Source organism: Mytilus trossulus, chromosome 8 (assembly GCF_036588685.1).
Source record: "Mytilus trossulus isolate FHL-02 chromosome 8, PNRI_Mtr1.1.1.hap1, whole genome shotgun sequence".
Lineage (NCBI taxonomy): Eukaryota > Metazoa > Mollusca > Bivalvia > Mytilida > Mytilidae > Mytilus > Mytilus trossulus.
Window position 1 is genome coordinate 32,084,082 of NC_086380.1, and position 144,179 is coordinate 32,228,260.

General features: G+C 31.4%; 5 protein-coding genes across 7 annotated transcripts; 1 reads left to right on the forward strand and 4 right to left on the reverse strand.

The window, feature by feature from the left end:
• Window positions 1-4,571: 4,571 nt before the first annotated feature.
• Window positions 4,572-14,313, reverse strand: LOC134680819 (uncharacterized). 2 transcript variants are annotated; one of them, XM_063540058.1, is made up of 5 exons: window positions 13,803-14,313; window positions 9,699-9,812; window positions 7,805-7,934; window positions 6,271-6,453; window positions 4,572-5,465 (listed from the first exon to the last, which is right to left on the reverse strand). In XM_063540058.1, exons 1-5 carry the CDS (start codon window positions 14,228-14,230, stop codon window positions 5,286-5,288), a joined length of 1,035 nt encoding a protein of 344 aa, XP_063396128.1. In that variant the 5' UTR covers window positions 14,231-14,313; the 3' UTR covers window positions 4,572-5,285. The 2 variants fall into 2 exon arrangements, with proteins under 2 accessions (XP_063396128.1, XP_063396127.1); XM_063540057.1 differs by having other exon boundaries at window positions 4,575-5,465; window positions 9,654-9,812.
• A 10,071-nt stretch (window positions 14,314-24,384) lies between these two features.
• LOC134681829 (cyanophycinase-like) lies at window positions 24,385-45,007 on the reverse strand. Of its 2 annotated transcripts, none has more exons than XM_063541467.1 (6): window positions 44,908-45,007; window positions 37,566-37,801; window positions 36,282-36,415; window positions 35,157-35,289; window positions 26,604-26,745; window positions 24,385-24,939 (listed from the first exon to the last, which is right to left on the reverse strand). In XM_063541467.1, the coding sequence occupies exons 2-6, from the start codon at window positions 37,706-37,708 to the stop codon at window positions 24,460-24,462; spliced, it is 1,032 nt and encodes a 343-aa protein (XP_063397537.1). In that variant the 5' UTR covers window positions 37,709-37,801; window positions 44,908-45,007; the 3' UTR covers window positions 24,385-24,459. The 2 variants fall into 2 exon arrangements, with proteins under 2 accessions (XP_063397537.1, XP_063397536.1); XM_063541466.1 differs by lacking the exon at window positions 44,908-45,007 and adding an exon at window positions 39,511-39,689.
• LOC134727586 (transcription intermediary factor 1-alpha-like) lies at window positions 41,828-43,468 on the reverse strand. Its single transcript, XM_063591965.1, has one exon. It carries the CDS (start codon window positions 43,466-43,468, stop codon window positions 41,828-41,830), a length of 1,641 nt encoding a protein of 546 aa, XP_063448035.1.
• A 6,167-nt stretch (window positions 45,008-51,174) lies between the features above and the next one.
• Window positions 51,175-75,405, reverse strand: LOC134680822 (WD repeat-containing protein 5-like). The gene is made up of 10 exons (XM_063540060.1): window positions 75,150-75,405; window positions 71,700-71,784; window positions 66,661-66,805; window positions 60,901-61,090; window positions 58,868-58,976; window positions 57,665-57,696; window positions 56,662-56,761; window positions 55,551-55,616; window positions 54,521-54,613; window positions 51,175-53,311 (listed from the first exon to the last, which is right to left on the reverse strand). Exons 1-10 carry the CDS (start codon window positions 75,263-75,265, stop codon window positions 53,180-53,182), a joined length of 1,068 nt encoding a protein of 355 aa, XP_063396130.1. The 5' UTR covers window positions 75,266-75,405; the 3' UTR covers window positions 51,175-53,179.
• A 119-nt stretch (window positions 75,406-75,524) lies between these two features.
• Window positions 75,525-85,316, forward strand: LOC134680821 (N-lysine methyltransferase setd6-like). Its single transcript, XM_063540059.1, has 11 exons — window positions 75,525-75,689; window positions 76,459-76,603; window positions 77,706-77,853; window positions 79,165-79,293; window positions 80,437-80,650; window positions 80,977-81,075; window positions 81,787-81,885; window positions 82,747-82,827; window positions 83,554-83,650; window positions 84,488-84,533; window positions 85,141-85,316. The coding sequence occupies exons 1-11, from the start codon at window positions 75,552-75,554 to the stop codon at window positions 85,298-85,300; spliced, it is 1,356 nt and encodes a 451-aa protein (XP_063396129.1). The 5' UTR covers window positions 75,525-75,551; the 3' UTR covers window positions 85,301-85,316.
• The last annotated feature ends 58,863 nt before the right edge of the window (window positions 85,317-144,179 follow it).

Genomic DNA, 144,179 nt, shown 5'->3' on the forward strand with positions numbered 1-144,179 from the left:
GTCATAGATATATACACTTACACACAAGTAATTGGCCAGAAACTACAAAAATGCTTGTTTTTGCCCCTTAATTCCTAAACTGATGGCACTATAACCCTTGAAATAAATCCCAACCTACTACTTGTGGTATTAAACATTGTGACGTTCATTATCACTGAACTAGTATATATTTTTTAGGGGCCAGCTGAAGGACGCCTCCGGGTGCGGGAATTTTTCGCTACATTGGAGACCTGTTGGTGACCTTCTGCTGTTGTTTTTTTCTTTGGTCGGGTTGTTGTCTCTTTGAGACATTCCCCATTTCCATTCTCAATTTTATGGTATAATTTCAGAGAAATTGAAATATTTATAGACAGTCGGTATTCCAATGGGTACTAATTGTGCACTCATGCTGACCGATTTGTTTTTGTACTCGTATGAAGCAGAATTCATTCAGAATCTTCTAAAAGACAAAAAGAAAAAGCACCTTGCGAAATTCTTTAATTTTTCTTTCCGATATATTGATGATGTTCTATCATTGAATAACCCATATTTCAGCCAATACTTACATCTCATATATCCCAGTGAACTTGAAATTAGGGATACTATACTGATACTAGAAGAAATGCTTCATACCTTGATCTTTTCCTTAATATTGACGCTGATGGACGACTTGACACGAAAATCTATGATAAACGGGACGATTTCAACTTCCCAATTATCAATTTCCCATTCTCAGTAGTAATTAACATACCCTCTGTCCCTTCGTATGGTGTTTACATATCACAATTGATACGTTATTCTCGTGCTTGTTCACACTATACGCAGATCAAAAACAAGAGTGTGCTCCTTACGCAGAAACTGAGGAGCACAGCTGAAAATTGACACTCCGTAAATTTTATGGACACCATAACGAATTGGTGGATCCATACGATTTGTCATTGACCAAACTAGCTTAGGACATTTTAACCACATGATATATTGTAGTTTGTCATTACGTCGTCTTATCTTGTAATTACTAAACGTGAATTATTTTCAATTGTGACTGTTTTGCCGATTGTGAATTCGCATTATCATAAGACGTGTTACGGTACTTATCTATCCCAAATTCATGTATTTAGTTTAAATGTTTAATATTACAATTTTGTAATTCTCATCAGATTTTGTCAAATGTGTTGACGCCTTGTCTATTATATTCCATGTGTTATGGTAAAGAAAATTAATCACAGCCTTCATTTATTAGATTTGATTTTGTTCAACGTAATCTGTACGATGTTTTACGTTTGAAGTTAGATTCAAAACAAACCGGACATATATAATATCGTTAATTGCTACCTTAGTTTGCTATCAATAAGTATTGAAATATGCATTGTTATTAAATGATATATCAGTATTTAGTTCAAATATAAACTTAAATCTATCCTAATTCTATCTTATTCATTCAAAATGTGACGTCATTTTTCATTTTTGATGATCTGTGTTACAAATTCAAATGTGACGTCATCTTTTGTCATCTTTAACAATTTCAAATATGACGTCACTTGGCGTTGAGGTTTTGACTTATTCGGATGTGTTTAATTTTTGTGTTGCATTTTTTCGGGTTATGTAATGTATTTCGGTTGTTTCCTGTTATTAGTAATAACTTCAGCTTTATCATGTATGTCTTTTGTATAGTCATTTTATAAAATTTACTGTTTGCAAAAGTATAAATTATTCTAAATAATACGGATGTTCTGGTACCTAACAGAAAACTCTGGCCGTTTTTGGCACATCTTTTTTTAACTTTTGGTCCTTGATAATGTTCAACTTTGTACTTGATTCGGCTTTCAAGCTTTTGTATATGGGCGTCACTTGTAAGTCTTGTGTGAACAAAATGCACTTCTGGCGTATTACAATTTTAAACTTGTTGCTTTTTGTTAGCTATAATTGTCATTTAAATGTTATATTTCACATGGCCATAAGAGAGGGAGGTTTTGTCATGTTGTTCCGGACAATATGGGTATTTGGAACATACGCGTATGGTCATGACCATATGCGTATACTCATATGGTCCGACCATACGTATGGTCGGACCATATGAATATATACTCGTTTGGTTATTAACGGGCCGGACCATATGAGTATTTGGACCATATAGGTATTTTTTTTTAATTATATGCATTAGAAAACTTAATAAAAAAAAACAATGATTGCTACATTTTGTACATGCACTTGTATTATTTACTTGTAATTAAAATAACATTAAATATTGATGTCAAAGTTAGTTTTCATCGATAATTGTATTCTTGCATGTATGCGTAGGGCGACATTTACTTCCACACGGTACCATACCTTTTATTGGGTCCTGGGTCCTCCCGATGTGTCTAATGTGTTTTTAAAAAACTCTAGCTATTTAGATCTCCAATATCGTAACAAGAATAATTTAAAAGCACATCATATCACCAGACAACTTTGAAAATTAAACTAGGGTCCTTGCCGGTGACATTATTCATTATTTTAAAAACAAAAACACGTACAAGTATAAAAATTCTGAATATTGCACTGATAATGCTTATTGAATAAAGTTTCAAAAGAAGGCAAATTATTAGACTCTTTGTCCTGTCGACTTTTACGTTAGTTTAGTTGACTTTTGTGTAACAGCCGGTTCATTTAGATATTTTTGGAAGTTATCTTCCCAGATCGTCATTTTTGCCATTCAATCGTAATAACATATCGGTAATGAAGAAAAAAATGTGTGTACTGCAGTTTTAACTAATGATGAAATCTATAATGTGAAACTGCTTATTCTATTTTGTTAATTTTGTTATTTTTAATTTTTAATAAATTTATAATAAAATGACCGTTGACAGTATCTTTTTGATGACGTGTTACTGGAAGTAAACCTGTTAATTACCCCGACCATATGAGTATATGTCCATACGGTCATGACCATATGCGTATGGTCCAAATACTCATATGGTCCGGAACAATGCCACAAAACCGGGTTCAACTCACAATTTGTTTCTTTAAAAATGTCCTGTACCAAGTCAGGAATACAGCTATTATAGTTCGTTTATATGTGTGTTACATTTTAACGTTGTGTTTCCGTTGTGTCGTTTGTTTTCTCTTATTTTTGAGTGTGAATTTCCATTACTATAAGACGTGTCACAATAGTTATCTATCCCAAATTATGTATTTGGTTTTGATGTTATATTTGTTATTCTCATAGGATTTTGTATAATGTTTAGTCTGTTTCTGTGTGTGTTACATTTTAATGTTAAGTCGTTGTTCTCTTATATTTAATGCGTTTACCTCAGTTTTAGTTGGTTAACCCGATTTTGGTTTTTTTATCCATGGAATTATGAGTTTTTAACAGCGGTATACTACTGTTGCCTTAATTTATACACAAGTAAATATCCTGAAAGTAGAAAAATGTCTGTTTTGGTCCACTAATTAATTAACGGTTGGAACCATAATCTCAAAAATCAATCCCAACCTTTCTTTTGTGGTATTGGACCATCTTATTAAATTTCATAGAGATCCATTCACTTAAACTATCATACCATTATACGATCCCAAAAAAATTTGCAGCTGTATAAAAATTGCAAAATTTTCTTTAAATTATTACTTTAAAGGCAGCAATTAAACAACAGGTTGCCTGATTGGTCTAAAAATTTCATTAAAGATAGATCTTGGCCTGATTAACAATTTTTGTTTTCAGGTTTGCTCTAAATACTTTGGTTTCAGAGATATAAGGTAATCCTACATTTTACCCCTATGTTCTATTTTACACATTTTTGAAACTAGATACCTCAATGTAGATTGTTGCCAAGCTTGATTCTATTAATAGACTTAGTAGTTTCAGAGAAGATCTTTGTAAAATATTATAAAAATTTCTTTAAAAAATGTTAAATAAAGGCAACAGTAGCATACCGCTGTTCAAAACTCTATAAAAAATTGCTGTACATTACTGCTGTTTACAATTCATCTATATCTATAATAATATGGAAGATAATAACCAAAAATGCAAAATGTTCTTAAATTTACCAATTCAGGGGCTGCAACCCTATAACAGGTTGTCTGATTTATCTAAATATTTCAGGGCAGATAGATCTTGGCCTGATAAACATTTTTTTATGTCAGGTTTGCTCTAAATGCTTTGGTTTCAGAGATATAAGCCACAATCTATATGTTACCCCCCATGTTCTATTTGTATCCATGGCTGCCATCTTGTTTGGCAGGCCAGGTCATTTGACACCATTTTTAATCTACATACCCCAATGATGATTGTATTTTAGTTTTGATTTATTTTGGTCCAGTAGTTTCAGAGGAGTAAAATGTTAACAGACACCAATAGACAACATCGGACGAAAAGCTCACTTGGTACTAAAAATACTTTAGTTAGTCAAAATAACCAATAATAAATAATAATAAACAAGAACATAATTATAAGTAAACAACATTTTATTATGAACTGAAAAATAGCATGTATAAAAGAAATAAACAAAATGACAACATAAATTCGGAAACAAGAAACAAGAGCTTCAATTAATGTTATTTTTATTATCATTTTTCTTTGTTATCTTTTTGACACAGTGGTACAATGTACATAAAATTAAAAAGCTGACTTATATCATAATGTAATAACATTTCACAAATGCAATTGAAACAGACTGTATATTCTTAGTATGCATCAATTAAAAATTGATCAGGTAAGCATCAGAAATTTGATAAATAATATTAAAAAAACTCATTACAAGTATACTGCAATTTAATTCACTGTTTCAGAATCTTATGCATTCTGAGTAATATTTTCCAAATATGTACTAAACTGTCGTGATTTTTTAAAAACGTCCTACATAATTGAAATTCAACCAATGACTTGATGTTATTTTCATTTGGAGTACAACAACAAAATTACCCATAATGCTTTAAATTCTGAAATTTTAAAATCTATTGGAAAGCCTTTTATTCAGTCCAATAGTTCAGTGAAAAAATACCTTAGCCCTTATCATCAGGGTGCTGAAAATGTCTGTAAAAAACAATAAGTTGATTGATATTATTAAAATTACAGTCACACTGGATATCCCTATGATGATTGTGGCCAAGTTAAGTTAATGTTGGCTAAGTAGCTTCAGAGGAGATGATTTTTGTAAAAATTTACAGACAGCAACAGATGAATACAACAGATCACAAGTGACAAGAAAAGCTCACTTGGCCGTGTGGGACAATTGAGCTATATAGATTTATTAAGAAAACAACTCTATCCATCTTAAAGATCAAAATATAAAGTTAAACAAATGATTATGTTCATAGAACACACAAATGTACTAATTATTCAATCTCATCATTGACTGAATCAGATCATTTCTATCATCTTTAACTAATATGTCTTTTGGTTCTGAATAATACACAGTTGCCTTTTGTTTTCCAACTTCATTCATATTTTTTACCCCAGGTCCAAGGAGATGAACATGGTAATAATTTATGTGTAGCAATGTGAAGTATATCTGAAATGAACAAAGAAAATTAAACAAGGCTGACATACCAAGATCATAGCAAGAAAGGTTATAAAATTGTCAAACCAGTAAAATATTTTTCTAAAATTACATACATCAATCAAAAAAACACTTTTATTTTTTATTAATTTTTACAATGCAACATCAGTTTATTATGAGTAGAAATACTTGCAATAAAACTATGGAGTTCCATATGCAATGGTCAGATTCAAAAGAGTTCAGAAATAGCAAACGTTAAATTTTCAGTGATGTGTTTACAGAAGATCTTCTTAAATAAACAACTGGCATGCATAGGGTAGGAAGATAGGTTTTCATTATTATCTGATAAAATAGTATGGGATTTTGCTGCCAATAACTGCAAGGGTTATTTCAAATATTATCATACCCAACAAATTGGTATCATGACAGATCCATACCCTGTATCATTAATTAGCTACTGTCTGCATAATTAATATGCAGTGGCCGATTCAGGGGGGGGGCAAGGTTTGGAACCCAACCCTTTTTTTAGAAAATACATTTGAATGGTAACACATAGTCTGGAAACTATGCTGCCAATTGTTATGTAGTGACGTATCCCTCATGACATTTCTTCTCTTCTAATAAACTTATTAGCCAGAACATTTATAATATGAACTTTTCCAGTGATATTGAATAATTCAACCCCCCTCGTTTTGTCTCCCATTACAATCTCCAAAAAAATGTTTAAACATAAAACATGTCAAAAACGATTTTTGCCCATAAATTTGTTCAGCTTAAGCTCCCTCTAATCTCATAATTTTAATCTTATTTTGTCTACCTTTGTTCCTATAATGATCATCCCTGGAACAAATCCTGTTTCCATAGAATTCCATGCTAAGAGAAGTTCTCCTCCATGTCGTCCAAGCACTTCATCACTGAGCCAGTGTTGGATGTTTGCCTTTTGGTCTTGGTCAACTTCTTTCCTTTCTTCTTTATTTGCATTAATAGATGCTTTCTTCACCTATGAACACACGAAAAGAACAATAATTTATCTTATTTTTCTTGAATGACAAAAATAACCCTTATCATCAAATCAAATTGTAATGTCTTTAGGTAGTTCATTAATTAACAGGATGATAAAAATTTGGTTGATTATATAGGGAATCACTGAAGCATGATTGCTCTTATGGCAGTCAGTGCCACCTCCCCCTTATAAAAAGTTCTGGTTCTGCACTGCATGATAATTAATTTTATTAATCATCTGTTTGTGTGGTTATGGAACAAGATAAAAGCTAATGACTTGTGTTAGAAATCCCTTGTGTTAGAAATCCCTATCAACTCTACAAATATGGAAACAACAGTACAATATGATTTTTGAGGATGTAATTAATTGCTGTCCTATGATATGGTCCGTTTAAGAAATTCTTCAAATAGGCCACTCAAAATTGGATACTTAAAATGTATGTACTTGTTCTTCTGAATTTTAGATACAACTAAATCTACAAGAGCAGCAAATGTTTTATTTAAAATGTTTTAATACATGTGTTAAGAATATGATACCTGAAATTTGGTGAGAAGATGGCGGATTATAAATTTCATTCTTTAAATGTTTATTTTAAGGAGCAAGAATTGACATTTTAAAATTAAATTGCTGATTTCACTTAACCGACAACCAAAAATAATTGGGGTTCTAGAATCCAAAGAACTATGAATCAATAGACCCCTTTCGAGTTATGTCCTTCACTGGAAAAGTTCATCAATCATGCACCCCTTTATGATATCATTTACCAGATAGGGGGGATAGACTATATCCTTTCACTAGTATTAACGTTCATCAAGTTTCTTCATGATGCTCAATATGCAGGATAAATTAAAAATAATGTTTGTTCTGTAGGTACTCTATCAAATTTTCCTATAATGACAGCAGTGCTGATTATCAATTATAAGAATTTAACTTGATGAAATTATTCGTGCAATACAGCATTATAATATTTATATTTTTTCAACCGCATGTGCATCATGGGAGGGAAGTGATGATAACCCTTAATGCACAAATGATGTTCACTAAAACCAAAATTTTTGTCAGAAATATAAAGAACTGGAAAGTGGTCAACTACCAGTAAAAATTTTAATGCAGAAGATATTAAAGCAATATACATTATAATCCTTGAAATCAAAAACCAATATTCACTCATGTGGGAAAAAAAGTTAGACATATTCCCCATTTCCATTCTCAATTTTATTTTGAATGTGTTTAAAGGTAGAATGTGTTGCTCTAAATAAATTATAGGATATTCTTCTTCTGCAACATGTGATGTCTGAGGGTAAAGGGCATTCCTACCCTCATGTATAAAACAATTTTCCAAATTTACCTCTGCAATGGTAACAGTTGATGATACAGAATGTGAAGTGATATCCTCATTTTTCTCCAATACAAGATCAGGAACTGATGTTACTTTTACACCAGCTATTTTTATGGTGGTTTTATATAGTTGTCCTGACCTGAAATTTTAAAAGGGAAAAAATTCACACACTTAAATCCTGAGTGACATCATTTTCATAAAATTATATATTAAAATGATAAAAAACTTTTAAAGAACTAAACAAAATAATTTTCATATTGCTATAAACAATAAAATGGAAAACTGAAATGGGGAATGTGTCAAAGAGACAATGACCCGACCAATGAGCAGAAAAAAAACCAAATGCCATCAAGAGCCTTAGCGGTTTTCAATACAGCGAAAAAATCCTGCATCCAGAAGTATGCTTCAGCTGGCCCTTAAACAAAAATGTGTACAAGTTCAGTGATACTAGACGTCATACTGAACTCTGAAATATATAAATGAACCAAAATTAAAAGTCATACAAGACTAAAAGGCCAGCAGAGGCTCCTGACTTGGGACCAGCGCAAAAATGCAGTGAGGTTAAACATCTTCTTGACGTTAAATGGTTGCTCCCTAAAGGATGCACCAAACCAATGAATGTATATATTTCTCAGGAAGTTGACGAAGAACTAGAATCTGTATCAGTCAAACACAGAAACATTTGGAAAATTCTGCACGATTTTGGAATGTAAAATTGAGAATGGAAATGGGGAATGTGTCAAAGAGACAACAACCCGACCAAAATAAAAAAAACACAACAGCAGAAGGTCACCAACAGGTCTTCAATGTATCGAGAAAAACTACATCCTGATATTTAAATAATGCCTAACTGTGCTGTAGTATATCACTGTTATGTACATAAGATTACTGTTTTATGGAAATTTCATTGGTTCATCATACTAGATTTCTAAACATTCATGGCTTAACTAGCTGTCAGATAACTGCGAGCACTCTCAGATCTGTTCATTGTGTCTTTTTGTGTCCGGATGTATATGTACCTGGCCACGTCCACTTGTATTTTTGTCCATCTGATGAGTTTAGCCTTTTTCAACTGATTTTTATAGTTTGTTCTTATGTTGTACTATTAAACCACTGTCCCAAGTTAGGGGAGGGTTGGGATCCCGCTAACATGTTTAACCCCACCACATTATTTATGTATGTGCCTGTCCCAAGTCAGGAGCCTGTAATTCAGTGGTTGTTATTTGTTTATGTGTTACATATTTGTCTTTCGTTCATTTTCTTATATAAATAAGGCTGTTAGTTTTCTTGTTTGAATTGTTTATCATTGTCTTATCGGGAGCTTTTATAGCTGACCATGCGGTATGGGCTTTGTTCATTGTTGAAGGCTGTACGGTGACCTATAGTTGTTTTAATGTCTGTGTTATTTTGGTCTCTTGTGGACGGTTGTCTCATTGGCAATCATACCACATCTTCTTTTTTCTATCAAAGTAAAAATTATATGCAAAGATAATTTAAGATATTCAAACGTAATATAAAGATCAGAATAAGAAACAATAAACCAACTTCCTTGCACAATGTAGACGATTGTACATATTGTTAGTACATGGTATATATGAGAAAATAATCATGAAATCAGTTTTTAATACCTAATCAAATATACCAAAGCATATTCTTTTAAGGTGATACCAAACATCTTCACTAAAATTAATTTGGCTTGTTTAATTTCATAAAACTTTCACAAAAAAATATCTACTTTGACATGTTTGATCCAATATATAAACAATAAAAATATGAGATAAAATTTTAAATAAAATTTTTAAATAAAATTTTAAATTATGTTAAACAGTTTTTATAACCATGATAACTGTTTGCTTACAAAGGTGTTAAATTACAAAGTCTTGCAAAACTGGACATTACTGACGTATAAAATGCTTCTGGAACTGGTCCGTGTCCTAAATTGTTGCAATCTGCCATCTTGTTAACCAGACGTTTGACTTCTTTTATAAAGTCTAAAGCATGTTTGTAAATCACTGACCTGAAAAAGAATTTTTTTTTTTAATCAATGCTTGTTAATGAGTTAGCCTATCAAACATTATTAGTTACAGTGTGTAATTGTCCTAATACGAGAATTTATCGGGTCAATTAAATTTATATCGGGTGAGGCGAAGCCAAACCCGATATGAATTTTATTGACCCGATAAATTCTGTATTAGGACAATTGAACACTGTGTAACGAATTTATCCTGATTTTGTTATATTACATATTATTATATTTAAATTCAAAATAATGACAACATCAACCAAATATATTTTAGATATTTAATCTAAAACTGTGAAAAATTTAAATATTATTAAAAAAAAAAAAATTATTAGGTCAATGGTAGAAGGGAGATAATCCCAATTGACGTAATAAATAAGGGAGATAATTCCTATTGACGTAATAAAAAAATGTACTGAAATTTATTAGGACAATATCAGCCAATCAAATTGCGAGAAATTACTCTAAATCAGGATAATAATATATTCATCCTTCTTCTTCTTGTTCTAACCAACCCAGTTAAATATTCTAATTTACAAAATGTAAAATTGAAATTGATTAAAGAGTGTTTCATAGCTTTTAGGATTATATGAAGCAGTACTCGATCTATATAGATTTTTCTTAAATAACTACAAATTTTTATATGTTGTTGACACATAAATTTCTGTTTTAATCATATGGTAACTGACTTAGTTTTTTTGTCTATTAATCAATCTGTAACCTTGATGGTAGTCAAAAATCAACATTTTACAGCCTGCAAGCAGTGACGTTACAATTAATTCAACGTTTTGTTGGATTTTTTTTATCAAACAACACAACTTTTAATGATGTACTATATTGCAAAAAAGAAGTCTGTGACCTTTTCTTTATTTTGCATCATACATTGTAATAAAGGAAATGTATGTATCAACAATATATAGTTTTTTAACAAAAAATTACATTTGATCTCTAGAGTCAAATTAGAAATTTGATGATCTTAAGACAAATTTTATAAAGTTTTCGCTGATTTTCTTTCCTTTTATATAAATATTCACCCATTTTGTGAGAATTGAATCGGTAATATTTCAAAATGACAAACATGATAAACATGATAAATGAGATAAATGCATTATTTTTTGGAGTTTTCAGTTCCAAACTTCCAGTTCATCTAAACAGAGTTATAATAAACAAAATTTTACTGAAATCTGTGACATACTATACATATATACATGATATATATAGCTAGTAGCCCATTTACTGTAATTTGACCTGAAGCAAACATCATATGTCCCTCTAGCAACAACATCACATTAACTTCACTTTTTGTTCACATTTAGAAGCAAGGCAGTTAATTAATTGTTTTACATTGTCTTATCAGGGCCTTTTCGGTATGGGCTTTGCTCATTGTTGAAGACCGTACGGTGACCTATAGTTGTTAATGTCTGTGTCATTTTGGTCTTTTGTGGATAGTTGTCTCATTGGCAATCATACCACATCTTCTTTTTTATAGTTAACCCAGGTTTGCGCCACATTATTATGATTAACTCCATCTCAAATGACCTGTTCAAATGAGGGTTAATTCTAACCTTGCTTCGTTCATACTACCTAAATTTAACCCAGATTAACTTATTCCAGTCAAAACCAGTTTATAAAGACATATTGTGAACGGTGTACACAATGTACATTTAAGTCAAAGTCAGCCGAGATACATATATATGTATGGTATTAAAAAAAAGTCCATGAAATTTCTATGAATAAAAAAAAAGTCCATGAAATTACTATGAATAAAAAAAAAATCAAATCAGATGACAACCAACTGACGCTAAAATGTGACCGCAGGGACTCCATTTCTATTTATAAAGACTGCATATACATGCATGATCTCCCAGAACTGCTGAGTTATATATAAATAACTTCTACTGTAGTACTTTTTACATTAAAGTCATACAATGAACAATACAGTTTTAATCCCATAATAAAATTTTAATGAAAATTTGCATAATATTTTAAGACTATTTGAATGCCCCACCTACGATAGAAGAGTGGCATTATGTTTTCTGGGCTGTGCGTCCGTTCGTCTGTCCAGTTTGATGTTAAAGTTTTTGGTCAAGGTAGTTATTGATGAAGTTGAAGATTGAATTATTTGTAATTTCTGTTTTATATAAATGTCAATTTTATTTTTACAAATACATGAAATAACTCATACATGTATTTATCAAATGTTCATGAATGTAGATATATTCATCAAATTAAAAAAAAAAAAACTATTGACTTATTCATGAAACTTGGTACACATAATCTTCATATACATGTACATAATTTAACCAAATGTCATTTTAAAAAAGTCTCAGGGGTCCATATACTCATTTTCAAGTTAAATCAGTTTGAATGATAAAATCAGTTGACAACTGCATCTTTTCACGATATTAAAGTCACAGTTTAATGTTGCAAAAAAAATTATCTTAGCAACGTCATTACCTCCCGGGTACTGTAACTGTATTGTAGGCCCTTAATCGTGTTAATATTTAAAATTTTATTTCTTGCGCTTCGTTATTTCCCAAGTTTTGTTTTCCGTGCAAAAGTTTTTGTCATTTATATTTCACATACATGTTTCCTTGTTCAGCCCCCCCCCCCCTTTTGGCCAAAAAAATAATGTGTTCTGCTAACCCTACCAACTCTAATTTTTAGTGCCTACCGTAACATTTTGTATGCCATTTTGGGACAAGCACTGTTAAAGTCAGACTGATTCCCTAGTATATTTGTAGTACTAGTAGTAACCAGAGAAAAAATGTTTGTAAAATAAAATGATATATTGCCAACCTACCTACCCTATTTTCTTCAGCATGTTAGCAGAAACGCATGAATTTCTCCTTCAAGAGGGAGCTTTCAACAATTTCTATCTAATCTGTGCAGTCCCTGTTTTGCCACGTAAGTCAAATGATGGACTGGAGCTGTGCCGGCTGGGATTATTATTTCGATGGTACCGCCATGGAAGCCGGATTGGTCATGTTGGTTCAGGCCAGAAGATAAAAAATGTAATGGGACCCCCCTTTTTTATACATTGCTTTATTATTATTATTTCTTCTGCCATACTTATACTCGCTTGTAAATGTATATATATATATTCTTTGGTTATCTTACAATGTCAAACTACTCTTTTTCTTGTGTCCACTGGAAGCATTGAGTATTGGTCAAGTTCAGCATAAAATGTAGGGTATCGGGACCGTTCGCCCTAATAACATGTTCGCCCTAGGTACGTTCGCCTTGAGTTCGTTCGCCCATAGAGTCCGTTCGCCCTACTACAAAAATATTAATATTCGGGGCATTGAAGTTGAATAAACTTATTCAGATATTTCTATGGTATATATTCTTGAAATTTATGGAAACAGGGAAATATTTAAAAGTTTATGGCTTGTTTAGGATCATTATAATTGTTCAAGGACAAAATAATTCGGATCACTGATAATTGTGATACTTGTCTTTTGATGAATTATTAATAAAAATCAAACGTTTTGTTTTGATAGAATATTCAGCTTGAAAATAATAAAAACAATGATCTACGAACTGTAAATCATAAAAATTTTAAAATGTTTGTTTACAAGTTCATTTAGTAGTATCATACCCTGAGAGTTGTTATTAATAAAGAGAAATACATTGTATTCCAGTATTCTACTCTGTAAATCAAAGGAAAAATGGTAAATTGATTGTGGGAATATAAATATATAAATATTCTGTCCATATTTCAACAAACTTTACCATATTTTGTTCAAATACTTAAAATTATGAAATAAGAACAATTAGAAAAAAAATTAAAATAAGGGCGAATGGACCCTAGGCGAACAGGAATCAGGGCGAACAGATACCAGGGCGAACATGAATCAGGGCGAACTGACCCGGATTCAAAATGTAGATGTACATGTTCATGTAGATCATATGTAGATATTTTTTGTCTTTCCACCCTCTGACAGTTAACTTGCTTACATTTGCCATGTGTTTTATGTAACTTACTGACTAGGTGACTGATTAGATCCATGTTCTAGCTCATTTTGTATTCTGTCTGCATTCAATTGAAGATCATTTATAATTTCTCCTTTGAGGTAGTACTGTTTTCGGTTTAATTTATCCTTGGTGAGATCAATGTCGAGGTGTTCAAAAAGAAGATCTTTAAGTTCTTGTTGGCCTCTAGTTAAATATCCATAATAGCCAGTTTTATCAGTAACTATTTGAAGAACATCGTTGGGTGTCGGCTTAGCAATTCGATCGTAAATTATGCCTAGTTTTCCTAGATTAGATACCGTCCAACTTACAACATCTTTGGGCAAATCAATAGACGAACCAACAGTATAAATGTTCCCTGAAGAAGAAGTATTTTCTCCGTCGGAGGAATCACAATAAAATGGGAGTGGACGTTTCCGAATTTTTCGACTAGATGCCATAAAGACTTGTTTTTACTGACAAGTTGAAGCATGCAAAATTCTGCGGAGAAATGATAACGTTTCAACCTTTCATTTAAAAGATTGGGGATTCAAACGGGAAAGGAGGGAAACGAAGATGTCTGTACTGTTACCTGTTACCTAGTCTTTATCTTCCTCCTCTAGCAGGAGCTTCGCTTCTATAGCGTAATTCCAATTTGCACCCTTATTTGCACCCTAACCCTTACACACGGGGCACTCATAAAATCAATATACGTAGGTAGTTATTATAATGATTTATATAACAGTAACATATATACAGCATGCGGACTAATCCATCACCATGTAAACGTAGTTTAATATATATATTACACAGTCCAATCGTTCATAGACGGATCACTATTATATCTCCATATAACATAGTGTTATAGACTATAATTAAAACACTCCTGCCCTCGCAATAGCATTTACTGTTCAAAACACTGTCCTTGGTATCTTTAAAATCTAAAAAACGTTTCACTGTTCATTTGGTAAGCAATTATTCCATATAAAACACGCTAATAAAATATTTAAAATCTAAAACCACTTGATATTTTACAAGCCTTGGATACGAGTTTTCAGTTCAAACACTATCCATCTCTCAATATTGCAGAATAAATCCTGACACAATCCAGTAAATGCGAATCAAATTTACTCAGACATTAAAAGTAAACGTTTGTGATATAGTTTGTAACACAGACCTCTGGTTAATGTCTCTATACGGACCTGTTCCTTGTAGGTAAGAAAATGATATGATGTACAGTCTATAATTAGATGTAAAAGATTCTCCTTGTCATCAAATAGTTCTTGAATTAGCAAAGGTGGCTTATTACAATCTACGAGAAGAGATTTCAACTCTTGCATAAAGCGATTTCTTATGCTTGACAGTTTTTCACATTTAAGTATAAAGTGAGTCATATCTTCTGGTTCAATGTTACATAATGGACAGATTGCTGAGATACAGTTTTTTGAAAATCTAGACCTCTGATACTGAAAAATCATTATTCCGGTGGCAATTTTAACTTTAATTGCAGCCATATTAACAGAGTACGGGTCAGTCCCACTGCTTTTCCAAATATTATGCACAGTTCCTATGTTGGAATCATTAAAATTAATATATTTCAAGGATGACTTTTCTTTAGCTTCCTTCTTTAAATTTTGTAAAAAATGATTATTTATACAGTTATTCACAAGTCTATTCCAGCTTATTTTTGATGGTGGATTCTCAATGATATCATAAGGCGATGGCAATCCATAAATTACAGTTAAATTGTGTAGTTTTGTAAACCAACTTCCAGATTTTTCATCTTTCATAGCCAATTGTCTAAAAGCAATTTCTCTTTCAACAGACTTATCATTTCTAATTATGTTTCCAAATGTTTTCAGAATTTTCTTATGAATTTCTCCCTCTATAGGAATACGCCCTAATAATAGTAAAGTTGCAGCTATTGATGTGCGTTTAGGCAGGTGCTGAATTTGCTTTAATAATTGTCTAAAGAATAGTTCCATCTTTTGTATATCTGTATTTGAGAGCGATATGACATCTAAACCATACTTTGGTTTTGCAAAATTATAAAAGTAAGTGTGGACACAGATCAGTGTGGATAGTAATAATTGGATGTTTCGAGGAATGCTTTTGGCAGTGTTTTCTGACAAACTGAAAATAAATCTCTTTGACTAAAGGAAAATGTATATTCCAGTGAAAAAAGAATAATCGTTTTATAAAATGGATTTTTTGGAAAAGGATTTTTTTAAATAAAAATTAAAAAAATTACTTTAAAATTGGACACAACAACAAAACCTTTCTAGTTATGTTACCGTCAAACGAAAATTGTTTTCAATGAAGATTCTCATTTTTCTGTTGTCTCTTAAAAGGGGGTTAAGGTCCAGAATGGGGGGGGGGGTCTCGACAGTTGAGTGGTTTCAGTAGTCTAAGTTATGTATGCCTAGCCTGCATATTTTTGCTCGGAAACTTAATTTTTAAAAGTGTCATAAAGAAGCAATTATTACAAAAAATGAACTTTTTAGTATCTGGCAATCAAAACTTACCTTTACTTTCGATTTAATATTGGTGCTGGTTCTTACTTCAATTTGTTAAGTAGACTTTCAACATTATCATTGCTTGTATTTGCGGTAAATAACCATTTTAAAATGTTATACATACAAATGTGGATTTAATATATGCGAATAAAGTAAAGCTTGAGGACTTTCAAAGAATGACGACAGACACTAAATAGATGTGAAATAAATTCATGGAAGTTGGCCCTATATATTTACAATACATACCATATATATCTTACACACGTTTAAGGTTACACGTACGACATCACTTAATGATAAGCAACAGTCTATTTATCCAATCGTTCGAATAAATGTTGGATATCATATTGTACAGTTACCCTCTGAAAGGAACAGTTACACGTGCAACTTTGTTAATAATTCCTTAATACAAACAGACAATAATGTCTGCTCTATGGTCGGTTTGTTGTCGCTTTGACACATTTCACATTATTTCCTTTCTCAATTTTAATCAACCAAATTCAGAAACAAAACTAAGCAAACCCAGAGCCAAAATAATTCATGCAGGTTTCGGTCGCTTGACAATTTTTGTTTTTATAGATACATTTCTTGATATGGTAATGTGCTAAGCACAAAGATTTCATTTTATAAACCATAAGCCCTCTTTCTTTAAATCGCAGAAAAGAAAGAAAAACGCAAATTATACAGCAAAACTAACAGAATCTAATACAATTCATGGTTAAGGCGATTCTCGATTTCCATCTTGATAAAGAATGATTGAATGACTGATTTTTGTTAGCTTTGTGTCCAGTGGCAAATATTTTATGGATATTTAGGAAAATAACACATCAACAATGGATACAATAGGTAGGTGCTGCAATAAATGATTGACCGAGAGAAAGAGTGGAATAGAAATTTAGCCTTGTAACATATCACCTATATAGGCCATTCAAATAGTTGTTGCAAGTGCTGTTCACCTGCATGCAAATATGAGATGGCACCAGATTCTTCATAAATTCAGCTTTTTTCCAAAAACAAAATCGCGAAACACTTCTCAAATCTTTTTATGATAAAAGAATAAATATTATTTAAATATACCTGAAATGGCTGCAATTGGTTTCATTTATCATGAGGTATATTTTCTCAGGAACACTTACCTTACTTTTATTACAGGGCTGTATCTATATTGAGGCAAATGCCTCATGTAGGAAATTTCAAACCCAAATGATTGTCTCCATATCAAATTGTGTTCACGGTGAGTGCCTTGCAAGAAGCAAGTTCTGTTCTCCCTCAGACGTAGCCCCTGATTTTTCGGGATCAATGTTTCTTATTTATTTGTCTTTTATTCATTTCCTTTTGTAATTTAGTAATTTTGTTATTAGCTTGATCATGAGTTTAAAAACAAACAGAAGCCACAGACTTACACTGAATATGTACATTTTGCTTTGAGACCAAAATATTTTCAACAAATTATTAAAACAGAACTTGCATTTTCATATTAAGAAAGGATCTGGAGAACACCCAGAAAGCATGATTTTGCATTATTTGTTCTATAGCTTATTGGGCCTTCAGTGGCTCTAAAACCGTGTGCTCGGCGAAACAATGTTTCCCAGTACTTTTAAAAAGGTTAGAAAAAGTGCACTCAGGACATACAAAGTGCACTCAGGACCCTTTATAGTCATCGCATTTGCACACAGGATGTATGTATATGTTCGTTGCATGCTACTTATATACGAATTAAATTTTGGTAGAATTTGAAATCGAACTTAGATAGATATGTTAATTTTTTTTAAATAATGAGGGCACGTGTCACTGATTACACAACTACTGAGCCGTGAATAATCTAATCAACAAAATTAATTGGATTATCTTTATTGATGTTTGTGAATTGTTTTGTTTGTACAATGTTGTGTTTGAAATAGATAAGATTGTTTAATGTAGTTAAATTTAAATTATGCACTGTGAAAAGAGTAAATTGTTTGTTTATGGGGGAAAAAATAAGATAACCCATTCGATGTTCTTTTTCAGTTTATTTTTCATTTGACGGCTAAATTTTTTTTTTGTATTCTACAGTTTATGAATAAAGAAAATAAAAAAAATCTGTAACAAGTTATTTTTTTGTTTTTCTTTGTTATTTTTTTCTCTCTCTCCATATCAACTTAATAAACCAAAAACAATGTTTACTAAATATCAAATTTTATTCTCAATAATCAATACACATAGTTAAAGAGAAGACAATTACATGTATGTACAATATTTACAATGACAATATTTACAATTTTAAAAGAAGTCTAATTAATATCTTGGTTGTGTGCGTGCTGTCCTTCGTCTTTTCCTTTGGTTAGGCTTACGAGCAAGCTTCTGGGGTTTAGGCACTTCAAAATCTGCAGACTTAGTCGTGGTTTGGATGGATTTTGTGTCGATCAACAGTTTCCGAGCTCAATGTAAAACCAAATATTACTACATAATATTGTCTAGAAATAATACCCAAATGTGATAGTTTTCAAAAAACAGAGACATATTCATTTTTCAGAATTTATTTGCTCATCGAAATTCGTTCAAGGCTTGTATTACTGGACAAGAACGACTTTAATGAGAAATAAAATCTTACTAAATGCGGATTTGTTCAAACGTTCGTATTACTCGGGAATTAAATTACTGGACAAGTCCGATAAAAATGAGAAATATAATCTAACTTTATGAGATTCTTATTGTTTGAAAAAATTATTTTGGTCAGTACGGTTTCTATAATTGAAAACGGGCTCTATATACAAAACTAATTAACTTCATGAAAAGTAAATGTATTTCCCTTTTTAACCTCGTTCAAGGAATTTGATACTGGACAAGAACGAGTTTCAATAGGGGAATAAATCTTACAAAATTTTGATTGAATCTTAACGACAAGAAAATAGAGAAAAAAAACACACACACATACATATATATATAAATATTAAAGTATCAAAAAACACAATGATACCAATTTAAAAAAGAATCAACGCTTCTATTCGTAATTGTAACTGTAAGCTTGGAAATAATTTATATATATATAAAAAGGTGTATCACATATTCTTTTATTCTTTTTTTTTTACTATGGAACAGTGCAATTCAAATCTATTGAAGTATATCTAGAGATATAAAAATACGAAAGAATTATTCATCTTATTTTTTGAACTATTAAAGAATAAAACTAAAACTTTTCCGTATATTGAACGAAATTTGATAAAAAAAAATAAATAAACGCAACTTTTTGTGATTAACTGTAAGCTTAAAAGTAAATAATATATTCTTTTTTTTCATTATGGAACAATACCATTAAAAAGTCTATTGTAGTATATCTAGAAATATGAAAATACGAAAGAAATATTCATCTTGATTTTTGAATTAAGAATATAACTAACACTTTTCAGTATTGATTTTTTTTTTTTATAAAATTCGAAACTCTTTACAAAGAAAATGTTTACGGTATATTTTAATCTATTAAATTAATATACCTTGCTCAATTTCTGGAAACACTCCTCGTAGTTGAAACGGGGTTTTGATCCCCAAGGACGCCACATTTTGCAATAAATTTTATCTATATTTTTGAACGTTTTCAAATGAGATGAATTGAATGAAAATTTCCCAACTTTATGTAGATTTTTCATATTTCTCAACTGGCTCCAATTATAACAAACAAAACGAAAAGTTTATTTAACATTTTTTTTCCAAAACAATATATCTTCTTTGTTCTATCAAGGATTAACAAATCCTTGGTTCTATATTTTTCAAAAGACATCTTGGTTTTGTTTGTTTACCAAGCTTACATGTAGGAGATAAGATCCATCACTAATCACGTCTAATTATTAAAGATCAAACGACCTAATCAACATGATTATTGGTATTCAATATAATCATCGGTCATGCCTGACATATTTCATAAAAACGGCTCGTGCCGATGAAAACTCAAATAACTTCTTAAATATAAAATTGATTTTATTGAAACCATCACCACCCACTAAAACATATATTTCATGTCCTGAGTGCACTTTGTATGTCCTGAGTGCACTCAGGAGGTCCTGAGCGGTGTTTAGACGTACCGTTTCTGCAGGGGAATCGGATGATGATTAATTTTGATTAATTGGTACGTAATGACTTGACTATACATGTATTATTTATAATAAACAAATAATTTCATAGTAAAAAGAGTATGTTTTCGAATATTATTTATAACTATAGTTGTGAAAATAAATAATCAATCCCTTGCTTTAATGAAAATGAAAAATCTTGCTTCAATAGTGCAGAAAATAGATAACCTGTCCTCCTAGTTTACAAAAATAAATAACCGATTCCAAAAACAAATTCTCCTGATGCGTCATAAGTACCATGCAATGTATATTACAACAATATTATATTGCAAAAGTCGTACAAGTTCGTTAAACGGAATTGTCCTGACGCTGTGCTGGTGATAAGAAAAACGGTCCTGGTTCTGTGCCTTTATATTTAAGTTAAAAGTGACATATATTCAAGATCATTGATGCTGTACTGTTATTGACTAATTAACTGTTGTCTGCTTTCTTGATATTGACATTGTTGTGAATCTGTTACTGTTATTATGAGAGAAAAAAATCCCCTATTTTTTTATTTTTTTTTTAAATTAACTGTACATAATCTTATTTATTGGCCTGTTAATGGAACCCTTCTTTCCCCCTTTTAAGATAAGAAAATATGTTTACGATTTTCGGGATAACGATCATTTTACAAGATCAATGGACAAATTTCCATAAGAAACCAAAGGAAGTACAATGTATGTGTTAACAACCATACGTCATCGTACGACCTTCAACAATAACCCATAAAATATAAATGTAAAAGGTCTTCCCTAAAAATGGAGAGCAAAAATATAGAACAAAGGACTTTCTGAGCGTTTGAATCATATGTCTCTAGCAGCTTAAAACACATTTGTTTGTGAACAATTGAGTGCTGACTATAAGTATGACAATAGTATTGCGGGTTTGTTTGTTTGGGTTTTTTTTTTTTTTTTTTGGGGGGGGGGGGGTAAGTTAGAGCGAGGTTACAGTGAAAATTTTAAGCTTGGAATAGTTTCCCTTAAGATTTAAAAGATTGTATTTTAAAAGAAAAATGTATCTTACACATTGTAGCTATTAAGAATCACTTGCTGTATCTGTAAGATTTTTTCAAAATATTTTTTTTTCTGAACGGTTATCAGGTAATTTTTTTTTCGAAAGTTCGATGGAACACTAAAAAAAATCACTATTTAAATTTATGAAAGGGCAGACTAGAATATGTCAGAGATTGAAGACGAAATAACCTAGAGAACACTAACAAAACTAAGATTTCTTAGCTTTTTCATTTCAAAATTCCAAAATAAATAAATATTTATGATAAAGAATTACGGGGGAGGAAGTGAACAAAATTATGTGTCCTACTTTTCTATATTTAATCGTTTTTATGAATAAAAATCAAATGTGCCTTAATTATAATTGAAAATGAGTAAATGGAAAAAATACTCAACTAAAATACACTTTTATTTAAATTTAATATTGGTAATATCACTAAGCTTTTAAGTTTTGTGTGTCAAACACACCATCTGTGACTAGTCTACTCTTAAAGTAGGGTAGTTTACATAATGACTTTTCCTGTTCAGCATGCAAAATAACCAAAGATATTTCCTTTGTCTACACACTCATTGAAATCGGCTTTAATATTGCAAAAGTTCAAGCAATTAGGGCAAAACTTAAAAGTAAAAAAAAAAAAGTCTATCTACCTTGCACATTTCAGAAAATTCAGATCAGATAACGAAATTTATTATTATTATTATTATTATTATTATTATTATTATTATTATTATTATTATTATTATTATTATTATTATTATTATTATTATTATTATTATTATTATTATTATTATTATTATCATTATTAATTATTAATTATTATTTTATTATTATTATTATTATTATTATTATTATCATTATTATTATTATTATTATTATTATTATTATTATTATTATTATTATTATTATTATTATTATTATTATTATTATTATTATTATTATTATTATTATTATTATTATTATTATTATTATTATTATTATTATTATTATTATTATGCGGCTTTGAACTAGCTTTCAGTACCTGCGAGCATTCGTTATTCGATAATGTGTGTCTTTGTGTTATTATTTTATGTGATAAATTGTTGTGTTGGTACACCACTGTAACAATGAAGGAGGAAATGAGGAGGGTTGGTTGGGTGGAAGTGGGGAGGTGCATGCGGAGCGCTAACAAACATGTCTATGCGGCGTGGGCTTTGGTCATTGTTGAAGCACCAATGTAAGGGGCATTTAATATCTTAAAACTATTCTTATTTTAGATTCTATATATTTTTATCTGATATTGGACGAAATATGTTGGCCTTTTATGTAATTATGTAATACAAGTTACGATCATTTGAAAACACATATTACACAGCCAAATGGATGCACAAGAGCTAAAATATGAGTCATAGATCCTATAGACAACAATTATCTGCCCAATTTTATTAATTTTGTAACATTTGTTTCAAATATGACCAACTTCTTATCCCAAATCACCAGCACGTATCAGGACCCACCAGCACAATGACAGGACCCACCAGTACAGTATCAGGACATGAATAAATTGAGAAACTGCTAAATTCTAATAAATTGCAATATCTTTTCACCAAATAGTTTTGTCGTGTGGATTGCGGTATAGATAGTGGACTCTTTGAGCATTTTTATTTTCTTTTTTTCAGTTCGAGATTTTCTGAAAATGAGCATTTTTGTGTTACGTTTACTGAAATAGTTTAGAGGTTCAACTGTTTAATGGTTTATATATGAACCCATAAGAAACAAAATTGAAAAATCTCAACTGTTTTCTTCCATTTTTTATGAGTGAAAACGTAAAAAATCATCATTTTCGTCTTTGTTTACATTTTTCATTGATCACCAGCACCCGTCAGAACCAAATCACCAGCACAGAACGTTCTCTCGCAGGACAACCATACCCAGCGTGTCACTATACAAATGTAGAGATGTCGAGTATCGTCTATGATTGCCCGATGAGACAAATATCAACCAGATACACATACAATGATGTAACACTTAATATAGGTTATCGATTCGTATGACCTTTAACACTGAGCAAAACCGAAGCAATATTGTAAGATGTCAAACGCAATGACATGACAGCATGTGATACAAATCAGAAAGGAAAATTAGAGGCCAATCTAATTAAAATATTGATCTCTGATTACGTTATACTACATATGCATCAATTGAACTGCCCATCTTAATTCTATACTATAATAAAATGCCGCAATGAGCAAACCCTGAACAGTTGATACTGTCTGATTTTGGATTCAAACAAATGTTGTCATAGTTCTTGAGAAAAAACAAATATAAACCCTTTAAAGAAATTGGAGAGAAAAAACGCCACGCCTTGGAATAAATTCCTCCAAACTCAATGCCTGCCTTTCATTTGTAGTATGGAACCTTGTTGTTTTTTTCGGGGTTCGTAAACTCGGTAAATTGTAACAAAACCCTGCGATTGAAAGTTGGCCACTGTTCGTTTTATCGAGAAAAAAAAAGGGGGGGACTGAGCGGAACAAATTAAGATTATTCATGTCTGTTTAAGCTTCCTACTTAGAGAAACATCTCAATTGAATGTTATTTTGTAATGTTAATTCGATGTCAATGTCTACAAGAATGATTTATTTATCGACATTGTTTTTGAAGGGAGTAACAAGCTGTCGGGTTGTATCTTTCGATGTTCTCCGGACATATCCTCATGATATAGATAAGCCATATTATACATTTATGTATCGAATGGACTGCAAAAATTTGTTAAGGTTGATTCTGATAGGTTTAAAAAGTCACGTGTGAAATAGTCAGAAGTGAAATTACATATTGATAGTTGTTAGATCTCATATGTAGTATAACGTAATCAGAGATCAATATTTTAATTAGATTGATTAGAGACCTGATCTATGCTTTTTAAAAACAGTAAAACCCTCATTGACAAACGACAACCCGCAAGGACAGCAAATTCAATTTGCTTCCTTCCTAATACCCTTTTAGATGACATTCAGTACATATGCTATTATACTTTATTTTAGAATACAAAAACATTAGAATATTATTAATGAGTGTTTCATGAAGGGTCCTTTGTGCCATTGTTCATCCTAACGACGTAATATTCACTTGTAAATTTGTATACGAAGTAATATCATTGGTTTGCAAGTCTTGGCCTCTTTCTGTATATCCTTTAGCTCCTGTCCCAGATCGTGACATATACACCCGGAATGTAGGATTATGTTCATATGTGTCACCATAACTAACGTTGTCAAGTTTTGAATCAAATAAACTTTTGGCAACCTTTACAAATTCTGGATAATGAACCGGAAATGGCTCATTAGAGTGGCTTATTGTTATATTAGTGTTGAAAATATCTGTTGATGTCATCGCACGACTGTTTCTTTCAAATCCAATCATAGGTGATTTTGTTGACGAGAATATCATAGTTTTGTTTTTCAAAAAGAGGCTGTCACCATGTGTCAAGTAGTGTACCATAACATTTGTAATGCTGTAGGAATGATATTTTGCTGTTATATTTGACTGTGATACATCCGCGAAAAATACACCTTTATATCCAATTACCTGAAATCAAGAAAACATTAAAAATGATGAGGAAATTTATTGAAATTAAAAACTCTACACAGAATGTTTTATAATTCATTGCTGGAGGGCATATCCATGTTTTCAAAACAGCACTGACAGCCTAAAATTCAAAAGAGTTGATTCCTTTTCGAGAGTGTATTGCCATCATCAGTGTTCGTTGTTTAGTGTTTGTCTTAATGCTTGTGTCTATCCATAATGTTTTCGACTGAGAACTCGATTTCAGTTTTTTTTTCATTATCCCCTATTGCACTTAATTTCAACTTATTTCTGAAGTAATGCGGGGTTCACACATTGCCGATTATTGCTCCCGTTTGAGATCAGACAGCAATACGACACGAAAAGTGTAAAAGTCGGATTAGTATCCTCAATTATCTGGAATGTCCCATCATTATCTGAACGCAGTCATTTTAGTTCGTAACAGATTCTTACGGGTCGGGAAGGGTCCGAATAGTTCGACAAAACACCCCGACAGTTAGGTTCGTCCCGTAACATTCGGGACAACTCAGCCTATTTTGTCTAGTCGGATTACAATCGTGGCTATGTCGTGACAGATTCTGCTGTATCGGATCTAATACCGAACAATGTCTTGTTTATTCTGGACGGTGTCCTGTGGAACGGGAATGATCTGGAGTATTTTTTCATAGTTGTTTTTTCTGCCGATTGAGTCCAGATTGCATCCGGATCTTGTCGATTGCGAACCGTTTTTTGCCGAAACTGTTCCGAAACAGTCCCGTTATTAATACGAAATTAATCAATGATACCCACGTCAGAGTCCCGACATTTACAGAATGCAATACGACTGCATGAGTCCAGACAAAGCCGTTTGCAACGCGATAGAGCGGACGGTGATAGGAATTACGTTCCGACAGTACCTGATCATCCCGAAAATGCCGACAGTTTTCTAACGGATATCTTCCGTCAGCGTCGGTTCACTGTCTGGTCACTGTCTGATCTCTGTCGGATTACGTTCGGTAGAGTCGGGACGTAGTCGTGACATACTCGGTCGAATTTTACCTGGCGAAAAATACAAATCGGGTTAGAAGCGGATTCAGAACGGGATTATCGGGACTAATTCGCTTAGAAACGGTTGAATATCCTCGCTTCCTGAACACTATCTGATTGTTGTCGTGATCAAATTATTTTTTTTTTACATATTTTGATTTAATTTTGAATTTCCATCCACGATTCACAGGATCTTGACCAGACTTTTGATAAATTTTAATCGGGAATGGTCCTGTCGAGGACGGTAGTAAAAATCGTGAATGTGTGACCCCAGCTTAACGTAAATTTTGGAACTCAAAATCGAGTTAACCAAACCTAGTACGGAATTTAAAAAGTCAATACAGTAAATTTAGATATTATTGTTGTGTCTTTATTATTACGAAAAATGCGATTATTTTAGAAATCGCAATAATTCTGACTAGTATTTTTAACTTTTATATGAATTAAACAGGATTTTTCTCAATATCGCAAAAATTCAAATTGCATTTTAGGGTAAAATTACAAAATCGTAATAATAAATGGACGCAATAATTTCTAAATGTTCAGTACTACTTTTATCGTATTATAATCATTAGAATAGAGGACCAGAATTTTGATACGTAAATTTGGTGGAGCTAAATATCGCTGACTTAAAATATTACCTCAGCTTTCTCGTTTTCAGTACCAACATTGGTAATAACCATGGCTGTATCTTCGTCAATACCAAATCCCCAATCAGTACCATGATGTAAATGATGAGTGTCTGATAAAAGTCGTATTAATCGTCCCTCTCGTCCTCGATCACTAGAAGATAAGATAAGATAAGATAAGATATATGTTATTTCCAATAGTGGACCCATTACGGGCATAATCAGTACATTAATTTTTTTTATCAAACAATTGCAATAGACAATAAAAAATAAAAATAGAAATACGTTTGACAAAAAACATGAAATATAAATTGAGTTAATAATACATGTAGTCGCATGTCAAAACCTGTATGTTTAGTGATTATTGACCATGCACCAGAAGCAGCATCACATCCATTATAGAAAGAAAAAAAACTTTGAGTTAATAGGTCCTTCCTCGTGGCTGATGCATATGAGCAAATAGCATTGTTGTTCATATGCAGGAGTCACCAAGGGCAGGTGCTTAAAGGATACTCATAGTATGTAAATAAGAGCATACTAGATAAATACAATGCGGTTATCATTCGTAAACTTATTGATCTTATATAGATATAAGAACATCAATATGAAGTACGATTGCCAATGAGAAAACTCTCCATCAAAAATTTGCAAAAGTTAACCATTGTAGATCAAAGTACTGTTTTCAACACGGATCATTGGCTCACACCAAACAGCAAGTTATAAAGCGCTCCAAAAATGACTAGTGTAAAACTATTCAAACAGTCAAGGCCACAACTACCCTTGAGGCAAGTGAGGCAGTTGCCTCACTAAAATTTCAACCCTTTTTTTTATACATATATATAAATAAAATAGTCATTTGTTGTTCTGTCTCAACCTTAATTTGTATAACTTGTCATCATTCCTTTTAAATTATTCCTCCTGGATATAACTCAGCATCTCAACGGGTGATGTTTCTCGATAATTAACCTATTAACGATAATCATCATGGATCTTTAGTTAAATCAGAAAAAGGAAAAAGCGACACCTAAGGTAAAGAAGGAACAATTCTAGTAAACTAATTTTTTTTAACAGAGCATTGCATATAACTTCATTAGGATAAGAAGACTGACAAATCAAGTACTGATCTTCAGAAGGGGGCAGTCCTGTCTGCGTATTCATTGTATATTCAAGTCCAAACTGAATTTTTTTCCCTCAAATTTTTTTTTCCTGAAATTGTTTTTTCCTCAAAAAAAAATTTTCCTCAAATTTTGTTTCCTTAAACTGTTTTTTCGTTTCCTTTTTCGATTTTTATTTCCTTATTCGGTTTCTATTGCCTATTTCGATTTTCATTTCCCTGTTCACTATCTTTTTCCTTATTCGGTTTCTTTTTCCTGATTTGATTTTCATTTCCTCATTCGGTTTCATTTTCCTTATTCGGTTTTCTTTTCCTTATCTGGTTTCTATTTCCTTTTTCAATCTTCATTTTCTTATTCGATTTTCATTTCCTTATTCGGTTTCTTTTCCCTTATTCAGTTTCTATTTCCTTATTGGATTTTCATTTCCTTATTCAATTTTCATTTCCATTTTCGGTTTATATTTCCTTATTCGGTTTTCATTTCCTTATTCGGTTTCTATTTCTTGACTTTGGACAGATGCAAACAAAGGCAGCGGGTTTAAACGTATCAACCTGTCAACGTTACCTAAAACAATAGTGTAACATCACAACATAGAAATACACACTATATAATATCAATTGGAATGGCTTAAGGTGGTATGGGTGTCTTTCGCCATCTTGGATTGTAAAAAACAGAGAATCTAAGGTCCATATTTTCTATGAAGTTAGCAAAATTGAATGCAGGAATGCAGATATTTAATGTGAATTTTCATTTAAAAGAACCAATTTATAAGAATATAACTTTGAAATATTAATATTTTTACAAGTGTAGATTATTTATGGTTTTTTTTTAATATTTTCAAATTGGCATTTTAAGGGGAGGTAACTCCAAAACAGTGCATTTTCTGAAGGACTCTACGTGACTTCCGGTGCAGCAATGGATGCATGAACTAAAATATGCTGTAAGGTAACAAAATCGATGATCATCGACCGGTTTAAACGGATGATTCCATATTTTATTATGAAGATTGACGTTTCCATATAATTTTAAAGAGTATGTAACTTTGAAGTTTGACGAATCCATATAACTTTAGATATTTACCGTAACTGAAAATGCCGCCAAAAACTACGAAATCCGGCAAACACTTTTCCGACCTTTGCTCGTTTATTAAGGACAAATGCAATGATATTAAATCTGATAACGCATCAATTGACGATACATTAACTGCTGTAAATGACAGATGTGTTAGAGATAGTGAAAAATTGACCGAATCTGAAAAGACTGCTATGAACGTTATGTGTATGCTTATGCCGATGGTCGATGCTCTCATTTCAAGTAAACGGGATGAGACGCTTGTGCTTCACGAAACTAAAATAAACAGACTACAAGCAGGAATGAGGAACTAAAATAAACAGACTACAAGCAGGAATGAGGAATAACGAGTATTCAATGGACGCTTTGGCTCAATATTCCAGGAAGGAAAATGTACGCGTTTCGGGCATCAAGGAGGTGAATGATGAAACGGACGAGAACATCATTGACTCTATTTTAAATATTGGAGCTGCCATGGACTTTCAGTTGAACCCTGTAACAATCGTGGATGCCCATCGTATGGGAAAAAAGTCTCCGGGAAAAACCAGACAAATTATCATTCGCTTCGCCAACCGTGCTACAAGGAACCGGTTCATAAGTAATCGTCGAAAGCTTAAACAGTCCGAGGATTTCAAGGGTGTGTTTATCTCTGACGACCTAACGCCTCTAAGATTCAAGTTATTCCAGATGGTGCGAAAACTGGAAGATGTGAAAAACGCTCATACACGGGACGGGAAGACTATATGCACGTTGAAAAATGGGACTAAAGCCATAATTGAATCTCCCGATGACCTTTTTAAACTTGGGATTGACGAGATTGATCACCATGCTCTTGGATTAACTGAACTATAGAGGTGCAGTGAAGGGGAATACTCCGAAAATGACGACTCCTTAAATTCTGATTCTGTGAGTGACGTTACGCGCAGTTCGAATGGTGGAAATGATGTAAATATTACGCAGAGTGATACCGAAAGTGAAATTTCTTTTTCAGATTCATTTTTGAAAATAAAAGTTTTGTCCCTTAATGTTTGTGGCCTAGCTTCTAAATTAGGTAACCCTGATTTTGTAGAATTTATATCATTGTATGATGTAATATGTTTAACAGAAACAAAAATTGATAAGTATGATGTTATTGATGTTGATGGTTTTTCTTTGTTACCTTCTGTTGTCAGACAAAATTGTAAATCTAGGTCTTGGGGTATATGTGTTCTAGTCAGAAATTGTTATTATAAATATGTTCAAATTAATGATCAAATTACATGTCCTAGTCATTGTGTGTTATGGTTTACTATTGATGACAAATTACTGTTTGAAAAAACTTTATTTGGTGTTGTTTATATTCCACCTGAAAATAGCCTTTATAGTAATATTGATATGTTTACTGAAATAGAAGATATTATTGTAGATACAAACTTGCAGGTCTGCTTACTTGGTGATTTCAATGCTCATACTAAAAATGCTAATGAATATGTTGATATTGATAACCATATACTAAATGCTTGTAATATTGCAAATGATGATCAAAATTTGATAAACAAACTGCATATTCTGGAAGAATGTAATGTGTCTCCTGTTCGCTACTCTAAAGATAATGGTAAAATTGATCATTACGGCAAGAGATTACTGAATTTATGTAAAAGTACTCAATTGTTCTTTGTAAATGGTCGTTTTGGTGCTGACAAGGGTGTAGGTCAAACTACATGCAACAATTCTCTAATAGACTATGTAATTGTAACTCCTGAATTATTTAGGGCTATTGTAGACTTTGATATATTGTCATATGATCCTATTCTAAGTGATGTGCATAAACCTGTATGTTTAAAATTATGTTCAAATATTAGATCTGACTGTGTTCAGTGTGGCGTCACTGGTAGTTCTAGATCTGACTGTGCTCAGTGTGCTGATACTACCAGTAGATCTGACTGTGTTCAGTGTGGAGAAAAAAGTGATAATGAATCACATATCAAACCTAAATGGTTTAGAGACCGGGCTGCAGTATTCCAAGACAACCTAGATGTTAACAAAATAGATGAACTTTTAGTTAGACTGGGAGACATTGATCCCAAAAATACAAACATTGTAACAATTAATGATATAGTTGAAAATTGTAATAGTATTATTAAGAATGCTGCTGAATGTGCTGATATGTTGATTAAAACTACTAGCAATGTCAAGAAACATGGTTGTAAAAAATATAATCATTGTAAAAAATATTTTAACAGTGAATGTTATACAAAACGCAAAGCTTATCGTAAAGCAAAAAAATACCATTATAGAGTACGTTCTGTTGTTAATCACAATGATTTGGTACGTAAAAGCAAGGAATATAAGAATATACTGAAAAAACAATTTTGTGAATTTCAAAAGGCGTTTATAGGTAAACTCAGAGGTCTGCGTACCTCAGATCCTAAATCATACTGGTCACTACTAAATAAAGGTTGTGAAAAAGGTAAAGCTACTCAGCAAAAAGTAGCTATGAATGTATTTTTTGATCATTTTAAAAATTTAAACAATGTTGTAAATGATATTGATATTGTTTTACCAGATAATGTTACAGAATATAATACTGTTATTAATGAGCCTATAAGTGAAAAAGATGTGTTAGATGCTATAAAAACATTAAAGAACGATAAAGCTTGTAGTAATGATATGATATTAAATGAATTTTTGAAACATGGAGCTGTCAAATTATTGCCTGTTTATGTCAAGATTTTTAATATTATTTTTGAAAGTGGTATTGTACCAGATTCTTGGTCTCAAGGTTTTATATGTCCAATATACAAAAGCAAAGGTGACCCCGCAAGTGCGGACAATTATAGAGGTATCACTATACTTAGTTGTTATGGAAAACTATTTACATGTATTCTTAATAACAGATTATTCAATTACCTTGAATGTTTGGGTTTATTATGTGAAGAGCAAGCTGGTTTTCGGAAAGGCTATGGTACTGTTGACCATATTTTTAACTTAAAATGTCTTATTGATATGTATTTATTTAGAAGGAAAAAACTGTACTGTGCTTTTGTAGATTATCGAAAAGCTTTTGATTCTGTAAACAGGGTATTATTATGGCAAAAACTGTTACGTAATGGTATTGACGGTAAAATGCTTATCATTGTACAAAACTTGTATAAAAATGCTAAGTCTTGTGTTAGATCTGGTAGCAACTTTTCAGAATTTTTTGCCTCCAATGTAGGAGTTAGACAAGGTGAGAATCAGACAAGGTGAGAATCTCTCACCTTTATTGTTCTCAATTTTTCTAAATGATTTGACAGATTTTTTGTCACATGCTTATAATGGTCTCTCTGATATATGTAATATGTCTCATTTATTATTTGATAATGATGATATTGAAGTTTTCTTTAAATTGTATTTGTTATTATATGCTGATGATACTGTTATATTTGCTGAGTCTGCTACTGAATTACAATCTGCATTAAATGCCATGTACTTGTATTGTGAAACATGGAAGCTTAGTGTTAATGTAGCCAAAACCAATATTGTGATATTTTCTAAAAACAGACAGGGTGAAAACACTCAATTTTTCTATAACAATGAACCAATAGCTGTGTTAGATGATTTTCTATATTTGGGTACAGTTTTTTCTAGAAAAGGTACTTTTCACAATAATAAGGCTAGACTTGTACAACAAGCTAGAAAAGCTATGTTCTATGTTTTATGTAAAGCGAGAAAGCTTAGTTTGCCAATAGATATTTTGTTACAATTATTTGATGCAATGGTGGCACCTATTTTGTTATATGGTGCAGAAGTATGGGGTTATGAAATAATGACATTATTGAGTCTTTGCATTTAGAATTTTGCAAGTATATATTAAAGGTTAAAAAATGTACGCCAAATTATATTGTATATGGCGAACTTGGTAGAACACCCATGTCTATATGTATTAAAGCTAGAATGGTTGGTTTTTGGCAGCGAATTTTAAATGGCAAGAAAGAGAAAATATCTCGAACATTGTATGATATGTTGCATAAACTGAATGAAGGTGATGTGTACCATTCTAAATGGTTATTATATATAAAAGATATTTTAATTGAATTTGGTTATGGAAATTATTGGTATGACCAATCTGTATTAAGAAATATAAATCTGTCTAAAAATGTAAAGCAAGTTCTTCATGAAAAATTTGTAGAAGGTTGGAAATTACAAGTATATGACTCACCGAAGTGTATAAATTACCGTATTTATAAATCTGATTTTAAATTTGAGAATTATCTCACTGTACTTCCACCTGATTTAATGTATAATCTTACTAAGTTTAGATGCGGTAGCCACAAATTGCCAATTGAAGCTGGTAGATTTTTTAGTATCAATAGAGCTGAAAGAATTTGTGATCTTTGTAATAAACAAGAACTGGGTGATGAATTTCATTATATATTTAATTGTAACTTTTTTACTCAAGAAAGACTAAAGTTTATACCTGATCATATATATAAAAACAAAAATACTGTAAGCTTGTCAAATTTAATGAGTAGTCAAGATAAATATGTACTTGTTGGGTTGGCAAAATTTTGCAAAATTGTTATGTCTGTATTTAAATGATAATATATGGATATTACTCTTTCATCTGCATACACCTACTTCATATGTATATATGTTAGTTCATGCATTACTGTTGTTTGTTAAATTTATTGTTTGTTAAATTTATTGTACTATTATGCCTCATGTGAGGCCTTTAGTGAAAATAAAAGTTTCAAGTTTCAAGTTTACATGAACTTTTCCTATTTTGTCTTTTAGCAGGAAAAAACGTACGGTGACCCTATCTTTTCTTTTGGTATTCTCAAAGCATTGTCTGAAAGCAATCTTTTCCTAATTTATTTTACAATTCTATCATTTTGTTTAGTTTCTATTCACAAAATGTTGTCTTTTCCTGTATAATCCATACAAAATTTGTCATTTTGTCACAACCTGTAGCTTGAGAAAATGCGCGGTGACCTATCATTTTTATATTTTTGAACATGTATCAATATTTTTGAACATGTATCAATAGATACTACATTTTGACAAAGTATGAACAAATTCTATCATTTTTATTTTAGACTCCCATACCACCTTAACTCAAACAATAGACATATTAACAAAATGGAAATGCCACGATGTAAAACACGATCAATAATATAGGGAATAAAATGTTAAACAATATCCAAAAGACAACCATAACCTTGGGGAACATGCAGTCAAATAAAATAATTATGTAAGCTTGTCAAATTTAATGAGTAGTCAAGATAAATATGTACTTGTTGGGTTGGCAAAATTTTGCAAAATTGTTATGTCTGTATTTAAATGATAATATATGGATATTACTCTTTCATCTGCATACACCTACTTCATATGTATATATGTTAGTTCATGCATTACTGTTGTTTGTTAAATTTATTGTTTGTTAAATTTATTGTACTATTATGCCTCATGTGAGGCCTTTAGTGAAAATAAAAGTTTCAAGTTTCAAGTTTACATGAACTTTTCCTATTTTGTCTTTTAGCAGGAAAAAACGTACGGTGACCCTATCTTTTCTTTTGATATTCTCAAAGCATTGTCTGAAAGCAATCTTTTCCTAATTTATTTTACAATTCTATCATTTTGTTTAGTTTCTATTCACAAAATGTTGTCTTTTCCTGTATAATCCATACAAAATTTGTCATTTTGTCACAACCTGTAGCTTGAGAAAATGCGCGGTGACCTATCATTTTTATATTTTTGAACATGTATCAATATTTTTGAACATGTATCAATAGATACTACATTTTGACAAAGTATGAACAAATTCTATCATTTTTATTTTAGACTCCCATACCACCTTAACTCAAACAATAGACATATTAACAAAATGGAAATGCCACGATGTAAAACACGATCAATAATATAGGGAATAAAATGTTAAACAATATCCAAAAGACAACCATAACCTTGGGGAACATGCAGTCAAATAAAATAATTATGTTCATTAAGACTTCTACTTATTGAAAATACAAATAAGAACCAAATAGTATATCTTTTAAAAAAGATAATTCACTTCAAGAAAAGTTGAATTCGGGAAGTTTATAATTGATTAATTGTGGCTCGATATGACAATTTAAGCAGGTTAGATAATAAAGCTGGTAAAATATAATTTGCAACGTGTGTCAATCGGGATCTTTAATATATATATAATTAGAAATATAGTTTTGACGTCTTTTGAGGTATTAAAAGAACTAGATATCAGCGGACAGATCTTGAATTTTTAAAGGGGTCTGGATTATTACAATTATGATAATTCGTGAAAATGGAATGTTAACTGCCGAGCAGAACGAAACACATTTTTTTCTTTCAATTTTATGCTGAAAGAGATGTGTCTTCCCCTGAATCTGCCACTGGATATTACCTAAAATGTGCATCGATAATAAAACCATCCAAAAGTCCTAATCCACCATCTTTGTCATACAATTGATAATCTCTGTCACTCACTTCTGATCCATCATACGTACCAAACTGTAGTGCATTGTAACTAGATCCAGCTGCAACACAGAATGGGAATGTATTAATATATGAAAAAAATGAAGATGTGGTATACACATGTAATTGCCAATGAGACAACTCTCCACAAGTGACCAAATAACACAGAAATTAAAAACTGTAGGTCACCGTACGACCTTCAACAATGAGCAAAGCTATATGTTTATATACAACAATATTATCGGACCACAGATGAATTATCACGTTGTGATTGGTTAAACGCCGTCACGTGGTGACCCCCTATGAGACCGTATGGGGTTAGTAAGTTTCATATGGGGTTCATGACGCGTTAATGGCGACGTCATCTATTAATGTTGTTGTGTTGCATTGTTTATTTTTCAACAAAACGCCGCTAAAAACTCCAGCGTCCGGTAAATTCGTTATACGGTTAACTACTGACCCCCTACGGATCCATAGAGGGTGAATAAAAGTCATAGGGGACTCGGCCTCCGGCCTCACCCCCTATGGATTTTACTAACCCTCTATGGATCCGTATGGGGTCAGTAGCGAACCATATAACTTATAATGTCGACCAACGACGTGAATGCAGTTTTAGAATCTTGAGGTGGGCTACTCACTTAGGGAGCTACCATTTGATTTTTATGGGGATGAAATTTGAACAAAATAGTCAGGACAGGAGTTTTGAGTAAAGGCAGGATGAGACACTTGCAAAACAAAAGTCAGGATGACAATTTATGTAAAAAAAGTTAGGATAAACTAAAAAAAAAAGCAGGACCGGATAGAGTGAAAAATAAAAAGGCAGGACAGAGATAACAACTAAAAAAAAATGCAGGACAAAATTTTTCATCCTAGCCCCCCATAAAAATCAAATGGTAGCTCCCTTAGGTATTCATTCTCTATTCTTCATCAAATTTTGCAATTTGTCTTTCATTTCTGCATTTCTTGTCCATTAAAACTGATCTGTAAACCCTAGTAAGACCAACTTTTAGTATAACGCGGTGTAAACATTAAAGTACTGTATACAACTACTTACTACCACCCCACACCATAACAGCTGATGGCATACATTCTGCCCCAGCACTGCTTCCTGATATGATAATTCCAGTATCAAACATCTCCTTTATAACAAGAAGCGCTGGTGACGGAACATGATTTTTATAAAACAATCTGAAAAGTAATGAAAGTATAACAATCCATCAATATGTTGTGCAAAAAAATAACATGATAAAGCCAACATCCAGGGGCAGAATTGTCTCGCTGTGTTGAAGACCCATGGTGGCCTGTACTGATTTTTACTCTTTGTTCGGGTTGTTGTTTCTTTCACACATTCCACATTTCCACTTTCAATTTGATTCTCTGCACATTTCTTTATTTTTTTTAAATGCATAACACTGGAATTGATTGCGGACACCCTCTTGTGCTCAAACAAATTATTGATGTCGTTGTTCATTTTTTCCGAATGATGGTTGCTTTTTCAAATTACAGCAGATCTTCTCACTTTTATATTAAAGGATTTGATTTATGCTTTTTGGTCGGGTTGTTGTCTCTCTGGCACATTTCCATTCTCTATACATTTTATTGCAACCATGGTATTCACCGATAAAACAAACTATGACAAACAAATGCATTTGAATAAAACCACAGAAACACTTTTTTTGTGTAGCAGCAAACCACTGCCGTTGAGTAACCCCATTACCACCATCCATCCGCTAAGTTAATTAACGTCTCGCTGACGTGGAGTAATGAGGAGACTGACATGATTGATGATGTAGAAAATATGTAAAACAACAATATTATCGTTTGGAATTGTATATCAATATTGCTTTTCAAATTCGTATTTCATTGGTACTTTTTACTGTTTTTTTCTCTCGAGTCACCTCCGAGTTTTTTGCAGACATAACGCGCATCTGTAGTAAATATTTTTAAGATGGGTTTATATGACTTGTTTACAGTCATCAAAATTATTAATTCAACTGAAACCTTAGGTTTTATCTATTTCTACATCCGCCTCAAAGATCAACATATCCAGCTAAAAATGGGTTCTTTTGCAGTATCTGAGTATGAAAATAGCCATTTAGGCTTGGAAGTAAAACATAATATATTGTGTAACTGTACACTAGGGTTAGGATGGGGTTTGCCGAATAGATAATAATTGGAGGATGACAAATATTGAAAAATGTACCAGCGAATATATGATATAGAGAAAAAGGGAGGCTAAAATATAAGGAATATAAATAATGGGAACAAAACAAAATGAAAAATAAACGAAGACCCGCTTCCATTCCAATCCAAATTCTCATGTATTTTATAAACTTACGATTCTATAACCCTCTCAGGTTCACCTCCTGCGAAGAATATACCTGTCTGCTGTTTAATCCTCTCTATAACAAGAGGATCAGAGTTAGCAGATGTATTGTTGACGTTTATGGGGATACAGTAAACTGAGTGAGCATGGTACATATCCAGAAAGACGTTTTGATAAAATGTACAGGTGGCATTAAAATCACCAGAAGCAGCTAACACTATACCTAGTTTTGCATGGTTTACGCCTCCCTATAAAAAAAAAAGAACTGTTGACTATATGTATCGTGAGGGAAAACTACAACTAAACACCGCAAATAATGTTAAAACGTAACTGGATATATATGAGAGTGTGGAGGGGCGCATAATCTTTTAATGTGATTTTTCTCTATGTTTTATATATTCTGTTCATAAAATCTCACTTGATGTTATGGGATACTGGGATGTTTTAAGTCCTTGACGATAAGGACCATTATTATCACCTATCGTATTCTTCTTTTGTTTTGACTAATATATGATGCCTTTTTTAAATAATATAGTTATACGTTTAAACTATTCTATTCTTTTTTTATCCATATAAATTAATTGATCCTTTAAATTGGATTTTTCTTAAAGGTTATCAATTTAACACAGCATTATAATCATTAAATATTGTTTTTCATCGGTACTAGTATTGATTTTGCTTATTGAAAAAAATAAAACATTACTAAATGATGATGTATGTTCAGCTAATTCAAACCCAAACGAATTATCTTGTCGATACTATTTTATTTTTTAGTCTCCGCACAAGGTCATGTATTTCTCATACTATTTTTGACATCTTTACACTAAATCAGTTGGATGTGTACTGCTTGATACTTTAGTCATAGAGACGTAACTCAATGTATTTTTTACTAACCTATACTACAATTATTTAGGTGTTTTGTGTTAGTGGCATGTGTGCCACTGACCCATCTTTTGTTTTAAGCCAATTTAAGCCAATTGCAACTGAATGCTTTTAATAGTATATTCTTATGTTTTGCCGTGACACCACTGTCATATGAAGGAGAAATATTAACAATTACAAACATGTTAAACCCTGCTAAATTGTGTATGTAACTGTCCTAAATCAGTAGCATGTAAACAATAGTTGTTATTGTAATGTGTAAGCTATGTTGTTTTAAAAGAGAACTTATCGCAAGTCGCACAATTGTTTCCTTTATTCCAGTATCATTGTCATCATCTTGATTGAATACTTCCAACTTTAAGTAAGGTTTCTCACATTACGTATAATCAGTGGGAATCTTATCAAAACTCATTACCAAATAATACAAGAGACAGGCGAAAGTTTAAAATACCAAAGGGAAATTCAAACTCATTTATAGTAGAACAACAAACTGACAGTCATTTAAAAAAACAAAGCGACCAAAAAATACATACAACATTTTGTCAAAATTCATCATAGAAAACTAAATAAAAATGAGAATGGAAATGGGGAATGTGTAAAAGAGAAAACAACCCGACCATAGAACAGACAACAACTGTCACAGAAGGTCACCACCAGGTCTTCAATGCTGCGAGAAATTCCCGCACCCGGAGGCGTCCTTCATCTAGCCAATAAGCAAATATGTATACTAGATTAGTGATAATGAACGCCATACTATACTCCAAATTGTACACAAAAAAACTAAAATTAGAAATAATACAAGACTTACAAGGGCAAGAGGCTCCTGACTTGGGACAGGCGCAAAAACGCGGCGGGGTTAAACATGTTTATGAGATCTCAACCCTCCCCCTATACCTCTAACCGATGTAGAAAAGAAAACACATACCAATACGCAAATTAAATTCTGTTCACGAGAAGTCCGAGTCCTATGTCAGAATATGAAACACGACTAGCAACACGAACCAAACAAGAAACAGGGGAAGATTTTAGGTGCAAATAATATTACTTCATATTATTTTAAAAGAAGTATACTCACTGCTAAACGAACAATTGTTCCGTAAATTTCCTTGTTATTGTCATCATAAATACCTCCACCTAAAACCAGAGTTCTTCCAAGGCGGTTCTTCTGTTGAAATTTTTCATCAATCAAAAATCCATTCACAGTTAAAAGAAGGACTAGTGAATAGTGACAAAACCATTCCATTTTAATACCGACTAAAGTTCTCAAGAGTTCAGATAAGATTTCAATATTGATTAAAGCTACAAACGTACTAGTGACCTAATACACAATGTTTGTATGTATATGAGGCCAACATTTAACGGATTCATGTTTTGAAAATGGCGGATTTATGGGGCTTGGGGCACGGGCCGGTCTTATGGAGCTACATATATTGAAAAGTATAAAATATCGATTAGTCCAACTCATAACTTTGTCTAGATTTTGTGTCCCCTTTTTAATAAACAAATCTTACAATTACCTCAGAGTGACATTTAAGAATATTCCAAGAAGTAATCTCTACTGTGTTTCAATAACAACAAACTTATCATAGATACCAGGACTAAATTGTGTATATACGCCAGACGCGCGTTTCGTCAACAAAAGACTCATCAGTGACGCTCGAATCCAAAAAAGTTCAAAAGGCCATCATAGTAATCACTGAAAATCTATACACAGTTTCCTGTGCACAATTTGGAAATTAGTATGGCGTTCATTATCACTGAACTAGTATATATTTGTTTAGGGGTCAGCTGAAGGACGCCTCCGGGTGCGGGAATTTCTCGCTACATTGAAGACCTGTTGGTGACCTTCTGCTGTTGTTGGGTTTTTTTTCTATGGTTGGGTTGTTGTCTCTTTGACACATTCCCCATTTCCATTCTCAATTTTATGGTTCGATATTGCAGTCATGTTTTCTTCATATTCAAACTCCTATTCATGCATCCTGTACCCTACACTATCACGAGCGTAAACCTACTGGATTCTTTCTTCATGCATAAAATGTCACCTCAGTGTTATATCTAAGGTCAATCTCCGAACGATATCTGACAGTCACTACATGTAATAAATACAAGATTTATTGAAAATAGTAAAATTTAACATTAAATTGCAAGGAAGAAATATTTACACAAACTTTAAGCTGTCTTTTGTATCAACCATTACCAGTTTAAACCCCCCACTTCCTAAATAAGGAAATGCTTGTACCAAGTCAGGAATATGGCAGTTGTTTTCCTTCGTTTGATGTGTTTGAGTGTGTTGCCTTTTTCAAATGGACTTTCTGTTTTGAATTTCTCTTGGGTTTGTTATTTTACTTTTTTTTGTATATGTGGAAGTGTCGTCAGAACAATTAGACGACATTTTCCTTGCGTTGAGTTTGCTGAAAAAAATGTTGAACTTAAAATAATTCAAGTGCATACTCCCTTATATGAACGACAATGATTGGCGAGCTAGTTCATATTTGAAAGGTTGGTCGGCTGACTTTTTTTTGATTTTTTTTTGCCTGTTGCTTATAGCAAAGCACGTTTTCTTGTACTTATATTACAGATCCAGTGTACTCTTATATATGCGGTTACAGCTATGTTGATTTTTTTGGCGCAAGTCAGGATAAGGTATTGTTTTGACATGAAAAGACTTTTTTTTCAATTTAAACGCAAGAAAGCATAGATATGAATGCTTGAAACTGCTAAATTAAAAATAAAGAAAGCATTGGGCTATGAATTAACGGTTTATTCCCTTAAAATGTATACATCAATGTTTATTTTACGACTATATTACCCGAGCAAAGATGTGTGGTTCACTGACGTATTTTATATCTTAAATTAAATATAATGTATCGTCGTGTCATATGTTTTCGTATGTCATATGTTTTCAGATAGATCAATATATTAATTATAGTTTGTTTTTTTTATGAGTGCTGTCTTTTTTTCAATGATATCATCCATGGTTAAACGGGGATAAGGTTGGCCTTTTCAACCTTCTCTTGTTAGAGCGTCACTCAAAAGTCTGTTAAAGACAAAGCGCTGGTCCATCGTACACAATTTTATATTCCTGGTACTATGATAAGTTTATTCAAAAGCTATTAATGTCCAATTAACTCTTCTCCAATTTTTAGGGATTGTCTCGTCCGTCGTCGTTATTTTTTCTTTCTTAATTAATTGATTGTTGTTTCAGTAAAATGTTTGTATAGACATTTTCAGCTTTTACATTTCTTGTTAAATTCTCTGCAGATAGCTTTTAACCTAAAATCATTGCCCATCTTTATGAAGTTTGTACAAATGAAAGAGTGAACATCAAATGCAACGCACACCATTGTCCAAAGAATTTGTCTATGGCCGTTAAGGAGTGCTAGGGATGTTTATTAGTCACAGTCAAAGATCCAAACTGACTTTCCAGACTCGTTTGATAAATACAGACTCTTGTAATCATGACTAAAACAGATAGCTATAGGATCCTTAATACCATCTTCAGCTGTTAAAATTACTTCACTTTCAGTTCCGTTTGGAGTCAAGCGATGTACATTATTTGACTTGCGCCCTACCACGTATACATTTCCGTTCCCATCCGTTGTAATTCCATCAGGGCTTTTTAATGTCGGTGAACTAAACGTGAAGATTATATTACCTTCCTTATCAATACAATACACCTTATCAAATGTATAATCTGAAAGATAAATGTGGTCATCTCTTGAATGAATATAGTATATTAAGCCATCACCTATTTTCAAAGTTTTAATGTGGTCCATGTTTGAATTAAGGAAATATATCTTAGAGGCTCCACCTACTACTAAATCATTATTATTCCAAGCAACGCCATAACTTTCATTAAATTGTGTATCAAATTTTGTTTTTGATTTCCTGTTTTCTATTATTTGTAATGACCCATTGCGAAGTGTTGCGACTATTTTACCAGATTTTGAGTGAACTGCAATATCCCATGGTTTTTTCTTTAAAACCACTTTGCTCGTACATTTTTTATCAGCGCTATATGTACATAGGGTATTGCCTAAGCATACATGTAACTCTCTGTCATCAAACGCAATACCGCTTATTTCTGCATAATCCATTTCAGGTTCTATTTTCAATTTCGAATTATAAGTTATTTTTTTCGGAGTCTTTCGAATCGGCATCATTATTTGTGCTCCAAATTGTTTTGTGTGCTTATGCTGAACATCACATGGTTCAGACGACACTTTGATTGAACCAAGTTCTTTTTCTCCAATGACATTTCTTTCTGTAAACTTTAAATCTAATTCACCCAGTTTTGATATGTCATCTTTTAAAGTTTGATCCTGATTTAAAAGCAGAACCCTCAACTCTTGAAGGAAAACAAAAGTCTGATTTTCCGAACCATTCTCTATCATAAATTGCAGTTGTTCGCTATATTCCTCAACTGTCGACTTGATATCTTTAGCACTATCTTTCTCGTTTGACAGCGTTGATATTGTTTCAATTTTAAGATCAGATAGTCCTTTCATAGCACATTTTTCCATTTCGTCTAATTTATTAATGATGGTTTCCTTAGATGCGGAAATCGATCCTGTTATTAAAGTAGCTTGTTCGTTAACCCTCTGTATATTTTCTTCTCTGTTTTGCATTGTTTCACTGGCGGTTGTACTAACTAGCTTTAAACCATCAGATATATCTGAAAAAAGTGCTGATGATTTCACATCCTTTGATGCTTCATTTAGAGGAAGAATCTTGTCACAAGCACGATGATCGACTGGAATACATGCATGGCAACACAATGTATCATGGTACGTGCAGAAGTACTCAAGGGTATAGTCTTTGTGTGTCTTACAGTATCTCTTGGCTGCCAAATCTTTCCGTTTCCCTGCAGATGAATCCTTCAAATCAACCAACTGATGTGTTGTCAAAATTTTTATAGTTTTATGAGCAGCAACACATTCATGACAGAGCGATTCCTCACAGTCCATACAAAATCTGACAGCATTTGTGCTTTTATCAACACGAAAACATCCATCACAACAGGGTGAGCTCATTTCTAAAACCCAAAAAAAATATTTACTTTATTCAGAAAATCATTTAAACTTATTATGCATTTTGAGGTAAACATTTATAATTCACGCTGTAAATTAATGGGATACGTTATGAAAGAAAAGAGTAAACCATGATCAGCATTCAGCAAGTTTAAGTTATAATGTAAATGAAGTGGAAATCGAAATAGAAATCCGTTACGTCATATTTAAGTCCGAATGTCGTTTATTTCAAATAAACTGCCACATGCATCAGCTATTGGTCATAACAGAAACTGACACCACCATTGAAATATAAGCAAAACAACAAATAGACAAACAGCAGTTCACAAAATACTGGAATAATGACAATGCAACTTGAAATCGTTCTGCATTTTAATACAAACTGCGATAAAATGAATATAAAAAAAACATTATAAATTTCAATCGTCCGAAGTGCTTATTGGATTTATGTTCATCATGATCGAAGATGAATATTTCAAAGCCAAACATGCATAAGAACCGACCCAGATGAAAAGCTATGTGCCCAAAAATGACAGAAAAAATAGCAAACTCCGTCTTAGGTATGCATCTACGCCTGAAGGAATTGAAACCATAGATATAATTTCTAAATACGTCTCTTCAATAATGTCTTAGAATGGCAGTTCTAGTAGATGGCCGATGACACTGGAAAACTAAATTAATTCTATGTACATTTATTCTGAACAAGGAACTATTGTATGACAAAGATTAATCTTGCCTGCGACACGTTTGCTTATGGGAAGCTATAAAAGCAAGATAGTTTGAAAATGAAAATAACTTTATCATGTTTATGCAACATTGTTTTCATATTTATACAGATATAGCTTCACTAAACAGTGAACCAGATTGTTCTTCCACTAAAATACAGTCCTCCCAGTAGAGTATTATCGTATCATTGACTTTCTATCGATATAAGAAGATGTGGTATGAATGCCAATGAGACAACTCTCTCATCCAAGTCACAATTTGTATTTATGTAAGCCATTTTGGTCAAAGTACGGTCTTCTAGAAAATTTTGAGTTACCTCAGAGTATGGATTTTGAAAATATATTCTAATCTGTATACTTAAAAAACTTTTTTTAAAAGAAACATAAACTGAAATTTATAATTAGATTATACAAGTCATTCTCTTCGGTGTTTATTTGTGTATGTATTTTAAGTCATATTTCTATCAAGTGATTATATATTTGAGACGCGACTTATATCATTATCTCAAAATATGAGTATAACCAAACTATTAAAACGGAAGATTACTATACATGACTATGTATACGTGATAAGGTTTATGACCCTTAACATAAACCGTATAAGTATATTGACTTTATATACTAGACAATGCTACATTGCCATTGATATAATGTATACAATAGTTGTTTGTGAACAGATTAAAATCAGTCTAATATATACATGTAATAAAAGCATACCTGAAAAATATGTTAACTGTACTTTGATTTTGTGAAATAACTCGGTTTGACGGCTAGTAGGTGGAAATTCTCCTTTCAGTTTAACCTAGTTTGTTTACATTTGATTCGTGTATTGTATGGAACACCGTACGTACAATTATATTTAAATATTTCATTTATGGAACGCCATCTAGGTATGTAAATTTGAAAGGTTGGTAGACACTATCACGACTATGTATGGACCAGGCGCCCAATAAAATGTGGTGTATACATTCAGGTACTTTCGAGTTAGTGCCACAAACTACATACTTAAAATTTGCATATATATATATAAACACAACAGACTGATCATTATTGATTTTATAAATAGTGTAAAGTCATTAAATGTAATACATCTACATGCATTTATCTCCAGCGTCAATCTAAACCTCTTTTATCGTAGCAACCTGCTCCGAGATGGAGCAACACTTCATGATATCAATTAGAGTTATTTAATTGCAGCATTTTAATAAACTAGCCAATGTTGAGTTGAATTTTTCATAATTGAAATTTAATAGCATGAGGTTACATGTTGTGATATTCAATCATCGTTAGTTCTTAAAATCAAAGGATACTTCAAATTAAACAAGATTAAATTGAATTCCATCCTGGCAAAAGTTAACTTCTATGCGTAACCAAAAAACGTAAACAATATCCCACAAGCTTTTAAAGTCATGGACATAACTTGACTAATTGGTGGATTCAGCAAAATATCTAGATGTAATAATCCACACACATATAAAGCATATTAGTAGTTAAAAAGTCAAATTTAACTAGGGCTTCATCTAAAAAAAAATCTGCACGACTGTCTACAAGAAACAAAAGCTGTATGCTACACACGCTTGTTAGATCATTGCTTGAGTTTGCATGCTCAGTTTTATATGACCCGTTTAACGACTTTAAAATACGTAAAGCTAGAAAGAATGCAAAACAAATCAAACTAGTTTTTAACGAACGACCTTCAACAAACCATCAGTGTAACTCTACAGTGGCAGCCGCTAACCGAGATGAGGACAAGATGTAAAGATGTGATGATGTACAGAATGTAACATTGCCTCGTAGTAATACCCGGCAACGCTAGAACTACATAATATATCAGTAGTAGCTGGAGGACACATACCACAACTTATTGTATCATTATCCAGAACATCAACATACGGGCATGCCTTCTTTCAGTATATGGATAATATCTCATTAGATGCTTTCAAGCAGGAGGACTTCAATAACTGCAGCATAATATCCCTTTATAGCACTATCAAGCTGTTTTTAACTTGCATCTGTTAATATGCACATTTTTTGTCAAACCAGTCAGCATCAGTTCGCTAGCTATAAAACCTAGTTTAATCAACCTTTTTCTACATAATGACATGATAGTAAGTTTGATGCGTTTGAGCTTTTTATTTTCCCTAATTTTGGGATTTTCCGTTTTGAATTTCCTTCAAAGTTTGGTATCTTTTTATTTATTTTTTTTACTTTTTATAGTACTTATACCCAATTAGAAGACTGCACTGTACTTAACAAAAAAAAATTAAATACTCATTTATGCATTTGTATCATAACTATTATCGAGGAGAATAAAAATTTTGATGAATAAACGAGTGCTCTGTTCTAATTCTTACCAAAATTCCTTGAAATATATAAACGGAATTCCTATTCGATCAATTGAATTTTATTGTTATTCAGTGACTCGTATTTTAAAATAATGCAGGAGAATTGAGTAGCTGTTGTGGTCATAAACGGCAACTCCCTCTGTATAGGATAGATTTTTACGCAAAGTCAATTATGTTTTAATGCATGTACTTATCAGTCTTTTTTTGCATGTATTTGTACTATATTCCAGTCATGTAATGTCATTTTAGCGGTATGTTTAACATTGCCATAAAGTACGGAGGTTTGGCTAGCAACAACACCAGGTCTTACCTACCCTTTTTTTATTAAAATATCATGTAACAAGTCAGGATTATGGCAGTTGTTATCTTACAGTTCTTTCCTTTGTATGATGCATTGTTGTTTGTTTGTGGTGCACTTCTGTGTTGTTTTCCTCTTATAGTTGATGTGTTTCTCTCGGTTTTAGCTTGTAACCCGGATTTGTTTTTACTGGCTCGACTTATTGATTTTGAACAGCGGTATACTACTGTTGCCTTTATTTGATTTTGAAGATAATATCGCGGATCATTTGTCATTACCTACTTAGCTGTTACTTTGTAATCAAGTAACACATGTGGACAATTGTGGTATTTTAAATGAATCCTCAATAACTTAATAATAACAAAAATATAAGAAACTGAAATAGTGCATAAGTTGCCTGTTGCTCAGATCGAAGTACCTGTTTTTTATGCTAAATTCAGAGAACCATGCAGTGTGATGTAACGTGATTAAAGGTATGTTGATTTTTTAAAAAAAACAAGATAATGCACATGTTTATTATTTACATGAATGCTACTTTATTTAGCAGAATGTAACATGTAAACCAATAGGGCTATACACGAGTGACTTTTATAGCAAGCGCACATGGTAAGATGACCTTTTATAAGTTCTTGTAATGTTTAATAGTCACAGTCAAAGATCCAAATTGACTTTCCAGATTCGTTGGATAAATATAGACTCTTATAATCCGGACTAAAACATATAGCTATAGGATCTTTAATACCCTCTTCGGCTGATAATACTATTTCACTTTCAGTTCCTTGAGGTGACAAGCGATGTACGTTGTTTGACTTGCGCCCTACAACGTATACATTTCCGTTTCCGTCCGTAGCTATTCCATCAGGCTTCTTCAATGTCGGTGAACTGTACGTAAAGATACTATTACCTTCTTTGTCAATACAGTACACCTTAGATAAACTTTCCAATCTTTTGCATGTATATAGTATATTACATTTGCGCCTATCTGTAAGGTTTTAACGTGTTCCATATTTGAATTCAAGAAATATATCTCAGCTTTTCCTCCGAGGACTAATTCATCATTAATCCACGCAACACCGTAAATTTTATCACTAAGTATATTAAACTTTGTTGTCGCTTCCATGTTTTCTATATTTTGCAATGAGCCACTGCGAAGTGTTGCAACTATTTTACCTGATTTGGAATGGATTGCAATATCCAATGGTTTCTCTCCTAAATCAACAGTACCCGTACATTTATCATCAGAGCTAAATTTACAGATCTTTTTGCTATTATGGAAACAAGCATATAATTGGTTTTCATCTGCTACAACACGCGTAACCATTATTCCATCCTTGTGAGATTCGTTTTTTTTCAATTTCTAATTTCCTTTTACGTGTGAACTTCTTTGGTGTCATTGTAATCGGTGACTTGATTTGTGCTCCTAATTGTTTTATATATGTATGCTTAAAATCACATGGGTTTGATGCCACTTTGAATGAACCAAGTTATTTTTCTCCAAGCACATTTGTTTCTGTAAAAGTGAAGACTTGATTCATCAAGTTTGGATATGACTTCGTCCTAGTTTGATCCAGATTTAGGAGCTTAAACCTCAACTCTGAACTAAAGTCTGATGGTCGTTTGTTTTCATCAATTGCCATTTTAATGATATATGCCTTATCTTTTTCATCCCACGTTTTTGATATAATTTCATTTTAAGATTTGAGAAGCTATTCAATTGATCTAGTTATTGCATTTTATTGTTCAATAACTCTGAATGTTTTCTTCTTTGTTGTGTTTTGTATCAATAGCTGTTTTACTAACATGTTTCAACCATCGAATATATCAACAATCAGTGCCAACATTTTCTCATCCTTTGAATCAAATTTGTTTATAAACACTAATTATCTATAACGTGCTGTCCCTATGACATACAAATCAAATCTAACACTGTTCACATTGTTTAAAATGTACAATAAACCTGCCTTATATCATTGATTCTAAAATAAGGGTTTGGATGAGGAACTCCTTGGACCATTAAAGACATTTTTTCTGTATTCTTTATTTATTTTGACCCTTATTCTCTTTATTTTATATTTAGACACCTTATTATTCATATTTCGACACCTTATTATTCATATTTCGACACCTTATTATTCATATTTCGACACCTTATTATTCATATTTAGACACATTATTATTCTCTATTCTGTAAACCACATCCAGATCCTAATATTGTGGATTCATTTTTATTTGTTGGATACCAATTTTCGTGGATTTCGAAGCACCCTATTAAGATTCCTATGTCCAAAATATGTCAAATTTTCTGTAGGGATTTATTTACCTTTGGCAAAACCTCGAAATTGCATATCCACGATTTTTTTTAGGATTCCTTAATCCACGATAATACATGAACCCAGGGTCTAAACTAATGACCCTACATGTGGTGAACTGTCCTTGTGAGTGATAGCTCTATTTTTAAAGAGAAAAAGTATGGGTTAAGGTGATGGGAACATGAAAACAAGAATACATTTTAATTTACCTATACCATACTATGTATCATATGTATTTCTTTTTTGCATGTCATTCTCTGTACCTTAGATTTAACAGTTCTCAAAGCATAAAGTATTGTATTGTGTAAAGAGTGTAAATCATGTTTTTACACTAAAAGTAACCATTTTAGTATACTAAAAATTCAGAAATTTATGCATGCATTTATTTTTGCAGTTTTGTCATTTTGGACTAAAATGTGATTTAATTTTTTTTTGATATTGAGAAAAATCATGTCTACCGGTAATTCATATAAAAAAATTCAAAATGCAAGTTTGAATTATTGTGATCACAACCCTGTCCCAAATTTCTCAATAAAAAAAACATTGCAATAACTTCTGAATTTACAGTACATATTTTTGCGTTTTGGGAGTCCTCAGTGGCTCAATGGTGTAAGTATTCTAGCTACCGTATCGCTAACCTGTCAACACTGAGATTTTGGGTTTGAATCCTGCATGGAATGGGTGCACAATACTCTTATTCTTATTGACTAGGATTGTTAATTTTCCTTTCACAGGTCAGTGGTTCTCTAAGGGCACTCCTGCTGGGCGCACTACGTTTGCACACATTTGTGGATTAAAATGTTTTACGTTTGCGCGCAGCTTTCGATTACATTTGCGTGCATTTATTTTACAGGTAAACTCAGGTAAATATATGTAAAAAAAGATTAAATCAAATTGTAATTGACTATATATTATTTTTATTTTCATAATAAATATGAATATCAATTATTAATTTTGAAAATATTTCTTAATTCAAATTATATAATGTTCATAATGAATTCTAAAACCAATTATAAAGTGATCATTATAAACTCCCTAGTGTAGCTTAAGGCATACATGTAACTTCATTGAGAATATTTCAGGATGAAAAGTGTTTCAACTAATAGTGTTCGTTTTAAAATTATTAAATTATTTTAAGTTACACTAAGGTACAAATATGGAGTTTCGGCATGCACTGACATGTAAAGTAATGAATTTATCAATAATTTTAACTTTATTTAAGATTAGCTATGTTTTAACATTTTAACATTTTCATCTGTATATAATCTACGATTTAGTGTTTATGCATAATAAAATGGACTTATCTTGCTCCAAATCCCACTTCCACCTCATCGTTGGTGAGTTGGGTACTAAGACTAACGAAATGAGTACTTTTATTTGTAAATAATTGAACAAATTATAAATAAATAAGTATAATAACCTGTAAAAAAATGTGTGCAATTGTAATCAAAAGCTGCGTGCAAACACAATAATTTTTGCACGCAAATGTAATGGTGATGTGCGCAAAAATAATGCACCACTCCTGCTTCCCCAGCCAATCAAAACTGATATTGAGCACCAACCAATCAATCAATCTAGCTTTTAAATACATCTGTTATGCCAGTAATAATACAAATCTAAGATATTAACAATTTTATTTTATTATGCATTTCTGCACTAATTAAAATAGATTATTAGTACATATAAAACAATAATTTCTAGAGAAAATAAAAAAATAATTTATCAGCTGATTTCAAAATGAATTGCATAGTAAAATAAACACAAGACAGTAAGACTATTGAAATAATCTTCAAAAATGACCACTTAAGGTGGTACCTTACACTACAGGGAGATAACTCTGTAAAATCAGCTAAACGTTTTTATTATGTTGTGTTGTTAGAGGAATATTAAGCTTCTCAATGATCAAAATCAGTGTTTGTCAAACTGCTATATAACCAGTGTAATTTTTCTGAAAAAACGGTTGGTTCAAATTTTTTAAATTTTTATATTTTTGTCAAAGGGTCAAAGTAAATACTTTGTAAAAATTTTAAGAAAATTAAACGAGCCAAATTAATTTAGTTCAAGTGTTGGGTACCACCTTAAATGAAAAAGTTCTTTTTAACTTGCTTACGAAATCCTATTAATCAACAAAGGCTTTATATAGCTATATCAAGGTATAAGGATTTAAAAGTAACATATATAACAGCCATTTGTGTTGTTGGGTCGTAACAAATTACTTCTTGCTTTGATTAAAAATGTGAAAAGACAAAATATGGTTGAAATGAATTATAATGTGTTACTTTCATGGTTTGAATGTTTGTTTTATATACCCACAAGTTCCAAAATCTCAATACTGTGAATTCATTATTATTCGTTGGATACCAATTTTTGATGGTTTTTGTACAAATGAATCACAAATACAAATTATCTTTTATGTTGTATGCAGACTTTGGCAAAACCACGAAATCAAATATCCATTAAAAGGCAAGTGCAATCCAAAACAATTGGTACCAAGGAAAATTTTCATAGTATGACCATGAAGGAGGGAAGTATATAAGTTTTTTGGTGGACAATTTGATGGTTCTCTAGACATCATTAGCACTTAAACTGACAATAAATATATAAAAAATGGAATGTTTGATGAAAACTGGACGGATAAGTCACAATATTTCTAATTACACAATACATATTCTATTATAAAAAAAAATATAATAAATAAAAATTCTAGGCATGTTTCTTATACTTTAAAGCTTCTTTCTGTAATCATTTGTAAATTTCCAATAAATTATCTTATTACATATATACTTTCTACTTATATTAAAAGTATCATTTAATAAATAATCCAACAACATTATTAACTGCTGTCCTAATATCAATGATCAGCCAGTGAGTTTAGAGGTTATTTTAATGAAATTTACTAATATGTTAACTAGGTCAAATTACTCAAACTGAATAGAGGTCCAAATTCAAATTATGCATCAATAAATTCTGAAAAAAAGTCACTTTCATAAACTTTTCCTCCCATTAAAGGACTCACTATAATTTATTTTCATGTTAAAGTAGGAATGAACATCTCCAAATTATCTACATAAAAAAATTATACAATCAATGGAATGTGGATTAATTCTTCAGATTTCATAATATGCTAAGATTCAAAATTACAATCACCTAGTAAAGTAGATCTTTCAAGCATTGTTCTTGTCTTCTGGTTTTCAGTTTTTTTCCAAGAAAGCTTGTTATTGTTTATAAAAGTAGTTCATAATCCCACCCACTTAAAAATTTTGATTTTGAAACTTTTGCCTGATTGTGTCTTTTTCCAAATGGCATACCAGTATTATTTTAAAAGCATCTTTTATCATTTAGCTTGCAGAAAAATGAAGACAAATATCTAATTTAACTAAAATTTCATAACAAAACAATCAGTAAAATTGTTGAGGACTTTATGTTGCTCTCTTTTGTCATTGGGTTGCTGTCCTATTGAGATATACACCATGACTTCTTTTTATCATACATATGATGATCATGTATACATGATTAGGGAGCTACCATTTGATTTTTAGGGGGGGGGGGGGGGGGGGGGGGGGGGGGGGGGGGGGCTAGGATGAAATTTGAAAAAAATAGACAGGACAGGAGTTTGAGTAAAAAAAAAGGCAGGATGACAATTTGTGTAAAAAAGTCAGGATAAACTAGTAAAAAAAAGGCAGGACCGAGATTACAACTAAAAAAAAAGCAGGACAAAAATTTTTATCCTAGCCCCCCTCCCCCCATAAAAATCAAATGGTAGCTCCCTTAGATAATATGGATTTCTTTTCTTTTGATTGTTTGTATAATATGGAGAGGGGGCATAATTGACTGAATTCTTTCGAGGAGAATTTCATACCAAAATTGATATATGCCCTTTATACCTACTCTCCCCTTCTTAATCCCCTATTTGATTCTAAACTTCATTATGCTTTAAAAGTTATGCAACAACATAATGAATGTATCTTTCTTCCTGAATAAACATAAAAAATGTAAACTAAATCTTTAACAATACGTTAGCACAGTACATTATAGCACTAAACCCTCTTTTCAGGTTTGATTAAGAAGATTTGTTTTAAACTTCCGATGGCCATGACTGGACGTGAACTGTTGTTGTCATGGTCACAACAATATACACCTTGGGGTAAATCTGTTACTTGACCTATTGTCTGTAAACAAAAAGAAGAAATGTTATAGATATTGTTCAATAATGGATCCCCTATAAGTCTGAAATGTACTTTATATATACCGGTAAGATACCTTAGAAAAACTTAGTAGATACTTAGTCAGCCGTAAGTGGTTGAGCTGAGGAAGTACTTCTTAAGCTCAGTCGGTTAGCAAGCTGCCTTGTAACACAGAGGCCCCGGGTTCGAGTCCTGGTGGAGACAAGCAATTTCGTAATGAAATTCATGCTGTCCGGTTCAAATACTGTAGATCAACTATTTTTGGCAAATGATTTTTTTACATGACATTCACCGGTAAAAAATTATAGGAATATAAATGTGAAAAAATGGGTAACACAAACTGATCAGCATCTACTTAGAAACAGCTAAACCCAAATCCATTTATTTATAAATAAGTTAATATACAAATAAAAACAAAAAAGAACATTAGTTTTCTCTTTTGAATTGTTTTACATTGTCTTATCAGGGCCTTTTATAGCTGACTATGTGGTATGGGCTTTGTTCATTGTAGAAGGCCGTACGGTGACCTATAGTTGTTAATGTCTGTGTCATTTTGGTCTTTTGTGGATAGTTGTCTCATTGGCAATCATACCATATCTTATATTGATATAAATTAGACTGTAATACAGATAAAATCTTAATTCTATCATATAGCTTAATCCAATCACAAATGTCTCTTTAAAATTGTTGTGAGGATAAAATGTTCTGTTTAATTTCAGGCAAAATCTTTTGAACGTCACTAAATATATTCCTTTTTTTTCTCGATTGGGGGGGAGGGGGGGAGGGGGTTCCGTGGGTTGAAACCCCCTTTTTTGGGATGATCAATGCATTTGAATGGGAGCATATAGTTGGAACCCCCCCTCCCCCCCTTTACTCTGGGTTGGGACCCCCACATACACACACTTTTTAAAATGGCAGGATCCGCTCCTGTACTATGTGTTCATTTTTATTCATTGAGTTCCATCTTTCATGTTGATCTTTCATGTCACACTCCAGTTATGCTTGCTACTTAGCATAAATAACAGGCTCTTGGGTCATTAATATGTGTAGCCCTAACCTCATCCTAAATTTATTAATGCCTTTTCGCCATTTCAATTCTCAATTCAATTTGAACTAAATCCTTGACCTTAGGTCCATCAAAGTAGAAGAAGGTCAACATGATTTTATTCTAATCCAGGATGAATCTATACTTACACTGAGCGTTCCTCTATCAACAACTTTGGCCAGGTTGAGATCAGATCCACCACATAAAATACTGTCTCTACCTAACCACTGACAGCAGTATAACTGAAAAAAAAAAAAAAAAATATTTAGAAATTGATATTTCATGATCAATTCTATGTTTTGTAGTTAACTCCCCTTTCTAAAACTTTCATATACTTTCTGTTATCTACTTTTTTTTTAAATAATTGTTTTTTTCTTTCCTGCTGAATTAGTTTTACATATCTATGCTAAGAATATTATTATCACACACTTTTACATCAACCCAGTTCTTTAGTATTGGAATGATTTACAGTGACTTGACTGTTAGTGTTGCTATCCACCAATTGCAACTCATTCAAAATTCTAATAAATATACAATCCTTTTTGAAAGAAAAACTTTAAAAAAAGCTTAGTTTGGACATTTTTACAGCAATTCAAAATAAAACAGTTGACCTTTAGTATGGTAATGGCTATAATATAACTATACAGAATGATAGATAGATATAGTAACTACATGAATACAGTGGAGTTAAAGTCTTATAGGATTGTAAGTATGTTTTATTTTATCACCTTGCACTTTCACATTTTGACTGAAAAATTTGTTCAAATTTCTGACCAGTTGAACAATTTGGTTTGATAAAACAAATTGCAATTTGGTCAAAATTTTGAATGAGTTGCAATTGATGGAGAGCAACACTAACAGTCAAGTCACTGTAAATGATAAAATTTGGCTGTAAGTTTACAGTTCATAAAATGATGCTGTGGTGCATAAGGAGGTAGACCTAGGTTAAGGGAAATAACTCTTAAAATCATCAGTACGTTTGTGTCAACCATTTTCATAAATATGTTCTAAGCTTCTAGGATACATAGATTATTTTCAATCTGTTTCAGGTAAATGCTTAAAATACGTTGATGAAACTTGACTTTAACAAACACATTACTGATTTAAAGAGTTATCTCCCTGAACCAAGTTCTACCACCTTAAGCTTAGGTTATACATTAATATCATGGCATCACAAACCTGTGTATGACCCATAGGATCTGGTGGCACATCTTTTATTTTCTCTGCTGATGAGAAATCCCAGATCTGGAATGAAAATATATTGCATTACTGGAAAATATCTATGTTTCTTTTTATTGTGAGGTTTGCAAAACAATGAGCAAAAGAGGAAAATATTAAAAAATATGAATTGTGTGTACTTTGCCATATCATCCTATATGTAATATTATGGTGGATTTATTTCTTTGGTAATAATTTTCATAGATATAGTATAATTTGTGTTCATGCATATCCTTTTTATGTTTTTTTTCCCTCTAAAATTCTGCTTACAAGACAATGGAGGTTTATTTCTAATTGAACAGTAGAAATTGTTCATCTATACCCATTAACTCCAGGAATGTAAATACCCGGTGAATTATGTATCCACAGTATGGTATGCAATTGTTAGAACATGAGATCATTGAATATAAACATGAAAATATGTACAATCTAAACAACAAAACTTCTTAAATTCATTGTTGCAGTTCAAAGAGACGGAATCACTTGTTTAATAAAAAAAAAGAAATGATTTACCCAAATGTGTACTTAATACTTAAATTATTTGCTTGAGGCAAACTTAAGCATGTTAGGTACATGTAAGAGAACAAAAATCAAAATTTCATCAATTTTTCCATTTATAAAGGGGCATAACTCTCAGTAAAATCCAGGACACTAAAATTCAAAATTGATAAAAAAAAATTAATGATAATAAGCATTGCATATGAGTTTCATAACATTTGTATGTGGCAAAATTAAGTAAGATAATTGAAATGAAAATTCAGCATTTTTTTTTTATTTGTGTAGGGGCATAACTCTAGAATGATAAGGGTAACACTATCCAAAACTCAAACTTGATCTATGTGTTGTGGTTATACGCATTGTGTATAAGTTTCATAACATTTGGTTGAGGCAAACTAAAGTTGAAGAACGAACACCAATTTTTGACATATGGACGAACTGACTAACTGAAAAGGGTAAAACTTGACACCCTTCCCCTACATCATGGGCATAAAAACATTTATATTCAATGATTTCATAGTACATGTAATAACAGTCAAACAGGTTTGGTGATGTAGGCACTTATAAATATTACCTGTAAGACATCTTTTTTCCTCCATGAACCTGTGAGTATGTGATTATTATAAGGGTCTATGTCTAAGGCATCACCACAGATATGTGGACCATGTAGGTATCTGTAAAATATAATATATGGACCCATGAGTATGTGATTATTATAAGGGTCTATGTCTAAGGCATCACCACAGATATTTGGACCATGTAGATATCTGTAAAATATAATATTTGGACCCATGAGTATGTGATTATTATAAGGGTCTATGTCTAAGGCATCACCACAGATATGTGGACCATGTAGGTATCTGTAAAATATAACATATGGACCCATGAGTATGTGATTATTATAAGGGTCTATGTCTAAGGCATCACCACAGATATGTGGACCATGTAGGTATCTGTAAAACATAATGCATTGTACATGGAATTGATTACTGACTCTTAAAAGTTAAATTTGATCTAGAAAATGTCCATTTATTAACTCATTAACAGGAACATTTCTCTACCAGTCATCCTACTTTTGTTAAGGGGATCTTGGTGGCGAGCTGGTCCAAATAATTTATCTACAGTATCACTAGACTGCCAAGATTATAGTTTTTGGTTTCAACCCTTCAAGTAGCAGGTTGGTTTCTGCTGTTGTTTTTTTTGTATTGTCGGGTTGTTGTCTCTTTGACACATTCCCCATTTCCATTCTCAATTTTATTAACTGTGATCTTAATTGAATGGGGTTCCCACCAAACTTGAGTGGTTCACTACAGCTTCCACCACCAAAAAACCTGGCCAGCACCATCAAGCCAAGAGTACTGAAGGTACGGCTAAACAATCAATCAAATAATATCATGTTGTCTGGAAATTGATTTTTTTTAAAGCTGTTGGCAAAGATCATAAAGGTCTTTTAGCTTTAATTGTTTTGTTACATTTTGTTGTTTTACTTGTTTAATTGTTGAGTATTTATAGCATTTCTTTCTTGATTGGACATTTTTGTTTTTCTTTATAAATTCCAGTGTTCTATGTATACTAACCTGATAGAATGTGGTTGTCTGTCATCCCAGTACTGAAAAATAAATAATATTTATATGAACTTTGTTTTTACAAAGGAGCAGGTTTAGTAAGACCCCTTTTTGGACCCAAAATATAGCAGTTTTACGAAATTGTTAAAATATAAACTTTTAGCTATTCATTGGAAATTCTTAATGACTTAATCAGTTAAAATCTTTCACATATACTAATTGAATCAACTGAAATAGACACTTAAGTGTTTTAAAAAGTGTCCAAAATCTTTCGTCAGATGAACCTGAATTTTGAGGCCAAAACCGGCCCCACTCCTTTTTACTTTTTTCAAGAGATTGATTATATATTCATGTAATATTCTTTTTGGTATAACATTTTGTCTACGATTTACAACAACTCCTCTGTGTTAAAGTGTAACATAAATCCAATGGAAAAATGGAGCAGATCAATAGTTAATGGTCCGAGAACACAATTGTCTTCCTTTGATTTTCGTTGTTCACGAATATAGTCCTTAGTGTTGACAGTGGGTAACTTTTTTTTATACCCCTTCCAAATTTATTTCTCCATGTTTAATGCCTCAAATGGCAAAAAGGGGGTGAAATTACACTGTAATAAAATTTGGGTCCAGAATTTTAAAGGAAAGAAGTGATTTGGTCCATCTGAAAAAAGTTAAAAATTAGCACTTCGGAATCTGTCAGAAGATATTAAGACGCCCTAAACATAAAATTGTCCATATTTTGAGTTAGAGCCGATGAAGTTTTCTATAATTTTGAGATATTTTGTTCCAAAAGTAGTACAACACACTGTAAAAATTTCATTGAGAAAGCACAGGGGGGGTATTTTTAATTTTCGTTTATGTTCTAAAATAAATGCACTACGAAATAATTGTGGTCTTGGACATAATGACGAGAGGATGACACACTTTTGCACCTCAGGTAAATTATCACCCCCTATGGATTTTACTTACCCTCGATAGATAAGTAGTGGGTCAGTAGCAAACCATATAACTTATAATAATAGAATTGTCTTTTCTACATAATCATGATAATGTAATGTTGTTTAAAGGGCAAGAATAATGAAATAAGCCTCCACAATGTCAATGCTGTTTTTCTCATCCCCTACATAGGAAAGCACATATTTTTTTTTAAAACTAACACTGGCATCCTTACTCCAATAGATGAACTCTCTTCCCTCAATAACTTTTGTATACATACATGAACTGTATTATCCCAGCCACCAGTTAAGAAAACATGAGGTATTTCTGGATGATATATAGCTGCAAATACTCTAAAATGATGACCATCCATTTTATTTCTGTTATCACTGTAATAGAATTTTTTTTAAAGATATCAGAGGAACTGTCAAACTCATAAATCGTCAAATAAACTGACAACGCCATGGCTAATAAAGGGCTGCGCTTAGGCGCATGATACACCCGTTGCTCTTTTAACTTGTCTTTTATGCTTTAAATGAATTTATATGATCAACTAGAAATAGTGTGAGCCCTGTCAAATACCCCCCCCCCCCCCCCCAAATAATAAATAAAAATGCACAAAAAAATTGGCACTATTAAGGCTACCTCAAATTTAATTAGGTTGGTTTTCTTAATTTTTCATCCATACATAAAATTTTGTGAAAGTGTTAGTTATTGTCCCAAAATTGGAAAAATCCCCAATTTTTTAAGCATAAAAATTCATAACACGGAAATGTAAAATCTGAAATTTATAAAAATTGATAGAGAGCTTACATTAATAGATATGAACAATTCACCAAAGTTTCATGGACATTGGTGGAAGCCTTTTTGAGTTATTGTCCGAAGTGTTAAAAATCACCCTTTTTTTATGAATAAAGACCCATAAATCCAAAACTTAAAATCTTAAATTTATAAAAATTGAAAGGGAGCTTACATCAATAGATATTAACAATTCACCAAAGTTTCATGGACATTGGTGAAAGCCTTTTTGAGTTATTGTCTGAAGTGTTAAAAATCCCCCTTTTTTATGAATAAAGCCCCATAAATCCAAAACTTAAAATCTGAAATTTATAAAAATTGAAAGGGAGCTTACATCAATAGATATAAACAATTCACCAAAGTTTCATGGATATTGGTGAAAGCATTTTTGAGTAATTGTCCAAAGTGTTAAAAATCCCCCTTTATTTATGAATAAAGCCCCATAAATCCAAAACTTAAAATCTGAAATTTAAAAAAAGCGAAAGGGAGCTTACATCAATAGATATAAACTATTCATCAAAGTTTCATTGACATTGGTGAAAGCCTTTTTGAGTTATTGTCCGAAGTGTTGAAAATTCCCCCTTTTTTTATGAATAAAGCCCCATAAATCCAAAACTTAAAATCTGAAATAAAAAAAAAGGAAAGGGAGCTTACGTCAATAGATATAAACAATTCACCAAAGTTTCATGGACATTGGTGAAAGCCTTTTTGAGTTATTGTCCGAAGTGTTGAAAATCCCCCCTTTTTTATGAATAAAGCCCCATAAATCCAAAACTTAAAATCTGAAATTAAAAAAACCGAAAGGGAGCTTACGTCAATAGATATAAACAATTCACTTAAGTTTCATGGAAATTGGTGGAGGTGTTTTTGAGTTATTGTCCGAAGTGTGGACGACGGACGGACGGACGGACAACGGTATACCATAATACGTCCCGTTCCGGGCGTATAAAAATGAAAAAGACAAACAAACAAATAATAGAACACAAAATACAACATAGAAAACTAAAGACTGAGCAACACTAACCCCACCAAAAACTGGGGGTGATCTCAGGAGCTCCAGAAGGGTAAGCAGATCCTGTTCCACACGTGGCACCCATGGTGTTCCTCATGTTATTTCAAACCGGGTAAATGCAACTTGTAGTATATCATAGTTAATAAAACATCAGAAACAGAAAAAAATATGCACAATGCAAATATTCTAAGTACTAGATACTGTTAAACAGATTTAATGTGTCAAAAGAAATTTTGTTTTTTTTTGTTTCTCGGAAGCTAGATCATATTTTAAAGGAGCTTTTTGTATACAAGATTCAAGCATGTCCTCGACATGATGCCTGGTGATATACCAATGAAAAATTCTGGACCGTACTGTTAAATCCTGTATAACTCATCCCCTTTAATTTTTGTTTTGTTATTTGGACTACTTTTTTCTTATATTAACATTGAATTTGCAAAATGTATATTTAATTTCCCATCAGTCAAAAATAGATTTAGTAACAAAATAAGACATTAATTTACCTAGGTTCTAAAGTATTTAGTTTTTTCTTCGTTTCTTCATCATATATATTAATTTCTGTTGTATCACCAGTGGTTATGAACTTTGTTCCCTCTGGATTTAATGCCACATTTAGTGTAGTTCTTACTTCATTTATCGTGTGTAAACATTTCCCTGATGTGTAATGCCAAATCTTCACATGGCCTGATGCATCTGTAAAAAGAAATCAAACATCATGATAGAGTTTCACAAAAAATAGGTCCTTAGATTACTGCGGATTAATTTACTTTCCCAATTTTTGTGGATTGAGGAAAAATAGAATATATGTGGATTTTGATTACATGGTTTAGCCACAGCCTGCATAGGTGCATTAAGTTACAAAAGAAAGTGAACCAACGTCTGGTGAGTCTGTAGTACAGTAGAGTTCATAAAGTGGATACCTTGGATATGCAGGGTCGTTATGATAAAAAAACATAAAATGTACTCTAGGGACTGCTGCAGAAATTTATTGATCAACATGTTTCAGTGCCTATATTGTTTTTATCCTGATGACGGCGCCCTAGTCACCGAAACATGTCGATCAATAAATTTCTGCCGTAGTCCCTAAAGTGTTGTTGTTATAAGACTCCCTACATCTAAATTTAAGGTTAATGACATTTTAGATTTTCCCCCTTTTTCAGTAAATTGTTTGAAGAATTTAGTGGTAGGTTTGTTTGTTATTTTAAGAAGTTTACACCATGACAAGTTATAGATCAATTTTGAATTTTGTTACATTACAATAAATTTTGAACAGTAGGGGACTACATGCAATACTCACAGAATGCTTGTTTAAATTGGCTAATCAGCAAAGACCAAGCAGTTATCATTTATGACCTAACAAATTACACCATTTGTCAGGTTGTAATGACGTTGGCAATACGACTGGTGCCACATTTGGAGCAGATGTGATTACCCTCCCAGAGCACCCAAGATCACCCCAGTTTATAGCAGGGTTTGTTTTTCTAAGTCTTTAGTTTTCTATGTTGCGTATTGTGTTCTATTATTTGTCTTTTTTGGCCAGGGCGTTGTCAGTTTATTTCAATCTATGAGTTTAATTTCACTCTGGTTTCAGAGAAGACATTATGTAAATGGGGCAAATATGCAATAGCTCCTAGTGCATACATGCATTAATAAAGAGTCTTAAGAGATAAACAACTTTTTTTGGCATATTATCCATCATTTGCCTAAATAATCTTTATGAATGTCATCTAAATCATCAACATTTTAAGAAGTCAAATTAATACATCTTTATCATGTTAAGGAAGCTGGCTTGTCATGTTTTGGATTTTTTGTCAGATTTTCAGAATCCTCTGGTTTTATCCATTTAAATGCCTTGAAAAAATTTGCCGGGTGACCCCCATTTTTCTTTTTGAAATTTTTTAACATGTTTAATGATAAGCCGTCTGACAAAGTCTTATAAAATTTTAATTACTTTTTAATAGTTTTTGAGAGCTTTAACTTATCAATGATAAAGCTATGAAAAGTCAAGAGAGAATATTTTCCCGACAAAATTTCAATGGCTCATATCTCGAAAACAAGCACAGTGATCTATATATTTTTTTTGCGTTTTGGATTCCTTTATTAATTCCTTATCAATATAAACTAGTGTTTTGAAAAGTTAATTACTTTGAAACTGAGAAGCAAGCTCTCTTAACCGCTATATGATATAAAAAAAATTGCAATTAAACATTTATTTAAATCATACTATCTTCCCTCATAACTATAAGCGGCATCTTTGAAAATAATATATATTTTGATTTATGTATTTATTGTCAAATCGATTTCAAATTATTATCATCGGTGAAAAGATCAAAATGTTGAAATTCTTCAAAAGAAATTTGACAATTCAGAATTTCAATGTTGGTATGACCTCAAAGACTTTATGAAATTCCTATTTGTTAATATTTATATAAAATAATATCCTACGTTGTTTGACTATAATGAATTTGCAATATTATATCATTCATATGTGATTGAATTGTAAAGAAAATATTATGTAAAATATGCAAATGCATGCATGATAAATGTACATGTTACATATCATTTAATGTTGTTTTAATTGATGGGAATCGTTAAAAACATTTATTCACATCAATGGTAGCATGATAAACACGGTTTAAAAAATCTGTTTAACAACAAAAATCGCTCATTTTAGTAACAATAAATATAAATGTCAAGAAATAGTTTTATGTAGACTTCTCACAGAGATCTATTTCTTGTGTGGGTCTCATTGGGGTCTAAGTGTGACGCGGGATTGCCGACTTTTTGTAAGCGTGACACGTGAAAGTCAAATTATCCAGGATCTGAATCCCCCAACGAGACTTGTGTTTCCAGACACATCAAATTTTTACTCAAACCTCAATTTTAATTATTTTAATTGGTAGATTTCAGAGCCTGAAAATGATAAAAATGCTTTAAAGTTTTATGACCCCAAGCAATGTGATCTTTGTTTATAAAACTTTATTTTGTACTCAAAAAACAATTTTAGTGTTTTGATTGGTTGATTTCAGAGTCTGAGAACAATGATAATCGCTAGTCTGAGTACAATGATAAACATGCTCAAAGTTTGATGAGTTTTTTAAGGCATGGACTTAACTACAAATGTAATAAAGTTACAAAAACATTATCAATAATTAATGATTTAATTTGTTCATGACAAATTAATCTAGATAACAGATCACAACCATTTAATTAAGATGTATAATTTCCTGTTACAAGACAGGCCTACAAAAGAAACAAATGGATTGTTTATTTGTGATAAAACTTTAAACGATCAAAGTCAATCAAGATTGGCCAGCTTTTAGAATAGGATTCAATAAATAGCTGTTTATCTGTGTATTATTTACGCAGGAAAAATAAGTCAATAGACGTCAAATCAATATATAAATAACTTTAATGACACTTCAATGATAACACTAGATAATTGGTTAAGAATTTTTAGTTTTCTATTGCCTTTAAAAAATGCATTTAAGTTCTAATATGTTTTTGTACTTGGATGTTAAGTCTAGATAAACATTTAAAACATAAAAGTACAAATTGCCTTCTTGATGGTCACCTTCTGTACAGTTTTATTTGGACAAATCTTGAGTTATATATATATATACTTTGTAAAATTTGGACATAGTCCAAAACAATGATGTCGTCAATAATTTTTATCATCAAAAGGACAGAATTGTTTCTCTCTAACACGTATAAGTATTTTTTTCAGCTTACTGTGGATTCATTTATTTTCGTGGGTACCAATTTTCTTGGATTGCAGAAAACTTGCCTTTTCCTGGATATGTAATTTCGTGGTTTTGCCAAAGTGTGCATACAACCTGGTAGAAAATTTGTTATTCATCAAACATTTGAATTCGTGGTTCACCTGTACCCACGAAAACCACAAAAATTGGTATCCAACAAAAATAATGAATCCACAGTAACTTAATTGGCTTTATATTGCAAATTGGAATTGGACAGTAATTACTTTTAATTTAAGTCAGCTTATACAAGTTTAAATTAGCATATTCACTATACCAGTAAGTAAAAAAAATACTGATATAATGTAAAGCCAACCAGAACTTTGTTTAAGGGGACCAAAGTGGCAGAGTGGTTTAAGAATGAAAATAAGAAGTTGTTAAAATTTGATTGCCAATGATACAACTTAGTGAGAAAAAAAATATATAAGTACAAACTATAAACATTGATAAAAATCAGTTGAAAAGAGCTTAATTTACTCATCAAAATCAATAAAAGAAACAACAAAAAAGACAAAGTACCAATTTGAGATCTCTCATGGAATTACTGAAAACTTAAGTTTAAAGCCAAAAACTAATAAAAAAAACTAGACAAAATGATACATTTGTACATGTTTTATGTAAATTGATCTGATCATGCAGATACTCCTAGTTCTCGTACATGTACTGGAAGCTCTTCTTTAACAATCTGCTTTTTTTATTCTGACAGAAACTTTTTGATCTTGAAAAGAATACTGTAGTATTCCGTTTTACAACTACCTATCATCCTGAACTTGAAACCAGTACAAGAACAAGTGCAGAACTGCGTCAAACCTTTGTTGCAATTGTGTTTCAATATTGACCTTGATGAATCGTTTAAACCGACCTTGTAATTATCTCTAGTTCAAATCAAATTATTTTAAAGATTTATCAACAAGATTTGATCAGGTTATAGACATTCGACACTATGATTCTTAAAAATATCTTTAATCTAAACCATTCATATACATTTGAAAATATTTTTGAACATTGGTTTTACAATGAGTTTAATGAGACCATATATCCAGTGCAAAATTAGTCAAATCAATAGCTTATATATAAAAAAGATGTGGTATGATTGCCAATGCAATGAGACAACTGTCCACAAGAGACCTAAATGACACAGACTTTAACAACTATAGGTCACTGTAAGGCCTTCAACAATGAGCAAAGCCCATACTGCATGGTCAGCTATAAAAGGCCCATGTTAAAACAATTCAAACAAGAAAACTAATGGTCTTATTTATATAAAAAAAATAAGCAAAAACAAGAATGTGTCCACAGTACACGGATGCCCAACTCGCACTATCATTTTCTATGTTTACTGGACCATGAAATTGGAATAAATTCTCTAATTTGGCATTAAAATTAGAATGATCTTATCAAAGGGAACATGTATACTAAGTTTCAAGTTGATTGAACTTCAACTTCATCAAAAACTACCTTGACCAAAAACTTTAACCTGAAGTGTAACAGACGGACGAATGAATGGACGAACGGACGCACAGACCAGAAAACATAATGCCCCTCTACTATCATAGGTGGGGCATAAAAACAAATAAACAAACAACAATCACTGAATTACAGGCTCCTGTTTAAACATTGATACAAGGAATCTCCACAGAAAAATATCAAGACGGGAGAATTGTTATAAATTAGCTACAGTTATAACCGCTGAAAATTTGATGAATTAACCCTGGATACTATCAGATTCATGTATATTGACCCTAAGCAAGTACATATGATGACTAAAAATTGCAACCCCACCCCCTCATTTGGAGGATAATAATTTAATTCCTCACTTTAAAATTAAGAATTGCTGACAATATATAGCCTGCTCTTCTACTGTTTAAAACCACCAGCAGCTTGCATTCATTTGTCCATGTTCTGTTAGATAATGGAAAACATTGATAGGAGCATCCTAGAAGGTAAAAGAGGGACGAAAAAATACCAAAGGACAGTCAAACTCATAAATCTAAAATAAACTGACAACGCCATGGCTAAAAAAGAAAAAGACAAACATACCAGCAATAGAACACATGACACAACATAGAAAACTAAGGATAAACAACACAAACCCCACTAAAAAATAGGGGTGATCTCAGGAGCTCCAGAAGGGTAAGCAGATCCTGCTCCACATGTGGCACCCGTCGTGTTGCTAATGTGATAAGAAATCAGGTAAATAGTATTATTCGGTAGGTCACATTCATGAAAGGGAAGGGGAAACTGAAGAAACATTCAAAAGAGTACACCTAAAAATGCAGCTTATTTTAAAATTTTCTAGCTGAGATTTTAAGATTTTTCTTATTTTGACCAGTAACTGATTTTAAGCTATAGGAAGATTGGACATTAAATGTGTAATCTTTATTGATATTCAAATACTAAGTCTCCGTCAATTTTCAAACAATGTATATTTCCATTTTGTTTAGATTTATTTTGAGACTCTCCCACCATTTATACATGCTAAGATAAGATTATACATGTACTTACATGAGGCAACTAAGATATGAGAATATTCTTCTTTTTCTAAACTAGAAAAAATACGGAATCTGATTTGTGTGACTGGAAGGTGATGTTTCAATGTATCGTCATCTTGTAAACTGTACAATAACTGGCTATTATGAGGATTAAATATCTGAAATAAAAAAAAATAAAAAATAATTAATTCATAAATGATCAAAGGCAGCAGAGTACCTCCATTGTAATAATGTTATGGCTTTTTATGTCCATTATTGAATTTGGCATTAAATCAGATGATTTTCATCAATTGCTTTAGATTCATCCACAAATTGCCATTATATTCTAATCTAGGCTCACCAACTTGTTCATGGAATAGTACTGTAGTACCGTGTATAGTAGGCAGTTATGTATAGTACGTACCCCTTTAAAGTATAGTATAAACATGAATATGAAACCATGTTTGTTTTGTTTCATTTTCAGTTGTCTCAATGACAAATATCAAAAACAGTTCAGACCTGTATGAGAAGTTTTGAAGGCAGAAATTTTACTCTAAAATTGAATTTTAATGAGTTATTCAAGTTCTCAGGGAAAGTGTACATTTAATAACAAGTATATTTCTAGTATTGCAGTGAAGACAGAAAGTATAGGATCTTAGTAGTTATGAAATGCACTCATATTTAATATGTCATGTTGCAGGGAATAACTCACTCACTTTCCCTATTGCTATTGCTCACCACTGCAGTATATCAGTATTATTTCTAAAAAAGGGAAGTAACCCATGATACATTACAATCAAAATGTCATATTCAGAAATATTATGTTATTAATAGCTCTATAAAATTGTTTTACAGGATTAATTCAAACAAATCATTCTCAATAAAAGTCAATCTGAAAATATGGGGTGTAAATCAATGAGTTCAAGTGACAGAAACCTAGCAACGTATATAATCAACTTTCTTCAGACAGCTGTATAAGTTCACATAAATCTGACAAATTGTAAGTGCTCATTCAATATTTAAAGGAGGTCATATAGATCAGAAATTTAAATATTTGTTTTTAAGGGCATTTATCATTTAAAATAAACATAATGGTTGTGTTGAATGAAATTAAGTTATTATCTACAAAAAGTACAAAAAATAATTAATCCACAATTATGTTTGAACATTGCTACTTTAAATATTTACTAGTTTAGTTGTAAAATTCTAATGTAAATTGATTTTAAACTATAAGATCAGACTTGTTGACATATATAATTTAATGTAATTATAATCTAAAGTATACAGAATGATTTAAGTTGTTATTATAAGGCACAGTATTATTCTTAAGTAAAGGGCATTGCTTATCATACATTTTTTCCAAGGACATGAAAACTAGAATTAAAAAGAACTGCATGCATTATGGTACTTGTATTACATTATCATGTTTATGGTTTATTTAAAAAAAAAAAAATAGTTATAGATTATTGTTTTATAATGTTGATATGAAAATTTCTTTTTGCACTTAAGTCAGTGTAATTTGATATACATTGCATAAGATTATGTTTTTATGGCGTCACTTTAAGTATTTATTGAATAATTTCTGAAGTAATGCAACAGATACTTTGCTGTAAGGCAGTGCAGAAAGCTTGCATTCTAGTTTTTTTTTATATTTATATATTTCCATACTAATTTGTGACTTCAAAATGAATTCTTTGTTTTATGGTTGTTTTATGTCCAGCGCAAAAATACTGTATTCTAAAAATGAAAATTTCGCACAAACATTATGTGCTCTATCATGCAACGTAATTTTTCACACAAACGTCACAATTTAATGCTTATACATATATTGTAGAAATATTAACCCAGTGCTTGTACTTAGGCTAACATACTATATACGCGGTAGCTATAATGTACGAATGTACAAATGTAACAGTGTTCAGGAAGACTATTTAGACCCATAACCAAAACAGTTTTTGCTCTTACTCCTAAGCATAAAGTCTTGGTAAATTGACTCAGATTTAGATTTAACCCATTAACTACCCAACCAAAGTAAGCTGATAATGCCTTTTGTGTCTCTGGTTCAGAGATGTCTCATTGATTGTCATTGACAATCATACCACATCTTTTTACTATTTATATATTTAAAGGAAATGACAATATAAACATGTACATGCATGAGGCAACAACTCAAAATCACAAACTAATCAAAACTCAAACAAGACTTAAAATACCTATATGGACCGGAGTCATTCCTAGATCAAATTTTAAATTCATTCACTTTAAAAGGATTCAGAAAAAGTTTGATGAAAATTTTCCTTGTACAAAAAGTGTTGTAAAATTTTTAATCTGTCAGCAAACCAGAAATGGCTTCTTGTATATACAGCAGATGTAATAACTGCTTACACACTACAACTCAACATTATCAAGCTTCAGACCAAATATTAAATCATTCACTTCCATGAAAGCCAAGAAAACTTTGACGACAAATTATCTTTTGGATGGACACGTCAGATGGACGAAAAGACAAACAAACAGGGTTGAACAGTTACTTGTAACTAGACCTGCTTCTCTTTTTGGCAACGTGGTTAAAAACCATTACATCTCTTGGTAAATATCACATTTTCTAAACAGTAAGGACTGAGGTGTCTATAAAATATGTCAACTCCTGCAATTTAGCTTACATGCAGCTTACATAAATTAAATTCAAGGTTTTCATCAATACATTTATTTGATGACACTATGTAAAATGGGTTTTCATTTTAATAAATACTTTGTGGCACAATGCATGCACTACTGTAAATTTGTCAAGGTCATACACCTATTTGTCATGTACATAAAACTGACATGAGCAGTCTACCAACTGTGAGGACCTTTAAAATGGTAAACAGAGTTAATTTCATGGGCGGATTTTTTTTCTTCAAATATTTAAATTACTTCTGAATACATTACTACAGACTAAACACCTGACAAACAATCAAAGTGGATTCAAGTAGTTCTAAAACTTATATATACTTGTTAATATAGACTAGACCATTGGTTTTCCCGTTTGAATGGTTTTACACTAGTAATTTTGGGGCCCTTTACAGCTTGTTGTTCGGTGTCAGCCAAGGCTCCGTGTTCAAGGCGGTACATTGACCTATAATGGTTTACTTTTTTTTAAATTGTTATTTGGATGGAGAGTTGTCTCATTGGCACTCACACCACATCTTCCTTTATCTATGTAAGTGCCTATAATTTAACTCAAAATATTCAAGATAAAAAGTTAATTATAATTGACTGTTGGTTGCTTTATGCCGCATTAAATTGTTAATTTAATATAAACATTCATCAACATTCATCATGTTTATCAACATTTTACATATCATCAATTCTCAATTAGTTAATTATTGATACATAATTGATCAGAAAAACGTTAATCTCTGAAAAATCATGAAGCCTCTGTTATTTTTTTCCAATAATAAGCATGATAGGTAGACAAGATCACAGTTCACTGAACAATTAAATGTCTGGAGAACACAGTATATTTTATCAATTTTATCACAGGATTTTGTATAAACAAGACTTGACAGCTAACATTCAAAGTATATGATGTTTTCTTTTTTCTATCTATAAAAAGGTAATTGTGATTTAATAACCTTGTTATTTAGACCAAGGTTAAACCTCTGAACAAGGCATTTAATATTGAACATTTATAATTTTAACAGAATTTTGTAGATTGTAAATACATTTTTGTAACTTAGTGCAATGTAGTGTGTACTGTACAAATGGTATAGGAAGGTATCTAAAAAATCTAGGAACAATAAAGTTTATCCATCTGACCCTTACAGTTACTTTTGGTTCTTAATATTTAAAATTTTAACCATGTAGTATTTGCTTAAAACTGATTGCCATAGAACAGCTAGTGCATGTGATTATAATGCATGTTATATAAAAGCATTCTTTTTAAATGATTGATGAACTGGGAATCCAATACTGTTACCCCAACTTATAAGAAAAAATAGGGTATGTGTAAAAACAGCTCAAGAAATTGAATTGCAAATGTGAAAAGTTTTACTTCAATTTATACAACTGTCATACAAGTGAGACAAGTTCACGTTTAGCTACATGTAGCTATAGAACCAGTTATTAGAATATGCCTGTACCAAGTCAGGAATATGACAGTTGTTATCCATTTGTTATATATGTGTTTGAGCTTTTGATTTTGCCATTTGCTTTGGGACTATCCGTTTAGAATTTTCCTCAGAGTTTGGTAATCTTGTTGTTTTACTTTTTCCTATATTCAATTATTGTTTTGTCACTCAATTCTAATATTGTCTTACTGTGATTGGTTTAATTCATTTGAAAGCTGCTAGCATATCCCTGAACATGTGTTGGATTAAACTCTTATAATTATAAAACCTAAGTTAACATGGACTTATAACACTTATCAAGATTATCAACTGGTCTATAGATAACTATGTTTTGTTTCAAAATCTTTAATACAAAAAAATTAAAAGACTCTTCGCACCTGTAAATGTAATCAATTTTGAAATTCATCCAAGGTCTTTTCAATCTACCATACCTACATGTTTATTTGTTACTTATATATCATGAATATCAAATTCTATAATTTAAATGTTGTTTTTTGACATGTGCCTTATCACATGCAGGTTTTATATCAAAATAATGTAAACAAGGTGTTGAACAAAGACTTTTAATAAAAACACATGAACTAAATATTTACACTGATTTGAGGTTCTGTTTTATTGTGACAACTTTATAATGTATAATTTTTCCTTTGTAAATTCTTGTTGTCTTTCTAGTACCTTAAATGAAGACATCAAGATATTGAGTAAAACCAGCACTAATTCATAATGAATCTAAAAAAAGACACCATAGATCTGCCATTGATAATTTTTTTAGTAAGATTTTGGAAATACATGTCAATATATCAGAGACAAACAATCAATTTTAACCAAATGGCAAAATAAAACTTTAAAAATACTCAGGAGAATTCCCAACTTTTGAAAAACATTCCAACTTATAATAACTTCATGCCTCAGCTCATAATTAAAAAGCGGAAAAAATCAAAAGCTGGTTTATAATACATACCTTTATTACACCATCAATTTGTCCTACAGCTAACACAGAACCATCAGCATTGAATTTACAACACATAACATCATTTGTACATTCCCTGGAAGAAAAATAACATTAAAAGAACAGTTATACAAAAAATAACATTAAAAGAACAGTTATACAAAAAATAACATTAAAAAAGAACAGTTATACAAAAAATAACATTAAAAGAACAGTTATACAAACAAACAAAAATATATCTTTTGTTTCTTATTTGAGGTTCCAAAATCAACTAAGGTCTTTACATGAACATGTAACGATAATGGATACATAATTGCACTTGCATAAGGTCAATTTTTATTTGATGAAGCTCAATAATCTCCACCAGCATTGAGCTGACAGGGAAATTCAGAATTTACTTCAAATTTCTTACAACACAAATTGCAGGAAATGGTTGTTAAAAGGTGCAATTAAAATTCGCAGTGCAAGGTAACCTGGTTGAGGGAAAAATAAAAAGCAGCAGGAATATCTTCAAATGAAAATCAATGAAATCCTCCTGCCACTTCCATAAACATGCTAAATATCAAATGTTTGTCCCCCAAATACTTTTCGGGATTATGCATCAGGAAAAAATATCTTATTTGGCATATACATGTACTACATTGTAGATTCAAAATTATATCTCACTCACATGAGATCATTACATCACATTCATTTGTACATTTTACATGTTCCAATACACTTCCATAAACATGCTAAATATCAAATGTTTGTCCCCCAAATTCTTTTCCGGATTATGCATCAGGAAAAAATATCTTATTTGGCATATACATGTACTAGATTCAAAATTATATCTCACTCACATGAGATCATTACATCACATTCATTTGTACATTTTACATGTTCCAATAATTGGTGCTTTTTAATCATGGTTAACCTTTGATCTCAGACTACTATAACATAGTGTTATATAGTAGTCTCAGCTTTGATGTCACAAAGTAAATACCTTTACGTCACAATGTCTCACGATGTGTTTCCCCCACATGACCCCAGGTGGTATCAGGTCTGTTTGAGCCCAATATATACTTTCGCACCCTACATGTTCGCACCTCACATGTTCTCCCCCGAAGTCCGTTCGCGCCCAATTTGTATTAGAATTTCAGTAGTATTATAGATATTTTTTAAATGTACATGTATATATATACCAAATAATTTTATTTTCTTGAATAAAATTTGAGGAATTATCATATAATTATTTTTTTTTTATTAATTTGATGATTAATTATTAAATGTTAATTATGTATGATTACTGCTAATTGGTATTTATACACAGCCTACTTTGGTGTTATTTTTTAGTGTTTAAAAAAAGATTATTTTTTTTATATATATACTTGAGTGAGTTCATTTGAAATTCTGTAAGCACATTTTAAAACTTAAAAACTGGACTCCAAATTATATGATTTATGGAGAACTTGTGAGATACCCCATTTTTTTATATGCAAAACTACGAATGATCAACTTTTGGTGTCGCCTTCTTATCCTGTATACTTTATAAATTATTATACATTAATTATAACAATTATGGTATTGGAAATAAATGGATGTTATGTATTAAGAAAATTTTTGATGAATGTGGCATGTCAAATGTATGGCATTGCCAAGATTATTTTAACAAAAAATTGATAAAATTAAGTATTGAGCAAAAGCTTAAAGACCAATTTCGACAAGAGTGGTGTGCAGATTTACAACAATCTTCAAAAAGTTTATGTTATAGAATTTACAAGACTGAATTTAAATTTGAAAAGTATTTATCGATTTTGCCTTTTAATTTTTTATATACTTAGTGTTAATTAAGATGCGTAAATCATCGTTTGCCAGTGGAGACGAGAAGGTGGCAAACTATTCCTAGATCGGAAAGGTCTTGTCATCTCTGTAGCTCTAAAGATCATTGAAGATATTGGCGATGAATTTCACTACATCATGCTACATAATATGCCATGCAAATTTTTAACATAGAAAGAGAAAAATATTTACCACTTTATTGTAAAAAAAAAATGCTAACATTATTAAATTTAAAAATGTATTCTCATCTGGAAATGTTGTAGAACTAGAAAAATTGTGTAGATTTATACGATATATATCATTGAAAGTCTGTCCTCCTGGTTAGAGGAACTGCAAAACTATTATATTGTTATTTATTTTCAAACATGCAACACAAAATTTGTATCATATATGAACTGTTATTTTCTCTGTAGCTATTTACTAGTTTATGAGAATAAAATCATTCATTCATTCAAAAATCATGATTGTTGTTTAAAGTCTTTTAACAGGCTTAACTTGCTTTGATGTAAATAACAGCATATATAGCTTGGTGTGACTAAAACTTTGGAGATTTTAAATAAAAAACATGAAATATAATTGTTTTTAACAGCTTGTATCCTTTGATCTCATGTGTGTTTGGACAAGTATGACAATATGATGGCTAAATAAAACGGTGCATTACATTTGCACGCATTACCATTAAATTTGCGCGCAAAAATCATTACGTTTGCACACATTTTTTTTACAGGTAAACTCAGGTAAAATACAGGTTATAATACTTATTTATTTATTAATTTGTTCAATTATTTACAAGTATCAGTACCCCTTCCGTGAGTATAAGTCTCATAAGGCAGGGAAAAAAACAGATAAAGCCGCATATTTTTTCGATTTTCAGTGACAATTCAACAAGTCAAAGGTGTATGCAAAATTTGAAGAAAAATCTGTGACATAGCCCCTTTATTGATACTTGATCTTAAGCTATAACAGAGTTTATACTTGGTTTTAGAATTCAATATGAACAATATATAATTTGAATTAATAACCAACTTTTTTTTAAATTAATGATTGATAGTCATATCCGTTATGAAAATACAAAAAAAACATAGTCATTTATTATTTAATTTAATTTATATTTATATTTGTACCGGAAATTACCTGTAAAATGAATGTGAGCAAATGTAATCAAAAGCTGCGGGCAAACGTAAAACATTCCCAAATGCGCGCAAACGTAGTGCGCCCAAATAAAATGTATTTATAGCAATACACTTTCCAAAACTCGTTTACAAATTCTTAAACACAAAACCAATAAAATTTTGACTCGATTACAAAAAAAAAAGTATGAAGATACAATGTACAATTTGTATTTCATATAGTATATGATAGTTGAAATAAAAATTTGGGCGTGAACGTGAAGGGGGCAAACGGACTTGTATTCACCCCAGGTCAACTGTTCATTTCTTATACATTTAGTTGTTGAAATTGCAAAAGATGTATTTTGCGGATATGACAAAAGTGTAGTTGTGACATCTAATTTTATTTATAGATTGACAACGTATTCGCTCAATATGATTGTGTATGTTTTGGAAAGGTATAACAAGTCTGATAGGTTTTTGTACTAAATTTAATAAAATCTAACATTATGCATCCTAAAATTATACTTACAAAGTGTCAATGAGTTTTAAATTTCCCTCCAAGTATGGACCTGTTTTTGAATTGTTTGACACATTTGTTGCGACAGAGAGACTGCTCTCTGATCTTTGACTGAACATAAATGCCATTGAAATTTACACGTACAGAGCAGAGATAGGTCGTGTACACGTCTTCACACTAACATCGTCTGCAACATAATGATCCACAGATCTTGAAACAATCACCTTGCCTCCAATGTAAACTATCAAGTCCAGCAGTAAATATAAAAATAAAATTAATTAATAACAAATGAAAATAAAATATTTAAACTTCAGATATGAGACAATACTAAATTTCTCAAACAATAATTACATTTTAGATAATTATATCATCGTTATTATTTTTCGATTGATCGATTTTGTGCTGAACTTCAATATGTCAGCTTCTATAAAACGACCGGCAAATTCTGTCGAAGAAAATCCAATCAAATTGTCTACCTTCAAAGCTAATGAGCATTCTTTAAACAAATTTAAGGAATGGATTACAGAAAACTCTTTCAATCTAAGTCCTAAAGTATGCATAAACTGTCATTTTGATATGATTACAAATACTTTGTTTTGGGGAAAAAAGGGGGAGAGTAATTTATTATGAGCCCGAGCCAGAGCGTGGCAGAGGTCACAAACACTTTACTAACTTTCTTTCCAAACAAAATGTATTGATATAATACATTCAGGAGTAAGAGGTAAGACTGATCTGCATAGAGTGAACAATAGGTACAGGTTGGATATTCTGGCATTGTTTAATTTGTTACTGGTAAGAGCTGAAAATTTATAACCTTTTTGCAAAACGGGATGAAAATAAATATTCCTTAACACAAAATGCAGGAAACCATTGTGTTCAAAGGTGCATATTACATGTAAAATATTTGCGAGGCAAAGTCATGATAAAAAATAATAAAAATGACTTGAATGGGAATGAAATCCTCCTGCATCATTCCACGAATCGAATATCAAATATTTGTCTCCCAACTCTTTTCAGAATAAGAGTCGGAAACAAATTATTTCATATGGCCTAGTACTAGCCCAGGAGACAGACAAATTAGAAAATCCTTTCAAACATAGAATTCCTTAAGGGGATTACTTTTGATCTAGCACATTTAAACATGATACACATACATGTAGAAAGTAAAGATAGCATTTTAAGCATTTATCAAGGTTTAATGAAATCACAAGTTCTAAAAGAAAAAAGAAAATATAACAAAATAAACAACCAAAAAACTAGTGTGAATTGTGAAATCAGGTTTACTAATGACTATTGATGTTATATTTACTGTATCTTGCAGGTGAAGGTAGGAAACGAGGGTTCTTGTGCTCAATATGGTGCTGTAGCCTTAGAGGATATAGAGGAAGGAGAGTGCCTGTTTCAGATACCAAGATCCTGTTTGTTAATGCCACAAACATCTACTATATCACAACAGATACAAAATGGTATTGAATAAATATATTGATTTTTTTAGATATATACACCTGTATAAATAAGGAGATGTGGTATACATATAGTTGCAACAAATCTGTTAAAGAACAAAATATATGTGAACAATTAGAGGTTGCTATATATGGCTTTAAATAATGAGTTTAACCCATGCTGCATTGATCATATAGTTCATGTAGTTAGCAATAACAGGCCACAGGATGACAACATGTGGAACAATTCAAAAAGAAATACAACAACCTGATTATATTACACTTAACATTTGTGCAACAACAAAAGTATAGAAAACATCTACAATGTACTTCCTTTTAAACTTTGAGTAAAATATATATTTATCAGTCTAGTATAAAATAGGAAGGAACGCAATACCAATTTCATTTTTAATAATTCCTTGATTTGAAAAAACGTTACCTAATGATAGCGTTTTTTTGTTTACATTGCATATGACGTCATAACTTAAATAACGTCACAACTAAAATCCCTAACAACAGAACCAAAATCGGAAACGTTACGTATGGTATTTCCGTTTTAAAATTAAGATATGTTTGAATTAAAACCAAAAACATACAGACTTCGTCCCCTTTCACAGGTAATGCCTGCCTAATATTATTACACTTAACATTTGTGCAACAACAAAAGTATAGAAAACAATTATAGCAGTCAGCAACCAAGAATGATTTTGTAAATGTACATTTAAACTCTCTATAATGTTTTGTAATATATTTAGTTGCAGCATATTGTTTTGTTAATGTAATTAAATTTGACCACAGTACAATGTACATTGACATTGCAATGATATATCTTTGTATGAATGTTAAGCTTAAAACATCTGCCTTTTCTAAATATACTCAGAGTGTTATTTTGATATAAATTAGATCTAAAATTGCCGAAGCCATATGTTGTATTAGAATAAGGGAAGACAACCCATGAACATACATGTTTAAACCTCTCAAGAGTGAGTTAAAATCAAAATGAAACTTAGTAATGTCTGATCTCTACAATAAGCATCATGCTATATATTAATTAATGTAATATATAGTTCCAATAAACTATTTAGAAAAATAAAAATGGAATATTAATTTATCTGCACAATTTCAGAAATAGACAGTTTGAAGAGTAGCAGTGGCTGGGTTCCTCTCCTCCTCTCTCTGATGTATGAGTACAATAATCCTCAGTCTAAGTGGAGACCATACCTTGATCTTGTACCAGACTTCAAACAATTAGATCTACCCATGTTTTGGACTGAGTATGAATATAATATACATTTATTTCAGATGCACATATGTAATTGATACCAGCATAGATTTTATAGAATTTTAACCTTATAATACATACACATTTAATACTTACAGCTCACTAAATTCCTTTTAAAAAATCTTAAAGTTGTATACTACTTTATTAATTGAAACAAGTTTTAAAAGTTTTATATGACTTTGCATTACAGATTTTAAAATCTGTCAAAGAGCCATTGAGCTTTTCTTGTATTTGAAGTAACAGCTCAGATCAGAAATCAGAATTTCAGCATTATCTTTTTGATACCTGACATTTACAAATTCTGTTTGCTATTTTACCAAAATCAATGCTTATCATCTTGACTGCATTAAATATCTATTTATTTTTTATTTTTTTTTGCATTCTGTAAATTCAGAAATTATTCAGATGTTTTTATTAATGCTAAATATACGACTGTGCATGTTTCACAATAATAAGAACTCTCATTCTGATATCTGATACATATATCGGTATGCATATTTCCCAAAAAATCAATCATTTATCTGGCATTTACGTCCTTTCTTAAAGAAATGCAATAAATTCTGAATTTACAGTATTTGTTTGTCGTGTCTCTTTCTGCATATTTGTTTGTCATAAGTTTTTTCTGCATATAGATCTCTTAGGTTTGGACTTTCTTTGCAGCAAATTTAAAGCTCACTGTGGTTTGAGATTTTTTTTAAATCTATGATATGGGCTTTATCTGCAGAGGAGATCTCAATAGTTTGGGGTTATTTTTCTGCATGGAGATATTTATGGTTTAGGATTTTTTTTGCTTCAAATGTGAATGTATCAAATCTAGAATACCTAAACTTTTGACATGAAACAAGCATATCATATGCAGCAATGTTAACCATTTCAGAAATTGAACTTCGGTGTTGGGTAAATATCAGCAAGCCAAGTACCTACAGGGTGGCAACCTAATCCTGTCTCTATTTTTCAGAACTTACAGTAACTGTTAAAGCCTACATTTTGGCATATCTCTCTGTTTCTTCTTGGTTGTGATGAAATTAATTACTATTATGGCAAATAGTTTATGCTTGACATATTCTTGACACATGGCCTATGTAAAAAACAAATGTGAATAGTTATAAGCAAAAAAGAAATCAAAGAAAGAAAGAACAAAACAGAAGAAAATACAAACAATTGTCTACCAAACATACTGGTAAATGAGAAAACTATAGATCTTGCAAAACTTTATTAAAATCAAAAGATAATGTTGAAACCAAAAATGTTGTGTTTTGCAATTGATAAGTATATGAAATAAATGGTACTTTTTCTATTTCAGAACAGAGAGAAAATCTCTTCTAAAATGCACAGGGGTAATAGAAGCTGTTGATAAAGACTTGAAGAACATTTCTACTGAGTTCAACGACATTGTTTTGCCATTTGTAAAGAAGCATTCAGATTTATTTGGGTAAGAGATGTGATTTCTTAACAAATACAAACTTTCTAAAGGCTTGAATGACGACTTTGCCAAAATCAAAAACGGTAATTCAAATATCTGAGAAAAAACTATTATTCGAAACCCACAAAATTAAATGAATCTATACAAATCAGAATTAGCAAGTGGTTTGTTTATATATTGAATATGATATGAATTGATTTGTGTTACATATTGGATAAAAGCTTGTTTATGATAATGACCATATTTCGATTTAAAAATTCATTGATCAGACATGTAGAATGTAATTAGAACATTAGAGTTCCACATCAACTTTCTTCTTGTCTTGTGCATTCTACAACAGTTAAAATATTTTTTGGTCATTTTTGTACAATCAATTGTCAGAAAGAGAACACAGACATTCAATAAACTGATGCAGTAGTTAAAGCCTCTGAATGTTGAAAGTGGAGATAACTCTGCAAGGACACTTGAATGTTTATGAAATAATGAGATTCGTAAATAAATATTTTGCTATATGTATAAAATGCTATATATTTATTTTTTAGGAGGTAAATTATTATTTTAATTGGATATCCATATCAATTAAATTATATATCATATTTATTTATTCAACTTATATGTACTAGTTAAAAGAAAATCATGTTTATTGATATGTTTAAATATATTATTTAGATTCATTTAATTTTTCTTGAGTGCCAATCATTCGTGGATAGAAAAATTGTGTTTTGTTGTGGATATATATGATTGCATTGAATTGCCAACACCTGCACACAGTCATGTTCAAAATTCATGCTGCTTCAAACAATTAAAATAGTGGTTCACCCATACTCACAAAATTGACAAAAAGATCAGTACTCAATGAATAATAATAAATCCACAGTATATACAAAATGAAAACAACACGACATAAATTTCACGCGTCAAAAACACTATTCTGGATTACCTTCATCCGAATGATCACAACAAAAGATTTGAAATCAAATGTTGTATTGGAACTTTATATATAAATGTCATGCGTCTGCTGTATGTAAATTTAGACATGAAATAGTGAAATAATCATGATAACAGTAAACATGAAATAGTGAGCAAAATCAATATATAGAAATTTGATTCAATCCGAAGTTTCAATTAAAAGAATACTTTTCTATTTTATAGAGAATGTAGTGTTAGCCTTGAGTTTTACAAGCAGATGGTGGCTTTTGTGATGGCTTACAGCTTCACAGAACCTCCAGACGATGAATTTGACGATAGTCCGCCTCCTATGATGGTACCAATGGCAGACATATTAAATCATGTGGCAAAAAATAATGCACAACTTGCTTTTGAAACAGATGCATTGAAAATGGTATCAACTAAAACAATCAAAAAGGTATACCTAATGTAGGAATACACTTTTTTGTGGAATGCAGTGACAGATGTGAGGCCATCATGAATGAAATGAAATTAGCTTTTAATACAAAATTCATGTGAAGAAAATTGGAAAAGAATATTCAAAATGAAATGCCCCAAAAAGCATTCTGTCTTATTTATTTTTCTTACAGTTACTGGTATTTTATTTGTCCAGTGACCATGTGGGAGTCACTCACTAAGGTTCTTTAATTATATGTATATACATAATTATCATTAAAAAAATGTCACCATAGTTCATTTAAACATATAAGAATATATCTGAATAATCCACTTCTTCTTTATTAGGGAGAAGAAATCTACAACACATATGGCCAGTTAGCTAATTGGCAGCTTCTACAAATGTATGGTTTTGCAGAACAATTCCCTAATAATCATTATGATACTGTAAGTTTCTAAAAGCTAAGCTTCCTGTTATTAAAAAAGAGTCATGGTAGCATGATTAGTTATAGCATTATTAGTCTGGCATGTAGCACCATGGAAATAAACATAGCAGTGGTTTTCCAAAAATATAGCACCATGGCCCCTATACATTCTATAATAGAATGATTTAAGATATCACAATGTAAGAAATTATATCATCAGGGTACCATAGTACAGTGCTTTATAGCCCTGTTTAGAACCCCTCATAGAGTCATGTTTTAAATAGCAGTAAAAGTCTGGCTAGTCTAACATGTCTAATGTGACCTTTAATTGTGGTGCTAAAGGTTTTATGTTAATGCCATAAAGTTATAAAAGAAATAAAACAAGTAATGAAATTTTTGGATATGAAGTGTTGCTATTCTCATAAATTTGCTTACAGGCACAAACATGAACAATTAGTGATCATTGACATTGGAGTTTATCAAATTGAGAAATGTTTAATTTGTGTGGTTGTTTTATTTTAATGCCTGTTGAAATTTTGATCAGAAAAGTATGAGAAGTATTTTTATTAAATGAAATCAATTTAGAGTTTGAACTAGTAAATGTATCATTAAAAGCTGAAATTGACAATTTCATTTTCACATTTAATCAGATAGATTTATGCAAAATGCACATTGTAGCATATTCATGCATAGAAGTTAAAAAAAATACTAAAATTGTACTACTAATTTTCAGGTAGATATACCTATATCAGTTGTATTGGAAGCTGCCAAAGAATTACCAATAAACACTGAAGCGTTACTAAAAGACAAGACAAATTTCCTCATTGATATGGTATTTTACATATTATTTTTGTGATTAGTTTTAATGAATCAGAATCTCAAGGACTGTTGGCTGTTGGTTATTTCATTGTTTTTGAACATAAAAATAAAAATGAACTTATGCCAATGTTAAAAATCCATTGTCTAGTATGTTATTTACAAATCTTATAATGTTTGGAGCAATATTTTGAAAAATACCCAATTTGCTTATAAAAGATCCTGAGGCATGTATTTCAAAATAAAACACTGTATTAGAGCTTTACGGCTGATTGCAATGAGTGTGTACGTAAAGGTAAGGTATACTTTCCCCCTTTTCAAGTAGTCTAGTCCTACAGACAGATAGATTGGTTATCTGTAAGACTAGTCTTCTTTTAAAGAAGGTTAGTTTACCTTTTAAACCATATAATGACTTCACGGTTCAGTTAGCAAGCAAGCTAACCAAAAGAACTACCTTTACATAACACACTCTGTACAATTGGCTGCAAATTGGTGAAAAATATAGAATTTGTTGTGGAACAATGAAAATACACAGAAAGAAAAACAACAATTACCAAAACATTGGACAACACATATGACCACACAATTCACCAGCAACCAACTGCTTAATTAGCAATTAGTCTTCATTTTAAATTTCTCGTTAAAATCTTTCAAAATCTTGTATGGATATATTATTATTATACATTATTGTTATGATAACATTTCACACTAAAGTCTGATCTGTGAATAAGAAAATATGGATTTTTTTTAGTTGCCCTAAAATAATTGTTCAAATTTTGCATTTGCCTCTTTGAAATTAGAATTGAAAAAAAACAATTTTAAAGAAAAATTAAGAAGTATATCTGAACAATGTTGAATAAATGACTTTTCATTCTAGGAACTGATGATAAGAGATGGTAGTTTTGTTGTTGGAGTCTCAGGTGTTTTAACAGAAGATGAGATGTACCAGGTGATACGGGTAAGATAATTGAAGAATTAAGACTAGCAACTGATTTCACAAATATTTTTACAATAGAAGATACATTTTTATACTTGTATATCATGATATCATGACCATTTTAGAACTACTTATAATCCTTTTTTTGTCGTTTCAATGATTAAATCTATTCTGATTTGACTGTCAGGAAGAAGATATTTATAGAATCTTAAAACTTCAAGTCTCTGCTTGACTTTGGTGAATATTAGATGACAGTTCAACTTAAATATTTAATTTAGTTTGAATGGGGATATTACCGTATAGCTTTTTTCTTTTGCGGGGTACCAATTTTTGCTTATTTTCGCAGTAGAACAAAATCGTCAAAATAAATTCCGCCAAATTAATGGTGGACATACAAAGATATTAAAAAAAGTTTTTAATCCGCCAAAATAATAACCGCCAAAATAATAACCGCCAAAATATTTCATATACCTTGTTCAATGAAAATCATGATATTTTACGCCTGTGAAAATAACCCGCTATATGGTAATTGATACAAATACATCTTTCCAGTATTAATGAACTATTTAAGGAATATAAGAATAGACTTAGAAATGTTTTAACACCAACCAGAAAATACTCTTAGTCCACAGCAATTAGTAACAAATATTGTTCGCTTCATATTCTGTAATAGAAAATATTCTCTGCAGTGTTTTCTTTTCTTTCTTAAATTAATACAGTTGAATTATGATGATTACACTTTTCCAGGTTTTATTAATGAATGAAAAAGAATACAAAGAACATAAGGAGAAAGATGGATGGAGTGAAGATGAAGAGGAGGAAGAAGAAGAAAGTTTAGAATTTGGTAAACATTACAACATTTTATATCATTTAGACAACAAATCTTTTTAAATTATTTTTTTAAAGATAACCAATAGATATAGGAAGATGTGGTGTGAGTGCCAATGAGACAACTCTCCATCCAAATAACAATTTAAAAAGTAAACCATTACAGGTTAAAGTACGGCCTTCAACACAAAGCCTTGGCTCACACCGAACAACAAGCTATAAAGGGCCCCAAAATTACTAGTGTAAAACCATTCAAACGGGAACACCAATGGTCTAATCTATATAAACAAAACGAGAAACGAGAAACACGTATAAATTACATAAACAAACGACAACTACTGTACATCAGATTCCTGACTTAGGACAGGTGCAAACATTTGCAGCGGGATTAAACGTTTTAATGGATCCAAACCTTCTCCCTTTTTTCTGAAACAATAGCATAACATCACAACATAGAAAAACATACGATAAAATATCAATTGGCAGACTTAACTCAATCAAAAAACGTATGATTACACAATGAAAGAATAAATTTGATCTGCGATATCTGAATACAAATGCACAGTTAATTAAATATTAGAGACAAACATTCATGACCAAAAAGCTAACAAACAAATTCAAACACACTGAGAAATATTTAACCAATCAATGTTCACTTTAGAAAAAAACGTTTTTTTATAATCTTGAAGTTTATACAAATGTTGTAAGAATAAGTGAAAAATTGAAGTTATTAAAGACTATAAATTTTATTAAATTATTTGTTTGCATATAATGGCTAGTTTTGTTTTCTGTCCATGTAGTGTTATATCTATACTCAAATCATTTATAATTGTAATGATAAATTTTTTTTCAGAGGCAATTAAGAAATTACCAGAGAAATGGAAGAAATTTTTATGCAGGTATGTCTGGAAAATTTACCAGGTTTTTATAACAACACAGCAAAGATAACAAGACTTTGGTATATTCCCCCATTTGAAGGAAGGATGTATACTGTTTTACCTATATATGTCTGTCCCACGAAATTCTCTTCATATATTTTTCTAATTCGAATTGTTAACTAGATCTTACTAAAATTTAGAAGTAAGTGTCATGTTAATCCCTTTTTTTACATTTATGGCCAATAAACATCCAGTCGACATCAAATCTTGCATTACCGTAATAAGCTGTGTATAATCTGTATATGCACATTGTCCTAACAGCCTTTTCATGCCATGGGAAGACGGGTAAAAAATTGTCACTTTTGAAAACTATAGGTAATACTGCAGTGATTTCAAATTGTGTGTGTTTGTTTACTGTATTTTCATGAAAATGTTGTTTAATGATTCTAGAATAGTTCATTAGAGATAAAATCACAAGTTTTCACAACAACAAAAATGGGAAAAGTTTATATATTGGTCCTTATAAATATCTGTCATATGTGAACAAAATCACTGCCAAAAGTACCTGTAATTTGGTTTTCAAAATTTATATATGTTCTTAGCATGATTTAATGTTTTCTTTTTCCAGCTGTGCTAAGAAAACACAGAATTTATATCAGACAACATTGGAGGAGGAGAAATCTCAATTACTAAAGGCTCAAACATTATCATCAAGACAGCTCTATTCTTTGTATACTACTCAGGGACAAAAACAAATACTACAGCAAATTGTACAGGCTACCAGTTAATAAATGTTGTACTTTTTTTCTAGATTTGTAATAGTAGTGTTGTTGTTTTTTACATTTGTATCACAGAAGACTTGACTGCTTTAGAGTATCCTGGGATCCTGGCTCACTGCTTAACAGTAGAGCCAGGCGGAATACAACAACATGATTTTGTCATTTAGATGTCTGAATGATGCATCGTGGGATAGCTTCATTTCTTGACAAATGGCAGGAAATATTAGTATTGCCATGAATTCATTGATTTGTTTTTAATCACATATAAAACTCAACTTTCAAATAGTAAGGCAAATCTAATTCAACTGTGTTTATAAACATTGTGAATTACCTGTAAATAAACCATGCAGGTGATATATTTCTTGTTAATAAGACATGGACATGCGCAGTAATTCAGTCTTTTTCAGCACTGAGAGTTAGCCACATGGTTTGTATTACACCTGGCCTCATTGACAAAGTATTACATTGGGTCAGGATGCCAGGCTACATCAGAGCATTTCATAAAAAACAGTCTTGAAACAGGAGGTGAAACAGTACTTCTACTTTGAATGGTTAAAAACTAAGAACCAAATTACACCAGTTAATTATATTACTGTGGATTTATTTATTTGGAGAATAAAAATTGTATTTCTATTGATATTTGATTTCATGGTTTTGCAAACGTTTGCTTACAAACCTAAAGAAAATGTATATAAATTTAGTGGAAAATTTACATATACATGTACAATGAAAATCTGAAAAATGGGTATTCCTCAAATAATAATGAATTCACAGTCATATGAACAGAGCTCCAGATAAGGTGCGTATTTGCGTGATCACGCAATACAAATAATAGAAAACCTAAGACAATTGTCCATTGAAGGGTTCAACAACCCAATTAATTCAACGGAAAACCCAATTAAATGCCAAAACCATGAGTTTTCAACCCTTTTATTGGCTATCGTTTGTGTTATTTACCCTTATCTGTTTACAGTCGTCGCGTAAACTATTTTTATAATATTTTCCTGTCGTTCTAAAAATAGATCCCTGCATCAAGTAGCTGAAATGGGTCCCTAGGGGTTTGAGTTTTCCGTTGCTCAATAGGTACATGTGTTTTTGTAAATATTTCAATCTTCTCGGTGTTTATCCAATTAGCCTGTGTCATGTAGTCATATTTTTTTCGCATTGCTCGGGATTTTTCATAACATACATTGAATTAAAACGAAAGTGAATGTCCGGTTAAAATATTGAATAGAAGCATGTTTTCGGCTTATTTTGGAAAACTGTTGGAAAGTTATAATGATAACAAGACTCAGCCAGTGTCTTTAGGAAGCGTCCATCGAATGCACGGGCGTGTGTGTGTACCATAACGAAAACATTTCTAATAAACACGGGGTTTCATCAAAAACGAATTCAGTTGGAAAAAGTGAAAGGCCCAATCAATTATAAAATGATAAAGCATCAGAAATCAAAAGTTCTAATATAAGACAACTAGACCCAGATTTATGTAAATTGAATAAAAGAAAATCATTCAAGTATAATTAGAGTTTATATACTATTTTTTATTCATTTTACGGTTAATTAATGAATACACACACCATGCACACAGCCACTGATCAGGCACTGGTCTTAGAATTTATTATATAAAGGTATAAGACGAGTGCCTGTGAATACACATATCCTTTTTTGTGAGAAAATACAAAACTGGCAAAAGGTTTGAAACGGGGCACAAATTAAACCTACATGATTGCTCCTCAGTGAATAAACCAAATAAAACAGCTAGCAAATAACCCTTAGCATAACCCTAAACCAAATAAAAGAGCTAAACAAAGACAGAAACATATGGAAAAAAAATGGGGTTGCATATGATATTGCCTAAATATTCAATATTGTGTCGATGAAAAAAACCAATACATTAAGGAGCTTGGTGGTGAAAAACCCAATTTTATATTAACCTGAGGGGTGAATTGGAATTGATAATGCAATTAAAAAACTTTATCACCCAATTATATAAGAAAATGGGTAAAAACCCCAATTTATGAATTCTTATCTGGAGCTCTGTATGAAGAAGAAGATGTTGTCTGTAATAGTAGCTATTTTAAAATATTTTTATATTAGTGGAAAATTTCTGCAAGTGCATCACTTATTGTATCATTGTTTGACTACATTAAAAAATCATCAAAAAAAAATCATCTACCCACATAGTTAGAAGAACTGTCTGTTACTGTCATTTCGTTGAGATCCAAATAAAAATCCATTAAATGTTGTCTGATACAAAATGCATTAAGGCCATTTCTTGCTCATTATCAATATCTGTTGAAAGCTTCAACTAGATACAGAAAAGTTTTTAATATGAATCTTGTCATTATTGTTACAGTCAATTTATTTAGGTTTCATTTTTTTTGCAAAAATTGAAGTATAAGACTGTTCTAAAGTTAAATAACATGTGCCTGAAAATAAAAAAATTGACATGTCTGCATGTTTTTATGGGCATTCATATATTTATGCAAATAGAACTTTGAGTCTGATTTCATGGTTCAGTGAACATACAAATGTAAATGTGAAATAAGACCATTTTTAATTTATAAATAATTTTGGTAAAAGTACTTTGCTTTGACATCTTATCAACTTGAAACTTAGTGCACATGTACATGTGTATTGTGAAGATCAAGACCTTTTGATATTTTGTCAATTTATAATTTTGACCTCGATTTCAGGGTTCAGGGAACAAAGGCACATGAAAGTGGGAGCAGACATGATGTCTTATTGACATATCTTTTTGTTAATGTTATCTGTTAAAATGTGTAATTTGAAATATATATGTAAATTCATATTGTCTTTTTACATTTACCTCTAAATCCAATAATTCACTATAAAATGGTGACTTGTTCAACAAGGGATTGAACTAGAAATTAAGGATACCAGATACAGCAGAAGTTCAAATTCATATCTTGACATATCTTCAAATTAACAGTCATGATCTGTCAGAACTAAACTATTTTTAGAATGGCGTCCATTTTCACTGAATTAGGATACATTTTTATTTAGGGGCAGGCTGAGGCACACCTCCAGGTGAGGGATTTTTTTGTTGCATTGGAGACCCATCGGTGGCCTTTGGATAAAATCTGCTCTTGGGTCCGGGTGTTGTGTCTGACATATTCCTTATTTTCATTCTCAATTTTATTGACAAAAAACATGATTTCAATTTTACCATTGTGAACTACCATTACCATGTAGCATAAAGCCAGCAATATGCATTAAGGCCATTTCTTGCTCATTATCAATATCTGTTGAAAGCTTCAACTAGATACAGAAAAGTTTTTAATATGTCCTTTTCGGTTAGCTGTTGGTCCTTTTAATAAGATTTGGATTTTCAAAATGACTGTCCTCGAGCATCACTGAAGTGAAATTGAATGTCGAAATACGCATATGGTGCAGAAACATTGGTAACATTTATGTTATTCAAAGTACTCATCATTTTGGTGAGATTTGTGTGATTCATTTCTTATGGAATATTACACTGACTAGTTTGTTCATTATTGTTTCTTTTAACTATGGTGTTGCCAGTTTTTCTAAATCACTTACTAGTAACCGAAATTTATTCCTTCAGTGTCCGAAATCTTTAGATGGACTTTAAATTTGATTTGAGGCCAAAATCGGCCCTTACCGGACCTACTAACTCTTTTATTCATTAATACTGCCATTATCATGATTATCAACATTCAATTGTATATATTGTTTTTGCGTTTATTGACCAAAGCAAAGCATCGTCTTTTTAGTTCGAAAACATTATTTGTCCCATAGTATGTCGGCGTTCATTCTTTTATCCTTTTCATAATGTGACAGATCCGGCTCAGCATACAGATAACATTGCATTGTATATCTAAATATCATTGACATGTTTTTTGAACATTTTCCCTATTATGTCTATTCGAATTTCTCACTCATTATTGTTGATATAATGAAATTGTTAGCAACTGAGACACAAATGAACGGTTAAGTTATCTATAGAATCAGGTTTAATTTACCGTTTTCTACATACGGAAATGCCTGTACCCAGTCAGCAACATGACAGTTGTTTTTTCATTCTTTTAATGTGATAGAACGTCTTATTTTTCCAAGGGACTTTCCGTTTCGAATTTTCCTTGCAGTTCGATATTTTGGTTATTTTACTTTTTATCAAGCAAGTCGATGTCAAGTTTGTTCCTAAAACAAACTTTACTACTGGTGGATTATTCTCCGAGGGCATCGTATAATTGGTAGCATATAATGCATAATGCATGGTGAATACAAGGAATGCAAAGAACAAAGCGGATAGGCTGGCTCGGTGTTGCTTGGGCACTATTTTGTTACATAAAACAATATATCATTTTATTTGTGAGTTCCATGGACTATCCTACGGGATACCCCGGATTTGACTCAAGTACTGCCAGAAGGCAATTGGTATTTTTGTTTACCACATCAATAGCACTTTTCAAAGCACACCTTTTCAAAAAATATAGAGACAATTTCTTGATAAGGGAACTAGGAACTACAATACCATATGGTTGCAATAATAACATCAAATCAGTAGAGTATTTGTCTAGTCCAGCAGGCAGTGGTGTAAAAGTCAAAGTTACATTTGTGATGTAGCCCTTTTCCGTTTTTGTAAACCATAGAGATTGGAACCATTAGATGATGAAAAATATGAAATTCCCACATCTTCAATTTTCTAAGAAAAGAATTGATGCCATTAACAGCAGAAATGTTTTTTTGTTTTTTTTTATCACAAACATATTACATCTTATTTTGAAATCAATCTGTTCCTTCTGTATCCTTCAATTTCACCAAAACTATTGCACCTAAAGTATTCAACTATAAGCAAGCATTACATGCATGACTTTGATATTGAAGAATACATAAAATAAAACCTCTGACCTGTGTACGTGACTATTCCCACTCAACTTATATTACACCCCCTTTGACATCCTAGAAAATTGGTATAGCATAATAGTTATCAAAGGTACCAGGATTATAATTAAGTACGCCAGACGCGCGTTTCGTCTACATAAGACTCATCAGTGACGCTCATATCAAAATATTTATAAAGCAAAACAATTACAAAGTTGAAGAGCATTGAGGATCCAAAATTCCAAAAATGTTGTGCCAAATACGGCTAAGAAAATCTATGCCTGGAATAAGAAAATTCTTAGTTTTTCCAAAATATTAAACTTTTGTTAACAGGAAATTTATAAAAAAAAAAAATGACCACATTATTGATATTCATGTCAACACCGAAGTGTTGACTACTGGGCTGGTGATACTCTCGGGGACGAAACGTCCACCAGCAGTGGCATCGACCCAGTGGTGTAAATAGTTATCAAAGGTACCAGGATTATAATTTAGTACGCCAGACGCGCGTTTCGTCTACATAAGACTCATCAGTGACGCTCATATCAAAATATTTATAAAGCCAAACAATTACAAAGTTGAAGAGCATTGAGGATCCAAAATTCCAAAAATGCTGTGCCAAATACGGCCAAGAAAATCTATGTCTGGAATAAGAAAATCCTTAGTTTTTCCAAAATATTAAACTTTTGTTAACAGGAAATTTATAAAAAAAACAAAATGACCACATTATTGATATTCATGTCAACACCAGAGTGTTGACTACTGGGCTGGTGATACCCTCGGGGACGAAACGTCCACCAGCAGTGGCATCGACACAGTGGTGTACATAGCTATCAAAGGTACCAGGATTATAATTTAGTACGCCAGACGCGCGTTTCGTCTACATTAGACTCATCAGTGACGCTCATATCAAAATATTTATAAAGCCAAACAATTACAAAGTTGAAGAGCATAAGTCTTAAGTTCGGAGAAAATTAGTAATTGCATATACCTTAGCAGCATTTTCCCACTTTAACTACATATGGGATATATATTTTCCAACTCATTCGGTATTCTAACATTTAACCCTTGATAATTAAGAATAATAGTTACCAAACTGTGCGCCTCTTCTTGCCGACCTCTTCTTATTTTCATATGAATCGGAGTTCCTCCAGACACTTGTCAAAAACAAATGGATCAAAGCAGCCAGATTATATAATTTCATTTTCAGATATATTGATGATGTTCTTTCCATAAACAATCCAAACTTTTCTGACTAGGTTCCATTAATATATCCCCCAGAACTAGATATTAAAGAAACAACAGACACGGCTTCCTCCGCCTCATTTTTAGACTTACATCTCGAATTTGACTTACACCGTCATCTCAGTACCAGAATCTATGACAAACGAGACGATTTAAATTTTGAAATTAAAAATATCCCCCACCTTAGTAGCAATATACCAACTTCACCTGCATATGGGATATATATTTCCCAACTTATTCGATATTCAAGAGCTTGAAGTTCCTACTCAGACTTTGTAAAACATCATCAGTGTCTGAGTAGAAAGTTAATGAACCAGGGGTATGTCAAATAACGTCTCGTCCTTTTTCTAAAAAAAGTTCATCGGAAGGTACTAAGACCTTGTTGATAAATATTCCGCATCAACTTCTCAAATAATACACGATGGTCTTGATGTATAGATTCTGCGTACTGATGTTGTTTATCATCTTAACAACGTGTTTTATTGTTCTTTCATTTGTCTTTGTTCTATTATTAATATTACTTTTACTGTTGCATGGTTTTATGTGATATCCGTTTGACGTGGCTCGGTACTTATACATCTCGTCAATGTGTTTGTATTGGCTTTCATTTTTTAGTGGTTTGTTTTGTTTATGCGACCTTTTGTATTTCTTTTGTTCTTATAACGTGACTCTGTACTTTAAAAGATCCCGTCAGTATGATATTGTTTTATTATATGTCATTATGATATATTTCTATTATGAATTACTATATACGTTGAACCACAAACGTCAAAATCATTCAATCGCGTAGTGGAATCAACTGTTTTGGATTCTAATAAATTCTATATATAACTTTTGGACTAGTTTAAATCTCGGTCTATTTCTGAAATTTATTCTTACATACTTTTGAATTTTTTAACCCTGTATGCTATCATTGCCTATGTAAATTTCAGAACTGTGCGTATGCACATTGAACGACAAATTTATGTGACGTATAAAAATTTCTGACGTCAAACACTCAAATCAATTAAAGTATTCGTAGATAGTAGACGTGTTTGTGTTCTGTTAAATTGTTCCTTTTAAAATTGTTATACGATGATGACTGATGTACCCATATTTAGACTATTTTATTAATTGTGTCTGTTTAATTAACGCATCAATGTAAATATAACGGAATTTGATGAGACTGTCACTAAAGTGAGAGGGTTAGCGCTATAAAACCAGGTTAAATCCACAGTTTTCTACATTTGAAAATGCCTGTACCAAGTCAGGAATATGACAGTTCTTGTCCATTCGTTTTTGATGCGTTTTGTTATTTGATTTTGCCATGTGATTATGGACTTTCCGAATTGATTTTCCTCTGAGTTCAGTATTTTTGTGATTTTACTTTTGAAGAGCATTGGGGATTGACGAAGACATCGCAGAGTTGACTAGAATAAAACTTACCCTGGCCTTCCGCAGCAAATTTAAGCATATCAATTGATATTTTATAGTGTGTCTTTCTATGTTGTGATGTTATACTAATGTTTCAGAAAAGGGAGAAGGTTTGTACCATGAAATCCCGCTTCAATTATTTGCACCTGTCCGAAGTCAGAAATCTGATGTTCAGTGGTTATCGACTGTTTATGTGGTTCATAAGTGGTTCTCATTTCTCGATTTTATATAGATTAGACCGTTGGTTTTCGCGTTTGAATCGTTTTATGCTAGTTAATATTAGGGCCCTTTATATATGTAGCTTGCTGTTTGGTGTGAACCAAGCCTCCGTGTTGAAGGCCGTTCTTTGACCTATAATGGTTTACTTATATAAATTGTTACTTGGATGGAGAGTTGTATCATTCGCATTCATACAACATCTTCCTATATCTTTTGATAATTGAGACAAAACTTTACGACAAATGATAATATATCAGATTCCCAAATGTAAACTATCATTTTTATGTGCATGTAGCAATATTCCAGCAGCCCTTACATATGGAGTATATATAAGTGTAGTAGTTGATATATAAAGGGAACAGTAGTATACCGTTCAAATTTCATAAATCCATGGACATAAAACAAAATCGGGATAACAAACTAAAACTGAGGGAAACGCATTAAATATAAGAGGATGTAAAAAAGAAAATGTGGTATGATTGCCAATGATACAACTATCCACACAAGACCAAAATGACACAAACATTAACAATTATAGGTCACCGTATGTCCTTCAACAATGAGCAAAGCCAATACCGAATAGTCAGCTATAAAAGGCCCCGATAGGACAATGTAAAACAATTCAAACGAGAAAACTAACGGCCTTATTTATGTAAAAAAAATGAACGAAAAACAAATATGTAACACACAAACAAACGACAACCACTGAATTACAGGTTCCTGACATGGGGCAGGCACATACATAAATAATGTGGCGGTGTTAAACATGTTAGCGGGATCCAAACCCTCCCCCTAACCTGGGACAGTGGCATAACAGTACAACATAAGAAGCACAACGACACAACATTAAAATGTAACACACACAGAAACGGACTGACCATTAGACAAAATCCTATGAGAATAACAAATATAACATCAAAATCAAACTATGACACGTCTTATAGCAATGTGAATTTACACTAAAAAATAAGAGAAAACAAACGACACAACGGAAACACAACGTTAAAATGTAACACATACAGGAACGAACTATTATATAACATTGACCATATTCCTGACTTGGTACAGGACATTTTTAATAGAACAAAATGGTGGGTTGAACCTGGTTTTGTGGCATGACAACCTCTAGCTTTAATGGCAGTGTTAATTTTAACATTAAAATTACAACATTACACGACAGGGTTACATTAAATAAACAGATAACAGTCGGAAGGATGACCCCGGTTTGACCCCATTTCTTAAAGCAACACATATGGCAAAATTTTGGATTATTTGCTAATATAATATTCTATTTTTGATATAATATTCCATAGAGGTTGCATTTCTTATCCTGATTTCCTTGATATAGGTTAATGCTTACAAGGAAGCTCTTAAACCAAGGGATACATAAAGATGAAGTTGATGTGATTCTCTTGAGAAAAGTTTTCTGGTGTCACTTGTGGAGCAGAAATTACTTACCCTTCCGTCGCAGGATTTACTTTTCCTTCCGGAGCACCTCGATTGGTTTTTGTTGGTTTGTTCTGCTTTTTTTTTGTTCTTATATAATGATTTTATTCTGTCTTCTAAATTACTCAGTATTAATTTTTAAATTGGTCTGCACGAGAGAGTTACATTAAAATACAAACTATTGTTCCCTGCTGAGGCATGGGATAATACATTAATAACACATACTGAGAATTGTTAAAGGTAGGAACGTATGCCAACACAACGTAACAAAGAATAATAAACTTTTTGATTTTTTTTAATCTACAAAAGATACATCTCACATATAATATAATTATATTATAATATCTAAGCTACACATATAAACGAGATTTTAATATTATTGTTAAAAAAATATATAGCACAATATATGCATTTGGTATACTATATTATGTTGCTCAACCCCATTCGAATATTAGTTTGAAACATACTATTGTTTCATGGACATTTTAAATTGATATGAAATAAGATGCAAAACCAATTATTTATTCCACGGTTCGTAAGTCATCTATCTGTGATTGAAATATTGCTATATCTTTGATAGAAATGTAATCATTAAAGGATGGAATGTATGCCAACACATTATAACACAGAATGATAATATAATATGATTAAAATATAATGACAAGGCTACATAAAATATTTAAAAAAAATATATTACACTGCACACGCATTTATTTTTACTTTATCAGTATTCACCAACCCAATTCAAATCTTTTGAAACATATCATGGTTTCATGTAAATTTTTAATTGATATGATAAAGTTGTAAAATCAATAATTGTATTGCACGGTTCAGAAGTTGATATTTGAGGATTGCTATATTTTCAAATGAAATATAATCATGAATAAGGAAGATTTAAACTGATATGGTACTATACTCTTTCCATTAGTTACACGTATGTATTAATATCATCGTATATCTTATCCCGTTTAAACATCAGCAGTATTTGTCTTTATTTTCACATTTAAGTCTAGTTTCATTAACAGCATAATTTAAAAAAAAAAGGTATAATGTTTGTACCAGTAGACATCAGTTCATGTTACTTTCTTGTTTTCTTTCCATATGATTTAAAATGTTGATGATCTACATTCAGGTTAACGGTCTTCTGTTGAACTAGCTGAAATAATTTTCTCCTCATCATTATGGGCATTAAAACTTTTATCGAGTTCCATCATATGAGTCTCCTCCTGGGATCTGTATAAGTTAAGAAATTTATGAACATTAAAACGATCTTTATTTTCTTAAATAAATACTGCTGAAAAAAAAATTTTGAGTGGGAAAAGATGAGTGGTTGCCATGGTAACGGACATTCTATTTTTTAGTTGTTATAAGCGTGGTAAAATCTTTCAAAAATCAGCTAAATTACCACAATTCAGAGCCTGATTTTGAATAGAATCATGCATTTTTCATTTATGTTCATATGTAACATTGATAGAACTTGGTTTAAGCTTCATTTTAGTGAAGATTGCATGTCAACCAAATTTGTGAATGTTTTGATAAGGTTCAACAAATGTAATATATAATGTAATGGGGTTGGAAGGTTAGAAAAAAAGGGTAAGGGTAGGTTTATTTTTTTTTAAAGATATCATACATGTAGATTCTTGAAAAAATAACGTTTGGTCGGAGAGCCTGATTATAAATAGAATCAATTAATGATAAGCCATATGTAAAAGTCTTATAAAATTTCAATTATTCTTTGATAGTTTTTGAGAATGTAAACTTGCCAATGATACAGCTATGGAAAGTCAAGAGAGAACATTTTCTTGCCAAAATTTCAATGGCTAATATCCCGAAAAATAGCACACTGGGCTGTATACTTTCTTTACTCTTGTGATTCCTTTATTAATCCCCTATAGACATTAACTTGTTTAGGTTTATCATAACAAACGGACAACTATGGCTGTATTTACATGCCAAAAATTACTCACTTACATACTTTCCTGTGACGTTTCAATGCCTGGCATCCACTAGATATAATAAAGTTAATGCATTTTGTGTTTCAGAATGATAAAACTTCTTTTGGATTTTGATCTGCATTTTTTTTCCTTCATGCAAAAGTTGTGAAAATTAACTAAGTTGTGGTACAACTATGAGATGCGCCCTATTTTAAATATACGGTTTGTATTGTTTTGATTGTCATTAATCATTGTTTATTGACATGGACAACAGATATCTTAACAACTATAAGTGAGTTAAAGAGTAAAGAGTTTAATTGAGTCATTGGGTGGACAGTATCAAAGTAATTCTGGTGTTTCTTTATTTTTACAGCTTCTGTAGAAAGGAAAAAAAAATGCCCTTCAAAAACTAAGAAAGATTTTATCTTTATTAAACACAAAATGCATTTAATTTTTGTATATCTAGTGGATGCAAGGCATTAAAACTTTTCAACCAGCACAGGTAAGTCTGTACACAGAATAAATTTTGAGGTGAAAATATGGCCATATTTGTCCATTTGTTATGATGAACCTTGATTAATTTGAAACTGAGAAGCGTACTTCCTTTAGATTGCAGTTCAACTCGACTTTTAGATTTTTTGTTTAAATATACAAAAAAAATACAAAAACACATATATTTACATTTTTCTGAATCATTGAGTTTTGTGAATTTATCAATTTTTCTCATGTTTTTTTTTTTTTTTTATTATTATTGAAAAGTGCAAAAAAGTAAAGCATAACTAGCATTGTAGTAACAAAGTTTGGATGCTACTTGACCAAAATAAATAGAATATTGTGTGGGGCTCTCTTAAATTTTTTCACCATATTAACGTATTTTCCCCTTGAAAACAGTTATTATTTGTTGAATTCTTCAGTATAGGGAATTCAATGTTCCCAAATTGTTTCCAAACCATTATAAAAATACATAAAAACTTATAAATACTATAAATCTAAACTACAACGGTTATTTATTATTACAATAGTTGTCATGGTAACAATTATCATCCATACCAGCATCCACTCATAAGATATACTATCATTTAGTGTTTAACAATACTGATAATTATGTTAATAATTTCATTTTTCTAATGGGAATATAACTGCATGCTTTTATCTGTTTAACTCTTATTCCTGTCTTTGCTCCTTGAGAAGACTCAACAAATTTGAATATATACACTGTGACATTTTGTTAAAGGAGTGGAGGTTGGGTAGTTTTTGTTTGAATATTTCATAAATCCTTTTGAAAAAAATTGAGAGGTTTAGCTATAAAACCAAGTTTAATATACCATTTCCTACATAAGAAAATGCCTGTTCCAAGTCAGTAATATATGATAGTTTTCATCCATTCGTTTAATGTGTTTGATCTTTTGATTTTGTCATTTGTCAGTTAATTTCTGTTTAGAATTATCCTCAGTGTTCCGTATATTTGTTATATTACTTTTCCCTACAACATTTGGTTTTAATCTGGTAATGTATAATTATTCATGAAATGTTACTAACAGATGATGGACTTCATGGGGATTGCAATAGCACATTCTAGATTTTGTCAATGTCCGTATAATTTTTTAATGTATTGCTACGACAATATAATGTTCTTTATAAATGGGAAAAAATAATAAATTTGTCAAATTTCTGATTTTCCTAGCGCAATAGCTCTCACAATTTTCAAACAGCAAGAGACCCAAATTAACTTCTCACTTAGTTCTTGTCTATTCGTTTTGATGCGTTTTGTTATTTGATTTTGCCATGTGATTATGGACTTTTCGTATTGATTTTCCTCTGAGTTCAGTATTTTTGTGATTTTACTTTTTTTTATATAAATATAAGCTTACAAACCGATATAAGAAACATTTGGTTTAAGCATTTCCAAACTGAAACTGAAGTGACAAAGACAGACAGATGGATTGACAGACCAAAAGAAAACATATAAAGTCATGGTCTTTTAAGAACACTACTCACATAACAAAATCTCTTTGCTATTGCTGTGGTACAATAAGGATTATGCATTGCTAAGGTGTGCATTAACTACCTCAGATATACTGCACAGTTCAAATGTACTCATGCCTTCAGGGGCTGATCCTAGACTTTGCAAGTGGTATAATTCCATAAAATAAAAATAGACAGCTGCACCATCAGCGCATGTTACACCCGTCGTTTTCATAAAGGATAAATGTCAATAACTTCTCAATGTCATATCACAAATTTATGAAAAACTAAAGGGAGGATATGTTAATAGATACCCAACACTAAAGTTCGGACGTTAGGTTTTCTTGTTTGAATTGTTTACATGTTCATGTCGGGACCCTTTCAGCTGACTATGCGGCATGGGCTTTGTTCAATGTTGAAGGACGTATGATAACCTATAGTTGTTAATTTCTGTGTCATGTTGGTCTCTTGTAGAGAGATGTGTCATTAACAATTTTACCACATCTTCTTCTTTTTAGATTAACAGAAAAGATAAAAAAAAAAAAAAACTACTTAAAAGTCGAAAAATATAATATTGCATGTATGAAAAAAGGGCTCCAAAAATATTCTCCTATTCTAGATCGGGATTAATGCAGTCTTTTACAAAGGTAACAAAGACAGATACAGAAAATAGGGGCGCAATTCATGTACAGGTTTAAAGAAACGTTGAGAAAAGCAAAACAACTTTTGTGAAGATTCAACCTAAAAAAAATGATACCTTTTTATATGTTTACTATCTTAAAGGAGAGAAGGGGGATTTCAGAAGGATGAAAGTGTGCTTCAGTTGAACCCCCTCCCCCAACACACACACACACAAAACAAGATATAACGACGCATAGGAAGGAATGATTCATAATTGATACAATCATTTGGTTGATAATTGTGATTTGATAATGTTGCCGGTAATAGCATAAATATTTTACTGAGATTAGCGCAATTCCAACTTAGATGTATGTTATTTGTCTATCTCGGATATCATGCATTCCAATTACGGGATAGTAGTAAAAGAAAGGAGTTATTAATGATATGTTAATAGCTACATGTATATATTAAGAGGATTCCATTAAACTGGACTTCTGATATAAGAGATCACCAATTGACTATTATTATATATATTTTTTAAGTCACCACAATCTTAAATGTGTTCAATTTGGCTGTCCGTCTATCCGTCCGTCCATCACACTTCAGTTTCAGTTTAGAAATGCTTTGACCAAATGATTCTATTATTAGTTAGTTAATATTATGTTACAGGTCAATTGTGTGATTTATGCTGGTGAAATAATATCTCAGACGGGTGTTTGCCATAAGAATTTGAGAATTTTCCTACAATTGTATGGGCCATATCTATCTTGCTTTCCTATAAGACAGGTTGGTCAGGCTGTTGCAATCCCATGAAGATCATCATCTGTTATCTTTCAAAAATTGACTTTCAGATGATGAACTTGGAACAAAGTCCGACCAAACACAATTATCTTTTCAAGTATCTACTATAAGAAACATTTTTAAAAAATCAACATAACCCATCCCCCCTTTTTACAACCCCCCCCCCCCCCAATCCCAATGTTACATTATATATTACATTTATTGAATAATCTGAAGAAGAAAAAACCCAGACAAGACTGTGAGTAAAGCAAAGAATGCATTCATATTCCAATTTGAAAATAAACACCCTCTATTTATGTATTTTTTATATAAATTTCTATTCATGCAGTTTTTGAGTGGATGTTGCTATGGATAATATGTGTTTCCGTGGTAGCAATCAAAGTCACCAACACTTGACGATAGTAATTTAAATTTTGCATTAGCTTTTATGCATTTTTGTATCGGTTATAAAAAATAATATGATAATTTCGCAAAAATCCCAATTTCAGAAAAGTTGAAAATTTGATTTTTTTCGCAAAAATTTTCCAAAAATATACAAATTTGGTTGACATGCAATCTTCACTAAAATGAAGCTTTAACCAAGTTGTATCAATGTCACATATAAACATTAAAGAAAAATGCATGATTCTATTCATAATCAGGCTCTGAATTGTGGTGATTTAGATGACTTTTGAATGTTTTTACCACGCTTAACAACCAAAAAATAGTGTGTCCCTTACCATGACAACCAATCATATTTTCCCACTAAAAACATTTTTTGGAGCCGTATTCATTTATTGCTTCTGTTAGGCCATTATAGATAAAATATAAAACCCCTAGTATATCACATGTATATAGCACTCTGCCTGGTTCTTATAAAGAGATGTTCTTAATTTCGATTCAGACATACTGATATGGTATATATGATCAGTAAATTTTGGTTTATTTACAAACGACAGAACCTTCGAGCAGAGATTAAACAATGTCAACGTTATCTGTTAAAGGTTACCATATGGCCCTGAACAATAACACCTAACATTAAAAAGTCTTGATAGTAGAGATAACAAAACTGGAATCGTTTGTGTTAAGAAATAGACGGACAACAGACATTTGCACAAATGTTTGTTGCTTCAATTATACATTTATCAATCAGGAAATACAAATTATCTTAAAATGTAAGATGGCACACTCGACAAGCTCGATAAACAATGCTAATTTGACTGTTTTTCATTTCAAAGATAAACCGAGACCTTCAGCATGAATAACACGCAACAAATGACAATAAAGAATTCAAATAAAATCCACAATCGACCAGATCAGCATTCAACACCCAACTCGTTCAAAACACACAAAGACAGACAAATAGAAGCAAATAACATATTACATAATATAATTCCAAATACTTATCAACCTGCTCGTGTGCAGATATCTGTGTAGTACATACGCAAGTGTTGAGTATAAGAGTTTGAGTTGAAATTATAAAACACTGTCAACGGAGATATACGCTCAGTTTTATGCTTCTATTTTGTTTTTAATGTTATTACAAATTCAACTTTGATTTTATAAAAAAAAAAACAACTAAAAAATGGTTAGAAGTGAAAATCTAGCATTACGTACAAAATTGTCGTACACTAAAGTATTATATGAAAATCTTCAAAAACAAGTGAAAAAAGCAAAATATGATCCCTTTTCGCATCGTATTTACTTGATTTTGGCTTCATAACTTACTCGTCTAAGTCTTTGATTGGCTCTGCCGGCTCCTTCCATGTCCCATCATCTGATTTTGGGAAAGTTGGGTAATATTGCGAAGGCTTCTTATTGTCTTTATTTGTAGACGGAGCCTTGACATCCTCGGTACTTATTTCTTCTACATAAAGCATATTTTAAGGATCAATAGAACAAAATCATATGATATACAATTTAGGGGGTGTATATAAACAGGAAGGTATATATAAATAGAATAAAAACAAAAACATATGAACACACAATTTCCTGTTTTGATTTTGTGTGTTCTTGCTACTTGGGATTTCGATAACAACCAGTATTAGTATAGACGTTTGCAAAACATGTGTTATAATATGATACTTGCAATCTGGGTCACAAAACAATTTATATATAAAGAACAATAAATTACAACCCAGTTACTACAATATATTCATTTGTAAACACCTATTAGATGTAGAAAAGTCACAACTACAGAAATTTAAAAGGAGTGATTCGGAGGCTGAGTGGTCCAAATAGTCGAACAACTGTCTCACTAGCCTGTCAACACTGGATTTCAAATTCCGTACGTGGCAGGTGCGATCGATAACAATCTTTATTGAATAGAATTATCAGTTTTCCAACCGTTGGTCGGTGGTTCTCTCCGGTCTACGGCTTCTCCTGCCAAAACAACTGAATTCAATAAAATAGCATAACAGTACTGAAAGTGACATTAAACACCAATCAATCAATCAATCAGGAAGGAAAGGGACGACAAATTATCAAGTAGATTGTTCTAAATAATACAGTACCATCTAAGATTTGTGATAGATTTACTAAGCAGGGAGACTGCAGTATTCGGTAAGAATTGAAAAATGTACTTTTTAGTTTTATATACTAAGTAAATAACGGTACCATACCAAATGTATATTAAACCGGATGCGCTTTTCAAAAATTAAAAGCATCTGCAGTGATGATCGATGCCAACGTATTTTAAAAACCGAAACTAATAGAGCCAAAAAATGACAAAGCGTATTGTTACACATTTTGAAGGATTCAGAATTTTTTATGGGGGAGATATGTTCTTTAAGCTGAAATGATATACAAAACCTTTCAAACCACACTTTTATCAAGTGGTAATGGCTACCAAATTGAAGTTACTATAGCACTAAAATGTATCTTTGATTAACTTGTAACAGGTTTTATAAGCCGATGTAGTGGCGCCTGAGACCGTAAACAAAATTTAGAGAAAGGTTAACATTCGTGAAGTATTCATAACATATTTTTGTCTAAAGTTGATACTCGAAGTACACCTTTTCTCAATAACTTCATGACTTTGTTGTTATACAAATCGAATAATAATAATAATAATAAAATTCTTTATTTAACGAAGGTAACACATTCAACAATTGCATGTTAATCTTTCATGAACCTTTTGATTTGCACGTTAATAAACTTCTCAGTCGAAATGACTTTTTATAACATGTGTATATCATTTAACCAAGTAAGAATCAAGGCAGATGCTTTTACATGCTCCGTGGATTGACAGCGTTTGGTTTTGTCAGTTTTTATCATTTCCCCTTTTTTATTTGCCTTGAATTTAGTACTTGTGTTAATTTTTTTTCTATCTCAGACAAACTCATCCAGTATTGTTTAGGACCAGAATATTAATGTTGAACATCACCTCGTTGTTGACTTATCAGTCACTTGTAATGTGAGTAACAATCAATGCCGTTCAGTACTTGTCGCTTGCCTTCTTCATGGTTTTTGTTATCATCGACCAACTTAACAACGACTTAATTCAGTACATTTTGGCACAGTGAACAATGACACCCATATATTATGGTAATCTACATAAGGCAAATCAATTTATCAAAACATGGCACACATAAAATACTCTCATCAAAGATACCAAGGACGAAGGTCAGACCCATGCATTGTCTCCATATTAGATGGTTTGAGTTAGATGCTAGGCAAAATACATAAAATATACAAACAGTCTTAACCAAAACTATACAAGAGGAATTGCTTTTTCCAAGTTTAGGTAGATTGAAAATTAAACAATTACCATAATATTACCCTATTACGACCCCGTTCTTTGCAAAAAAAATAACTTTAATCAACTACTGCTGGTATACAAAAAATAGTCAGTTGACTACAATACTAAATTGTTTGATAGCATGATCTATACGTCTCAATCAATTTACTCAACTTCTTTTTTTTTCTTTTGTTACCTTCTTGCGTATTGAAAATACAATGCACTTCCAAAGGGTTATTTTTATTTTTTCAACAATAAACTCATTTAAATCTCGCTTATTGAAGTATTTAAACTTTAAAACGTTAAACGCTACCCGGTGCACACATTTGTCTGTACTAAAAATGACAAAAGATGGTATAATCACACCAATATTTTGTCAAAACATTATGTTTTAGCTTGAATTACTGTATAAATGACGTATTCATCACATTTTGTTATATGCATTAATATCTACAATATTTTACCATTCGAAGAGCTGTTCGTAGAACTATCGGAACTGGCATCATTTGTGTCAATTTGTGCGTCGTCATACATTTCATCTTCCTTTTCTGCAATAATTCATTCACTAAACGTTTGATTTTACGGACAAGGGTAACAATTAGTATACATCAAATATAGAATATAATACCACAACAGAATGAGCAAAATATGCATTGTTATGTGATTTATAGCATATGTATATTCGTCAGTGAACACCCATTGTGAATAATATAGTTTGCATGTTATCCAGTTAATATTAATACGACTGTAAAAAATCGCTCCTTGGTGTTGAACTGAGAACAGACAGCCAATATGACCCATTGACAGTCTCTGTATTATTGATACCGCGCGTTTTTAAAACTATTGGATTAAATCCGATAAATATAAACAAGAACTAATAGTTGTTACCAAATATATTGGATAACTTTGTTTCGAGGTTCGTGGTATAGTTTCAGCGCCTGATTGGAAAAAGGAAAACGATCATACTAAGTAACGTTTGACAATGGTTTGTGGATACCTGTTAGCAAGAGCATTTCAGCAAATCCTATATTTTTAAATTAGCATCTCTTTCGATAGTCATAACTGTGAACCAGTGTTGAAACATAACGTTTGATTGCTAATTGTTGGAAATGTAAAATTTAATATATTCCAACTTTGATAAATATCAAGTATTACGTTTCATTTTTACTTCTGTACTAGAACTCTGAACAACAAATTTATTAATTTTGTAAAACATGTTGATGTCCGTACTTCTAACATCAAAGTTATTATATTTAAATTAACCTGTGTACATTGCTTTTTTTAACAACATTTTGTTCCAGGTAAGAGTTGTCCTATTAACACTCTTCCTACATCTTTTTTATTACTACTTGTAACGTCTATTTCATATAGGCACCTACGTTTTAAAATTGTACTTATATTGAATGTGTTATCGATCAAACTTAGTCGTTCATTGTTGTTTACTTGTGTTTGTTTAAATGTCCATTTCAATTGATATTTTATCGTATATCGTTTTATGTTTTAATGTTACACTACTGTCTCAGGTTAGGGTAAAGGTAGGCGCCTATTAAAACGTCTAAACCCGCTGCATTGGTATGCACCTGTCCTTATTCATCAGCATGTTGTTCAGTGGTTGTCGTTTGTTGGTGTGGTTCATAGGAGTTTTTCTCGTTTCTCAATTTTTTTTTTATAGATTAGGCCGTTTTACACTTGTCTTTTTTGGATCCTTTATAGATTGATGATCGATGTGAGCCAAGGCTCTGTGCTAAAGATCGTACTTGCACCTATAATTCTTTAATGTTTATAGATTGTGACTTGGATGGAAAGTTGTCTCATAGGCACTCATACCACATGTTTTTTTTTATCATGATAACTGGATGATCTGTATGTAAGCTAAAACAAAGAATCCTTTTTGTATCACATTGTACATAGGGTTGATAATTTGCACATGAAACAATTGAAAATAATAAAAGGGCACTTTTACCTTCACTGTTTACTTATTTTGGGGCAAAATCCACATATTGTTATCATCATGGTGTTTCACAAGGTTACAGCATTTTGGTATTCAGTGAGAAGAAAACTTTGAACCAACATTATATTATCTAGGGGAGCCTAGATATTTAGTTGGCTATTTTTTTTCATTTTATATTTCGTGGTCCTTTTATTAACGCATTGGTCATTGTAATCGTGATGATATGGGACATTCAACATATTTTATGTTTGGTTCTATTGAGAATTACACGAGAACATAAAATAGTATTCACTGATATTTACCAATGTATATAAATGTCTCATTAGTTAATTACTATTCGTGGTACAGCTTTTGGTTGCTGATTTCATGTATTTATCTAAACACGGTTTGAATTAAAAAGTTCAAAGTGGTAAAACGTCAAATTGTTTCGTCAGATAACTGGATTTATCAATATATTGCGCCTGGTGTATCAAAGTATACATGTTAGCCCGGTATATTTGTTGTGCTTTATTAAAGATAGCTTACGGTATGTGTAAAAAAATAAGTTGTCTTACAGATACCATTTTTAGGTCCCATAAAATTCCGCCAATAAGTACTCACATTATGACTAGTAGTTCAAGCCTACTTTTGTTTTATACACAAAGTTTGATCATGTTGTCAGTTTGTTTTCAATTTATGAGATTGACTGTCCCTCTGGTATCTTTTGTCCCTCTTTTAATCCTCTTTTACGTGTGTGTTTTGTTATTATTTTGTACATTAAAATTAGATAAAACTCATCTTGATTACTATTTCATCTTTTTATTTACTTTACACTGGTGGAAGACGTTTGACGGGAAAAAAATTGAGAAAATGTGTGAACTTTGTACCAAAAAATGAGGATTGAAAAATTATAGAAATTAGTAACGAATATCATTTAGGGTGTCATCAATGCAGATATATTTTATTCTCAAATTCTACATACGGTGCTTCTTATCACGAAACGGGTTATTTAGAAAACTAGAAATATCGCAAAATATCAAAAGAAAGTGATAAGTAAATCGATGATTCTCTATATGAAAAAAAACCATGAAACACATTTTTTTGTTCAAATCTCTTAAACAAAAAACGAACAATGAAGCCTTTTCTACTATTTGTGACATATTTTTGCGTAGTCATGCCAGTGTAATGACCTCTTCAATACTGAATAAAGTATATATGCATTGCTTTAAACTCCTTTTATGTAATATTGTGTAAGTTAATTGTGTATATTATTTACACGAACAAGAATATGTTGTATCAACAGGTACATTAAAGCAAATATTATCACCATATCTTTAAATTAAATCCTTTTTGATAAACAATATCCTATATCCAACTTTAAAGAATAAACCATACGTTTCTTTTCAGACAATTTTTAACACGTAGCACGTGACAAACGATCATTCGACCAGAATTTTAATGTACAAGTAATGAAGTAGAAACAAAAGAACGGATTGAAGTGACATAAAATTGAAACAGATAGCTCTTGTGAGAAAAAAATACAGACAGAATGCATACTATATTCATATGATTATATATGGAGTGATGAACACATATGTAGATAGATGATAATTACATGTATATTTGGTCAAAGATAGATGATAATTTTTTAGAATGGGATTTTCTCATTTGCTTTTTACCCGAAAAACGAATATGTAGAAATTGGAGCCCCTGAGTTGCTTCCCTGAGCAACTTAGGGTTGATGAAACAGATGATTATTAATGAAATATTTTTAAAGTTAAATAAAAAAGAAAAAAAGAAACAACACTTTGATTCGATGATTCATCTAGTTCATTTGTTTCACTTTCGATTTCTAAAAGCAAATAGTATTTTCATCGATAAGGTATAGATATAAAAAATGAAAGATGGTCCAGGAATTCAATAATACATGATTGTTGCTAGCGTTCGGTAGAAGATACTTCATGCATGTTTAAATTTTTTTAACTACAAATGAAATATGAATTAGCTTTTATTTTATAGAAAATGATTCAGAAAATACTAAAACGTATAGGTTCAAATAATAAAGGTTATATTCAGCCTTGGAGTAGTTAAAAATAAATAAATAAAAAACCTATACAAACATCAATTCGAAAAGAAAGATTCATTTTTTCATGTATAAAAACAAAGTCATCCAGTAAGTTTTAAATTAACCTAAGATACTAATAGGTTAATTGATCCACTGATTCAACATGTTCAACACACATCTTCTACTTTTACTTGAAAGGCCGCGTAAATGTATGGGATTGAGTTGTATTTCGGATTTTCGTTAAAATCTGAATACATATTGAATTCCTTGAACACGATATGACATAAATTGTATACTAGTATGTAAAAAAATTACTTCTAGAGATACATGTGTGTAATTCAACATAATACACACTGTATTTTACGTACACGTCCATGATTGTTAAAACGGATTCTTTGCATCTGTTTCTTAATTATTTTTGTTTGTATCCTCAGATCAGAAATGCTTCATAAATATTTGCCAAGTTACGAAGTTACATTATAGCCATTATAAACTCATTTTAGCGTGTTCTAAATGGATGCTTAATAAACGAATCCCGAAAAAAAACCTTTTTCTGGATTTCAATTTACTTTTGGTCCTCTGTGTTTTATCAATTCTTCTGCGTTTTTATTAAGTTTTGACTTTTAAATATCTGGCTTCAGATATCACTGAAGAGACTTTTTATGCCAAATACGCATCTTGTGCAGTCAAATTAGTTCTATCTCTGTTTTTTTTCGTTTAATTTGCCAATTATTGATATTTATATGTTTTGCCTTAAACATAATGGAAGATTGAAATCAGCTAGCTCTCATTACTTTTACTGTTGGATTGTTTTATGTGATATCCATTTGAAGTGACTCGGTACTTATGCATCCCGTCAATGTGTTTGTATTGTCTTTCATTTTTTGCTGGTGTGTTTTTATAAATAAGACCTTTTGTATTTCTATGGTTCTTATAACGTGACTCTGTACTTTAAAAGATCCCGTCAGTATGATATTCTTCTATTTTATGTCATTATGATATATTTCTATTATGAATTACGAAATACGTTGAACCACAAACGTCAAAATCATTCAACCGCGTATTGGAATTAACTTTTTGTGGATTCTTATAAATTCTATATAACTTTTGAACTATTTTAAATATCGGTCTATTTCTGAAATTTATTCTTACATACTTTTTATATTTAAACCCTGTATGATAATATTGCCTATGTGAAATTTTAAAATTGTTTTTATGTACATTGAACGACAAATATATGTGACGTTTAAAATTGTCTGACGTCAGAAATGCGAATCAATGAATGTGTTAAAAAATCACTTTGTAGATAGATGTGTTTGTGTTCTGTTAAATTATTTCTTTCAAAATTGTCACTTGATGATTGCTGTACCCGTATTTTGAGTATTATATTTATTATGTCTGCTTAGTCCACGCATCATTGTAATATAACGGAATTTGACGAGACTGTCATCAAAGAAGTTAGAGGGTTAGCGCTATAAAACCAGGTTTAATCCACCATTTTCTACATTTGATAATGCCTGTACCAAGTCAGGAATATGACAGTTCTTGGCCATTCGTTTTTGATGCGTTTTGTTATTTGATTTTGCCATGTGATTATGGACTTTCCGAATTGATTTTCCTCTAAGTTCAGTATTTTTGTGATTTTACTTTTGTCTCACCTTGATAAGACGGATTATTCATTGACATTGCTTCGTCTTCTTTATCTAAAAACAGACATTATTCCAACTTTGTCAGATAACGAATAACGAAAAATGATAAAGTGTTAGTAAACATTTTCCAGTATTTCTAGTGATTTATGTGTATTTAAAACTTTACACAAACGCAATGTTTGTATTTCTGCTTTTTTTATTTTCGTTGATATAAATTGATTTGATGTATCATCAATGTAAATTGATATATATATCATATTTGTGGAAGCAAACATTTTTTTCAACTTTGTAAGTCAATGAAACACAAATACATTTTTTAATAGTTGTCCGCAATTGATAGGGTGTCAGGTTTGTAATAACGTTACTTGAAGTAAACATTTTCTCGTATTTCTAGTGATTTATGTGTATTTAAAACTTTACAGAAACGCAATGTTTGTATTTCTGCTTTTTTTATTTTCGTTGATATAAATTGATTTGATGTATCATCAATGTAAATTGATATATATCATATTTGTGGAAGCAAACATTTTTTTCAACTTTGTAAGTCAATGAAACACAAATACATTTTTTAATAGTTGTCCGCGATTGATAGGGTGTCAGGTTTGTAATAACGTTACTTGAAGTAAACATTTTCTCGTATTGTTTGTAACTTTAGGGTATATTTGGGTATTTAAAAAATAACATATTAAACAAAAATAACGTCGTTTAGGATTATTATGGACCGGCACTAAGACGGTCCATCATATGACATGGGTTTGAGATTGTTACATGAATATCTTCGGATCTATATCATTCTCTGTATATGCAAAATGAGGCATTTTAGGTAATTGAAATAAAAACATTTTTATTAGTTTTTATAAAATAAGAAGATGCTAAAAAAAAAAATCAATATATTTATAACAATGAATTGTTCATTTGTATAATGCACCAAATGCGTGAAACGTTCTGATTTTAAGTTGTAGCATGTAAGCAGTTTTACCCAATGAAATTGTATAAATGTACATGCGACAATTTTAATACACGGTCAAATAAAAAAAATGGAACGCTTTTATTGTTGTTTTTCATCTTCAAGTCACCATGAGGCATTCGACAATGCGCAATATTCCTCATGACTGTTGACTTCTCGAATCGTTTTGCGCAGAATTAATTGTTAAATATTAAACAAAGCTACATCAATATTTTTATGTTTGTTGGTTAAAAAATAAAAAAAAAAATGATCAGGGCCGGAGATCACCCCAGTGTTTTTTGTGGCTAATGTTGATATTTTTTCTTCCTATGCAGCGTTTTATTAGTTGTTTTGTTCTTGCTTTGTCGTTTGATATAATGTAACCTATATCTTTCAGATAAAATGATCTGTAGTGAATCTATAAGTTCCCGATGAGGAATACTAGTTTAGAGTGGTGACATGTGTTTCTATTGTTGCAAAACTTAAAAGATACCTTTGACAGAGGTGTCGGTAATGATAGCACAGGAGGTATCCAATATTTTAAATCACTTTTACAATTGAAACAATGTTTTATACAATATGCAATATACATAATGTAGTTTGTTGTCATTTCAGTCCAAAACTTTTGTGCATAGTCGATTGTAAATGAAATTGTTTGAATTCTTAAAAAAAACAGACTCACCTTCGTCCGAGAAATTATTTGATCCATCTTCTTCTTCTAAGTAGAAAGTACAACAAAAAAGTTGAAATGATATATACAGAAAATGAGATTAATATTTTCCTATATTTCTAAATATAAACTAGCAACAAATATATAATTAACTGTAAATCCCGAAAAAGACTATCATAGTGTAATTATTGATTTAAAAAATAAAGTTTGCAAGAAAATCTTGATACCGTACTGTTCGTTGTGTTCGCTTATGAAAGCGACACGGTCGGCAAGTCACCCGAGGTGGGTGTTCGAGGCCTTGTACATAAGGACAAGTTCACACTTAATACCTTTAACTTCCTAATCATCATAACCGGCTAAAACATTTTTACAAATGTCTTGAACTTCCAAAGTTGATGATAAATTGAACATCATATTGGTCAGAACGAAAGATAATAGTGGCAAGAATAATATAACTGCTATATTAAATGTTTGCCATATTGAGAACAAACGTATAAAAGAGTTTCAAAAATAGTAATATGACAAATATGATCCGTACACATATGACAGCCTTAAATCATTGTTTAAAGTATTGCTTTCAAAAATGAATTAATTGTAAGTAAGTGTGATCAGTTATATATTTTAAAATGTGATACATGCTGTATAGAATATAAAATATTCTTTCTTTAGATTAATTTATCACTAACCTAATATATCTTGAGATATCTGATGCATCGATCTAGGTTTTGTTTGCCTTTGGTTCATTGATTTTGGTCCTTTCAATTAAAAGCAGAGGAATTAATAGAATTAAAAGAATTAACTATACATAAAAAAGAGTAACAATACATTGGTCATGTATCTCACAATTTCTTGATTTCATCTATTTGAGTGTTATGTAATAATCTTACATAATGTGTTACCCATAAAAAAAACAAACATAGAAGATGTGGTAGTATTGTCAATGAGACAACTCTCAACAAGAGACCAAATGTCATGTTTATTTATTTAGTGCTAAGCTTAACTTTTTATACAACCACAAATGTAATGACAACCGTTCCGTAATAACACCGACACTAGACACTTTTGCAGGTTCTTTATCAAAGACCAACAGAAACACAAACGTCTTAAATGCATTCATATGTTATGGATGTATAAACAATTTAACACTCTTTTCTCTTGAGTATAGCCCTGCGTGAAAATATGTGTCGTTTCAGGTTGATAAGGATGTAATAGTAAAAGAGGGGTGTGCTATTATCCATATAATTTTTCATTTTTATGAAATAGTTGAATTATTTGTTTAATGATTACAAAGCTGGTAAAAATTTCACGTAGCTCTAACAGATAGACTGATTTTCAAATATGAAAGTTCTGACGAAAGGAAGGAGATTTAATGATTTGTTTTCAAAATGTAAAAGGTTTTATTTGCGGCTTGAATCTTTGTTTGGCAACAGCAACATTGATTATCATAAATGATATCTTAAAGTGACGAATAATGCCAATATTTTGGTGACATGTAAGCATTGTAATGGAAAGACACTTTTATGATGAGACCTTAAAAAGCATACCATTGAATGACGAATAGCCAAATCCACTGCTTAAGTCTTCTTCTAAAAATAAATTATACTGTCTAAGAGTAGAATGATAACAATTAAATGATTCATTTTAGTATGCAAAGTATAAGGATTCGTTATATAGAAATGGTTAGTTTCAATTCTAAATGTCATCTGTTTGATTTGGGTTTTTTTATATGAATCACTTGCAATTAATGGGTCGATCATTCGAAACCCTGAAAGTCACATCGAATCAAATGTTACTTTCCATCAAAAATACATCCATGTATTGAATTAATTGCTAATCCTCAAAATTAACCAGAAATGTATCACGAATACCTTATACTCTAGCTATAATCACTCCATGAAAAAAGAGAAACACTTTTAAACGGTACAGCATCACCCCGTATAACCCCGATACAAATGAATCCGGACGTTGTCGCATTCGAAGCGATGATCAGGAATTTTGGGATGACAACAATTTCGAATGCCTCTATAGAACTTATTTGAGTATATATAAATCTGTCAATGTGCAAGTTAGTTTATTTATTGAATTATACAGTTGTTGTTAGTTTTAGATATTGCATAGAACGTTTGATAAGACTGCTAGATGCATACACCTTCGCGTATTAATACCTTAAACAATAATAAATAACTATACGTTGAATTACTACGTGCCTTCAAATGTGCCTTATAACTTAGAATAAACGCAATATTATACTAAATAAGTTTTCTCTTAATGTATTGTTAGTCCCACCAAATGTGTCGCGTTCGGTTGTGCGTTTTTAAATAATCACTGTACAATTCGTTGACAAAACCGTCATAAATCACTTTCTTGTCAAGGTATTCGATATGGTGTCGTCGACCCTTTTTCTGTATTTTATTGTAAATGTATATTTGTTAACTTCCACAGTAGTTACGTTTAAAATATCAGTCATTCAAAGCCAAAATTGCAATGTTTAACCAGTGTATATCTGATAGGAATGTTACTATTGAAAATTGGGACTTACAACGTCATTAATGATGAAATAAACAGTTCATAAATATATTCCAGAGGAAATAAAGTTTCTAAAAGTATAGTACAGTCAATAAAATCTTTAAAGAATTACTTTTTACAATTTGTGGTTCCTCCAAATGCCGGTGTTGGTCCAAATTCGCCTAGACGAAAGCAGGCATAGGAGCTCGTTGAACTTAGTTTGCCGAATGCCTTTGATAGCATTTCAACTGCTTTATTTTTTATTTTATTTTTTTTACATGTAAAGCTTTGTAGAAGTTGTGTGATGGCCAGTGAGACAACTTTCTTAAAATAGGTGTATAAAGCAATTATTATAGTCCAATGTACTGCATTTTAACAATGAGGAAAACATATACAATATAGTAGGCTAAAAAAAAACGATATAAAAAAAATGTGAACAAATTAAAACTAGAAAACTAACGGTTGTATCTTTATAACTTATGGATTATTTATTAAAGAAGAAAAAAATATCGCCAAATCGATATAACAAATGCACTACAGGCTCCTGACGTTGAACCAACATAAAAACTGCGGAGGGATTAAACATGTGAGTTACCCACCCTCTCCTTAACCTGGGACACTGGTGTAACAGCACACCATGGTACAAAATCTGTACAGTTGCAGTTGGCTCAAATCAAAACGTCGGTACGAGAATATAAATATGGTCCCTTTTGTCTTCTCCGAAATAAGTTAAAATTTGAATGGGTGGGTATAGACTGTAAGGTGCTTATAGTAACTAGAATTATCAATCATTTAGATTTTGGCACCACAGTAGAAAGACTGTAATGTTCGAGGAAATTAAGCATAATCTTTATACCTTAAAAATCAAACAAACAAACTTAAATAATTGAAGAAAGCAAACCAGTTAATATTAAGAATTATCTCTTCGTCTTTATATCTTCAAATTAAAGAAACTGTATTACTATTGATGGCTATAATTTACATGTTCATTGTATAGTGTATACACGTATTATTTAGCCTTACTGTAACTCTATTGACGTCATCTATAACCCCCTTGGACCCGCCTCTAAGATTCAGACCAAAGTCTATTATCAATTGATTGTTTTTGATTACTGTCCATATCAAAAAGAAGATGTGGTATTAAGACAACTCTTTGCATGAGACCAAACGACACAAAATTGAACAATTAAAGGTCACCGTATGGACGTTAGCAATGAACAAAGCCCATATCGCATAGTCAGCTATAGAACACAACGAAGTGACAAATGTAAAACAATTCATACGAGAAAACTAACGGCATGATTTATGCACAAAATAGTGAAAAATGAATAAATATATAACTACTCAATTATACGTTCCTGGGTTTGGACAGGTACATACAGAATATGGCGGGATTAAACTTAAAATTGGAAGAGGTTATCTATATGTTAATTTGATATAAGTTCGAACATAAAACTATTTATAAGAACCTGTTTTAAGTACTGGTTGTTGCAATTCTATATTGTCACACATACTTTCTGTTGTATCCATAGGTCGATTTGCTGTAATTAAATCGACTGATCATGCCATATTCATATTAAGTGGCATTAGAAATCTGATTGCAACCAATTTTAATGTATTTCAATTATTCCAATTAAGAAAGGTTTTGTGTTTTGTAAACACGTCGTAAAGCACATTCCTAAGATAAAGGTGATACGAAAAGATTACTAACATACAAATTAAAATCCAACACATCCCATCATACTGCTAAAAATTATCAACTAAACAAGACTGTTTAATAAGAAAACACTATCTTTAATTTGAAGAGCTTTTCCTCATACTGTTTGCACTTTAGTATTTGACCACATTCGACATTTGCACTTCTTATAGATAATTGAAATCAACATGCCACTCCATATTGAAGATCATACAATATGTAGCTGAACTTGTTTCCATTTGGTCCGGTGTGATCTTTTTGGTTGACGAATAGTCACATTACGAAGATACGTATGCCGGAGCTGATTGAATTGTGTAAATAAAAATAATAAAAAGTTATAATTAGGAAGCCGAAAAGAACTTCATGTACACAAATGTGATGTTCCCATCAACACTGAAATGATTTAAGCTTTGATTACATCATTTCTCACATTAACCGTTACAGTATCAGTCATAACATAACAATGAAGACTCTCAGATGCGGATGCTAGTGGGGGCGTGGCGGGCATGCATCTCCTAAAATTTGCACCATACGGCTTTACGTGGCGAGATATTTACATTGCGTCCACTCTAGAAGAATATTTCAAATTTTATCTTTACCGAATTCAGAACATGCACATGTAGTTCTATTGCGATTTATCTCTGGATTAGCATAATTACTTTCATCTTCACTATTTATAATGCATTAAGGATTATGTACCCTTCTGTTGATTCAATGCTAAACATGGAAATTTTATAAAAAATCCACAGCCTTTATCTTTGTACTCTCATATTTGGCAATTTGATGACTGATAGATATATGATTATTGCATGCAGTGCTAGCATTGATTTTCTTATATGAAGCTTGTTAATGTAGTTATTATTTAAAAAAAAAAATATGGACCAAATCAAGTACACCTTTTAGGGTGCGCTTGACTTAAGTGATTCAGCACGATGTATTATGGTATTTACAGGTTGGTTAGAACATTTTGTAGCAAATTAACACTAGCATATCATAGAAAAGCAAGTGAGTAATCTATGTTTCAAATTTTATAACAAAAATATCTGTATTGAAAGCTGTGGATTTTCTATAAAAATCTTGGTTTATTTGCCACAAAGTACTCTTTTTCTAGTAAGTGCAATGAAACAATAAATAATAAAGCTTTCCATCAAGTTTCCCCTTGGCATATGTAAGAAATGGCATATCTCTATAATTCATTATATCTGTAGTTTTGATACAATTGAAGTATGAAAATTTCGTACAAAAATGGCTACATTAACCTTAAACTAAATAAAGTTATCAAGCTATGAATGTTAAACACAGAATATCATAGTGTATCATGATAAATAAGTTGTGTGTTGTGTGTGCTATGTATGAGTGGCTGTTCACGTCATTTGCGTGATTATTTACGCGTATATATATATACACGTATATTATCTACATAATTTTATACGCGTATCTTGTGGTTTTTAACGCGCATATACCTGTCATATACGCGTATATTGTTAAAATAAACACGTTTATACTTTAAGACAATGTATTTATCATATATGCATTAATATATGCGATATTTGCATAAATATACGCGTTGATATACGCGTTATTTGCGTAAATATACGTGTATAACATCATTATACGCGTTAATATACGCGTTATTTGCGTAAATATACGTGTATCAGATCATTATACGCGTTAATAAACATTTGTTTGTCTTATTGCTTTAACCAATGAAAACTGCGTTCTTAAACTGGTTTCTATATGACAATTGATGTCATATAATTAAATTATTACACTTTTCTAAACCAATCCAAGGAGTAATCAAGAACTTCTGTAATGTCTTTTTATGGAAGACATTTTGCAGTTTTCTGATCATTATAATTTGTAATGAGGGCTTAATTTTGACACTCGTTGTTTGTGCCTAAGTGTATTTGTGTCATGTAATTATTGAAGTATTCTTTCTATTGTGTTGGATTAATTGTTTTATTGTTTTCATTCCGCGTGGTGTTTCGGATATAAATTTAGGTCACACTCGGACCAAGGGCGTTCATCCTCATCAGGTGCTCTGGCCAATATTTAGATTATTTATTTGATCTTTTAATATGCTTGTATTTTATATCGGATGCGATTATCTGAAAGAGCACGACACCTGGTGGATCTTTTATCTTATATACCATCTTTTCTTGTGTGTCCTTTTTTACATTCAAATTACAGTTTTGATGATGTAAGATATTCCTTAAGATTTTTATGTCGTTTATATGCAATTATAGGTGGTTTATGGCATAGTTGCTTTGTAGTTTTATTTTTCTCAATGGTGTGCCAGTGTTTTCTTATCAGTCTTCAAAGCTGTTAAAACAAAGGATTGTATTTAGTTGCCAAAACTAGAGGTGGTGCTATACGTTTTTTCTTTCTTTTTTATAAATCAATTTACCATGTTTAGATCTTTTTAATGTTTCCTTTATCATCGGTTCAATTTCGCTTTCTTCTTTTCCTCTTTGTATAAATTTATTTTTGAAAAGATCTATTTCCTGTTGTCTGTCTATTTCATTGTTTGACGATCTTATTACTCTTATTGTTCCCACAATAATGAATCCTTTGAAGACAGCATTAGGATGAGAGGAGGTTTTGTCTAGGTATTGGAAGTTAGCTGTAAGTTTCCGGTATAGTTTAACATCCAAAAAGTTGTCTTCCAAGAATCTCTTCCCTTTAATATATATTGTAACGTCTAGGAATTGAATTTTAGTATTTGAAATGGTATGATTGTGTGAACTTAATGAGTGGATGAATGCTATTGGCAATTTTAATAAATTCCATAAAATGTCTTTCAGATTTATTTAGAATAATAAACCCATCGTCCCTGTAAATTGAAATCATGTCCTCCGAATATTGGAATCGATCTAGTATGTCTGATATTATTTCAAACATTCTCAGATCTGTTAGGCATGGTGCGGCTGATAAACCCATTGGGACACCCACTCTCAGCCAAAAAATATTTTCGTGAAATTCAAAAATATTATTTGAAAGAGCTATTTTTAAATTCCATTTTAGGTGGAAGTTGTATTTCATATACACATTTATTAATTTAGGCCAAGCACGATCCAAAGCCTTATCAAAATTTTTCATGACGCATATGTATGTACATAGAAGAAATATCAAATGAACACATAATTATTTCATGAGGAAGTTGGATTTTTTTCTAGTTTCTTCATAAAGTCAGTGGTGTCTTTGGTGTAAGTTCATTGTTGTTTTACCAACGGGTTAATGAAATAATCGAGGAATGTCCCTACTTTTTCAGGTGGGCTATTGCATAATGATACAATAGGTCTTCCCGTTATATTAATATTGTCTAACCACTCTTTGTTAATTACTTTAAGTTTATTTCTGTCTTGGTCATTCACTTTGTGAATTTTAGGTAGGAAATAAAGTCTTCCCAGTCTTGTATTTTTAGGAATTGATAGATATTTTAGAGTAGTATCGTCAATTTTAGATTTCCGGTACAGATTTTTTTTTTTTCATTGAGAATCTTTATAAGTTCTTCAAAGTCGGATTTATCCACCTGTTCATAGTGAATTGGGTCATTCAAATGATCCATGGCTAATCTTTCTCAAGTATCACTGTCGGTGAATTCGTGTTCAATTATGATATTCTTGTTATTCCTCAAAGTCGATAGTGCTATTTTTCCTTTTATGGGCATGTTTGATTTGATATTTTTAGTATTTGATTTCCCAAAAAGATGTAGTCTTCAATTACATAATTAGCACGAGAATGAGTATATCCTGCTTTCTGTTGAAACGAGTGAGGGATAAATTTACTTGATCCGTCGTCAAACTGATATTTGCATCTTATTTTTCGGGCTAGTTCTTCAAAATCAATGAGAAGATTAGCCTTTGCATTTTTATGTATGGGCTAGGAACAAATTTTAATTCTTTAGCAAGAATTGACATTTTGTTCTCGTTTGATATTTTTTGGTATACATATCAATATACTTTAAATTATTTATGCTTTTAACAGTTTCTTTCAGTTTTCTTTTGTAAGATTTCTTACGTTTTTTGTTTTTGTTTTTCAAAAGTTTCATTTTTTATCCTGGTTTCTCATGCGTATTCTTTAATTATTAGCCATATTATGTAATGTAGCACAGATGCTCAAAAGTCTTTTGTTTTTCAATTACAGAATGTATAAGTATATCTATATATAAGTTATCTGTATATGCTGTGTACGTACTTGGGTTAATAGTTAAAGGAAGGTGTATTCCTAAACTCGCGTATTCTTTTCTTAAATATTTTCCTTTAAATATTGATTTGTACTTAAATAAATAGCTATATATTTTGATAGTTAATTAATTGTTTAAAGAGTTTTTCTTTTAAATAACCTTTGTCTGTATACAATATGTAGTCCTAGATTTTATCTGTAGCTCTATATCTAAGAAGATTATTGATTGTGTGAGCCTTGTAAAGAAGTGTAAAAAGTCGTCTAGATCGCGAGTTTAATCTCCCCAAATAACACACGGCTAAAAATGGTCTTAACTTAAAGACAAATATGTCTTCTTTCGTTTTTGCCCTGTCGTCAAAATTTCGTACGGTCACATTTTTCTAAAAAGTCGTTTAAATGACTAGTTGTATATTAGAAAATTTCAACCCCCTTTTTGAAAATGAAAAATTGTGAATGTTTGCCTACATTTAATTGAAATAGTTTTTCCTGAAGCTATTTTCATATGTCAAAATATTCTATTCAGTTTTTTATTTTCTTCTAATCTATAAAATTTTCTAAGTTTGGACTGTTTAAAAATGAGGTAATTTTAATTGCAAATTTAGACACAAACTTTAGTTTCTTCTTCATAGCAGTAATAAAGATTATCCCATTATATTTTAAGCATATCGTAATTCATAAAACTAATAAGTGATAAAAATTTCGGAACCAAAATATGAAAAAAAACTTAAGAAATCAATGGAATAAGAATGAGAAAAAAACTTCAATTTTTACACGGAACTGAATCATTTGCCTTCCGTCACATTTTGTGTATTAGTCAATAATTTGCCCTCAACTGATATGGATTTACTACCTTTTTCTTTATTTTATACACATATTTTCATACAAATTATTTGCTAAAAACGAAAAAAAAAAATCCAAACCCGTGGAAGCAGTTATCTCAGATCAGGATACTGCTTTTACTTATTTTATTTTAGCTATTGAAAACTATTTAATGGTAATTCCCATGACACAGTTACTTGATAAATATAGATCTTTCCTTCCGGCTGATTCTAATTTAAAATACTGTAAATTCAGAAATTATTGCGTGGTTTTTATTATTGCGAAAAATGCGACAGAATTGTAAACGCAATAATTAAAACTCGCATTTTGAAATGTTTTATATGAATTTAACAGGATTTTTCTCAAAATCGTAAAAATTAAAGTCGCATTTAAGTCTAAAATGACAAAATCGTAAAAATAATAAATGCACGCAATAATTTCTGAATTTACAGTATTCTATTTGTAGAATGCAGTCTAAACTCATTTTGGCTGTTGTCTGCTCTATGGTCGAGTTGTTGTCGCTTTGACACATTCACCATTTCCTTTCTCAATTTTATCATTTGATTTTTATAGAAATTCAGTTGTCAAACAACTTCAACAAGTTCAAGGCAAAAATAACATAATATTTAGTAGCAAAAAAACTATTTGAGATGCTATATCAGCTGCTAGTCAATTGAAAACTGACATTGAAATCTCAGTGTCAACTTTAATAGATATAAATCACGGACAGATATTTCATTCCGCTGCAAGTATACCTAGAAAAGACATCGAAGCTCTACAGAAGAATACCCAACTTCGGATGAATTGTCACTTCCTTCTTCAATTCAGTCAATGCTTTCGTATTTATTGCAATTCATTTTATGGTTACTCGATGAAACTGCATACAGACAAGACTATTTTGGAAAATGGCACCAGAGAAATTGCGTAAATGCTAATTAACTGTTGAGTCAATCGTTTGTGTGGCCTTTTCCCCCCTCCTTTTCATTTAGGATTGGCAATACAAATGTACCATGAGTTTGGTTCAAAACACCTTGTTGAAACTTTGAATGCCAATGGATTTTATGCTTCTTAAAGTGAAGTGCGACGGTAGTACGCTATCTTATGTGTTGCCAACCATGAAATTGAGCGATTTCAAGATAGTGTGTACGTCTCGTATAATGTTTACCCAGCATCTTTGCAGACAGGCATATGGATGTCATCGCACTTTCCAAAAACCCCTTTAGATCTCTGTTAAATCTTGGATGAATTGATAGGGATGGTTTGAAGCATTTTTAGGAACAAATGCCTTCGGATTTCCTACAATACCTTGTCTGTACTTGTAAAGAAAAACTCAAAATTACGTGTTTGCTTTGAGCAGAACCTTTCAACGTTCAGACCTGTGGCCATGAGTGAAATGTGTATATAGTTATCAAAAGTACCAGGATTGTAATTTTATACGCCAGACGCGCGTTTCGTCTACATATATAAATATTAAAACATGTCTTGTGACGGTTGATGAAAAAGAAGATGATGGAGATGACGGTTGATTTTGATATAAAGCTTTTTGCACTGGTACACACGATCCCATCCCCAAGGTAAGGGGAGTGTTGGTGCGCCCTTAAAAAAGTTAAACTCCGCCACATTCTGTATGTGTCTGTTTCAAGTCACGAGACGGTAATGCAGTGTTTGTCGTTTGTTTCTATATACAATATTTGTTTCTTTCTCATTTATTTTGTACATTAATCAGGCCGTTAGATTTATCGTTTGTTTTACATTATTCATTTCGAGAATTGAAGACTATGCAGTATAACTTTTACTCATTGTTGAAGCCCGTACGGGACCTATAATTATTAATTTATGTCTCATTTGGAGAGTTACATGTAATTGTCTCATTTGTAATCATATCACATCTTCTTTTTCTTATATGGAATACTTTTGAAGTTTGTGGTACATTGCAAGGAAAAAAAGGGGGGATATAGGTACAAAACCTATAATATAACAGATATCTACCAGAGTTAAATACACAACAACAGATAATACTATGGAAGCAGTAATAATCGTGAACAACAACCAAAAGCAATGAGTAGTCTATAAAAAACCTGAAGTATCCGCAAATTCAATTTGAGATCATATTTGACTGAAGAGTTATATTGCTTCGGATTGATACCTCAACCAATATGATAGTTTAAAAAATAATTTTAAAGTATTGCCCTGCATGACACTTGATTTTTTAACCGAAATTGAAATTTTTCATAAGGTTAAGGTGCTCAAATCATTTTATAGGTTGAAAACTTGATTTTTGAAGGTTTTTTTATAAAACGTCGTTTTAGGAATTTATTTGATAAAAAAATCTCAATGATTAAGGTTTATGTATAATAACAAACATTACTAAAGCCAAAACAGTATCATTTGTATTTAGGTATAGTTTAGAAACAGAAAAAAATGTCAAAATTGAAACCCTCCCAAATTTTCACAATTTTTTACATATGACCTTTGACCTCAATTTGAAAAAAATGTGACCATATCAAGTCATGACGACAGGCATATTATTATAGTACACGATTTCTTCTTTCCAATGATATATTATATAGGTGTGTGTTCGGTGGGGAGATTAAATTAAAAAAAATCTGCCTTCAGTCACCGCACTACTAAGCTTGGTGAAACCGAACGCAGTTACCTCGACAGTTTTCATTGGATTTGAAATATTGACACCTTCCCAGAAGCAACGCATTTATATACGCGTATATATAGTACAAAGAATTTACATTTATGATACGCGTTTACAAAAAAAAAAATTCAGCAGGAACATGTATACGCGTATATTTTAACAATTAACGAGTATAAAACGACAATATACGCGTTGTAAACCACAATTTACACGTACATAATCGCGCAAATGACATTACATCCAAGCTCCATTGTTCTAATAGGGGTGATGTGAGCCGGATCACCCCTACCAGATCACCCCAGTTTGAGTTTCTTTGTTGTGCATGCTTTCCTTTGTTCTGTAACGTTTTGGCGGGAATGTCAAATTCACTATAAAACTTATAATTAGTTATACGGAAAAGACTATCTATCAAAATTCACGTAGAAAAAATCCAGTGTATATACTGGGATTCGTACTCAAGACCTTTAGCATAGTTATCAAGCCACGACACATACCACTACACCAAACGAATTAATAGTAATTTTACATACTTAAAGGAAGCAAGATACTTTTATAAGTTGGGGGAGTTGTCAGACCTTTATTCAGTGGGGTGTAAACCTTTTTCGTTTATAAGTGAGTTTTCAGACTAATTGTTCAATTTGATTTTACACTTTTTCAAAAGTGAGGCGAGTCGGTAAACAAGAATGGGGCGAATTTGTTTTATAAAGTAGCGATATAGTGTGGGCGGATTAGCAAGTGGGGCGAGTTGACATTGTTTGATATCTTCTCATCGTGTTTGGAAGTCATAAAGGTTATACATCATATAGTAAGAAATAAAGTATATTGTAATGGTTGTGTGGTGTTCTAAACAAGATTTTATAAAATTGTAAATGGTTTTCCGTCTTATCTAAAAGAGCTGGGATGTAAAATAGTTATCCCACTCGGACTTGGTGTGTCAGTGTTAGATCACCCTCTGGCCTCCGGCCATCGGGGTGATCTAACTCTGACACACCTCGTCCTTGTGGGATAAGTATTAATGAACGGCCACTCATAGCTATGTAACAAAGGAAAATAAAATGATCCCAAGACTGCAATCAAATATTACATGTTGAAGAAAAGAACATTCGGTTTTTTAGATACATGTAACTATACCAAATTATAAATCAATTCCATGGTAAAATACAGATGAAAATCATGTTACTTAAAAAGGCACATAATATGATAATGGAAATTCTATAACAAAGAATTGAAAAAAAGAATAAATTGCACATGGTATTCCTGTAAATCAATATCTACTTTTAGAAGTACATTATCATAAATTATATTTACACCAATTACTTGTAACGTGATTTAATTGTGGACTTGTTGGACTTGAACGTTTCTTCTTGGTAGGTTTCATGTATTCTACTTCCATTGATTTATTTTCTGGAAATGAATTTTATTCAATTATCAAATACCTTATAATAACGGCGTGAATAAATTACGGATTTATCAATATGTCAAAAAAGAAACGCCAAAGAATAAAATTTGAAACGTGCAGGTTTGATTTGATTACAAGTACATATGACTGAGACGATCCAAAAGATAAACACATATATATTTATCATATATTTATTACTTAATACAGAAATTTTGTAAATTGAATAAAGGTAATGTTTTGCAGTCTGTATCGCATATCCCGTATCGCATAGCTTAACATGGTTCGCTCATGTGATGTAAATTGATAGGACTGTTCTTTGTCCATAAATTAACAACTGCTTATATAACTTCACGACTAGATTTACTTAATTAAATAGTAGTAGACTATAAGTCTACTACTATTGTGACTTTGAAACTAAACTTGCACTGTAATAGAAACTAAAAACTTCTTTGAATCTAAGAAGTAGATTGTAGTTGTATTAGGTACAATATTTTCTGTGAGATACTTTTATGCGTTCAACTTCATTTCTGGAAAGAGGCCATCCATCCGATTTGATAAAAAAAAACACGAAAAAACAAAAAAAACAAAAAAAAACAAACAAAAAAACAAACTCTCTAATATGTCTTTTGTAGACGAAACGCGTGTCTGTTATGAATTAAATTACTATTTAATTTGTCTTTCATAATAATATTACAAGTTTCTTTACTTTTGTGAAACCTTAAAAGACATGTTATGTGTAATGATTAGAAGACAGTGTATTGCTCATAAATTTCTTATCAATAATTACCTTTCATCTCTTGGTAAGACGGTGGTGACTCTGTTGGTAATGGTGGTAATTGTCTTATACGTATTGGTGGTGGTGAAGGTTGCCTTTTGCGTGGTGGTTCCGGTGATATACTATCTAGTAATTAAAACATCTGTTCAACAAAGTATAACAAACCAAAAGTTGATGTCGTTTTAACAGTTTAAATTATAATTATTCAGAGATATTTTAAGACTGGTTATACTTTAGAACTAGATATATTGTTATGCATAAGGATAAGACTTAATGATGTACTTCGATGAGGTTTCGCAATTTGTGTTAGATGTTCGGAATCCTTAGCTTTTTATCACACGATAGAAGGTAAAATATGTTGCCCTATAACACTCATGTATCTCTTTATATAAGCCTTCATAGCTTATAAAAAGTCATTTGCCAAAATTTAAGCAGATTCTTGATTTTGTGTTCTTTTGATTTGAGACCCAAGGTAAAAGTCCGAGTCGGCCTTTCCAGCCAAATATTTTAAATCAAATATCTCTAAAATAAGCTCCATGACGTATCAATTTTTTTTGCCTTATTTTGTTTCTAAATTATGTTCTTCCGACTAAAAGTATCAGTTTGAGTTCTTGAATTTTTTTAAATTTCAACTAAGTACATCCTTAAATCTGACAAGTTTATGTGTATCATGCTTCATTCTGTTCTTGTTTTTTTCTGACTGTTCATTTCTACTTTCACTTTTTTTGTGTGTGTTGCGCTACTCTGAGCTGCGCTATGGCGGTATGTATAATTTCTGTGAATATGAACAGCTTCTATTTAGCGGACGTATTATATTGTATATGTAAGTATAATATTACAGTTTATGAGAAATATAGTCAGAACAGGGTTCGTTCTCACTGTTTGGCCAGGTAATACCTTGACACGATCCCACCTGAGTATAATTTATAAATCGCGTGTCCCGTTTTCTCATCTGCCTGCTCGATTTACGTTAATGGTATAAAATGTAACCAGGGTATGATTTCCCTAAAGGTTATATTTAATAAGCACATATTTCCCTTTTCGCTTCGATAGTCGTACAATTTTCTTTTTATTATCGCCATTGTCTATGTTATTATCGTGGAAATTTCGATTACCAAGACCAATCAAAAAGACTGAGATGGCCTAGTTTCTAGAACCCCGTACTATTTTAATGTGATAATACGATTTATTATCACCTTAGGTTACCGGAAAATCTTATTTATGAGTTTGAATGTCCCTCTGGTATTGGTTTCCCCCCTTGTTCATCCATTTAGTAACGTACAGTATTTCTGTTTATGTGAAGGGTACCAGTTTTTGTGTACCAAAACATCTGTCCCACGCCTGATTTTTTTTTTTTTTTTTATGATTTCAAACATATTTTATTCATTAAGACATGAAAAAGGATCGACCAACAGGCACAGCCTATAAAAGCTCTCTCTATATTTCATGTACAAGGAATAATTCAATTATAACAATTGTATTTGAAATAATGCAATATATTGGATAAAATTGAGAAAGGAAATGGTGAATATGTCAAAGCGACAACCACCCGACCATAGAGCAGACAACAACCGAAGGCAACCAATGGGTCTTCAATGTAGCACATGCATGATACTTATGAGCACACACGAGCAATTATGTGTACAGTGTTACTTACTAAATGCAAAGTATATTTAAGTATATAGGCAATTACTCATCATTTATTCAAGTATCTTGAAACATGCAAATATCCTTTATAAGTCATTAGAAATATGTTTGTATATATGGGTTGAAAGAGACACTTAGCTTGCTTTATAGTGGAATGACTTGAAAAATAAAACTGAATGAAACAAAAAATAAGTAAGTATCAAACAAAACATTGAGTGTCGTCACTGATCTATTTCTGAACAGATTTAAAACTAGCAATATTCCTATCATATGAAAATAATCTGTTTCCGAAAAGTAATTCAATATTTATGTCAACACTATCAACAATGGATTAAATAGAATCAAGAATCAAGGAGGATCTGTCTTACATCTTTGTTCTAAGGGCAAACAAACAGAAATATTGGTTATCCTCAACAGAGTGATTACATTTTGCACAAACAGTGTTCTCGGATAATCTGTTCTCTTCATAACTCTGTTGGAGCAGTTTCTGCGTAAGGAGCACACTCCTGTATATGTAGTCCGTATAGTGTGAACAAGCACGATAATAACGTATCAACTGAGATATGTAAACACCATACGAAGGGACAGCAGAAATCGTCCCCTTTATCATTGATTTTCGTGTGAAGTCGTCCATCTGCGTCAAAATTGAGGAACAAATTAAGGTATGAAGCAGTCCTTCTGGTATCAGTACTCTCCTTAATTTCAAGTTCACTGGGATATATGAGAAAGTAAAATTAAAAAAAAATGCCAAGTGCTTTTTCTTTTTGTCTTTTAGAAGGTTCTAAATGAATTCTTCCTCATACAAGTACAAAAACAATTAGGCTAGTAGGGATGCACAATTAGTACGCATTGGAATACCGACTGTCAGTTGAAATATAAATCCTCTAAACTCAACAAATATATTGTCGATCCAGCATTGTGATAATATCATCTTCAGTATATTTTCTGGTAGATTCAGTGTGATTCTTCACAAAATATGAATTATTGTAACCCAAAACAAGACATTTGTATCGACGATTCCCATTTTTATAGAAAAAAGCTCTGTTTGATAAGTAGTGGAGTCGATCTTTCAACTGAGCATGGGAAAAAGTGGTGTAAAGCGTATAAAAATTAAGTCTTTATGTTGCTTCAAGATTGCAAAGATTGTCATCGAAGATTAAGCAGTCGATCTTTTGAATTTTTGAGAATCCACATCTGGTTAACAGCACTGGTAGTATATATCTCATCACCCTATTTTAAAGTCCATCTTTAACTGTAGAAAGAATAGTAGTCAGAACCTTAGAAAGATGTTAAGTCGAACATTTTGAATACCCAGCTATGTATCGTTCTTTATATGGATTTTTGTATATTTTAGGTATTTAGTATAATGATGGTAAATTTTCTCAGTTTTCTTTAATGTTGATACCAAAAGAAAGAAGGACAGATTTATAATTTTGTAAAATTGTGTCCTTGGTTAATGATGTTAACGAATATGTAGGGATACCAGTAGTTTTATTTATTCCAAGCTCTGTTGTGCGACATTGCAAATAATGGTTTTTAAATATGAAGACAATATATTTGGATGCTTAATCTGTTGGAATAAACCGGATTCTTGAAAGGGTTAGTAACTCTTGTAATCATATTGCATCGTAGTTTTTGAATGCGCTTCTGAATGCATGATCGAATAGCTTTGATTCATTCAGACAAATTGTCTAGTCCTGGTTCGTCTGATTTGCGCTTTACCAACTTTCTGGCATAGTCCTCAACTGAATCCATCAGTAACTTGACGTTCTTTTTCCAGTTGATGGGCTGGGGAAATCTATATTTTGGTCCATTGACTGACAACTCTCTTAGTAGTTCAATAGTAACGATGTCAAGGTCAATAAAACTGAGGGAAGCACATTAACTAGAAGAGGAAAACAATGAAACAAAAGAAACACTGAACTGTATCAAAAACAAACGCAAACACACATAGAAACGGACTTTTTGATAACAAGTGTCATATTCCTGACTTTTCTTGATATTTAAACAGATATCTTCACAGTGGGGTTAGATGCTCATGTTTAAAAACTTTATAAACTGAATTTTAAAATAATAAAAAACAAGTGTTTAAAATTAATTGCTATTTACATCATTTATAATTCAACCTAGGTTAACATTTTGATTTTAAAATCCGTCTTGATTCCTTTTAATAAGACAATCGGGTGTATATACCATAAGTTTGAATCATGTTGAATCTCGTTGTGACGTCACGAAAAACAAGAAAAGATAGCTCTAATATAGGAAAACAAGTGTTGGTTTGTTTACGTTGTCTTTAAATTTATTTTCATGACGTTTTGAATGAAACAACGTTTAATTAAAGTTGAATACTAAAAGAAATAATAATTATTAAATGCATATTCCGTATGAATTAATATTGTAAAGTTTTAAAAACACTCGATTTACGCTTAGAAATAGGTAAACAATCCAACACATCTTTTTCTTAGAGAGTTATTTTTTCTTGTTTTTTGTGACGTTATGACGAGATTCAATATGACTTGAACCTGGGTGGAATATGTAAAATCTGTAGCTCTATGATCTGCAAATAGTCAAAAAATAGCATAAGAACCTAAGAGCTACGGTTCCGCAGCTATGTAGGTATTAGACCATACATACTTAAAACGAGTATCAAAGACAACTGCATACACATTGATTCCTAAGATCACCGTATACTTGCACGGTCCTACAATACGCGTACGGTTGGAAATTTATAGTCGACTTTTAAAAAAAAAAAAAGATATGGAGTTTTACAAATTGATATTATTACAATAAAATGTAATAAAGTAGAAAGTGAAGATTCAATAAATTGAAAATTTGAAAAATGAAATATTTTACTGATTTTAATCTTCATGCTATTTTTGGCAGTCTCACCCGAATTGACACTTGCTGCCTCAGATTTTTTACATTTACACGTTTTGTTCAATTTTCTTTACATTTACATCTCTTGCGTGTAAAACTTCTTTATCTCCCATATTATAGCAAGAGTTTAATTTTTATATTTACATGATAGTTTGTCTTTACCAATAACATCATCATCCATACGTAATAATCGGGGGAGATCCTATTAACAACTGTTTTTTTACAGAAAAAACAAAGCTACCTTTAGAATCGTTGCATTCGTTTTCTACATGTTTTTATTATCATTTGTCATTGTATTTTCAACAGATTTTTTTTTCTAATTCTGTCCAGTATCAACTACGGTTTTTGTATGAAAATTCCTAAATATTCTAAAAATATTCACCTTTGTGTCAGTCCATTGAGCGTAATCAAACATACTTTTTCTACCTGTGTCATACATCAGTTATTTATTCACCTTTCACACACCAGTACTAATTGACCATGTAATGCACGCATTTAATTTTAACAAGTATCAATATTCAATTAAATCAATCTGATCTATTGAAGATTAGTATACCAGATAAGTTAACAGTTCATATTAAAGGAAAATGCAACATCACTATAAAATTCTCTACAATGGACAATTACAGACATATCTTTTTAAGATAGGAAAACAACAAACACATCGCACTATGCTGATATAATTAACAATAGAAACATTTGTTACAGGCCTTTTTTATGAAAGTGCCACTAACATTTATCTGAATTATTTAACGTTATATGTTAAAAGTCTTTTAAGCTTAACTGAAAATACAATATGTCCACTCATAAACTGACAACTATAGTCCTACTCATATTGATAGAAAATTATAAAAATAAACAAACACAATCACTACGCTCATACATTAGAAAAGAAACAAGTCTTAGAGTTGACTCCTTTTCTGTGGTAATAAAATGATAAATTTTAAAATTTGTACTAGAGGATGTCAGTTAGACAAACACACACAGATTATTGTATGATTATATATATGCACATTCCAGCACTTCTATTTCGCTGACATTCTCTGTACTTAAAATAAAATCAAACAATGTCATTTTAAATAATATACTGGTATTATTTTTTTTCATATTTTTTCTATTTTTGCTCCATTTATATTATATATATCTAAATAGGCGATTAAGGGCGTAGGTAGGGATGATTTCTCGTTCAATGACAGAAGTGGGTTTTTTTCTTGTCAGGAAATGAGGATTCACTAAATACCAGTATGTCTTTGGAAAAAATTCACGCAACTTACCATTATGGAAAAGGAAAAACTACAACCAATCCTTTTTTAAGGATTCTTTATTTTCTACATGAATCGAGGGAGACGTCCTTACACTGGTAGCATATACAATGTAACAAGCACATGTCTTGTTACATGTTTCTTAATATACTTTTTTTTATATATAAGTATATCACAGACGACACAGAGGTGAACAACCATACACATTTTCTAAACAATTTTATGATGATACCTATCAATTAATAATGTACATTTCATTAGGGACTATTATTTGCTCTTGGTTTTTTTTTTTCATTTTCATAGTACATGTACCTTTTGATATTTTTTTTTGTCTCTCAACATATATATATTTCCTAGTAATTCAGTCAACCATATTCGTCAAAGTTTCATATAATTACTCGCCAAAACGTAAAACAAAAAAATAATTCAGACTGAAAGTGTATATAAATTATATTTATGTTATATGAATTTAAGGCGCATTTACTACATAAGTAAGCCGCCTTCCAAAACCAATAACAACAACCAGTTTATGTGTATAGTTAAATTATATGCCATTACAATTATTTCCTGAAAACAAAATGATTGGAAAAAATCTTATTTGTCTTTTACGTATAAGATAGAACATATATCGTGAATAGTAGTAGTAATTTATTAAATCAAATGGCTTCTGGTACCTGTTAATGGAACTTGAATTAGATACATGCGATCAATAATCTTAGATTTGAAATATTTGATGATAGGAGACTCAATCTAACAAGAGGCTCTAAAGAGCCTGTGTCGCTCACCTTGGTATATATGAATATTAAACAAAGGAAGCAGATGGATTCATGACAAAATTGTGTTTTGGTGATGGTGATGTCTTTGTATGTCTTACTTTACTGAACATTCATGCTGCTTACAATCATCTCTATCTATAATGAACTTGGCCCAGTAGTTTCAGTGGAAAATGTTAGTAAAAATTTACAAATTTTATGAAAACTATTAAAAATTGACTATAAAGGACAATAACTCCTTAGGGGGTCAATTGACCATTTTGGCCATGTTGACTTATTTTAAGGTCTTATTTTGCTGTTTATAGTTTATCTCTATTTATAATAATATTCAAAATTATAACAAAAAACAGCAAAATTTCCTTAAAATTGCCAATTCAGGGGCAGTAACCCAACAACGGGTGGTCCGATCAATCTGAAAATTTCAGGGTAGATAGATCTTTACCTAATAAACATTTATACCCCATGTACGATTTGCTCTAAATGCTTTGGTTTTAAGTTATAAGCCAAAAACTGTATTTTACACCTATGTTCTATTTTTAGCTGTGACAGCCATCTTGGTTGGTTGGCCGGGTCACGCCAAACATATTTAAACTAGATACCCTAATAATGATTGTGGCCTTGGTTTAATTTGGCCCAGTAGTTTCAGAGGAGAAGATTTTTGTAAAAGCTAACGACGACGGACGACGACGACGACGGACGCCAAGTGATGAGAAAAGGGCCAGGTGAGCTAAAAACGACAAAGTGAAGATAAAACACAAATAATAATCTCTTTTCGTTCGAGTAGATAGAAATACTTTAGTTGGTTACCACTATACTGCAAAATTGTCACAAAACAAAACTATTCGCTGGTTTTGTTGTTGTTGCTAAACTTTAACTTCAATTACTTTAAATTGGAACTTAGTAAAAAGGGACTTAAGTTGCAACCAGAAATTTTATATTTCTGTTTCAATAAAACAATTAAAGATAACGTCTCGTTCAATCTTACATCTTTAAACAAAAGAAAACAGGATAACTTATACGTTAATTTGTGTTATAATTTCAGTTGAAAAATTGTATCTTAAGTGTAACATTTATGACGAGCTTGTCTTTCATCCAACATCCTGTGTTTCGGAAAATTTACATACCTTCAGATTCATATGCATGGTTATAGTCTGTGTCATCACAATTATTTCCTGAGAACAAAATGATTGTGAAAGGTACGAAAAATTTAATCAGTATTTTACATATACGCTAAACCATATATTGTAAGTAGTAAAAGAAATGTTAAAATTCATATAATAGTTTCTTTTCGTTCGTTTAACAATGTTTAAATTGAAATACTTAAGTTGGTTACCACTATAATGCAAAATTGACGATAAATGCAGCATTGTTCATATGCATACTTATTTGACTTTTAACAAATATTTTTCAGAAGGAAATTAAATTTCCCATCCGAAAAGTAATGAACCCGTACTAAACATTATGACAAACTATTTGATATCAAGGTTTATATAGAGCTCATATTTGCATGCTTTGAATATATTTTAATTGTTATCACTAATATGGCTATGTTTAAAACCAAGATCATATGACAATTGCACGACTAGTTAGCTTGACTTGTCCAAATCATCTTGTGTGACAGTATGCATTAGTAATATTTTGTATGACTGAAAGTAATATTTCGATATAGAACATACATGCAAATATGATATCGTATTTATATCTGAGCAATATTTGTAAAGTTGATAACGATTTTATCTGAATTAGAGTTTAGAAAATATCAAATTGTAAGCAACACACGCTTTTTTATAACAACTTAAAATCATGATCCGTGTTTTACTGCTTATTTCGAGGTTAATAAAGGCAGTAGTAGTATATAGCTGTACAATTGTCAACATGTCAACATGTCAACTAGAAGAGGACAACAATTGAAAAAAAGAATTACTAAACTTCAACAAAAACAGACGCCAACCTACATAGACACGGACTATTTGATAACAATTGTCATACTCCTGACTTTGAACAGGACATTTAAAGAAACTAGATGTGTCAAAGCGACACGAATGTCCCCGTCTCAACAATCTGCAATTTCAATAACATATGTAGACACAAACATGATGGTTGTCTCACATATCGTAAATCCGCTCATTTCTGAAGTCGTATAGAAAAAATTCTGTATGACTGTGATTTCCAACAATTTTCAAAGCTAAATAAGCCAAGCGGAACGAAACTAAAACTTGATCTGTAACTCATCATGGATAACTCACATACCAAATATCAGCCCAAAATCTGTGAGCGTTTAGCAAAAAAAAGTCTGTATAACTGTGATTTTAAACACTTTATAAAAGTCTATAGCCCGTAATTTCGGCAAACATTAGGTGAGCTGAACAAAACTTAAACTTGATCTGTAACTGATCTTTGTTAACTCATATGCCAAAACATCATCCCAATATATGAAAGCGTTTATAAAAAAAAGTCCGTATAACTGTGATGTTCAACAATTTATCAAAGTTCAAAGCCCGTAATGTTGGTAAATATAAGCGGAGCGGAACGACACTTAAACTTGATCTGGAACTCATCATGGTTAACTCACATAACAAAAATCTCTCCCAAATCTGAAGGTGTTAAAAAACAACTCAGTATAATGGTTTGATGCGGAACGACGGAATGACGGAATTACGGACAGGGATAAAACTATACGGCACCGACAACTTCGTTGCAGGCCATAAAAATGGTGAATTGTACTGGATGTTATGGTAAAAATAAAACAATTATTGAATAATGTAAAAGAAATATCATTTAGCATTGTTCGGTTAGTCTTAAACAACATATCAATGAGCATTGCATTAATAAAAAATAGTAGTTTTTGATATTTCAAAATCTCATTCATATCTTGAACAAACACATCTTAATATTACCTGTCCCATAGATTGTTGATGGAAATAGTGAAACTGGTCTTTGAGAATTTTCCATTCTGTGAGGTGTTTGAAATGCTGGTTCCATCGAATAGAATTCTGCAAATTAATCTCTTTTATATAATAGCACAAACACAAAATTTTGCAAACTCAATTTAACGCAATTATCTCCAGGATACTTATCGCTAATCTTGTACGGTCAAAGGAAGGCAATACATAACCTCAATATTTGTTGGATGTACTTCCGTGTGCATTTACAATATATTCAATCGCTTTACATTTTTTCAATCATATTGTTTCACCTTTTTATATTATATATCAAGATTTCCCATGATTAAGAAACATAATTGTCGTCATTTATCAACATTTTGACTAAAGGGAACGTCAATCACGGATTATAGGAATAGCCGTCCATTACCATCATTGTCATATGTCGTTGCATTGCTGTGCGGCGTTTTTAGGTGTTTTGTAGTTCCGACATTCATGGATTTATTTTTACGCTTTTGTTATGGTCTCGGTTGGATAATCTGTTATGTCTTATTGTTCAAAACAATTATAAAAGTGTCTTCCCATACCATCATTGTCATGAAAAATGTTTGAACGAATATTGTAAAATAATTGTAGTAATTTCGAGATTGCATGTTAGCTACGGAAGTGCTTCACTGTTTTTTTATCTCCTGTGGTGAATGTCGTTGATGAACCATGTTTGTTGTTGTACTGCGGTTGTTATGTTGTGTCGACTATCATATTATTTGTTTCTGCGTTTCTTTGTTCAGAATGTTCTTGTATGTGTTTGTGCAGTATTTCTGTCACCAAGTGTTTAAGCGATATTTTTTTTAGCACTTTCATACAGCGGGAGATTTGACATGCTATTTAACCAATTTCAATCCACCAGTTTTTTCTTAAAACGTCCTATATAAAGTCAGGAATATGTCAGTTGGTATCAAATAGTGCATGTCTATGTGTGTTGGCGTTTGTTTTTGTTGCACTTCGGTGTTCCTGGTATTTCTTTGTTGCCTCTTACAGTTGATGTGTTTCCCTCGATTTTGGATTGTAACCTGTATTTTTGTTTCAATTGGTTGATAAACACTGGTACTCTCATTTTGCCTTTATTCTCATAAATTCTATGTATAACTTTTGGACTAGTTTGAATCTCGGTCTATTTCTGTAATTTATTCTTACATACTTTTGATTTTTTAACCCTGTATGCGTACATTGCCTATGTAAATTTTAAAATTGTTTGTATGCACATTGAACGACATATTTATGTGACGTATATACTTTTTCTGACGTCAGACACTCAAATCAATCCATGTGTTCGTAGATAGTAGATGTTTTTGTGTCCTGTTAAATTGTTCCTTTTAAAATTGTTATACGATGATGACTGATGTACCCATATTTTGACTATTTTATTAATTGTGACTGTTTATTTAACGCATCATGTAAATGTAGCGGAATTTGATGAGACTGTTATTAAAGTGAGAGGGTTAGCGCTATAGAACCAGGTTTAATCCACCGTTTTCTACATTTGAAAATGCCTGTACCAAGTCAGGAATATGACAGTTCTTGTCCATTCGTTTTTGATGCGTTTTATTTTTTGATTTTGCCATGTGATTATGGACTTTCCTAATTGATTTTCCTCTGAGTTCAGTATTTTTGTGATTTTACTTTTTCATTCGAGTTTGCATTTGCAGCATTTTCTACATGTTTTTATTACAATTTCTCATTATATTTTCAAGAGATTGTTTTTTTCAAATTCTGTCCAGTGTCAATGACAGTTTTTGTAGTAAAATTCCTAAAAATTCAAAAAAATGTTCTTCCAACATTATGTTTGCTTCCGATAACTGTGTTTTCAGTGAGCATACTAATATCATGTATTACTGACACGCTTAATACAGCCAATCAAAAGATTAAATTAACATGACTTTGAAATGATTAAGATATTACGTGTATATTTCAATTACAATTGAACTTTTTATATTTGTTCGAGATTTCATAGAAGGCAATATAGCATTACAAAGGAATATCATATCATGCATGTTATTAGACGACCAAGTTTCGACATTTGTTACAAAAACAAATCTGTTTAACCCTTATCATGGTGAAGCATTGTTACATTTTTCCTTTAATTTCCTTTTACAGCAAGGTACAATCTTTTACACTTCATTGATTAAAGTGGTTTAAATAATATGAATAAACAAGTAATTTATACGTGTTTCTTGTTTCCGGTTTTTTTTTCATATAGATTAGACCGTTGGTTTTCCCGTTTGAATGGTTTTACACTAGTAATTTCGGGGCTCTTTATAGATTGGTGTTCGGTGTGAGCCAAGGCTCCGTGTTGAAGGCCGTACATTGACTTATAATGGTTTACTTTTTTTAAAATTGTTATTTGGATTGAGAGTTGTCTAATTGGCACTCACAACACATCTTTCTATATCTAATAACGGATTAATGATAATACAATGATACATATTTTATGACCTGCACTGATAGGTACCACAACGAAATCGATATAATAATCAGTATGCATATTCATTTTCTAAAATTATCTAGACGTACGACGATGTTAACATGTTTTGTGTTACTGAAAGGTAAAAAATATACCAACAATAAAATATTCCTTTTTTTTTTAAACCAAACTATTCACTGGTTTTGTTGTTGATGCAAAACTTCAATTTCAGTTATTTTAAATTTTGAATTAGTTAAACGAACTGAAAGTGCAACCAGCCAGAAATTTAATATTATTCTTTTTATAAGACAATTAAAGATAACGTCTAGTTCAATTTTACATCTTCAAACAAAAAGAAAACAGGATAACTCATAAGTTAATTTGTGTTATAATTTCAGTTGACAAATTCTATCTAATGTGTAATATTATTGATGAGCTTGTCTTTTATCCTGTGGTTTTTTTTTTCGGATAATTTACTTACCTTCAGGTTCATATGTACAGTTATAGTCGATGCCATTACAATTATTTCCTGAAAACAAAATGATTTTTAAAATCTTATTTGTCTTTTATGTATACGCTAGAACATACATCGTGAGTAGTAGTAATTTATTAAATCAACTTGCTTCTGGTTTCTGTTAATGGAACTTGAATTAGATACATGAGAAAAATATTATCAGATTTGAATTATTTGATGATAGGAGACTCAATCTTAAAACGACAAATTGAGTTAAAACACATATAATAATCTCTTTTCGTTCGAGTAATTAAAATTACTTTAGTTGGTTACCACTATACAGCAAAATTGTCACAAAACAAAACTTTTCGCTGGTTTTGTTGTTGTTTCCAAATTTCAATTTCAATTACTTTAAATTGGGACTTAGGAAAAAGGAACTGAAGTTGCAACCAGGAATTTAATATTTCTGTTTTAATATAACAATTAAAGATAACGTCTTGTTCAATCTTACATCTTCAAACAAAAGAAAACAGGATAACTTATACGATAATTTGTGTTATAATTTCAGTTGAAAAATTGTATCTTAAGTGTAACATTTATGATGAGCTTGTCTTTCATCCAACATCCTGTATTTTTGTTTCGGATAATTTACATACCTCCAGATTCATATGCATGGGTATAATCTATGCCATCACAATTGTTTCCTGAAAACAAAATGATTGTGAAAAGTACGAAAGAATTCAATCAGTATTTACGTATACGCTAAAACATACATTGTGAGTAGTAGTAGACATGTTAAAATTCATAAAATAGTTTCTTTTCGTTCGTTAAACAATGTTTAAATAGAAATACGTAAGTTGGTTACCACTCTAATGCAAAATTGACGGTAAATGCAGCATTGTTTATATGCATACTTAATTGACTTTTTACGTTGACGGCTGGACTGATTCGGATGTGTGTCCATTTTGTGATAAACTCGGGTTTAGTTTTCTGTAATTAGTTAATACTTCAGTTTCATTATGTATATCTCTTTCATATTCATTTGTTAAAATTTACTGTTTGCAATAGCATTAAGTTTTCTATATAAAAAGGATGTTCTTATCCCGTGCATAAAAACAATGCCGTATTTGTCAAAAACTTTTCAACTTTGATCTTCAGTGCTGTACAACTTTGTACCTTTTTCACGTTCGATCTTTTATATCTAGGCGTTATGTATTCAGGTTTAGTTTTCTGTAATTAGTTAATACTTCAGTTTCTTTGTGTATATCTCTTTCATATTCATTTGATAAAATTTACTGTTTGCAATAGCATGAATTGTTCCATATAATAAAAATGTTCTTATCCCGGGCATAAAAACAATGCCGTATTTGGCGAAACCTTTTCAACTTTTGATCTTCAGTGCTGTACAACTTTGTACTTTTTTCACTTTCGATCTTTTATATCTGGGCGTCACTGGTGAATCTTGTGTGGACAAGGCGCGTTTTTGGCGTATTGAATTTTAAACTTGATGCTTTTTGTTATCTATTAATCATGTTTTTCTTTGTCTAATATGTTCTCCTATTTATTTGTATATTGTAGTCCTGTAATATTATGTTGTCATTTCAATGTTATATTTAACTTTGCCATTAAAGTGCGAGGTTTGGCATGCCATAAAACCAGGTTCAACCCACCACTTTTATTCCCCTTTAAAAGTGTCCTGTACTAAGTCAGGAAGATGGCCATTGCTATATTATTGTTCGTTTCTCTGTGTGTTGCATTTTAATGTTGAGTCGCTTGTGTTTTACTCTTATTTTTTGAGATATTGAGATAAGACGTGGCACGGTACTTGTCTATCCCAAATTCATGTATTTGGTTTTCATGTTATATTTGTTATTCTCGTGGTGTTTTGTCTGATGCTTGGTCCGTTTCGGTGTTGTGTCGTTGTTCTCCTCTTATATTTAATGCGTTTCCCTCGGTTTTGGTTTGTTACCCCGATTTTGTTTTTTGTCCATGGATTTATGAGTTTTGAACAGCGGTATACTACTGTTGCCTTTATTTACAAATATTTTTCAGAAGAAAATAAAATTTCCCATCCGAAAAGTAATGAACCAGTACTAAACATTATAACTATGTGATATCAAGGTATATATAGAGCTCATATCTGCATGCTTTGAATATATGTTTCAATTGTCATTCCTTATATGGCTGTATTTAAAACCAAGATCATATGACAATTGCACGACTAGTCAGCTTGACTTGTTTAAATTATCTTGTGACAGTATGCATTAGTATTTGTTCATGACTGAAAGTTATATTTAAGATATAGAACATATATGCAGAATTGATATCATATCTATATCTGGTCAATATTTGTAAAGTTGAGAAAGTATTAATATATATAAGTGTTTAGAAAATATCAAACTGTAAGCATCACACGCTTTTTATTATAACACCTTAAAATCATGATCCGTGTTTCATTGAAAGTCTTTTACGTGCAACTCCATAAGTGCACTATTCCTAAAATAAATTGTTTTCAATTTTTATTTCTTGCTTATAACTTGATATTTTTCAAAGGACTTATATCTATTTTAATTGGTACCAAGATTATATAATTTAATACGCAAGACGTCCGTTTTGTCTCCATCAGTGACGCTCAGTTGAAAATAGTTATGAAGCCAAACAAGTTGTAAGTTAAAAAGCAGTGATAACCTACTGAAATATTTCGTAAAGGAATACAGATTTGAGTTAAAAAAATACTTTTATGCTGTTGATGTATGTTGGTGTGCTTTGCTTATTACCGCTGGTTTTCTCTCTCACTATTGATTTTCGCAACCAAAGCAAATAAAAAACCAATATAACGCCAAAAATTTTTTATAAACTCCAATACATTCTTTTTCCCTATTTTGAACCTTAAAGGTATGATATTTAAAAATATAATAATATTCAATATAGAGATTCGTTCATTCTTACTATTATAGACAAGTTTCGTTTTCAAAATTAGTGACTGCTGTACCCATATTTTGATTATTTACCTATCATATATAGATATTGGAAGATGTCGCATGAATGCCAATGAGACAACTCTCCATCCAAATAACAATTTATAAAAGTAGACCATTATATGTCAATGTACGGCCTGTCATGTCTGTTTTGTTCACATGTCGTTGTTGATATAACGGAATGTGATACGACTGTCATACAAGTGTGAGGTTTAGCGCTATAAAACCAGGTTAAATCTACCATTTTCTAATTTTGAATTTTGAAAATGCCTGTACCAAGTCAGGAATATTACAGTTGCTGTCTATTCTTGTTCACTTTTTCATTTTATAATTTTGCTTTGTATTTAAAAACAATTCAGTGCCTTTTGGACAATTCGTTAGCATCTTACTGAATTGAGTGAGGCAAATAGTGTGATGAATACTGGATTCAACTCCGTGATTGTTTATGCGTGATAGTAATAGGATACATGGATATGCTCAATCTTACTAGTAAACGATCGTTTTGGGCTGTTACTATATATCTGTGTTATGGACATTTATGAAATTTTATCACAATTGTTTTAAAAAATTTTATTCGTTCCCCAAGAATTTCGAGGGATAAACTGCCAAATATCATACAAATTCATTCCAACACCAATTCAACATCAACACTACTAGACTTCCTCATAGCCTCCTTATAGGATTCCTCATTGTCTTATTATAGACATCCTCAAAGCCTCATAGACATGATAGCCTCTTGGCATGATAGCCTCATAAGCTTCCTATTAGCCTCATGCATTTATTTTGAACAATCGTTCCAATTGGATTGGTCTGATGTCAAGCCAGGGGTCTATACTCTGCTAGCTTATAGTATGCACATAACTAGGCTCTTGGTTTAGGCATGGAGCGAAAAATTAAAATGTTTAGTTGAGTAGAATCGCCAAGGGCTAAATTATAAGTGATGTATATGTATATATATATATATAAGATAACAAATTGAATTATGATTTATTTTTAATTCCGACATGTACACCAATGGCATTGCTACACAATTGTTCTAAGGAGTTTATCTACAAGATAGAATATAGATGGAAAAATAAGGTTGATAATAATGTTGATGTGAGCATTAAATCCTTAATTTTACATATCATTCGGTTCAAGTTCAAATGGTGTGTTCTGAAAGAAATAAGGGGTAATTGAATTATTTAAATTAATATAACCTCATTATGCATTATGCATTGTTATGTGTGACTTTGAGGATTTAGTTCACTTACACATTTATTAGCAAAATTGAAATATAGGGCAGAATGTAACACCAGGATGCTTTAATTGTCAGGTCAAAGAAATTTGCAAGAAGATATGAGGTTGGATGTTTATGCAGGTGTTTACACACTTTTCCCTATTACATAACAGATTACCAAAGAAAAAAAATACAGTATAAACAACAGACAATTAAAATAACATTAGAACAACATCACATCAAACATAAATCAGTTTACCCTAAAAAAAAATATTTAAAAAAGAATCATAACACAATGCAAATATGGAAGAAATGACAATTAAACATATAAACACCTCCGGGTGCGGGAATTTATCGCTACATTGAAGACCCGTGTGTGACCTTCTGCTGTTGTTTTTTTTATTTGGTCGGATAAGATTCGACAAAAACACTTGTTTGAATTTAAAGTAACCACAAACAAGTAGCAATTAATACGAAATGGCTTACTTTGATGTCGTTCACTATTCCTCTGTGCATTGAAACTGTTGTAGTTCCGTTTTTGTGGAATGTTTCCTGAAATTATAAATTAAGCATTATCTTAAGGATGTTCGCTTGTCAGCTTTTAGGATTTTGTAAGATTTTTGGAATCCTCTGGTTTTATCTATTCGAATGCCTTAAACTATTTTGCCCATTGACCTCCTTTTTCTTTTATTAAATCTTTTGCTTGTCCAATTATGAGCCATTTGTAAAAGTCTTATACAATCGTTGTTTTTTTTTAATAATTTTTGAGGACTTAAACTTGTCAATATTAAACCTTTGAAAAATCAAGAGAGAATATTTCCCTGCCAAAATTTCAATGGCTAATATCTCAAAAACAAGGACATTGACCTAATACTTTTTTTGCTTTATTGGTTCCTTTATCAGTCCCCTGTCAAAATATACCAGTAAAAACTTGTTATTTTTAAAATGAGTAGCAAACCTCCTTTATTTTAAGACAAGGAACATTTTTAATTTTTCGGAGAATAGAAATATGACGTTTTTCACGACTTTATTGCGTGGTGTGTTTGTCCTGGTAATAACACATATGGAATCCATTGTATTGCAGTCTCATTCCGCAATTCAATGTTTTTTTAGTGATGCTCTGTAGGCAATTCCATATTATAGAGAAAGTCCAAATAACTGTAGTTTCTTAAAAAATACATAAGCGGAGTTTTATTTTTATATCGAAACTAAAATGCACTTAAAGTATTGAAATATTTAGTCTCAAATAACATAATTTGATACTGTTATATTTTCCTGTAGATTTTCCCGTTTTGCTACCGTAGTCTACGTTTTAAATTTAGTTAAAGGTATGTACTCGATTAATAGTGATAACGGAAACAAAATGTAATTCTATATTTAAAAAAAGATAACAGAAGCTTAACGGTGTTCAAAAGTAAACTATAAACTAAAACCGAGGTAAATACATTAACTGTAAGTGGAAAACAAAGGAATAAAATAAACACTGAGAGTGCAAAAACGTAACAAACAGGCAATCTTCAACTTTATAAACTTATTTTCACGATACCAGTCCAAACAATTGTCATGACAATGAGGGTATCAAGAGGAAATTTTATAATTATTTGAACTCCAAACGATTTCACATAACACGTTATATAGTACTTGTGAATAATTTGTAATAATTATCTTGCAGTTGCATGTCAACAATATGGGAGATATCAAATTCATGGACTGAAATAATCCAAGCAATTGTCGTTTTGGTGGATCGAAAGAGATTTCTGAATTTCAGCAGAACATATTTCTGGTAAATATAATCTGCTGAAATTGAATCAAGAACATATGATAATTATTCAGAGTAGATGCTTAATAAACAAGTTTTCAAACAAATAATAAAGATATAGAATATTTTAGACCATTCGTTGTTCTTCTCTAGATTAAATAAACTGTCAAATACAGAAGTTCTCCGTATAACAACATGACCTGATCTCGTTCTCTTATCAGAAGATCTGAAAAACATTTCAGAGGTTCTGATTATTGTACCATTATGACCAACTTAGACATGGTCCCCACTACTTCTTGAAATGTTACCTAGAAAGAAAAGACTACTGTACATGCCTGGAACAGAAATTATTTATTTTCACAACAATCAGTTAAAGCTTCTTGCTTTTTTGTTATCAAGAAACATTAAGAAAACCAAGGCATTTCCGTCAAGGCATCCGGAATCCGAACGAAAAGCAGAACTCATCAGATGTCACACACTAAAGTATTCCAAACAATTATTTTTGATACAGTTTTAGGTAACATTTAGGTATATTTAGAAATATCTGTGTCGTCACCCTTAGAAATAATGTTTGATAGAGTTACAGCTAGCTCTTATATTACACTCATAAGATTTCTGAAAGGAGTTATCATCAGAAGCAATATATGTTTTACGGAAGTTATATTCTGGTAAGTGTATTCCATGAAAAAAGTAGAAACTAAAGTTACCTATGTTGGTTGTTTTAAAATACGGCGTGTAAGACACAGTCGTTATTTTTGTTAGTTTAGTGAGAGAGAGGAAAGTATAATTTTATTTTGTTTAAAACGGGTCTAAGAACAAGAACAGACATTGGTTCAAAATTAAGATTGTCTTGTGTGTCTTTTAAAAACAATCAGAATACTGAGATGACTGTTGATGTCAAATTCAAGGTATACGTCTGAAAAAGATGTGGAGGGAGTCGTCTTCGTTGTTTCTTTAATTTCTGATTATGAAGGATATGTTGACGATAGCCAATCAGAAGAGTTTGGATTACGAATGTAAAGAATATCATCTAAATATATGACCGTTAAATTAAATTAT

Coding starts and splice junctions, on each gene's coding strand:
- LOC134680821 (XM_063540059.1), top strand. CDS start 75,552: ATGTCAGCTTCTATAAAACGACCGGCAAATTCTGTCGAAGAAAATCCA. Junction 81,076..81,786: donor CTAATAATCATTATGATACT/GTAAGTTTCTAA, acceptor ACTAATTTTCAG/GTAGATATACCTATATCAGT. Junction 81,886..82,746: donor CAAATTTCCTCATTGATATG/GTATTTTACATA, acceptor TTTTCATTCTAG/GAACTGATGATAAGAGATGG.
- LOC134680819 (XM_063540057.1), bottom strand. CDS start 14,230: ATGGCATCTAGTCGAAAAATTCGGAAACGTCCACTCCCATTTTATTGT. Junction 9,813..13,802: donor TCTAATCAGTCACCTAGTCA/GTAAGTTACATA, acceptor ATTCTTTTTCAG/GTCAGTGATTTACAAACATG. Junction 5,466..6,270: donor TGATCATTATAGGAACAAAG/GTAGACAAAATA, acceptor TGTTCATTTCAG/ATATACTTCACATTGCTACA.
- LOC134727586 (XM_063591965.1), bottom strand. CDS start 43,468: ATGAGCTCACCCTGTTGTGATGGATGTTTTCGTGTTGATAAAAGCACA.
- LOC134681829 (XM_063541466.1), bottom strand. CDS start 39,678: ATGGAATGGTTTTGTCACTATTCACTAGTCCTTCTTTTAACTGTGAAT. Junction 36,416..37,565: donor CCTGAGAGGGTTATAGAATC/GTAAGTTTATAA, acceptor ATTACTTTTCAG/ATTGTTTTATAAAAATCATG. Junction 24,940..26,603: donor CTGAAAACGAGAAAGCTGAG/GTAATATTTTAA, acceptor TCTTGATTTCAG/GTAATTGGATATAAAGGTGT.
- LOC134680822 (XM_063540060.1), bottom strand. CDS start 75,265: ATGGCATTTATGTTCAGTCAAAGATCAGAGAGCAGTCTCTCTGTCGCA. Junction 54,614..55,550: donor ATCCTATGGGTCATACACAG/GTTTGTGATGCC, acceptor TTTTTTTTTCAG/TTATACTGCTGTCAGTGGTT. Junction 53,312..54,520: donor TTGATAGAGGAACGCTCAGT/GTAAGTATAGAT, acceptor TTTTGTTTACAG/ACAATAGGTCAAGTAACAGA.